This window comes from Sparus aurata, chromosome 13, assembly GCF_900880675.1.
Source record: "Sparus aurata chromosome 13, fSpaAur1.1, whole genome shotgun sequence".
Taxonomy (NCBI): Eukaryota; Metazoa; Chordata; class Actinopteri; order Spariformes; family Sparidae; genus Sparus; species Sparus aurata.
In genome coordinates, this window is record NC_044199.1 from 5,705,179 (window position 1) to 5,849,357 (window position 144,179).

Sequence of the window (144,179 nt, forward strand, 5' to 3'; positions counted from 1 at the left end):
TGTGATCGACAGCAGTCCTTGATATCACGAGCCGCATGTGTTGCCAGACTTGACGGAAATATAACGAGACATTTCTTAATTGGCCGCGCTTTCGTTTGAATGTTCTGTTCCCTGTCGGATGTCCTCACGCTGTACTGCCAGTTTTTTTTTTTTCTTCATCCGTAACAAATCAGTGTCAACACCAACAAACTCAACAACTCGCATGCACACAAAGAATCAGACACTTGTCGAGAGGAAACATCAGACGAGTCCGCCGAGGGGCGAACGTTTTAAAACCTTTTTCGAGTCTTGAACGGCTCAATAACTCCGAGACAAAATACAACGTCCTTTTAATCCTCTTTTCCTTTCACTACATCTCATACAGTAAGAACATGAACGAGAGAGGGCAACATACAAGAGTCCAAGTCACTGAGCGTACACTGTAGAGAGCCACTTCCCCCGACGAAAACACAAAGTCCACCATGTTCCCGGAGCTGTCTTTGTGGAGGAAGTGTTTGATCTCCCGATGCGGAGGGACATGCAGTGAAATTGCTGGAGAGAGAACACAGTGTGTACAACTCTGCTTGCAGACAGCTGCTAATTCACAGTTAGGTTTCTGAAAAGTGCACACAAGGTACTGAATCTTGTCGTAGTAAGTAGCTCGATGAGTACTATCTCTACTGTAGGTCTGTTTCAAAAAACGCCGCAACACGTCGTGTCGCGGCGCTCCGTGTAAGACAGCGGTACTTATCGGATGTAAAAATAAATGACGTGACATATTCAATATTCACAAAAAAAAAAAAAACTATCGCATTGATTCCACGATATCTACAAATTCACAACTTGGTAACACTATTCTGAGCAATTAGAATTGTTGCCATTTAGTTTATAATAATTAGTATCAGTTTCTCTACTTGTCTACGGCTTTTTCTACCCATCAAGAGATGTGCATCGATGCTGCGGAAGGTTACGTCGTATAAAACATAATATTTAATGCCGTACTGATTGAATAGCATAAATATATATTCCTATGGTGATATACTCTTAATATACTTTATCTTATAGGATGACGTGTTTCTGCTGTAATGTTAACTCTGGCCCTGCGAGGGGGAAAATATTCACCACACGGATCACACAATCCTAACCGGACCTAAATGGCAACAACACAGCCGGGCCCTGTTCATCGGAACCCCCCTCAGGAACACAGATGTTCAACACATTCCTGAATTACCACAAACTCTGGACACGAGACGCCAGATGTACATGCATTCATGCTCACGTCTTACAGTTTCTTTTCTTTCACAGTTAAAGTTGATCAACCAATCTCTCGCCTTCTGCACTGTTTGCGTGATCAGTGCGCTGTGGCCGTCGGTCCGCCCGGAGATTCTGCTGCAGAGTGCAGAGTTTGTGGTTCTGTGGCTCTGGAAGTGTTTTTCCCCCTCTTTTTTTTTTTTTGCAACACACAGATACACAATCACATATCACAAGATACGTGAATATATATATATATATATATGTAAAAAAAAGGTAAATCCTGCAACTTTAGAAACTTGACACTCGGCAGGTGATTTGCCGAGGAGCTGAAGCGTCAAGTGCGAGCTCTTGAGACCTACAGGACGCATTTATTTAAGTAGTAGAAGTACACAGTGTAGTGTAATGAGACGGGACCCCTATTAATCTTTACACCGCACAATCCCGCGCTGTCCTTCGCTCGCTACAGTACATTCAGGAACAGATGACGACAGAGAGAACAGAGATGTTTTCGCTTAACCGAATCATTCCAAGCATCAGCGATAAAACATTCGGACTGAACGCTTTTCTTCCTGGTCCAAAAAAAAGCTGGTTGTTTATCTAAAGTTCACAATAAAGGTCCTGCGTGTTGGATTTAGTGACATCTAGAGGTGAGTTTACAGAATGCAATCACCTGAATACTCCTCGTCTCGCCCTCCCCTTCTAAAAAAAAAAAGGCTTCTCGAGAGCCACTGCTGTGTTTGTCCGTTCTGGGCTACTGTAGAAAACAGGGTTGTGGACTCCCTCCCTCCATAGATACAAAAGGTTCATTCTGCTGTAACACAGACACAGTTGCAGGTAATTATACACTGGAAGTATAATTAGACTAAATCCTCGACACTGGACCTTTTTTTTAAGTTGAATCCGATTTTTGCATTTTGAAGTGTGAGGTCGTTTAGAAGAGCAGTTCACGAGATGTTTCATGCTTTATACTGGAGGCCGGTTCCAAAATGGCACATTTAAAAGTAAAGAAACAAATAAAATCTCCTGGTGAACCATTTCACATTTGACAAAACTTAAATTGATTATATAACTTGTAAGGGGTGATGTACTTCAACCCCTCCTCACCGTGGATGGGATTACATTGCTTTCTTTTAGACTATTAAAACAGTCCCTGCACACATGAAGTTGCCGTGTGAATGCGTCTTTGGTCTCCACATTACACAAGCTAGTGCTCACATCGGCCGGCTCGAGGCGGGCGAGCACATTGCTGATATTTATGACGGAGGGAGGCTGTGTCGTTCGGAGGACGGACCGTCTCCGAGGCAAGTTATTTCACAAAGGCAGCTCAAATATTCAGCGGCTGCTCCCTCTCACAACTACTTACCTACAGTACCTCGATCACATTACTCAGAGGAATCATGCATAAACATGAGCGCTCTGTGTCATCAGATCCTGAATTAGCAGCAGCCAGCAGGCTGGATACGCCCTCAGCTGATGTGTACGAGCTCATGAATCAGTTTGTTTGAGACAATATGATCAAAGATCACGTCCGGGAAAGAGACAGAAAAAACAGATATTCTGCCAGATTCTGTCAGAGTGTTGTTCTAGAGAGAATATGAGGAGGTATTAAAAAAAGCAGGGACACATCCACCTGATTTGTAATTCGGTGTGGCCATAAAAATTTAATGAGTTCCTCACAAACCTCCTCCAGAGTTTAGTGTCATGATTTATCACGACAGTCTGGTCATTGTTCGAGGTTACAGAGTGTGTGTTGTTTGAATATGAAAATGGTTCACCGGGAGATCTTCGCTCGGGCTGAAGCGAACAGTACGTCCTCTAAAGACTCTCCGCCCCGCGCGAGAGAGGAAGACTTTCTCAATACGTGTTTTCATTTTGTCGTTACGGTTTAAAAGATTCCGCCGGATAATTTAAAAAAAACGCTGCACGAGTGGAGTCGCTGAGAATGATACGACCCACCACGGCGGTTTAATGATAACGAAATTAATAACAAATCTAATCTGTTGTTCATTTGTTCAGTTTTTCAAGAATAATTGCAAAGATAAATAAATGATCATCCTTCATTTTGTTGTATCTAAGCCGAAACCTGCAATTACAAGTCAGAATGTGACCTGAATACGAAACGGCGGTTTGTGCAGTCGTGCACCTCCCGACCTTTTCCCCACTAATGTTGTATTTTAATATTTGAGTCGCTGAATTAAACCCTAAAATCTGCGTGCCACCAAATGAGGGTGAAAAACACTTTCAGAAAGTCTGTGCCAGCCGTAAATCATTAGCATCACATCAATATGCACAAATAATTGGATTTTAAGTGCGTTTATGCAGATGTTGCCGAGGATATGAGCAGGTAATTGATGAGTAACTGGGATGAACTACAGAAACATTGATCCTAAGCCCTATTTCAGTGCGACAAACACCATTATCGGAGGTTGCAGACAGACACGTGTACAGATTGTCATGCATTAACCTATGACTGATACATTACACATGTTTCGTGTTATCAACACACCTTTGTAAAGAGGCCACAACACAATTTTTCTCCTATGCTTCACCACTGAAGATACAGTTTTAAAGAAATCCGCTGCGTGTTAGTGTCTAAAGTACAGCGGCCAATCCGAGTCTATACTTAAGCAAGAATATCCAGAGTGCGTCCGGCAAAAAAAAAAACAAAAAAAAACATCTGAGTAAACACGTACCAAATTCACACATAACAAAAAATACAGATGTCACTTGAACAAAGTGAGAGTTGGAGACGTTCACGTCGGCTGGAGACGCTTCTGCACCTCGTTGAAAGATGATCAATTTGAACACAACAGTTCGGTTCAGTTCATTAACGTGTCGTCGGATAAATCAGGCAGTCGTCTTATCGATTTGGCAGCATTCTGCGGCGCGACGGTCTCCAGCGACGGCAGAGTCTCCGACGTTTGTTTCTGAAGTACTGTGTGACTGTGACATATCGGCCTTTTGTTGTCTACGTCAATCACAAAAAAAAACAAAAAAAAACAGTACAGCATATGTAGACAATCAAATCAACACCAATGTACTCTACACAATCAGGTATAAAAAGGGCAAAAAAGCACATGAATCAATATCTGGTTCATGACGTGGCAGAAAGGCAGAAAGAAATCATAACAGAGCCGGAAAGAAAATATCCACAGTGACCGATGCAGAGGAAACAAAAGAAGCATAGTGAAATAAATAAGAGCGTCTGGTAGGATCGGATGTGTGAAGTGTTCTTTGCATTTTCCGTGTATAATATGAATAATAAACCGTGGTGCAGAATTAGGCTTCAGTCTGAGGTAATGGTGGCGATTTGTTTCGACCGCTCGGCTCACGGAGACGCCGCGTCACGAGCCAAAACATAAATGCACATGATAATTGTTGTGGACGACGCTGGATCCTTTTAATCTCTCCGCTTCGTCTTCTTCACAGGCAGAGAGCTCTGTTAACCTTCCACGCTAATGGGCGATTTTTTTACACCGGGTGCTCGTTTGGGGGGGGGGTGTAGGCGGAGGGGTCGCAGCCACATACGGTGGTGCACGGAGCCTGTGGACACCAGTTTGCGTGTAATATACACACAAGACTGTTTGTGCATATACGTGTGCGCTGTGAAATGCAAGTGTGAGCGAGTGTTTTTCCTTTTCTTCGTTTTTTAATCATGTGTGTGTGTTCACCAAAGGCACATGGCTTCTCTGTCATTGAACATAACCCAGCCAGTTTAAACAATAAGAGCCACTGGACTAGAAAATGTACAGGCAGCCCCGCGGGACGCGAAAGCAATTCCAGATGATACCGCATCGGGTCTGTTGAGATTCAGCACGAGCTGAAGGCCAGACACTGACGATTATTAATGATGTTCCTATGGAACTATACAGGCTGCCCCCAGCTAACGGAGCACAGTACAGCAACCGACGACGACGACGATGAATTGCTCCTCTGGCGTTTTTTTTTTTTTTTTTTTTTCCACCCCGATGCGTCACTGTGTATCCGTGTGCGTGTGTGCATGCATGTGGTTTAACTCGACGGACGTGTCAAAACCTTATCGTCGGTAATGAGCTACGATGGGGGGGAAAAAAAAAACTTTGGACGGGCATGCTCGCTCTGACTTATTATAAGCAAAGCGCAAACATGTCAAAACATAGTGGAAACACATTTTTGTCGACTACTCTACGGAAAACAGCAAGCAATCAAGATACGGCGAGGGAACGCGGGGTTACTCACGGCGGGGAACAGGGCCAGAGATAAGTGTGTGTGTGTGTGTGTTTGTGTGTGTCGGGGGGGAGGAAAGAAACGCTACACAAACACAGTCTGATGTGAGAATGTGCTCCCCTCCAAGGTCCTCTATTATATGTGAATCTACTATGTGTTTAAAAATTTGCCTTCCATCTATACAGACGTGCAAAATATCAAACTCTCAAGAAAAAGCTCACGAAACGCGCTCGCTCGCACGCGCACACACACACATTCACACACACACGATAAGATGTGATGGACTTGGCTTCCCGCAAACTCGTCTACCCTTTCCGAAAAGAAAATCACACAGATCAAGCCTTACATTTAGTCAGATTCAGTTTAGGTTGTTGGCCTTCATGATCGCGGGCTTTCTGTTGACATACGTGGCCCAGTAGCCCAAGTTGAAGATGAAGAACAGAACGGGGAAAATGATGCGCGATATCTTGTCCACTTTGCTGACGCGGTTGTAGGACTTCTTGGCCTCCGTGTACGGGTCGTCCATTTTGTGGAGATAGGGGTGTTTGGTGGACGGTCCGCCGGCGCTCTTGGAGACGGTCGTCAAACCCTGGTCTTTCGCCACGTTGATGGCGTAGGTGGTGCCGACGATGTTGAAGGTGTTGTTGGCCTTTTTGGACAGAGTCGCGGATTCTCTCCTCTGCAAAAAGAAGGAAGGCAGTAAAGTAAAAGGTTGTCAGGAGCGAAGCACCAGACTCAACAATACTTCCATTTGAACTCATAAAGAGGAAATAGAAGCAACACCACGAGACACGACACACACAAGAACAAAACAAAAGCCTAACCAGATCTTTAATCCTGGCCATGTTAGCCTGAAACGGTTCCTGAAAAGAAAAGTAGAAAAGAAAAAAAGTTTACCAATTATATTAAAATTACCCAACTTAACATACTCTATTCATCAGTAGCTAGCTGGAGGTTATTTTTGAAACATTTTAACACTATCAATTACTGTCAATTCCAATCTGCATCATACAAATCTGGAATGCAGAAAAAAAGAACAAAAAACGGTCATGATGAAAAAATTCATGACGGAAAAAAAATCAAGAGTGCAGAAACTGAGACAATTAGATTTTGCAATCCGTGCAGAACCAGGCTGGATTGGCGGCTGCTACTGCTAACAGTTAGCAGTAGCAGCACATAGCAGGATTAGAAACAAAAGCAAAAAAAAAGAGAGAAAGAGAGAGAGAGAGAGGTAGAGAGAGAGAGCGGCGCCTTAAAACATGTCTGACAAACGGTATCAACGACAGCAGCCGGGCCTCTTCAGGCGAACAGCTTGCGATAAAACAAACACGACAAAAAAAAAAAAGGACAAAAAAAAGGCTGCGTGTGATAAATCTGGCTGGAGAAAAGTGCCTTCTTCACGACAACTACTCGAGAGAAATCATTAGACTGTCTTTCATATTGAAATGGCGCGGGGAGACAACAGTTTTTATTTGCTGAATTGGCGCCTCTCGGAGAAAAGAAAGGCTTAAACTCGCAACAGCGGAGGATCCCGTCGGCCTGAGAGAGTCCGAGTGCGGCTCGCACGGCGAACGTGAGAGAACAAGTAGGGCACCGAGATTGATCACCGGGCACAGTTTTAGTTTCCTGTGTGGCGTTCAGTGTGTGAGGGTCATTTTCTTTTCTTCACCACTCATCCCCCTCTGTGGCCACTTTAAGGATCTGCAGCACAACCAAAAGCGCTGCGTGTCGTCTGACGGAGTGTTTCGCTTTCACTGCTCCCTGTTTTCACTTTTTGCTCTGAGCCAAGATTTAATTTCTGCTCTACTTTTTTCAGCTTCATTTAATTTTCCTTCCCTTTTTCCTTCGACTCCCATCTTTTTTAATTAGCATAACTAATGTCCCCTCTTTCTCAACCTCCTCCAGAATGCTTCATGGTGGATCTCTCTTTTTCGGCACACGGCTCCTCGCTAAAATGATTAGTTTGGTTCTCAAATGGAGACAGGTGATGAGATGTGGGTTTTATATGTTTGCTCAGGGTCTGAACGAGACCAGTGTGCTGCTACTCGTGCACAGGGAAGCATCTCTTTAATGGAAAATGTGACAAGCAGTGAAATGGTTATAGCTTTATATAAATGTGCTTGTTATAAGTATTAGTTCATAGGCAATAGGACCCTTGAAAGTCCTGATATGATGCTTCACAACATGTTAATATGATGTTAAATAATAGCAGCAGCTTTATTGTTTTGATTGTAAGACATTAAGTGATATTTTTTATTCTAAAGAAGTGTTAAATATCTCTAAATTCCAACAGCAATCACTATTACAGTTTGATTTTACAGAGTGTTTGGTCACTAACTCACGTCTCTCCTCCCTGAAAGACATTTTCCTGAAGTCCCTGCCCAGAGCAGGAGAGCAGGATCGTGCGATGGTGGAACAGGTGTAGCTTCCGATTCCAGCGCTCCTGGTGATGGTTAAAGGGGAACTTCGGTCGATTTAAACATGCAGCTTCATTGCTCAAGCTACCCTTGACTTGCCAGTACCGAAGACGCGAACACATTTGGTCCAATCATTACAGAGCTCCGTGAACGCAGATTTAGCTTTACAGCTAACAGCATGGGGTCAGAACTTTACACTGTGTTTTAAGCATCTTAACATGCTCCACATCTCACACCAAAAGTTATGCAACATCAGCAGACACCTTACAACACAGCACTGTAGCGTGTATGACTCAAAATGAATAAAAAAGTAGTTAAAACAGTGTGTTTGTGCAAGGAGCTACATATCGGTTTGTTGACATCGGCGTCTTCCGGTAGCTAGACCAAACTAGTCAATCCGTCGAGCGTGCGCTCAACAGGCTTAACAGGCTATTGTAAGGCTCATGGCTCATGACAGGCTGTAACATGGACATGTACATTATGAACAGAAACACGAAAATGCTGGATTATGTTTCCTCGACGGATTGACTAGTTTGGTCTAGCTACCGGAAGACGCCGATGTCAACAAACAGGTAAGTAGCTGCTTGCACAAACACACTGTTTTAACTACTTTTTTATTCAGTTTGAGTCATACACGCTACAGTGCTGTGTCGTAAGGTGTCTGCTGATGTTGCATAACTTTTGGTGTGAGATGTGGAGCATGTTAAGACGCTTAAAACACAGTGTAAAGTTCTGACCCCATGCTGTTAGCTGTAAAGCTAAATCTCCGTTCACGGAGCTCTGTAATGGTTGGACCAAATGTGTTCGCGTCTTCGGTACTGGCAAGTCAAGGGTAGCTTGAGCAATGAAGCTGCATGTTTAAATCGACCGAAGTTCTCCTTTAAGCCGCGAAACACGCCGGGGGAAGAAAAGCTCTTGAAGAAAAGAAAGGAGTCGTGCAAGTGTGGTGACACGGAGAGGAAGGAGGGGATCGCTAGCTGCAAAGTGGACAGGAAGTTAGCTAAATTGACAACCAGCGCTTACAGCAGCTTTAACAAGACTCTTACTCAAAGCCTTATGAAATTGTTGTAGAATTGCTTGTAGAAGCATTACAACACCTTTATAGCTTACCGACCTGGTGATTGTTATTTTTTTTGCTAACTCAACCTCCCTACTGACCTTCCTTCCAAACTAAGGTTAGCTAAAGTCAGTAAATATGTTTGTTATAAACAATTATGTAAGACTCTTATTAATGTTCTTAAGCATCTACAAAGAAGTTCCTTATCTTTTAAGTTACATTAATAATATGAATATTGGGCGGCTGTGGTTCAGGGGTAGAGTAAGTGTCTTGTTATCGGAAAGGTCGCTGGTTTGATTCCCCTGGTCTGCATGTCAAAGTGTCCTTGGGCAAGATACTGAACCCCAAACTGCTCCTGACGCGCTGGTCGCCACCTTGCATGGCAGCCACCGCCATCAGTGTGATTCGCTAAATGCCCCCAAAAATGTAAATGAATTGATATGTTTAAGATACTGTTATTAACATTTGCATCAGCTTCTTACTAATGTTAATAAGTGTCTTGCAATCGCCTTAATACAGGGACCTTGATATAAGATGCTCCCGCAGTTGGAATCGCACTGATGTTATTAAGCGCTCGATAACCTTCAGTCGATCTGTTCGCGGTGACGCAGGCAGCAGGATTGAGGAGGAAACGCATTCAGTGTGATCAGTGTTTCCCCCTCGAGCGAGCGAGCGAGCAGGACAACAGCAGAACGACCATCCTTCAAGCTCCTCTGCAAAGACGCCGAGGGTAGCGGAGAGCTAACAAACCCCGCAGACGGCTGATTGCATTAAACAGAGAAATGGTGTGCCGCCGCCTGAAGGGGTCTATCTCCAGTCAATTAGTAAAGGGAGAGAAAGAGTCGCGCTGATAGCCCCCGGATAACCAGATCCTTTTTGCAGGGTATCGATTCCTCCGCGTCTAACACCAGCACGAGCCTCCTCCATCACGCCGATGGCTTGCATCAGCAGGAAAAGCCAATGACTATGATAACGTGTCGTATGACCTTAATCACAGCACCCTAAACTCTTCAGTCCTTGGCGTTAAGGATGGTCTTTGCCCAGCAACCTGACAAACGAGCCAAGCAAAGTAATCTTCCAGCGCTGTTCGGCTCGGCCGGCCTGCGCAGTAATTCATATGGTCTAATTATTGGGGGAACCACATGTGGCATCGGGCTGCGTGCATGCTCTCACAAACCTAATGTGACACAGCACATTATTTGCTCTCGGCCAAAAGATTGTTGCGCACTATTCAAAGTCATTCGGTCTAGCTGCGGGCACAAATACCCCACCCGAATACAATGCATCTATTGACCTTGTCTTTGTTACTTCTGCAAATTGTTGCATCAGAATTTCTTTATGAGTGTGATTAACTGCCCCGGGGGCAACTGCGCCTCGCTGTGTCCTGCTGCGTGGAGCTCAGAGTGTGCATGTGTGCGTGCGACTGAACCTTGTGACAGTCTGTCCCTGTCTAAGATTGGAGATGAAGTGTTGGCATATTTAATAGCCTCAAGTATGTGAGCATGTGGGTGTATGTGCGTGCAAGACTGCGTTCGGGGAGCTGCAGTGTCCCAAGTGTGTGTGTGTGTGTGTGTGTGAGAGAGTTTATTATTTTTTTTTAGTGGCACTTAAAAAATGTTCCGTCAACCTTCTGGTTGTAGAGGTGACCTGCGCTTGATCTCATCACTGCAAGGTTGTGTTGCAGGTTAATGAGTTAATTAAACTCTTTTATCAGTAATCCTGATTAAAGCTGGTTCCTCCAATCACTTGTTTTTCTTTGAAAAACTTGTTTTGTGTTTATGTCTTATTTTTCCTCTTTGTCCAGCTCAGACTTACTTCCTTAAACACCAGATATTAAGGAAATCCATTAGCTGCATTTTGGGTTTGATGGCGGTGCTAATATGCAATAAAAGCATAGTTAAGGATGGTTAGTCAGATATAACGACTCCATCTTGCTGCATTAAACAGGTTGTTTATTGTCGCAGCAGTCAGAGGCAGCTTGCCAAGTGGGAAATATTGTGCCTAACCACACCTCCAGCTTAAACAACCGACACAAAAACGGTGAAGTACTGGAAGTAGAAAAGTGGCCATTACTGCTGTGCCTCTCACAAGAAGCCGTCTGTCTTAAGAAGCCGACAACTTCCTACTTTTACCTTCACCTTCTATGTAACGTTACTTTTCACCGTGATGTCTAGCAAAAATCGGGAAGAACCTTTACTTTTCTCAGCTGCTCCAACAAAAGTGGCAAACTTCCAACTTTGGAAAAAAATTATTGAATTGAATGTGAAACCATGTGTTTTAGCTCCTGTCTCTTTAAGAGCCCCCCCCCCCGGAATACCCAATCTGCTCTGATTGGTCAGCTCACACACGCCTGAAATACATAAATGCGAAATACTCAAGCCTCTCCCTGTCCGAGACCATACACTTCACATTAATTCTCTAGGCATGTTCGCCAAAAATTAATCAAGAATTGTATGATTATTATTGATTAACTGATATTATTGTAATTTTTTTCCCCTCTATAAGAGACCTGTAGGCAGATCTGGCATTTTGTTGCCAGGATATCAATACAATTATCGTGATTACCCATCAAAACAAACACAAATTTGCAATTTCAGTTCTCGTTTTTTGATTAAGCTAGCATGCTAGTGCAGCAATGTGAGTATATTACATCATGCTTCATCATTTGAAATGAAGCGAATGGTCTATGACACTCAAATGTCTAAAATCTAAATTCTGAATAATGTTAAAATCGATGTCACTGTCGGAGTAACCACCGCAGTAATGGTGGCGACACCTGATGCTTGAACACACAGATCGTGCGCCGGATACAAAAACTTTCCATTCATAACTCAGGAGCATAAAAGTTTTGTTCCACTAGAAAACTTAACTGTAACTACTTCTGTGTTGCAGTACGATGACTAACATTGTCATGCTGAAATGTGATTGCCAGGAATAATGATTACCGGCTGAGTCACGGCCATTTCTACCAAACTATTGTGTTAAAAAGTCCGCAAATGTATTCAATCCAGCAGCGAAGCCCACAGCACAATGAGCCAGTGCCTCCGCCTCTGCTGATGAAACCAGCGCATAATGCCTAACACACTGGTGTCCAATCTTGTGTCATGGAGTGCCTAGAAACACGCAGGCTCTCATCCCAACCAAACTCCCCACCGGCTAATTTCTGTAATAAGCACACCTTCAGCCGGCGAGGGGAGAGCTAATTAGGTAGATCGCTTGTCAAACAGAATGTTAGGCGACAGGAAATGGAAGAAAATGGCAGAGAAGCTCCATAACCAGCAAGGTAAATTAGTGCACATTGACTCGTCTACAGCTTCACAATTTCAGCGTCTGGAAAAAGAAAGCGCCTGGGGCGCGATGAAGTCATCGTTTGGTTGCAGTGAGAGTGGTGGATCAAATCCTGCCTCTGATGACTGGGACGGTATTCAAAAGGACTCACCGAGCTAAAACATCTCTCCTGGAAGACACACTGACCTTATAGGTTTTCTTCCAATAGGTTTTTATTTCATTGTTAATATGCTGAAAAATGAAAGAAGCCATGTGTAGTCTGATCCCAATGCTTTCCAGAAGCTTATACTAGCGGGGAGTGTGATGATGGGAGTGCATTGTCTCCCTCCGTGACCCCATTTTTTTTTATCTATTATGACAACTGCATGCTCAGCACAGCCCCCGAGAAGGCAGCCCAGGCTGTCGCCATTAAGACGAGGCATCAAAAGAAAAAAAAGTCTCCTCTACTGCAATGTAATGCTGCAAATTCTCCCCACCGACTGGAAACTTCTATGGCAGCAATATGCACTCCTGCCAATCACTCAGAGGACCAAATGCCAAAGCTATAAAAAAAAAACTGACTGTAAAGGCTGTACTGATTGTGTCAAACAGTTTGTACATTAGTAGCAGAAAATAGATTTGTGGGTCTGTCTGTCGCAGCAGAAGAAATCTGTTTCATGCTGTATTATGTCTGCGGCTGATAGAAGCAATTTATGTGCTCGCAGCAACATAACAGCTCTAACCTATACTGCAATTTACCAAAAAGGACAGGTTCATAATGTGCTCATATGTCATTTTCACATTTTTCAGATGCATAAAACACCCAGAAGGCCACCTTCAAATGTAGTGTTGCGTCTTTTGTTTTATCCCCACAGTTTATATGTACTGATCCATTTAGAATATAGAAGAGTCTCAGTAATATATCCATTCTGCTTAGTTGAGCTGCACACGTAGTAACTCCCCTCAGCTTGCTTCTGTTGTCTTTATTGTTTATTCTAACAATGTTTTTGTGCTGCCACCTTGACCAGGTTTCTCCTGAAAAAGCTCAGACTTGTATTGGGCAAAAAAAAGAAGAAAGATTTATTTATTGACTATAAATTCATTATGTTGCACATTTTCCACTCCAATACTTTCACATTCCTAATTTTTATTTTGGGTTACTACTAGAAAAAGGTAGCAACTGCTCAAAAAACACGGAAACGCTGTGTTTTAGCGCCTGTCTCTTTAAGGCCCCGTCCTCCTGGACAACCAGTCCGCTCTGATTGGTCAGCACACACACGCCTGAGCCAACACTGCTTACAAACAGAGCAGCTGTGATGAATTAATTCTGACACGTCAAACTAGCTGTGAGTAATGCAAATTGTGATCTGGTGATGTCACAAAGTCACAGAATACAAGGCGTGGCTACTGACGAGGCGTTTAAAGAGCTGCGTTTTCCGTGGGAGAGAGGAGCTTCGTTTTTTTTTTGCTTTAAAGACCTTTTACATGCACAATAACCTATAAAAACCACTGACGGACAAGAAAGGTTAGGGTAAGGTAAATGTAATAAGATGAATTGTAAATCACAACTGACTGTTCGAATTGCATCAGTTGTATTGTTGGGCAGTTTAATTTAATTTATAGCAAAATAAGATATTTGATAAACTCATGATATGTTTTATCACAGTAAGTTGTAACTAAAGCTCTCTGGTAAATGTAGTGGAGTAGAAAGCACAATGTTTGTGAGTAGAAGAAGAAAGTGTCATGGACAGAAAAGACTTACTGTAAGTTACAGAACACGTACCTTTTTAAATCTGCACTTAAGCACAATGTACCATTCCACCAACGTGTGTCTCACATCTGAAATTCAAATATATGGTGTGTTTGCCTCCCTTTGCTGTCAGTAATGAGTGTAACTGGGTAAAACTCCATATGTGGTTCTGCGATTTTTACGCAAAATCAACATTTATGCTATTCTCTGACATCTTTTCGATATCGTGCGAGGATCTACTGAGCAAGTTGATTAAAAAGAACCATGTGGCCCGTCCATACATCATTAATTCATAGATTTTTTTGACAGGAAGAAATCCTTATTTAGAGTCTACTTCCAAAACCCGTCAATTTTAACCCCAGACGGGTTATTGACACCTGATTCTGTCAATGATCCATTTGTTCCTTTCATTACCGGGATGACGGAGCCTCCGTGGCGCTACAGGCCACATGAACTCATGAGAAACGGGAGCAAGTGCTTTAATTTCCCCTCATTGCTTCTCTTTAGCTGCTCTGATGCTGCCTCATGCCTCTAATCTGTTTCATTTGATGCACTGAGTTATAAAACATCACAGGAATCACGGGGAATTCAAGCGTCGAGGTTATCACGAGGGACTTATCAGGTTTTTATTTACGAATTCATCACAGCTTCAGAGCAAAGCATTTTCTGCTTAAGACCTCCAGATAAATCCACCACCCTTAAATTGAGTCGAGCACACGAAAAAGACTTTGTGCCAGAGTAATCTGTGTTTTCCACTTCCCCTACCTTGATGCAGATTCACTCCCACGTCCTACATCCTCATAAACAAGAGGCCAGACTATCGACAAATTAAAAACCCGTAAGCTGTTATTTATTAGATTTCATGCTTAAAAAATAAAAACGTCAGCCTCAGGTGATTCACCTTAAATAATGCACACTCACTTTTTTGTAATCAGCGTGTCGGTAAACATGCAGACGTGATGTGCGGACGCCATCTTTCCTGGGGAGAATGAGCCTACACTGACTTTAGGTTGAGACTTGAACATATGCTGCCGTCATAAATCAGGGCCAGTGTCTCTGGGAGTTTACCTCAGCGCCTGCGCTCACTGTTCCGCCCCGCTGTCCCTGTTCCATTTGGCTGTTAATGAATAAATAAAACCTCTCTTTATAGTCTTTATAGAGTACTCTGGGCTCCTTTAAGGAGGAGAAACTTTCTATCAGTGTTTCCAAAAGTGCAATTTGCCCCCGTCGGTCTTTCGGTGTAAAATGAGGACTGACTGAGCTTGGAGCCTTTTTTTTTTTTTTTTAACAAGGTTATCAAATCAAGAGATGGGGGACCATTAATCTTGAATTTCATAGGAAGATAAAGTCAGAACGTAGACTCCTTTTTCTGAAACACTGTCTGGCTTTCGACTGTCATGATGGCGTGTTTGTGATTGTCAATGTTGGTGCGAGTGTGTCACGTCTTTCAAATAAAAAAGAAAAAGAAAAAGATACATAAATAAGAACCACTCACCCTTATTTCCATGCCCTCTTTTTTCCCATCCCATGCCCAGCTGCGCTTGGTGAAGTAGTTGACTGTGGCAAACTCAATCAAGGCAGAGAAGACAAAGGCATAGCACACCGCCATGAACCAGTCCATGGCGGTGGCATAGGCCACCTTGGGGAGGGAGTTTCTAGCACTGATGCTCAAGGTGGTCATGGTTAGGACAGTGGTGACCCCTGAGGATAAAATGAAAACATCAGTTAATGGATTCTTTTTTGAGCAAACACTTAAAAGGCAAGTTCAGCTTTAGCCATCAATAGTGGAAACATTTGACTTATTTTTAGGGATTTTTTTGGGAACCAGGAAGCTGCAAAACAGAGTCTACGAGGGGCCACGGAACAGAAGCTTCAGACAAGTTTAAACCGCCTAATGACTCAGGACTTTTTCGAGCTTATAAAGTCAAATTAATGTTGTGATGTTCCACTGCATTGCAGATCTACAACTTGACAAAACACAAAGTTCAACAGTGCACAACATCGTACGATAGCACAGTGGGTCGGTCGTGCAAGGTCGAAAAACTCAATGCAGAGAACCGTTTCAGCCTTTATTTTTTTTGTTTAAACCTGTCTGGCGAATTTGTTTGCTAGCATCAATAGATGTCCTTTTTTAAAGCTCTGTTTAGTGGATTTACAAGGTCAAAAACATCTACAAACAGAACCTGACACGCTCTTATCCTGCGTACATCTCTTGTGCCCGACTCTGATCAAGACTTTCAATTACAACATGTGAAAGTGAACCCCCATCTAATAAATCACACTTTTCACGAATAACTTTACTGCTGGTGGGAATTAAAGTTGCGCTCGGACGACGGTCGCCCACCCAACCACCTAAAAGCAATCACTCTGTCTGCTCCCATCTATCCGATCGGATGACACGAAAGATCCACGGTCGGCTCTACGAACGATCGTGTCGCCCAACAGCGAGGTCAACTCATTCCACCGAGTCGTGGCTGACAAATTAGAATTTGTGACAGAAAGATTGATCGGTCGCTGTTGACTTTGTTTTAAGAACAGAGGTTGATTTATGCGGGCGTTTTTTTTGCACAACTCGACTATATTCCAATATTTTAACTGTCTGATGTGTTCAATGAGTTTATTTATAGCGTATTTTTAATAGCACAGTGTTAAAAAGAGGACAATTTGAGGACATGAGGTGCTTGCAATACCAATGAGGACATTCTTAAACATAATTTTAGCCGGTGACGGCTGTTACAATCAGATCAGGTAAAAGTGCAGTTTCAAGATGCTTATTTCAGGTGATCAATGATTCGACAGCGTGAATGCAAATACAAAGATACAAAGAACACTATGGCAACCGTGTCCTTTTTCATTCCACCGACATACAGTGACACTGATTACAGCTCCTCGTCCTCATTCAGTCCACTACAAACTGAATCTTCTCATGCGACTGAAATGATTTTCAGATGCCTACTCAGGGGAAATTGTTCTCGTCGGTGTGTTTTTGAAGGAGCCGTGATCCTTCAGAGAGAATTCACGAGAACAGTGTTTTCTTTTCTTCTTCCCCATGATGCTCGGAAAGCTATCCTATAATGTGCGCTCCCTCATGTACGCGGTTGCTTCATTTTCAAATCAAAATGCTAATCATTCAACAAACACGGGGGTTAAGGGGCTCTTTCATAGATGATGCAACACAATAACATCTGAACGAAGACGGGGGGGAAGGCTAAATTACATCTCATCTTTTGAGTGTCTAAGCAGACATGATGTTCTTAACGTGGACGGTGCTAGACGGACAAATTGAATCAATTATTATTCACAGTACGACGGGAGGATAACACGCCTGAGTGTATGCAGCTGACATCTTTTTAAAATATTATCCATTAACGTTTGCGTCAGATATTCTTATGTGTTTCAAACGTCGAGGATTTGATCCTCTGATCTGTTTTGTTCTCTGACTGCCAACATCTGATCTGACCCTTATTAAAGAGTCCATGTAGCTTCTGCAGGGATCACGTCTGTTTTTATAAACCGATGTGTCTCATGCTCGCTAATGCACCTCGAGCTCAGCGAGTGATTTTAAAACCGAGCTGGCGACAAAGCAGCCAAACATCCTCTTCGCCTCGTCCATCACCTGCCGCGCGTTCCCACTTCTGTACTCCCCAACTTCGCTCTGACGTAGCTTTGATTAATTAGCGTTTGCAGCCACGGAGTTTGGGTAAAGTCAATACTTTTGATGGAAGAACAAATTGCTCATTCATGCCCACGTGCACCTAAATGCACCACGCTGTGTTCTTGTACATCGTTATGTTAATTAGAACTTTTCCCGGGAAACCTTGTTTTTTGCTGAACCTCACCACTTTGCTGAATCGTTCGACGGAGGAACAAAACGCAGCTCTGCACATTTGTCTCGCTCTTAACTCATAAGCTCAAAAAAAACGCTATCCATCGTAATTATCTAACCTGTTCAGTTAATGATTTAGAGCAGAGTTGGATGATAAAAACACAAGATGGCACTCACCAAATACAGTGCGAGCAGGAACCGATTCTCTGTTTAGCCAGAAGGAGACTTGAGACAGTATGACAGTCATGATGCAGGGGAGGTAGGTTTGAATCACAAAATAGCCAATTTTCCTTTTCAAATGGAAATACGTTGTCATCACTACATACTCTCCTAAGGGATGGGAGAGAAAACATAGAGAGAGATGGAGAGAGACACACAGGGTCATTATTATTAATACAGCCAGTTGGAAGGAGCATATGCCTAAAATATTCAAAGGAAGATTAAAACATTAAGATGCATCATCAAAGTAGCTCATAGGATTGTCTTCAGTCCCCTTTAGATGAGCTGTTAAACCATTTTCAAACCAAAATCAAGGAAAATGTTGGTTTAAATACGTCATATATGGAGAGAGAGGTTGCGATGTGCTGACGTCGATTTCACTGCAGATTATAAACGAGGATGCGACGAGAAAAAAAAGCACAAAAAGAAGAATTTGAACGCGCAGAAACACATTAAATGACGGATGTCGCGTCGCTGACTCGACTCGTTGGGCGCAGATTTAATGACGTGTGTGTGAAACAAGTCAGATGTCACCCGTCTTAGAGACCCGGAGACATTTACAAGTCAAATATTGAGCTAAAATCTTAATAATATGTTATTTGTGTCTTAGTTCCCTTCAGTTGTCTGATTATCATGCTGCCCTTGAAGGAGCTTTGGTATCTTTTGAAAGATGACAAAAGAAAAGAAGAGCACACAAACGTCTTCAGAGCCACTTATCCAGCTCATGCCAGACGTTTTGATCCTCCAAATAATATAAAATAGATTTTCAAGATGAGTTTCCCTTTAAAGAGTTACATTTTCCGATATACTTTTCTTGCAGTGGATGTGAATAACATCCCGCCTGCGTCACTGTAAACCCCTCGATGTTGAACGTGTTCCTTCAGCTCAGGTTTCGTCACTGATGGCAGCAAAAAAAAAACCCAAACTGGACAACTTTACAGTTCCCCTGAGCAGCAGCTCTCTTTGCCACGTCTGTAATCTGTGTTGCAAAGATATGAGAAAACAGCCTCTCATTCCCTGCGGTGCTTTTTCTTTTTTCCTGAGCAGATTCTAACCAGAGCTGAACCGGCTCAAATCCCTCCTCACTCCCTTGGCTCACTGTAGTCCATTAGGTTTAAAGTTTAAAGAAATTTGATTTTTTTTGCCGAAGCAGTTTATAAAAGCGGAATCATGTTGACTCCGCCTTGGATTTCAGCACGTGTTATCAGGCTTTAGTTGGTCGTTTTTCCTTCAGAATACCTCTGCAATTCACTTGACTTGAGGTTAAACCAGTGAAAAGCTCTGCAATAAAGACTTGGCTGAAAGGGAAGAGTCCTCTCGCGAGTGCTGTTAATTCAACAGCTTTTAATGCAGTGTTTTTGCTTCCTGGGAGAAACATCCAACAAAAGGGTTTAATGGAAGTGTAGTCTCAAACACAGGGGGCGTCTGACGGATCTACGTAGCTTTGTAGCTCACAAACAACCAGCTTCACCGCAGAGGTTGTATCTCTGAGAATGGACGGCCGGTGCGGCTCAGTATTAAGCTACGCACTCTTTCAATAATTACCAAACGGCCCATTGAAGCAACCTTTTATCCATCTACTGCAGTAATATGTTCTTTATACATCCTTCTTCCCTGAAGCTCGTGATTGGTGTTTTAGTTATGTTGACTGCTGTGTTTGCCTGAGAGACGTGCAATTTCTTATAAATGATTGTATATAATTTTATCTTTTGTCTGAGGTGGTTGAATTCTTTTATATATTACCAGACACTTGCCCTCACCTTTGTTATTTTATCCCTTTATGTTAACGTGCGAGCATAAATCTCCCCCCAGAGAGGACTGAATCGATTTGATTGTGACGGATAAAATGTTTCTGACCAAGAGGATTTAAGATCAAATGAATATTTGATCAACGCCGCGGTCTGGTGGCTGAATTTCTTTTAATTTTTACGCTTACTCTGGAATATCATCACTCTCCACACAGAGTGGAAATAAGTCTTTCACCTCTGGCACACCTCTTCATAATATCTTTATAAATATGCTGAATAGTTTCCCCCCCCCCAAAAAAAAGCTGATAAGTCATCATTTTTTCTCGGTGGACCCAAATAATGCAAGCTGAATGCAAAATGACAGAAACTGGATAAAAAAAAGTGCCGACTGTGAGTTTTAACGAAAACACACAAAAGATGTGATGAGAGTAGGTGTCGACAGAAAGGAAGGAAGGACGGTAAATTTAATTTAATGCCAATTTTATGCAGATAATCTAATAAGAGTTTATGTTTTCAAAGGTAGCTTCATCCCATGACACACTAATTTTGTTCTTTCTTGCAGTATCCTCAATCGAAATTCGATTTGGTGTGTCCGCAAGAAACCTGGGATTCCTGCGGAGTTAATACGATGCTGATGTCCAGGCTGGCGTTTTGTGTACCTGTGCTGGAGCTGATGGTTTCTTTGCCAATAACGTGTCCCAGCAGGTCGTACTGGTTCAGCCGGGAGCCGTCCTCGGCGACGGCGACGGACCTCTCGTCTCCCTGCGTCCACAGGTAGATCACCTCGTTGTTAGTGTAGGCATCTGGATAAAAACAGAAGGACAGGTGAGATATTTAGAGGAGTTACAATGCACCTGTTTTTAAATAGTTCCCCTCTGTATCTGTAGGGGAGACTGGGGTAAGTTGAGCCAAAGGGTAAGTTGAGCCATCCCTTGTTGCTGGGAAACGGTAAAAAACATTGATCATGTGACCAAATATTTAGGAGGAAGGCATCATTTCATGGAGTCTGTGAAGGTAAGAACCACATGGGTAAAGTGGTTCATCGTTTATTTCCAAAAAAAACATTTTTCACTCTTGAAAGTGAATTTAGTCTATCCTAAGTTTCATGAGAATTGTGTTTAGACCAAAATAGATAATTTTAAATTTGTTTTATACATCAATTGTGGTATCTGTGAGCTACAACATGAGAACATATACCTAGCATAAAAGTGCACCATTTTAGCTGTGGGGGCTAATAAAGTCAAAATGGTAGCTCTGGGGTAAGTTGAGCCAAAGGGTAAGTTGAGCCACCCCTTGTTGCTGGAAAACGGTAAAAAACATTGATTATGTGACCAAATATTTAGGAGGAAGGCATCATTTCATGGAGTCTGTGAAGGTAAGAACCACATGGGTAAAGTGGTTTGACGTTTATTTCCAAAAAGACATTTTTCACCCTTGAAAGTTAATTTAGTAAGTCGTAAATTGTACAATTGTAAATGGTAAGTTTCATGAGAATTGTGTTTAGACCAAAATAGATAATTTTAAATTTGTTTTATGCATCAATTGTGGTATCTATGAGCTACAACATGAGGTTATAAATCTAGCATAAAAGTGCACCATTTTAGCTGTGGGAGCTAATAAAGTCAAAATGGTAGCTCTGGGGTAAGTTGAGCCACCTAGCAGAGGTAAGTGATGGATGGATCGAGGTTAAGATGGGGATAGATGGAATAAGAGGAAGATGGAGGGAGGAGTTTAACGAAGATGGAGAAGGGAGGATAGACAGAGGAAGGAAGGAAGGAATGATGACGAGAGGATGAGAGTGTCAGTTCAGATTGTTCAAATGTGTTACTAGTCCATCCTGACCTTACTGTCAGCAAGAACACCAAGAAACTATAATTCTGTTCTGGTGTTTTCTTTCCAAAAACACAGCTGTTCATGTTCTCTTCCCAAGCGCACTTTAAGGTATTCCCATGTTAACAGCAACAACAAAACAGCTGTTTAACAGTAATATGCAATATTAATACAAAGGTTATTGTACCTGTTGAATTGTGTATAATGAATAAAAATACACATGAATGTGAAGAAGAGACTGTTATTTAGGGAGGGAGAAGGTGAGTGGAGGGAGTAGGGTTACGGCTCAATTTACCCCGCTCCTATGCTGAACTTACCACATACATGGGGTAAGTTGTGCCACAAGACCACTTTTTTAGGACATGCTATATTATCGAAACAGTTGTGTTTACACTCATTCTGTTTGTTTGAGGGGATGCACAACATCCTGAAATATATGCAGATATATTAGTTAGTGACAAAACAATGATTGCCTCGATGTAGTGATCCTAAATATGAAAAATGGCTTATCTTACCCCAGTCTCCCCTAATCTCCATCACCCTCAGCTGCCATTGTGCTACTAATTAGCAAATAATAGCATGCTAACACGCTACACCGAGATACTGAGATAGTAAGCATTACCTGTTAAACATTAGTATATTTCTGTCATTATCGCGCTGCTCTACCTGAGCGCAGCCTCGCAGAGCTGCTAGCGAGGCTGCAGACTCCTGGGTATGAATTTATCAAGGGACTCTCTCACTCTCACTTCAAGCCAGTTGTTGGCTTCTAAAAAGAAAACTCTTCTTATCAAAGTTATCCCATAGTGTCATATTTATAGTGTGAGGGGGGGTGAGTGCAGTTTGAGTTCTCTGAAGTCTTTCCAGGACAGGAAATGCACCTGCAGAGAACAATCACCACTGTTTTTTTTTATTTTTTTCTGCAGTGAAATCTTTATCGCAAACTTTTTTTTTGTTGTTGTTTTTTTGTTGTGACCATCTGGACTGACTTACAACTTCCAAATTTCAGAGGACAGGCGTGTGCATCCATCGGGAAATCCTCCAGGTGCATGGGGCACTCGGCATGAATAGTCAACCTGAGGCGGGAGCAGAGAGAGAGACAAAGGGAGAGACTTCACTGGTCAGGCTGCAGTTTGGTGGAGGCGGCTGTTATGAATGCATTGTTACGTATGTCACCAGAAACAAAAAAGAAAGAGAGCATTTTCAATATCTCCCGTTGAGTTTACATGTACGGTTACTGCTTGGATATCAAATAAGGTCATTTAAAAACCACGGTGTGTGTGTTTGAGGTGAAAAACTGGAGGGAGAACAGACATCGCAGCATCTCCTTCCTCCCACAGCCACCAGCGGTAATGAGTGTTTAACTGACTGACAACAAAGAAACAATCTCCAGAGAGCACCAGAGTTTATTTCATCAGCAATAAAAATGCGCTTCGGAGGTAAAAAAGAAAAAAGAAAAAGAAAAAGAGAAATGGTGCATATCATCTCACTCATACGTGATTAATGGAGATCACGTGTTGGTTAGATTTGCTGAGTTCAACAGAAACACGTATCAATCAAACTGGTCACACGTGATCATAATGTGATTATAATAGTGCACATACAGCTAAACCTTTGCTTTTGAGTTACGTATGTACGTTAGATGATTTATGTGGAAACACAGAGAAGTCAGTAGTTTTGCTGAGGGTAATGGCGTGTTTTGCCCATCGTTATAACTTCCAGCTGAAACACCAGATGATATTGATGAGTGAGGAAAGAAGTCGGTAAAACATGAACACATGAATTGAACCTTTCTGCTCCGGTCATTTCAGTTTTTCATCTGCAATGACGCTTTTTTAACATTGAATACCGGCTTTTTCCAGCCATTGAGCAGTCTGACTTTCTTGTGACTGATTTTTTTTAATCTCCCTGGTCTTGACGGTTTTGTTTAGTTTTTAGCTCCATTACTACTCTTTATGCCAGTCTTTTGCTGCACGCATTTAGTTTTTGCATTTTTTTGCTTTCATCAAAGCTAGATTTTAGTTTCTAACCTGTCTGCCTTGCTGTTGAGCATTCGGGTGCTCTTTTTGCCAGACTTCCCAGTACACCATCATGTAGTTTTTGAAGGCCTGCCCACTGAAACCATCTGGTCCTGTTGCTTTGTTGGACTTGACAGGCTTGGGAGCCCCCCCTCGAGATCCTGCTCCTTAAGGGTGCTAGGTGTAAAAGATGGCACCCACTTAATCCCATTAATCTCTGCTTGAGTTGTTTTTTATAAAATGGACACCAAACTGGGTTATTATCACTAATTTTACAACAGTCTGTGCATCCAAAACTGGATTATTTAAGCAGTGTCAACTACACTGAATAAAGCTTGAACACTAGCTGTGATGAGGATGATTAAAAAAGTTACTTGTCCCGTTCGATTTAACTCTTCCCACTCGCACAAACATGATTTCTCGCTGCAGAATGTTCCACTTGTTGCAGCTCTTACGTCCCGCTTCTGCAGACAAACTTATCGTTTCTAATTAGCTCCGTGTGATGCACTTGCAACAACCCTGTGATCCCTTTATTACACCCTCTCGGCTGCTTTTCCTGGGTGCTGCCTCATTACTGATAAGTAGCTGAGTAACTTTGGCAAATTAACGCAATGCAACATAAATCAGCTTTAAAGAAACTCATCGCCGCATTTAAATCGCTCGGCACTTAAACCGGCAACACATTCATCTTGTTCCTAAGCTGCACGCACATTCTGACGGAAACAAAAGCATTAAAAAAACATGAACAACGATCAGAGATTGCAGAGAACAGAATAAGACTGCAAAGAAGCTGTCTGTGCATAAAAAGGACTCATACTTAGTGTAAAGGTAAGAAGAGTCTACAGCCATGCTAGCGGCTTTTTTGACATGTCAGTGCTTTATGCTAAATGCTCAAATCAGCACGCTAGCATGCTAACGTTTAGCAGGTACAATGTTTACCATGTAACGTAACAAACCACCGAGGCTGGTGGGAATTTTGCTGGCTTTACAGGTAGATAGTGATAAACCGCAGTCGAGGAAACATTGTGGCCTAACTGTGGTGCTGGATAAGAAGCGGCAGCATCATTATAAGTCAGTAAGATTCATTCTCTGTGGGTGTTGAATGCCTGTACAAAGCTTCACGGCATTATATTCCACAGTTGTTGAGATTTTTCCTCCAGCATCCAAGTGTTAACTGACTGACCTTGGCAAAAAAAGAAAGATCTAATGTAGAACACACTGAACAGACGGTGTATTCAGTTTCCTATCAACTGAAATCCAACAGTATTTAATAATGTTGCAGTCGCTGTCCAGTGGATCCTGGTGGGGGGGGGGATTTATGAGCAAATAAATTCTACCTCCCCCAAAAAAGTTTAAACTACCAAAAAATATACCCCACTGCGTTTGATGACTGTTCATACACTAATATTCTCTATCAGAAAAGCAGAATTAAGCATTGAGTTTGAGTTAAACTGAGGTGAAGTGAGAAGAAAAGAGAAAGGCGAGGCTGCAGCAGCGCAGGCAGACAATAGCAGCTCTCTCAATTCAAAAATAATGACGCAATCCTGCAGAGTGGAAGCTGTTCGCAGCGTTCTTCAGCTCAGATGCTGTAGACGTGCTGATTAAAGGGATTTAGTTTTTTTTTTTTCCTTGTGAGAAGCGTAAAAATCGACAACAGGTACGGCGTTGATATACTTCAGACTAATACCTGTCAAGTGTGGTAAGGTAAAAGTGTTATAATTCCCTCAGTTTGAGTTTTATTCAGCACCTTTAACAATACAGGCAACATTTCCCTCCTTCTTTTTTATCAGCCGGTGCTCCATTATGAAGTTAAGGTGGCCGGCGAATTGAACAACGTTTTGCATATTAGGTTTTTGATTTCTTTTGATATTTTCTATGGTGATGGCTACAAAAAAAGGAATAATTGCAGATTATTATTGTGTCCATGAGTCACAGGATCTGAATAAACCTTAAGTTTTGGATTGGCAGCTTGAAAGTGAAGAGGAATGTTTGTAGAAATGGCTTCAAACTGAATATGTGATGACCAATAACACGGTTTCAAAGATGCTTTATAGTTATCATTCATATGTATTTGGTTATTCAAACACAATGGTGCTTGTTAATACTCCCATCAGAGCTCAGACGTTTTCTATGGCCTTGGCAGAACTGCAGCCGCATCAAATCTGCTCACGTGGGACTACAACAAAAAAGAAAATTCACTATTTAATTTTATACCCTTGAAAATCAATAGTGGCCTTGTGGATGAGGATCGTGAACATATTTCTTTTTCAAGTGATTCAAGGCTCCCAAGCAAAGGTGCAGGGACGGCCGAGTGACTGACAGCTGCAATTATGAGGTGGATTGAAAACCAATCAATTATTTTTGCTTCAGTTCTGGAGATGATGGAACTCACAATGGCGACCTGCAATCAAGTGATAATTCATGGAGTTGTGTGCGTGGAAACATATGTGACACACGGGTTGGGTCGGGTAGAACATTCTTCAGTACTTTTCTCTCTTTGTAAAAACGAAAAAAAATGTAATTTCAGCTGTAAGAAACAAGTCCAAACCTCCACGACCAACGACAGAGTGTTAGCTCATGCTAGTAAATAATAGAAACTAAGCTAATGTCAGGAAAAGCCAAGTTATCTTTAACTACAACTTATCCAACCATCGAATTAATTCCTGATGATGTCAGAGTTGTTGATACTTCACCTAAAGTTTTGTGGTCCTGTGAAGGTTCAGATTGTTTGGCCCTGGCTGCAGGTGAGCTCACGTCAGCTGCAGCTTTGCGATCAGGATATCAAACAGCGAACACTTTAATGTCTTTGTGTTCGGACTGTCAGCGGTTCAGGCGCGAGCTCAGTCTATTGTTAAGCTGTTAGGTACATCCCAGTACAAAACCAGTCTTACATAAGCAGTGTTAATGTTAACGGCTCAACTATTTGCAGGTCTGTCACATTCTGACATTCTGTGTCATTCGCAGTTTAACTAAGCTTTAAACCAGGCGGCGAGGTACCGTGAGTCACAGCTGAGCTGACAGCAGCGCGCTCCGTCACCAGCAGTCAGTTCAGTTTGACATTTCTGTGTTTAAGATTCACGTGTACATGTCCTGAACATTAATGCCTGCCAGCCTCCGCTGTACTCGGTGTGTCCTCGCGAGCAAATGTTACTGTACTACTCTTGGATGGTGGCCATTTGTGTGTGTGTGTGTGTGTACTTGCATTGCAGGCAAATTATATACATGCAGCCTCATAGAGTGAATAGCGCGGCTGTGGACTCTTTGGTTTTTTTTCAAGTAGTTTTATCGATTGGGCTGATAAAGACAACCCGGCCGCTTTCCATTTTCCTCAGAGTAACAGCTGCCAAAAATACAGGACAAAATGTGAGTTCACTCCTTCGTTTAGTCTATAATGGAGACTCGAAAGCGGATAGAAACGGTGTCAGGCTGCCAGTCAGCCTCCATCTACCGAGGAGATTTGGTGCCAATGCAGTTAATGTTTATCAGGGACCAATCTGACCGCTGATGGTGTTATTCATGAATAAAATTCGCATTTGGCAGTCAACATTTGCTTCAAATGACGCGTTAAAGCAAAGCACTGAGTTTACGAAGACGTGGCTCACCTCATCGTGTATAGAAGCGTGCCGTTGTCGACTAGCCGTAGTAGTTTGTTCGGAGTCGTCATGTTGTGGGCCACAGATTTCTTCCCGTTGTGGAAAAAGGTATCGGGGGTCCAGATCTTACTGGCCAGGAGGTTGTTGAGGGGTAACACCTGCATGGGCCCGTCGAACTTCAGCCGCTCGTCCCTCCAACTCTGACGGAAGAAGACGTCGATGGTGTACTCCTGAGGGGGACGGAGCGCAAAAGATTAGTTTAGTGTCAAGATGGCAGTTGACGCCAATGGTTACAAGTTAAGGGACAGAAACACCATTCAGCCTATTACAAGATACCGTACCATCAAAATGTGACACCTATTGGAACAGAGCCGTGTTGTTATTGACACCTGCGCTCTTTCATGCTTTGACAAGTCAAAATCTCTGCTGCTACAAGGGGTTTACTGCTCTGCTAGATAAAAGCCAACGCTCGTCAAACATATGGACACTCATATGAATATGCAAAACATGTTCTGACATCGTTGAGGTCATTTTCAAAAAGCATCTAAAGGGATGAAAGGAAGAAAGAAAAGCTAACTCTTAAATGTATAAATGCAAATAAGTCTATATTCTAGAGAATTAAAGTCCAATTCATGCAAACAAGTATTTTTTCAGGACTAACAACACTAAATATCATTGAAATCATTACTTGTAGCAACTATATGTGAAACTGCTTTCAGTCAGTCGTGATTTTTAAGTGACACGCCATCCGTCAACAACACACTGCGACAACGTTACCTGTCCGCTGCATTCAGCCTCTATCCAACAAATATAAATGTCATATCAGATATTGTCTGGTTTGCTCTATTTTCAAAGAGATGTATTCCCGCATCATGTAATTACTACTCTGTTAGCGATGCAACGTTTATCTTTCAAAGCCTACGCGTGGACCGAGACACAACTGAGCCTCAGCGAGAGACCTTGTGATACATCTATTTTCTGTTAAATATGCAGCCAAGGTCTTTTTCTTGTGTTGTCTTCAGCACACGCAAAAAAAAAAAAAAAAAGTAAATAAAGTAAAATGAATGCAGGAAGTAGCCGGTCAAAGGGAATTTATTTGACACTGTTCATTCAATAGGAGCCGGTGTCCTAGCAACAGCCTCCCCTCATCAGCTGCGTACAGCGGCTGTGCAGACTGAATGCAGCAGCTTCAACAGAGTGAGATGGAAGTGAGCAGTCGTTATCTCACGCAACAACATGCATTATCGGTGATCGATAGAGAGCGCGGCGCATGTGCTTCTCTTTAATTCTCTTTGTGCACGTACAGTGAAAGGGCTCGTGTGCAGCGCTCGCTCGCCAGCGAGCTGTAATTGTCTTCTCCCTGAGCGACAAAATTCGAAAAGTCATATCTCAGTGGCTTTAACCGCGGGGAGCCGTCGTCCTCAGCAGGAGAGGTGTACAGCCTCCGCTCGACACATCAACAGGGCTCCTCTAAATGGCACAGGATGGTCTGTTAATTGATGCGATTGACCTCCTGGAGACCTGCGTGCCTACAGTGCCATTAAAAAAGAAAAAAAAGAAAATAGAATTACCGCCTCTGGGTTGTACGCCTCCGCCTTCCAGTCTGCATACATTTCTGCCCTGACTCACACAGTGAAGACTTCAGAGGAATATTTTAAAAGATATCATCATCACATTGTCACTGATGTTGACCTTTGCACACCAAAATGAAAGAAGTTCATCTAGTGCATGCTTGTGCCAGATTTTGAAGGAATTCCCCGAAGACGTTCATGTGAAAGGGACGGATGGATGTACGGAGGGGACGGGCTGGAAACGTTATGCCTCTGGCGGGCGGCGGCTGCTGCCAGCATGGCATGACATAAAAATTCAGCTTCATCCGTGCTCGCAACAGTGCTCTTAATAAAGCCCGCAGAGAGCGTCGCAGACAGATAAAGGCACGATTGTGACAAAACACACAACGCCGCCGTCTTGTTTCTTTTCCCACTTTGTGTTTTTCTCATTTAACGTCGTCTCAGCTCGGTAACGTCTAAGGTGGGCTAAAAAACACAGCGATTTATCTACCTTTTTATGCTAATCACACCCCGTTTAAGTTTGGCTGTAAATTAAATGCCCGGTGCAGACAACAGAGGACTCCACAGGTCACCTGAAAAGACTGATGAACACACACGGGACTCCGGGACACACACTATATGGTGATTTATCGTTCCGTGTCCTGTGCATCTTCGAGCAGAACTTTCTGGCAACGCTACAAGAAAGTTTGTTCCGTCCTGGCACAGAGAAGCCGTGGACCATTTAAATACCCATTACCTACAGTTTAAACACTATGTTATGCACTTTAGTCCCTTTGCCTTTTTCTTTATGGGATCCAACAAACATTTGCCAAATCTCATCCCAATCGATGAAAAAAAAAAACCCTCCAGCGGTGAATAAAAGACCGTAAATGCGTGCTTGGCCCAGCTGGATGAAGCCATAACTAATTTTTTTCCCTCTTCTTCTTTTTGGACAGAAAGCTCCCGTAAACACAAGGAATTAATTTGAGGATTGAACAACAGGACGGAGGAAAATGTATAGTCAATCTCCACACAGAAGGCCAAATGGTACAATCAGTTCAAATGCCAGCTGGTGTTCCTCCAGGGACTGAGTGATTGATTTCCCCTTGACAGAGGAGACAGAGCGGCGCTTCCACCCAACAGTAGTTTTCAAAATGTCTTTTTTACAACGGCGAGGATCGTGAATAGATTTACCGCAGTAAACAACCGTAATTTGAACGATCCTTTAAAACGCGCTCATGGCACCTGAATGGTCGCACTGCAAATAGATTCATGAATACAGAAATAAAATACACATCGTCCTTCTTTTTTTTTTTTTACGCCTGAATGCATACTTTTGGCATCCTGCCTTTTTTATTAGAAAGCATGGAGAAAGTGGAGACTAAGCAAATGTGGTGCAGAGGGGAAGAAGGAGAGTCATTGGATGGTTTGGAGGTGGAGCACTGGAGGTGAGCGGTGCGTCTTTCACAACCTTATATACAGATTACATCAAATATTTATGAGGTATTTGTATTTATGTTGCTTTAATTAACAAATGTCCATGACAACTGGATAAAAAACGACATGAATAACAACGCAGCGAAGTTGACGAGTGCTGCAATGAGGATTGTTCCCATTATCTGCAAATGGCTCACACTCGTTAACACCGACACTCCCCGAGCTCTGAGCTACCAGCTAGCTAACGGCTGCTAATGTGCATAAGCAAACTCACTCAGTACGTTTATATGCACATCTTAGTCGGATTACAGCCACAGTTCGACTGTGCTACTCAATCAGACAACTGCAATTGTCCGAGTATACATGCCGGTGAGAAAATCGGATTATTGGCACTATACACCAGGTGGCGCTGTACCCATTTCAACTAGTGGTAACAGAGCCACCTCCACCTCACCAGCAACAACAAACTGCATCGGCATTCGAGAAAGATGGCGTACGAAGAGCGAGACGAAGTTACATCTTTGTAAATTTCATATATGGTGCACAGGATAATTACACAAACTAGATGCACAATGCTTGCTTGCGGTGATTTCGGAGGAAAGACGCCGCCGTCGCCGTCCTTCTACTTCCTGCTCACGGCCCCGGGAAAGAAATCTCGCGCCTGCGCAGAACGCAAAATCTGATCTGATCTGATGGAACGTATACATGCACGAGTAATGCGACTATCAAGCGAATAATCTAGGTGTTTTAATCCGACTATGAGAAATCCGATCCGGTCGGATTTTTGTCAGACTAAGGTGTTTACATGTATCTTAAAAATCCGATCATAGTCGGACTAACACAGTAATTCAGTTTTCTCAAGTGTCATGTAAATGCTGAGAGGTGAGGCAGAGCAGCTGTAGGACGCCAGAGGGAAAACCAGAACATAGTTTCTCTATTTAAATTCTGAAATCAGGTTTAACATATTGATCGGAGAATACTGCAGTTCTTATATACCTTGGTATTTCCTGCCACATGCTGTGCAGAGCCCAATAAAGTTAAACAAATGAATTGAATTCAAACTGTCTCTGTGTTTAATGATGTAGAAATCAGTCATCGCCCTATATGCCATAACTAAACGGATCTCTGTTATCGAGTGGAGGTTAATTACGGAACACTTCCAGTAAACACTGTATGATTGTCAGAGCGAGGCTCAGCAGGGAAAGAAGAACGCACGAATGGATAAAAGTAGACATGCAATAATGAGAGAAGGCGAAGCAGCCAATAGCAGCGCTCGAAGGAGCGAGAAGATGATGAGCATGAAGGGGAAATGAGGAGAAGTGATGGGAAAGGCTGATAAGGTGGCAGTTAAGGTAAGGATGTACGGCAGACCGGGCTAAATGAGTCCAGACGTTAAAAAAGATGACACAGTGTCTGGTTCTCTGATAACGGCAGGAAGGTTGTGTCTAATATCTGATAGAATATTAATGCAGCCTTTTATCTTAAATTAATGAGTTCATTAAATTCTAAACATTTGGTTATTAGATCACATTTCAATAATGTGATCACATTTAGTTTTTAACTCATCTTTTCGTCCTCGGCTTACAGGAAGTCACTTGGATCTTTTTAGTTGTGTGTTTTTTTTTCAGAGCAGACGTGCATCTGCTGTTTTGAAGTGGAAGTATTTTTCTTCCTTTTTTCCAAAACATATTTCAAAAAACACCGTTGGTCACATCTGAGAGCACAGCGACCCAAACAAGACGCTGAGCCCCACAAATGGAAATCTCTGTTATGTTCTGCACGGTAACTTCTCGTCCAGTGTTCTTTGCCCGGCTACAGCGTGACGCACACGTCCTTGTTTATCTACATCAGCTGACTGGCTTTGACGTGTTTGATTTAGTGCCCCTGACGAGATCTGATATTGTGCGAGAGAGAGCTGTTTCCCCAATTAATGCGCAGAAATGCTATGTGTGATCTATGTTGTGATGTCTTGTTTCTGACAGACCAGATATAACATTCTGATTAGCCGCCGTGGTGATGATACACACCACTTTTCTGGAGGCAGTGTATCCATTCGACCTGGCTCTTTCTTAATTTCACACACTGGGCATTGTAATGATTAGCCAAAGATTTGATTAATGTCTTAATTACTAATCCATCTTGCTCTCAGGTTGTCAATTATCCTCTCTCGCTTCGGTTCCTCTGCGCTTGTTCACCTTTCCCTGCTGGGAGTGAAAACCTGCGTGAGACTCGCACTGAGCTGTGAATCCCATACCAACTCTAATTATCTCTCGGCGCTCACGAGCTTCTGGAGAGAAATGTTTCAGCACGTCGTTGCGCAACACACCAGACGCTGATACGGAACTCACATGTATAATGAGCCGAGAATGAGACAGCAGGAAACAAATGAAGGATATATTGCAAGTGAACATGTTTATACCAGTCGAAACACAAGCTAAGATTATTAAAGCAGCATTATGTAACTTTTTAACTTAAAACAACAGCTTCTGCACTATGGACATCCTGATACAAGTCTTCAACACATTACACTGTTATGACGTGATGAGTTTTGTTTGTAGCTAGCACCTACATCATGTCTGACTTATTGTTACACACCCGGGATTTGTATGGTTGACCGCCGTGTCGCACAAAACGGCCAATTTCTACATAGAAGTGCTTTAACTGATGGTTATTGTGAGCGGCTCTCAGGGAAAGAACGCCAACACACTTTGAAAGTAAAAAAAAAACAATTTTAAATCACGTTGATTAATGTTAAATACACACACACGTATACAAACACATCGTCTGCATATAAAACGTCCAAAAAATATGTATGTATGCGCGATTAGTAGATAATGGACATGACTTATCTACTGACTTTAATACCAGAGTCAAGGGTTTGGCCCTCATTCCCTGCAGTTAAAGGGACAGTCCTTTAAGTTAAAAATTTGTACTTTTCCTCCTGGCTGTAGTGCGGTTTAGCCAATATTTGAGTTGCTAAATTTTGGAGACATCGCAGTAGAGATGTCTACCTTCTCTCAAATGAAAAAAAATCACACACCGGTTATTGAACCTTTGACAGCACAACTCTGCTGTCGAGTTTTTCAAATGAATTTGAAAAGCCGACTGATGTTTAGGTGCATTATATTCGAGAAAGGCAGACATCTCTTCCCCGCAACTTGCATAAAACCAATCAAAATGGGAAAAAAAATGTACGACAGATGGAAGAGGAAAAATATGTATTTCTGACTGTGGGGTGAACTGTCCCTTTACGCTTTTGGACTATCCACACAGCGTGCATTTCAGCCGCCTGTGGCACTATTTCAATCAAACCAGTGTGCTGTAAAAACAGCTCATGATGCGTAAAGCAAACGCAACCTGCAGAGCATTTTTAACCATGTTAGTCTGTCAGGACTGTTTTGGTGACGGAAAGATTGAAAAGGTCAAAATGTCTAATCGTGCGTCACTGCTCGCTTAAACTAAGCTGACACAGCGTTTTACGAACACTGCGTGAACTGACATTGCTTTCTCAAGGCCAAAACATACAAACTATGTGAATCAATCAGCTGGTCACAATGAGCTTAAAGGGATATTCCGGTATAAGTTTAATCCATGGTCTAAATCACCGTGAAACTGTGTTAGACTCCCTCTCAAGAGATCAAGTTAGCAGACCGCTAATTTACGGAGTTTTATCAACCTCAGAAACGACCGCACGGCAACAATACACTGCAGTAAATGGATCCAAATATAAACCGCCACCAAAAATCCACAAATAATGCTCAGAACAGCACCAAACTTCAGCAACAGTACAAATAGGGTCTCAGCACATAGTCCGGGGCATCTAACCTCCGCTAGCTTAGCTGGATTTCTATTGGGAAGCTAAAAACAGATTTCAGCTCTCCTCCATCAGCTTCCGGGTCAGGGAAGTCCCGACGCGCCGATTACCGAGTGCGGTTAGAAATGCTCAATTCCATTCTTTTACCTGTCCGCTCTCGATAATAACTGTTATAAACTGGCAGGTAAGACACATATGAACTTTGATTGCTTTTCCATGGAGTCATAATCATACATTTTCATCCATGAGCCGCGGAACTCTACTGCACTCGGTAATCGACTCGTCGGGACTTCCCGTCAACAGGAAGCTGCTGCAGAAGAGTGGTAAACTTAGTCAGCTTTTCAGTAGAAATCCAGCTAAGCTAGCGGAGGTTAGATGCCCCGGACTATGTGCTGAGACCCTATTTGTACTGTTGCTGAAGTTTGGTACTGTTCTGAGCATTATTTGTGGCTTTTTGGTGGCGGTTTATATTTGGATCCATTTACTGCAGTGTATTGTTGTTGTGCGGTCGTTTCTGAGGTTGATAAAACTCTGTAAATTAGCGGCCTGCTAACTTGATCTCTCGAGAGGGAGTCTAACACAGTTTCACGGTGTGTTAGACCATGGATTAAATTTACACCGGAATATCCCTTTAAACGAGACCCCTCTGCCCAGCTCAGTTCCATTTCGTATACATTTCAAGACAAGACGTCTGTGTCCTCAAAAATGTCTTTTTGAAAGCAGCCATGTGGAAAATTGGATCATTGAATAAACTCCAAGATAGGCGACCAAAATGTTTGAAATGCTATTGATTGTTCAGGTAGTCAATCAGGCGTCCTGAAACCCGTCAAGCTGCGAGTCAAACAATCACTCATCTGGCAGAAATGCAGATACTAAAATGAGTCTGGTGAGACAGATTCAGGGTAAAATAAGGTGTCATCTGATGATTGAGTACTGTTGGAAAAAAGGAAGTAGAAATGCAGATACATTAATGAAAATGTTCCCTTATTATGCTGCTAATTAACAGAATCTGAGAAGCGATACATTTCTTTCGATCATAAGAAAATGTTTGCCCGAAATCAAACGTAAAAAAAAAGTGAAAAGAAAAAAATTAACACACATTTTACAAGAAATAAAGCCTTCAATGCAGATTTCAGTGGAGAGTTGTATGACTTACGCGTGTCCTATCGTTCTGACATCACAAGTTTCACAACATGAGGCTGTTACAGTGACGGATCTCCCTGCCTACAACCACCATATGCTCAGCAACAGCACATGTTGAAACCAGAATCTAATTAAAAAAAACATCTTCCCACCACTCGATTGTTATATAATTGCAGGGGACTGAAGTCTTCATCTTTGCCTGCTGTCGTTTCCTCTCTGCGTATGAATCATATGACCTGTGTTGCAAGTGAAAAATAATTAAATCCTATTTTAAGAGCATGTTTTTTTTTTTTCCTAAAGATCGTGACAACCTGTAACAAATGTGCCATATAATTGTAAAAATGGGCTTAATTGGGCGTGGAAGCCTTTGAACAAAGTCAGCGTGATTGATGCAGATTCACAGAGTTCACCTTCAAATCTTTTACCAACACCGACCTCCATCTGTTCTGTTCAAAAACACCTTGAACCGCTCAGCCGCATTTTTTGGAGTTTGAGTCCCCCCTGAATCTTTTGGCACACGGCTGCATGCTGAAAAACTCAAATATTGCCAAAATGTGTACTCCCAGAGTGAGATCAGGCCATCGCTGACATCTTTGTCAAAGCAAGCTTCGGCACAGAACCTGTGACAGCCTCGATCGCTTTCCATTCCATCAGAGCGGACCTGTCAAATCCCAGCAAACGGGTAAATGTGCTGTGACAATGCATACATGCGAATGAGATGCCTGGAAAAAAAACGGAGGAAACATCAGCCAGAGGAAATGAAAAAAGGCTGAGGTGGAGAAACACACCCACCTACTTACAGGAGATCAGCATCAAGACTGCAAACCCACATTCTGGGTCTTCGTCTGACACACTGCAGAAATCTCACCATAGTCAAACACAGCTCTGAACAACGCGCCTCGCCACTGGCCTAATATTCAAGATTCACTCCGATTATGCAGTTAGCTTCCCTCCTGTGGCGATAGAGGAACACTGAAGGCAGATGGAGCGTATTGGGGTCCAAGTGAAGGCTGAACGAGAAGCCCTCAGGGCGAGCGAGAAGCAGACATTTCTGGGACACTTGACGTTACGTAGATGGGTAATTGGACCACTGGATATACACGACAAAAAAAGTAGGAAATGCCCAGGGTGTAGAGTGTTCTCTGTCTAGGAACATATCAGCCTTAACAGTTTCTCCAAAGCATTTATGCTCAACATTTGTTAGCAGTGTGGCTCTCGGGATGGCAGCGTCCACCACTTGGGTCCAGAGTGAAATATTTTAACAATGCCACGAAACCCAGAGGATGAATCCTATTAACTTGAGTGATCCCCTGATTTCTCACCAAGCACCACGAGCAGGTCAGAATTTTCCCTCATCCCAGTGAAATATGTCAGTTAATCTACAAGATGGATTGGCGAGAAAGTTTTGCACACATTCATGGTTCCAAGACAATGTGCCGCTCTGACTGGTGTGATCCAATGATTTATCCTCCAGTAAACCTTTTCCAGAATAGACTTTAGTAGAAATATCTCAACAACTATTGGATGGATTCCAGTGAAATGTTATAAAGACATTCTTACTCCCTCAGGATGTTGTCATGTTGGACAAGATCAATATGTTGACCTGTTAATGGCCCTGGAATAAAAATCAGCGATACCTGCAATGATGCTATTACCAGCATCCTCAGCCGTATGTTGTTTTTAATTAGGGATCGACCGATATGGATTTTTTAGGGCCGATGTCGATACCGATTTTTTTTTCATCAGCCTTAGCCGGTGACCGATAAGGACTGCAGATTTTCTTAAGGCGATATTTGAAGCCGATACTACTTTTGCTCCCTCAATTCACATCATAAAAATTACACAATGATGATAACAAATGTTACGAGTCTCAATTTAAATAAAGGAACATTTATTGAAATTAAAAAGGGTGAGGTAGAACAAGAACAAGTAAACAATATTTAACAAATATTAAAAACAGGTGAGGTAGAACAGTGCTCTGTGAAATGCTGCCACACTGGATGGGTTTTCTGCTCTGCCATTTCTTGCAGCGTCTCCAGAAATACGGAGCTGTCTGTGGACGCCTGCCTGTAAATAATGCCGGATCGGCGAACACTATCACTATCACTATTTTTAATGCCAACTGGCACATGTTAGCATGCTAAAAATGCTAAACCAAGATGTAAACATGTAATCAGCTTATCAAACAAACTGGAAACAAACTGGAAACATGTCGTTAGTTACCTCTGTACCTCAACAGAATTTGTACTCCAGGTCACCCTCGGTCATCATGGGAAATGTGCTCGAACAAGTTGGACAATGACACATTTTTCAAAGACTAGTAGGAGATGGTGATGTGGTTTCAAACACCTAAAACAATCTGGTGCTATCTTAGCGGGCGTGTGCTTCCTCTTACCCTCCCCGTCCACAAAGCAATATGCTTATCTCCATCCTCTAACCCTTCAATGCTTTACTTAATGTCTTCATGTCTTTTTACAGCTTCAAGGTAACTAATTAATGTCAAATATCATCACGGCTAACCTGCTTTTCTTTCACCTTCACTTCCACAGTAACATAAAGGCTGATGCTTTTTGCCTTTGAGTGCATACGGGTGCAGACATTCAACCGGCAGTGATGAGGGTGGGTTCATTTTCCTGCGTCGTATCAGCAGCTCTGGGAGCATATATGTACTGAGCACTTTGACTTTAAAGCTCATTAAAGAGTTAACAAGGTTTATTAAGTGTCTCATTAAGGAATCTGGAGGGAAACAAACCAGCTTTGACAAAACAATGACGCAGTAACAAGTAAACAAAGTTTAAAGATCCTCAACAGCCTACAGCTGATTTTCCTCACTTTAATTTTTAATGAGCCTATAGCTGCCCCCAATCAATCTGTTAAACTCTGATGAATTGTCTCAGCTGCAGCTCCTTTCCTTTGGTGAACACATCAAGGAAATATTTGAGAAAGCTTCTTTTTCACCTCTGTAATACCTCCAGGATTAGTCACTTCCTCTCCTTTGACTGACCTAGAAAACTAGTCCACGCTTTTGTTTCCCAGCCCTGTTTACTGCAATGCTCAATACTCCAAGGCTGTCCCGCTACAAACTCAAACAACACATCCGACTCCTCTGAACTCAGTCGCCTGGAAACTCATGAACCGGAAAACACGATCGTGTGACCCCGACCCACTGTACGATTTGCCTTCATTGGCTCCGAGCCTAAACACTCAAGAGCGTCCACAAAGCCTAAATACTTTCTAAAAGAAATAAATAATGAAAATGACTCGCCCTGAGCACAGCGCACATTTATTTGATCTGTAAACCTTGATCCAACTCGCTGCTGCTTTCTGGACTCGCAGTCCTTGTTACTCTCTAAACTCAAAAGAGAAATCGAGCCACCGTTCGACTCACCCACTCACTCCATGAGGGTGCCGCCTTCCCTTCTGGAAACAGACACAGATTTCAGCACATTCAGACTTTCAGCTCATTATTGAAGTCCAGAGTCAAGATGTATTTGCTCAATGCAGCCTACTGTACTACACATTCGCTCACTGTACTGTATAATCGTCAGTCTCGTCCTCTCATTCCTTTGGAGCTCCCAGCGCTGATCTGTGTGACCAAACATTTAACTCCTGTGTGCAATCCAGTGCCAAAAAACCTGCAACGAATTCTACCTCATCACCATATGCATAAAGTAGAGAAAGGAGACAAAATGCACAAATCTGACGAAGATGTTAAGGAGATCTTGCTGCATTCTCCACATGTAATATGACACAGTAGAAAAGATGAAAGCAAGTATGTGATCCAAATGCATTCAAAGCACGTATGTAAAGATTAGCAATGTGTGTTTTTTTTACAAGATGATACTGTGTTGTCTGTTCCATAGCGTGATGCTTCCTGAAGGCTAAAGTCTGATCATCTTTTGAGGCCAGACTGTGGAGAATCATGAAAGGAAAAGCTTGAAGTCTTTACGCTGTGTTCACATGCATATAGAGACAGAAAATGCAGCTTAGCCCGGGGCGAGAATGAGCCTTGCCTGGGTAATGATCAGTGAAATCCTGAAGTCATTGATTTTGTTTTTTTTTTTCCTTTTTCCTTTTCATTTCTGCATTGCTTAGGCTGTTTTGGACATACTGTTGCTATGTTTCCATATCTGGGAACGGAGAAAACCCTTTTGCAGATATTCTGTACGTTGATTACATAGCGGAGGTGTGATGTGTATGCACAACAGCGTTTTTTTTTCCTTTGACAGCACTCAGAGAAGGCCTGCTGTGACCTCCCTGACGTGCTCTGATCAAAACATTAGCACGAATGGCGTCGCCGTGTACTGTGCAGCCATCGTGTGTGCCACCGACTGCACTCTGAGTGTTTGCCATTGATTCATGATGTCGCCAAGTGAAGCATGTGAAGGGAATAAAAGATTGGGACTAGAATTCAGCCCTGAGAGACGCAAAAGGTGATATCTGCTGGGAAAAGAGATAAAGCACTGTCTGTTGTGATGATGAAAGAGAGCTAACACCGGCTCACAATGAGAGTTCAACATTCTTCAGATGGCATACCGCTTCAAAATTGCAGAAATGGTCTCTGTGACCTTTGTTTATACATAGAGTCATTTTGTGTCTCTTTGTTGTCATTTTCCATTATTTTTCAAATCTTTTTGAAGTTGTTTTGTATTTCTTTGTATTTCTTTTGTATTTCTTTGTAGATAATTTCTATTTCTCTGTAGTTGTTTTGTATTTCTTTATAGTTCTTTTGTATTTCTCTGTCTTTGTTTTGTATTTCTTTGTAGTTGTTTTTTATTTCTCTGTCGCTGTTTTATATTTCTTTGTAGTTTTGTATTTCTTTGTAGTTGTTTTTCCTCTCTTTGAAGTTGTTCTGTACTTCTCTGTAGTTGTTTTGAAAATATGAGTGATTCTTTAAACAGGGATGGTAAATTTGATGATTTGATGACTTTGTTGTCATTTTCCATTATTTTTAACATCTTTTTGAAGTTGTTTTGTATTTCTTTGTAGTTGTTTTGCATTTCTTTGTATTTCTTTTGTATTTCTTTGTTGTTGTTTTATATTTCGTTGTAGTTGTTTTCTATTTCTTTGTAGCTGCTTTGTATTTCTTTGTAGATAATTTCTATTTCTCTGTAGTTCTTTTGTATTTCTCTGTCTTTTTTGTATTTCTTTGTAGTTGTTTTGTCTTTTTTTGTAGTTGTTTTTATTTCTCTGTCGTTGTTTTGGATTTATTTGCAGCTGTTTTGCCACTTTTTGTAGTTGTTTTGTACATCTTTGTAGTTCTTTTGTATTTCTCTGTCGTTGTTTTGTATTTCTCTGTAGTTGTTTTTCCTCTCTTTGAAGTTGTTCTGTACTCCTCTGTAGTTGTTTTGCAAATATGAGTGATTCTAGGGATCGTAAATTTGAGGATTACAATATATGCCTTTTTAAGGAAAAGAGGTCAAAACAATGTTAGTTACTTAACTCTGCTATGCAGAAAAATTAGTTATTCTAGGAAGAAGCTCACTTAAATCATTTGGTGATATGTGTCCCTGGTTTTAAGATCCAGTACAGGTGAGCTATATATGGAGTAAATCAACAGAGAAGTCCGAGCACCCGTCACTCCCTGGAAGTTAAAGCTGAGAAAAATATTTCTGTTCAGAGCCACACGTCACCCGGAGCGGCTCTGTGTGAAAAATGTTTGTCTGCCTCTGAATCAATCTCTCAGTGAAACTATCGCTAAATCATGTAAGCTGCCTACTTTGTGAGTGTTTGAATAGCTGGAAAATGGTATTGGCTCATCGATCACAGCAGTGCAGAAGTAAGTTCATATCAACAAAATGTTGAGTACGATCTCTGCCACAGTTGTGACCTGACTTCTATAAGTTGTGTTAGCTGACACAAGGCTCCTGAAGGTTGTTGCAGTGATCGGGCTATTTGATCTGCACATAATCAGCTAATGTGTCATTTATTCTATTATACACGATTGCCCTGGACGCATCGATGGAATCGTCTCTCTAAAGACAGACCTTCAAATCTGCCGTTTCCAGTAGCTGGTGGAAATGTACCTGAATCATATAACTCATCAGCGTTGCTTTATAACAGACTTCTTCCAGCGAGTGTAATCATCTTAGTATTCTGGACCACGAGATCCTAATCGACTCCGTTTAAGTCTGGAAACCTGAACATGAACTACAACGGAGAACTTTGTTTAGTGATCTTGTTACAAAATGAATTAGCTCTCTACTGAGACAAGTTGGCAAGTCCTCCAAAACCCACTAATCTACACTACGTCATGCAGGCTGTCGAGCCAGCTCGGTGCTGAGCCGGAGAAACAGCCCAGTGCTCACGACGGTCAATTAGAGCTGCATGATCAAATATGTCAGAGGCCGTGCAAGGTCCCGAGACAAAGCATGAACCATCTCCAGCATCTGCTGTTTAAATGAGGTCATCCAGGGCGAGCAGAAGAATTTCTCTAGAATATTGCTGTTTAAAGAGAGCACTCTGTCTGAGGACAACTTTGTTTAAAAGGATTTAGCAGATTTTGGTTGTTCTAATTGAGCATCTTAATATAAATGTAACCTTTTCCTGCTCATGAAGACTGTTTTCTTATAGTAATTTCACTCTTGTAGCTGACAATGTAAGGCCTTAAGGCTCACACCTGCATTATAATCTACACATCACAAATCCACATTAGCTACGCAATTATAAAAACACAGTATTTAAAAGTTTGGTACTTTGACCTACTTAAGCAAGACTGTGTTTTTTCCCCCAGAAGAAGTGTTTCATGCATGAAAGTAGAGGAAAAAATGCGTCAGTGGATAACTATGGATAGAAACTAAATTACCACAAGGACCAACAATGTCAAAATTGTCTGTAGGATAGTTTGTAGGAGCAACATCGAGCTGACAGGTACAGCGCCTCATGCAGAGAGCGTCTTCCTTTGAGGACGACAAGAACATCGGTTTAAAATAGCTGGAGTCTGAAAACACGAGAGGAACATCAGACGAGCTCGCGTTGGTCAGACGTTCAGTTTTAGGGTTGCAGTTTTGAGCAATTTCTTTAATTTGAAAGTCAGCCGCCTTAACAGTCGATTAATCATTGATAGGATAGACGTCGTTTCGACTTAAAATACGAGTTAAAGCTGCAACCCAAGTTGTGTGTGTTAACCTCATAACACAAATTAATGACATGAGTTTAATTGCGAAACGTTGTAATGTTTGATTGAATTCCCATCTTGCTTTGTGACAACTGGCCCACAAATCCATCTGATCATAGTGAGGCTACCAAAGGGTTATAATGTAATGATATCAGTTTGTATAGAATGTCTGTTTGTACTTTTTAAATTACAGATTACTTCAATTAAAGACATTTCTTATCAGTTTTTTTTCAGTTAAATTAGCATTAATATTCCTGAACTAAAGATCTTTGTAGTTGTTTTGTACTTCTCTGTAGTTGTTTTGTATTTCTTTGTAGTTCTTTTGTATTTCTTTGTAGTTCTTTTGTATTTCATTGTCATTGTTTTATATTTCTTTGTAGGTCTTTTGTATTTCTTTGTCATTGTTTTGTATTTCTTTTTCATTGTTTTGTATTTCTTTGTAGTTTTTTTGTATTTCTTTATAGTTCTTTTTAATTTCTCTGTCATTGTTTTGTATTTCTATGTAGTTGTTTTGCCACTTATTGTTTTCTACCTCTGTAGTTAATATCCCTGATAACCCTGAACTAATGATCTTTGTAGTTCTTTTGTATTTCTATGTCGTTGTTTTTCCTGACATGTAAAAAGATGAGAACTCTAATGTCTCTGTGATGTGATTTCATATATTTTACTTGATTTTGAGCAGAAAAGGCTACAAAACGAGGGACGTTTTGAAGGATAGGATGTGAAAATACCAAACGTGTCTATCAGAAATGCTATGAAAGAGAACTGTAATGCTTTAAGCACAAAGTATAACATCTAAAGAAAAACACAGCTGCAGTCCTTGCTGAAATTAAATTCTATTAATCTGCAGAGGAGGTTCTCGTGGCATCCAAAATGCCAAAATGTCTCCAAGTACTTTTTCAAGGTCAAACAATTCGAGGTAAAGTGACTCCAGACGGATGACCTTCTTACATTTGATGACTCACAGTGATGATTACAGTGAGGATTGGTGGGGGGGAGGAGGCGGAATACTCACCATGTCTGTATCCGACACCGGCCCGAAACTCGTCACGTAGATGTTTGTCCTCACTTCTGTCACACTCTCTGAGGGAAGAGACAACAAGCACCAGAGAACATTTCAGCGCAGTGTGTCTACAGAAAGCTTTGCCGCAACTCAGTCTTTGTTAAGCCGATTGTTTGTGTACATGACGGTGAAGTCTGCCTGTTGGCATTTAACTAAGCCGCTTCGCACAAATATTCAACTGTAATCAAGGGTTAGAGGAACACTTCAGACTGAGGGAACACTGCAGATTTATGCACGCTCAGTGGAGAATTTGTGGCCCTGTGGACGGATTAATACCTGGATTCTGTCTCCGTGCATCACGCTGTCACGACCTTGTCAACTTTGTTGTGCCGCAGACTGCAGGTTCGAGGGACTCAATGCTTGACCGGCAGCAGTTGCACATTTAGACAATATTGTTATAACGCTATCTGGCACAGGACGGGCTTTTTTCAACCTCCAATTTAGAGGCAAAAAAACTGTCGCTGTGAGCAACTTCACAGATGCTTTTTGAAAGTCTTTAGTTCAGTAAAACTACCATTTGTTTGGCTCGTGCTTAGTTTTGTCCACTGCAGCATAAAATCCGCTTTGGGCCAGACCCAAGTCTGTATCTGTGGAGTGAAGACATCCCTTTTGACCCACAATAATTTGAGTTAGCCTGCCCCAAAAACATTTAACAGTCCCTGAGGGACTGCTGGCTCGGGAATAAAATGCAGCAGCTCAGCATTAAGGGAGGCTCTGTGAGTGTTTCTTATTCGAATAACGGGCACCCTTTGCTGCTATTACACTATCTTTGCACACATTATAATCACATTAGACGTGATGTAGTCTATTGCTGTATGAATCTTGCGCGACTGTTACGAGGCTTTTCTGCTCCATATATTCCCAGGGCCGCTGCCGTTCTTTAATTATAATTACATGTATCATTGCACGTTAGGCTACAACAGGAGCTCCATTAATGCTTCTTGTTCTGTCGCAACGATTTCCAAATGATTCCTGACACTGTGACAATGAGCAGATTGATCATTAGTTAGCAAGTTTGTCAGGTTTTGTTAATTGCAAGCTGTGAAATAATTGTTCCCCCACATAAAAACTTCACAAACGATTTTTGAACGCAGCTTTTAAGTCGGGCCCTGATATGAAAGTCATGACAGATCAAATTTTGCCCTCTGCTGTGTGGGATGAATCAGCTCCTCTGGGCCAAATGTGTAAAGCAGGCTTTCGGGCCGTTGGTGAGACAAATTGCTGCTCCCAGTGGTGCAACAACTACAGAGTGATGAGGCTTTTCTCCAAAAGTGAATGGATCCCCGGCTCTAACTGTGTCCCAGATCTAAGCGACCACCCACAGGTGAAGTCTCCAATCCGTCGGCAAAGGGCCCCCTCGAGAGGAGAGATCCACTTTCCACATTAATCATTCCTCTGACACAAATAGCTCTCGCAAATACGTGATTATCGCAACAGCGAGTCAGCAGTTTGCATGGCAGGCAAAGGCGGGGGAACAGAATGAGTTGCCCCGCTTCTGTTTACAACAATGCACCAGAGCATAGGGCACAGCTAATAGATGCAGCTGAAAATAAAATTAAATGGTGCTCTCGAGTTTCTGTTCGTCTGAGACGGTCCCCTGGGACTGTTCCTCAGCGGGGCCGTGGGTGGCGGGTCAGGGGGAACGTTGGTTACATGTGGAAGCCCTTGACTTGGTAGAACTGGTAGACTGGTTGGACTGGTTGGACTAAAACCTAAAACCATTAGCAGGAGTCTTTAGATCCTCGTACAGAAATTAAGCTCTGCAGAATGTGAGAGGACGACATCTTGTAGCTTCACAATATATTTAGAGAAATAATAATAAATGCAGATCCATCTCATTTTGCTCCATGCTGACCTGCTGCTCCAGTTATTCCAATATTTTGACCACTGCTTGCGTTGTAGACGCGACGCTGTCACAGTTTCTCTACGTTGCGGTATCTAGATTAGGTGGCAGCAGCTGACGACGTTGTTCATTTTGGATAGCTGCAAGTTCCCTGTTATTTTCACCATCAGTTGTTTTAGTCTGTAAATGTGAAAGATGATCGGCACAGAAGCCTGAAGACTCTTTATCTGCTATCATAAATGACAAGAAAGCAGCACACCCGTATATTTAAGAAAGCTGGAAGCAGCGAGCGTTTGAAGGATGTTCCTTTTATCTGCAGAAGTGATGAATCGACTAATCGTGGCAGCTTCAGTCTGCAGTAAGAGAGAAAGAGTGACAGCTCTAACATCTTAAAAACAGAAAGGAGAAGAAATAATGAATAATTTAACAGGTTAATTTCATAAATTCTATAATATTGTGCCCATTCCTGCATAAATTCAAGTAAGCACCATACGACGTGCATCTACAACCATATGTTAGAACACAGTGTTCAGGCTGTATATGTTTGCTCATGTGCTTTTTTTCTCCACTGGTCAGTTTAGCCCGTCCAAACCTCTCGGGCCCGGTGTTAAAAGCCCGCTTTGTTTCACTGCACCGCACACGATCGCACTACAAAAGGAAGCCATCATGACTGTGAGCTCTGAGCGGCGCCGGCCTCACCATCTCGTTGCCCTTGGAGATGTGAACCTCCACGCAGAGGGAGAATATGACATTAATATTTCTTCCTCTCTCCGGTTGCTGCCATGGAGCCCAGGTCATCCAGCCTGGTGGTCTCTGCAGCCTGGTAGCCACGCTCGTGGCTTCGGCAGCGAGCAGCAGAGCAGAAATGACCATTCCAGCTGGCTGGCTGAGAAAATGGCAAAGCCTGCTTGAGCATGTGGGCTCGCTGTTATGCAGTTTGTTGTCCTCGGGGGGGTGGCGAATATTTGGATGAAATGGCATCAATTAGAAGGATTTCCACTGACATATGTGCTTATTTGCCATTTGGGCATGATTGAACAAAGACTTCCACCCAAGGGAGAGAAGATTTTCTGTGAGAGGCGGCTTCAGCGTGATTCTGATGTCGGTGTGTCGACTCTACGAGCTTCCATGTCTCCTAATGTCCTCTAGCAGTCGACGGATTTACAAGGAGCCAGTGTGCGACTCTATGAGGTCGGAAAACTACGACTGGAAACAGGGATGGAAATTAGCACCCACCACCTGCCACCAGCAGGCCTGCACCACCTGTATCTGATCTGGATACATCCCAGCGACTCCCTTGTGGTCGGAGCAGGAGATAGATAGAGCACAGAACTAATTTATTCCCATGGCGATAGCTTATTTAAACAGGATAAATTGGGGATTCACAGTAAAATCACTATCAGCTATGGACAATGCCCTGACTAGTATTCTGTCTGATAGTGATCACAGCGACAACAAAAAAGCACTTATCAGTAAAAATATAATAACCTTTCCTTTTTTAGAGAATCAGCTGCCGGCTGCAGGGATGAATCAATTGTTCTTCCTGTATTTTCATTTACTTGGACACTAAATTGAGCCAGTTTGGTTAATAAAATTCCTGCCAGACATCTGCCGCCACTTTAGTATTCTGTGCTCACGTTGTTTACAGCGGCACATATGAAAAGGCTGGAGCAGGCATCCCAATCATCCGTGTTATTTTTCTTCACGAGCCGTAACAGCCACACAGCGAGCGAGCGGTCGGAGATCTCCGTTCTCTCTGGTTGCTTACCTCCCAGTCCAGGACGTAGCCTGTTGTCATATCCGTCCAACAGCCTGTCGAGGATTCGGGTGAAGATGGTGATATTGTCTTTGCTGTCATCGGGCAACGGTTCTCTGTGTCCAACTACTGCCCTGCAGGAGGAAAACGGAGAGAAGCTGGAGTCAAACGATTGAAACTTATAAAATGACGTAAAGACTTCATGTACTGTTCCGCTGAAGAACTTCTTGCTTAAATGATGACAGATTCCAGCTTCAAATCTAAATTAAAAAATATAAGATTGCTGTATTACTTTTAATACACACTTTAAATCAACACTAATTAATAAACGTGACCTATTTCTGTTTAGAAACAAGATCTAGTTTAATCTGCCGCTGATTTTTCTCTCACATTCACAATAATCAATATTTGGATGATAACGTTCGCTTCTGTTTGTCTTTTTTATTATATTTGTTTGTTTTTTTAACGGGACGGTACATCCATATTTACAAAAAAAGAAAAAAAAGGAGAAAGAACAACACTGAATTTATGGTAATGAATTCTTTCCCAGGGAGGAAATAGTTTGCAGCGTTTTGTTAGAGAATACATCATATGCTATCAGGCACTAGCTTATTAATTTACATGGCCCCCACAATTCCCAGCAGAACAATACTGTGGTGAGATGAAAAGGCCACTATATAGTAGGTGGAACACTGATGAGTTAATGAGTAGCGTCTTTAATTAAACTTAAATCCCCCGAGGAGCTGACCTATAATATCCAAGTAATCCCATCAACAACCAGTAACGTGGCCCGATGCTCTATCACACACACACGCACACACACACACACACACACACACACACACACACACACACACACACACACACACACACACACACACACGGCACTGTGCTGCTCGGTTTCATGTTTGAAGAGTGACCAGAATATTCCCTCAATCTTGCTTCAGAAGGAGAGGAAGCCTGCACAGTTTCTTCTTCTTCTCGTCCTCTCAGAAGAGCTTCCTGTCGTTTAACCCGTCCTATAACAACAACTAAACAGCAGAGTCCATCTGAGCTACGACCACATCTGTTAAGACACCAACAGGGCAGTGGCGGTTCTAGACCAGTTTTAATAGGGGGGCCAGGTTGGGGCCGGCATTTTTGTTAGGGGGCACATACAAAAAAGATAAAGAAAAAAAAGATAAATCCCTCATTCAGCCAAAACAGTGTTTACAATTTCAGCAATTTTGATTGGGTAGTAAACTGCTGAGACACTTTATTTCTGCCTTTCCCTTCAAAACAAAATCATTGCAAGAAATCTGTCATTGTATCATTGATGCAGACTCCCTGTCGGGGGGCCACAGGGGGGTCCAGACTTGGAGTTACGGGGGCACTGGCCCCTGTTGGCCCCCCCCTAGAACTGCCCCTGTGAAGTGAAGGTCACTACCTTTACAAATGCATGCGATCTTGTAATGACTTTCCGTTTGGGAGTTCAGAATGACTTCCCGGCTGCTCCCGACAGCAAACATCACCATTTTGACGCGTCCGGGGCAAATGACTTCCAAGCTAAGTGGCTATTACGTGGGCATTTGTGGGCAATAAATAAATATCAATTAGGCATCATGGCTCCCTCATGTTCCGGCAGTGCGCAGCATAATAAACCAGGACATCACGATTCATCAAGCCCACTCCCCTCACGAAGAACGAACAGGGAATGTATTTCTTTATGTGCAACTACTGACAGTGTTTCAGTTTGAAGTAAGTAAAGCTGCGTTCATGTCTCCCATAACTATGAGGTCATCCTCCTGCCTCTGTAGTACTGAGAACATTTGTCAGCTGTGATGACAGTAATGCTGCAGGATTAATCATTTATGCATCCATTCATTAGAATTCATTCACATCTTTTTCTTGAATCACCCCCATATTTTTAATCTGCGCCTTCGCTCAGACTGCAGGCGATACCACATTTCTTTCTTTACTCTGACCTTTAAGACAGACTGTCTGCTGTATCATTTGAAAGTCAGTAGATTGGATTTATTTTTTGTTGTTGTTGTGCGTCCAGGCATCACCAAGCTATCTGCACGGGTTGGTGTGCAAGTGACGTATCGGTGACATTTACTACGTACGCCGACGACACCGCTTTCCAACGCAACATGAGACACAACGGAGATCCGTCGTGTCGCCCCCCCCGAACAATCACGCTGTCAAGTGGCGGAGCAGACGTTTCATTTCAGCGGCGCTGTCCAGACTGCTAGTAGTAGCGTCGCTGTGTGTCATGTTGCGAGTGACAGAAAGAGAGCGTCCGGACTGAGACGCATCTGTCGAAAAATGTGATACGACCCGCGTTTAAAACCCCCATCGAATGTCTTCTGGATCTGAGAAAATGCGACTTATTGTGGATTTTTTTTTTACTGTCCAAGCAATCTAAAACAATCTGGATACGCAGAATTGATTGGTAGTCTAAACAAGGCATACACACATATGTTGGTGTTTTCTAAACCAATCTTTTTTGGGGTTCAGTGTTTAAAGACATACTAAATCCTTTAACGGGCTCCATGAAGCAATTTGAAGCAACTGACCAGTGTTAATCACTTTCTCTAAAAGTGTCTATGGACGATTTGTTGAGGTTGTGTGTTTGCTGGACTGAGGATTCATTCGTGATGGACGTCTTAGTGCCTCAGAGAGCAGCAGCAGCTAACGTTAGCGGATAGAAACTCGAGTCTGCAAACATAAACTAACGAAGGATTCCACCACAAGATAAGATTCACAGATTTCGCGTATGTTATTTCCCGCTGCTTCACGCTGACTGCCGAGGCACGCTGTGTCCTTGAGCGCGGAGCAGCCGTAGGAAACGCTCGACTGAAAACAAGACCGATGAACGACGAGCGAACGAGAGAGAGAGAGAGAGAGAGAGCTGCAGATGACCTTCAAATTATCAGCGAGGCAACCCGACTTCACTCTCACCTGAAAAATCCTTCCACTGCAGTGTAGCAATTATTTCTAACTAACCTGTTAAAACATTGTTTGGTTGCACTGCAAAACCCCCCCCCCCCCCCAAAAAAACAGTTTCTTTTTCTGTTGCATTTCTGACAAAGCAGCGGCTCAAAGACTGTTTGCTGAAATATTAAAAACCACACCTGCCGTCACCATGGTAACCATCGATGTGTGTCGGCCCCCCCCCACAAAAAAATCAACCAGGACTGAAATCTTTAAGAGTTACAACTTGAAGAAGAATGTACGAGCGATTGGCCAGATGATGTCAGACGTTCGAGGGCTCGGTATCTCCAAAGTGCACTCCGCCGAGACCGAGCCTTTTAACACTAAGCTCACGATTTGCACCTCATTGAGCAGGGGGCACAGTTTGATATATTCTGGATGTCAGATGGGTACCTAAGTGTCTAATTAAGCTTCGCCGAAAATATGTTTCGAAAATGACAGTGTAGCTGTGTGTGCCCCTCATAAATATTTCAGATGGATGCACATTTCTGGCTTTCCGTTCACGCACCTTATCAAACGGTGACAGGCGGGCATGTTTGAGGCGGCTCAGACGCCCGCCCGCCCCCCCCCCCCCCCCCCCCCCGGAAAAACACCAAATGCGAGGAGCTTTTGGGAATTGTCCGGGACGAGTTCGACTGCGATAGGTAATATCTCACTTAGCATGAATCATATATCAAACAAAAAGGGCCTCTGTGGCCTCTCCGGCAGCACCAGTGGAACCTCAAAAATTAATGAGAAACCTTTAGTCCCTGAGAAACCGTTCTAACAATGTCTGCCTCACACTCTGATATCCACTTCAGAAAAACAAAGTGCTTGCGTGGTGTGTAGCATCTGTGTGCTTTACTGAAGCACAGATGCACACACACACACACACACACACACACACACACACACACACACACACACACACACGGTAACGTCTTCCAATATAAGCCAGCTGTTTAAATTCCCCGATGAGGACAAAGAAAATGGGACAATCCCTCCGAATTTTGAACACCGTTTCCGTTAAAACACACAGGTTTTATAATCACGCCAGCCGCTTGTTTGACTTCCTCAGTCGCCCTTCATTATTCACACTGTCTCAACACACGCATATGACTGCCTAATAGGAAGAGAAAAAGGGACAAAAGAGCCATTATTCTCCCGATATATTCACATCGCAAGAATAAGCATTTAAAGAGAACAAAGTCTGCATCAAACAACTGACAGTGAATTGAGTGTTTTTTTTTCCCCCTGAATATCGCCTGAAGGAGAACAAGTTGCATAAGAAGGATAAAAGCTACTGTAGGTGTGAGGATGTAAAGACAGGCACCTACAAGGTTTACCTGTGTACCTGCTCTCATTTCAGTGTCGTGCTTCACCGACATAAATGATATTATTTCTAAAATGCCGCTGTGCTGTCCGATTGCATTATTCCGTGACGTTGAAGCTGGATGGTTAAAAGTGAATTGTGAGTATTTGATCATGCCGTTGAGTGACATTTACAAATGCTCCGTGAGGAGGAGGAGGAGGAGGAGGGGGCTGGAGAACTGAAACATGGCTGATTTATTTTTGTTCGTAACAAAACTATAAAGAGTTATTCACCGCAAAAACTGCGTGTGTGGTTTGCAAAAAAAGCTACAGGAAAGGTTTTGTTGCAGCAGGACAACGAACACCTTTACAACTCTTACTTTCACACTCGATGTTTAGGGATAGGTGTCGCTGCTGGATTACTGCAAATGGAATGTTAATCGATACTGTTTTCGCTGTTGTTTATCCGCCACGAGGAGTCAAAATGTCTGGCAGGAAAAGTCTATATTTTGTCTGTGGGTCTGGCTCTAGGCCCAGACTCAACCTGAGCTGACTTTTAATTAGCCAGAGCGAGCGGTAACACCTGTGGCAGTGCATGCTCTTTAAGTTGCTAATGAACAACACTCACACTGCTCACTGAAGGATGGACTAACACTACAGTGTATGGCCACCACAGAGAAACAGACCCAGATCAAAAGTATGCAGACGATGGATTATTGTGAGTGTCGAAATGCTACATGTTACATTGGTAGTTGCTTTTGGTCGCTGTCTCGTTTAAATCATGTCCTGACATACGGACGGCAAAATACGGTTCTTATGTCTCACGATCCTGGTTCTGGTTGTTCTTGTGTTTCCTGTTTTATTTTGAAATTGTACTCTGTGTCGCGTGCCGCTTTTCCGTTTTTTCTGGATTCCTCGTTTTTTGTATATTCAGCTTTTTGTTAAATAAAGCTCTCCTTTTGTTCCCCAGTCCTCGTCTTGTTAACTGTAAGTGTAACGCTTACTTCTGCGACACCTTCCAGCCAATCATACTCGGTGTAGGCTACAATTATTGAACCTGATTCGGATGCACAGCTGTGGTTCTCTCTTCCGCCGCTTGTTACTCATTTGAAGGGATTTGGAGGGAGAGCTGGAACTTTCTCACTAATGGTGCACTCGTACCACAGCTTTGGATGCTTCCTAACTTCTGAACACTGAACACTGACTGGCTGGACCTGATTGAACCAACTGCACTTGTTGGCTTTCTTGACCAACATGGCGGCTAATTTGGAAACTTCCTCTTACTATTATGGAAATAGTTCTCTGATAAGTGCTTCTCGCGAGATATAAGCTGCGCAGTTGTTTACATTTTATATTTACGGCATTTATCAGGCGCTTTTTGTCCAAAGCGACTTGCAAATTCTTTCACAATCTGATGGCGGAGGCTGCCATGCCATGCAAGGTGCCAACTGCTCATCAGGAGCAATTTAGGGTTCAGTATCTTGCTAAAGGACACTTTGACATGCAGCTCGGGGCAGCCGGGATTCGAACCAGTGACCTTCCGATTACTAGACAAGTAAGTAGTAAGAAGTCTCTGATTTGTATAGAGTAGTCTAGATCTCAACTTAATGCGGTTGTGGAGCAGGCAAACTGCGCGTCGGCTCACATCGACAACGAATGGAAAGCAAAAAAAAAAAAAACACCCTTAACGTAAGATTTGTTGTGTTCAAGTAAAATTTGGCTTTAATAAAGAAACAATGGACTGACACAACTTTCCACGCACCATAGCTACATCAGCTTGCATTAACGAACCCTCAATGTGAGTAAATTTGCAGGTGTTTGTTTAAATATGTGTCTACTTTTTCTCATGGTTACAACTCGTGTACGATCATTCCCCCCAAAATAAGATCATTTTGTGGACATACAGCCTCTGTAGGTCTATACAGTCGATTCTTGTTGCAGTTTTATGTTATACTGATTTGAAATGAAAGATAATTAGCTGCTCGGTTTTGTATTTGACTTGTGAAATCAATGAGATCCAGTCAGTAGTGTTATTACACTGCAGGTGAAGCTGCGAACGTGTGAACTAGTCTGACAGTCTTTGAATAAATAATAATTTTATAATAAATAAAAAAATACATCAGAACATTCTCTCACCGTCTAATACAGGTGTTTATTTGTCAATGACACTTTTCCTTTGTTACATAACCGCACCGAAGTGGCTGCTGATTGGCTGCTTGGCACTTGTTGCCACGGGCAGGGAACAAGCTTACACTTCTCCGAACCTTTTGCCTTTTATTTGCAGCAAGTACACACCGTCCTGTCTGACATTCTACAGAAGCAGAATTGACAACTCATGCGTCACTATTTGTGGCAAATAAAGTAAAAAAAAAAAAGAAGAAAAAAATCACTGCCACTTCCAGCAACACCTCGGACTTAATGGAGCGGTGAATGGAGCACAATGTTAACCCGAGGCGGGCTGGACTGGGAGACAGTCAAAATTGTTTTTTTGTTGCCAGAGGTCCAAACATTTAAACCTGAAACTCTAAAGTAAAACTCTGTTAGGTTGATACGAATGGTACATCTTTCACCTGCACCTGTCCAACAGCTAAAGTAAGATAGTAGTATACGTAGAGGTATCGTGTGCTCGTAATCACATTAATCTCAACAGCCTGCAGCGTGTGGACAATTAAACAACTTCATACCGTGTGCGCAAACAGACTTTAAACTTGCCTGGAAATGTATTCCCTCTGATGTGGAGACACTCTGGATTGAAATGTTACCCTGCGAGAATGAAGTTTCTTAATTGGCCATCTTCTGTTGGAGTTATCTCTTTAATTATTGCAGCAGTCCGGGGTTTGCAACGATCTACAGCTGAAGTTGAAGGGGACTCTACGCGCAAAATTATGCAACATTTATTACCCGCACACAAGTTTACAAGGGTCCAAAAACCGCCGTGTCCACACACGGAAGCCTCGGATGTTGTGATTGTTTTTATTAACGAACGTGGATGTTGCAGATCAGCAAGTGGCTTTTTCCTGGTTCAGAGTGGGCTTTTAGGGACTGACCACTCATGACAGAAAGTATGATTACGGCTGGGTGATTATAAGTGAAAAAATGCATCACAATAAAAGGTTTAATTTGAGTTTATCAACAAGTATTGATAGCTCTTAATGACCTATTTTGAAAAAAGACCAGGAGACAAAAGCACTCGACTACACCACTCTTCTTTTAACATTTTTCAAAGTTGTTGGTCTATTCGTCTTCATTGTGCTTTTAATTGACTAGAAAAATATTCAGATTATTATCGCTACCGTTACAACCCGAGGAACTGTCTGTGGGTGATTTATGAAGCTACTAAAAGCCAACGCTACGCACCAGTTGCTGAGTGCAAGCGATGGCCCAAAAAAAAAAAATGGCAGGAGTGTCCAATTGATTAGTCTTTTGCTACTGCGTCGATCCAAACAGCTGCCATACTGCCGCCTGGCAAGAACTACCTCCACATTTTTTTTTTTTTTATCAACAATTTCCTCACTGACTACACTCGTTTCCTCACCGCATGATGTTTCGAACAACAAACCGACTCGAACTGTAGCACGCTCCACTATCAAAGGCTAATGCTTGTTCCTCAGTTGTTTGATAAATTGCTATTTAACACATTTGTAGAGGATTTGAATTGATGTTTTTTATTCTCAGTTCTTAGCATTTTGGCGCTCGTGATTTTCCCTTGGTGCCGACTAAAACCTATTCAGAGGCGCCAAAAGCTCCTCTAGGAAAAACCCTGTTCCGCTGTGCTAGTATAGTGCGGTGTAGGTGGTGTAGTGCCCTGCTGTGGGTGGGTGACTCGTAATGTGAGACAGACTTTTTAGGCTGGTGAGAAAAAAAAAAAAAAAAAAAAAAAGTGTGTGGGCTGTGCGGAGTTAGGGGAACTGAGAATTGGATCTGATCCAAGGTTTGTGCACTGAGCCAGTCTGACAGGTGACGGATTGCAGGCCTGGCCGGGGAAGAGATGTAGTGGCGGTCCCTCCAGGCACACGGGTACCTGCTGGCAGCCAGGAGGAGTGGAGCGAGGGGGGAAGCTGGACGACGGACATAAACAGTAATGAGAGCTGTTTGGGTGGCAGAATGAGATGAAGGTGTTTCAAGACCTGCTGGAGTGAGTTGAATTATACAAGTTGGAGCCCAAGTGTGCAACCTTTCGGTTCCATTCGGTGACTGATGCCACTGATTTTCACGAGGTTGGTTATTCTACCCTATAAACCTCCAAGATGTTGAATATTTGAAGCAGTTTGAGACAATTTGATGAAATCCCCTCTGTACACATGGCAGGGCACGTATTTCATTATGAGCTGCAGGAAAGAGGTCTGCGGGGGCACCGGGAAAGGCCGGCAGAGAAGTCGACCAATTAAGACCTGAGCGGAAAAAAAGCGGTGGTTCAGCTCCTGCTCCGTCACCTGCAGTGTAGCTGCAGACTTAAAGGTCCCATGGAGGAGTATTACTTCATTAATGTGATGACTTTACATTTTTAAGGACACGGTTGGAGCAACAGTCAGGGATCGATCTCAGGGGAAGGGGCAAGTTTATTTGATAGAACTGTCAGAAAGCTCAGATGCGTGATCACAGTATTGGCTGGACTTTTACCAGTTAGTTAGAAACAAAAAAAACAAAGTTGATCCAAGCCAGTGGTGGTTCTAGACCAGTTTTAATAGGGGGGCCAGGTTGGGGCCGTTTTTTTTGTTAGGGGGCACATACAACCCGGAAAAAAAGATAAATCCCTCATTCAGACAAAACAGTGTTTACAATTTCAGCGTTTTTGATTGGGTAGTAAACTGCTAAGACACTTTATTTCTGCCTTTCCCTTCAAAACAAAATCATTGGAAGAAATCTGTCATTGATTTATTGATGCAGACTCTCTGTCGGAGGGGGCCACAGGGGGGTGCAGACTCTGAGTTACGGGGGCACTGGCCCCTGTTGGCCCCCCCCCTAGCACCGCCCCTGAACCGAGCTTAACCTCGGCTGCAATATCAGACTTCATCCCGCACGACGCCGCGTTCGCCGATTCATGCAAACACACATTTCTGGTGGGCGAGTTTGTAACACGAACACCATTGCTGCTCTTTATCCAAAACCTTCTCCGATGCCGATACATTAATTTCCGCCATTTCTGCCAGACGTTTCCACGACAATGTACGTCGCAAAAACTTAAAGTAATGACGTGACGAGCTTCAAAATTCATGGAACTTTTGCTCAAACTTGACTTTCTTGATTGTATTTCATGTTTCAGTTGTATGAAGCTTTTTTTTTGGGGGGACCTGCATGAACAATAAATTGCCTAGAGTGATGTAATTCGAGTCAGCGTCAGTTCAAGAATACTCTGAGCGGCATAACAACAGTCATATAACACGTATATCTCCGACCGAACTCTGCATTGTGGCACCAGTTTTCGACAACTAGGAGGAACGTGTGCAATAAAAAAAAGGATCTCTGTTTACGAATCGATATATTTTTCCTAAACTATCCGCTGTAAGACGACGGTGCGTCAGGAGCGCGGGGCTAAAACATCTGAGTGCTTTTTAAATCCATCTCCAGGCAAACATTGTTGAACTGTTTTTTTTTTCCCCTGCTCTTATCAAACAGTCTCTCTGATTTACTCTCATCCCAACAAACACTCGGCGGCTGCTGCCTCTTGTGCATTCAGAGTGGGCACTTCAGGAAAAAAAGGCCCCGGCATCTCACCCGGCTACCTCGCCTCTTTCGAAGGTGCATCACCCCCCCCCCCCCCCCCGACTCCAGAGTGATGTGTGAGCCACGAAATGACTGATAAGAATCCTGATACCCGTCCGCCACTACAGCGCCCAGACGACGCGCTCACTGAACCGTCTTGCAGCGGAGCGCCTGGGGCGACCGCGATCGAATGGAAGGGGGGGGGGCGGATTAGCGAGACTGCTCGTATTGAAAGGTGATGACTTTTCTTCACCGTGGTTACGGGGGCACGGGTTTATTTATTACACGTATGTGGCAACAAATATGTAATTCCGTCTTCCTGTCATCCAAATCCCACAATGGGGGCAAACAGCGTGGACATTCTTAGTTAATAAACAGTAAAATTCCGAGCGTGAATTCATGCATGAGTTAACCTTTACAACATTACTAATCTTTCTCACCAGATCCTCCCACTCACATTCAATCCGTGTCAACCAACAATATATTGATAATGTTATGCAGCGGCGCATTATGCAGCATATTGTCTCTTAACCAGCGGATGTCTTGTATCATTCAAAGCCGCAACAATGTGACTGATTTTTCTTTGTGTGCTTCTTTTCTTCTGTCCTCCACGTGCCTGTTTTGAGCAGATAATGTGCACGGAGGGGGGAAGTGAATGGGGAATGTAATAGCTGCTAACGTACAGTAGTTTTGGCCGACTTCAGGGACAACTACCACGTCTACGGTTGTCCCTCTAGGACAGAATTTCCCCATGTTTCTTCTTTTAACCACCCTGAAATATCTCAACAGCTGCCAGATAGATTACCGTAACATTTCGTAGACATTCAGGGTGCCTAGAAGATTGAACGCTCATGATTGTCCTCCTCCATAAGGTTGCTATTTTTGTTTTTGATTGACATATATCGAGATCCTTTTGAGTGGACAGCCATAAAATGTACTCATTCATCCCTCGAGATGAATTATAATCACTTCGATGATTGCTTGACTTTTTTTTATTTAGTGCAATCATCAATTCAAAAGAGTAATCTGTGCACACTCTGGTTTTAAGGGTGGGCGGCGCACCGGCTTCATCGCCATCACCAGTGTCCTTTAGCTACGTCATGAATTTTTCGACGCTATTATCATCCCAAGATATTTGTTTTTTGGCATACAATGAATACGCCTGCAACGTGCAGTTGGAGGGCTAAACACATACTCATAGAACTGGACTTATATCCAGTAACGACCCACCATCCGAGGGAGTGAAGACCCTGTGAGTTCACTCTTTATTTTTCATAGATCATTTGCACACTCATACATGTTTGTGCTCACCATTTCATTTAGGACTGCTTTCCCAATGAGGGTCAGCAACTTAAAAAAAAAAAAGCAGGATTCACTTCAAAACCAAAGATCAAGGAACTCGTCACCGAGTTAAAAATTGGAACCTGTAAATATTGCGATTGCTTTTGGTTATTTTTGCTGTCGAACTCGGTGTCAGCACCTTCTGCAGCTAATGGTTTTGGCATCTATTGTGGTGCGCTGCAGTATTTAGTCGTAGGGGACCATCAACTTTGAGCCTCATTTAAAGCCAATTAAACAACCGGAGTAGCAGGTTGTGATCGTGTGCTGATGATAGCATTTAGCTCAAATTGCTGTTGTACATAAATACAGATTCACAGCCGTTTACATCGCTGTAGACTCAGACTTATTACATTTGAAGTTATTTTCAACAAGTACATCCATTGTAGATCTGCAGCTGTACATCGTCCACTCGACCATCTATCCGTCTTTCCCCTGTTTCCCCTCCAGCTCTTCATGCGGGATCCCCCGGCGCTCCCCTGCTGGCTGGGCTGGAGTCCCTCCAGCGTGTTCTGGGTCGGCCCGCGGGCCTTTTCCCAGCTGGCCTTGCCTGGCAAGCTGCTTGAGGCGAGCACCTAGGGGACATTTTTTAACAAATGCCCAAACAACCTCCACCGAACACACTTTGTAATGTGTGTTTAGAATAGATGCCAAGTTAGGTTCTGTGTCCACTGGGAACAGTTCTCCAGAGCGCCGACGACTATTACCCATTGTATTGACTTAAGAGAACAAAGTGTTACACATTTTTAGACAGCGCCAACATATTTGCATTGGCTCACTTGCTCAGAGAACAGGACGGCTGAAACTATTTCAACTTGGGGGGGAAAAGCTTTTCAATAGTTGTTTGGAGATAATGACAGCTATGGCCAGCACTTCCTCCACAGCATCTGTTTAACACTTCCAGTGGAAGCCAATTTAAAGCCTCCTTGGCCCTTTGGTCAACATTACACGGCAAAAGTTGCAGACTGTGTTTAACAAGTACGGTGTGTTCAGACAGTGGAACAAGAAGAGGGAAATTAAAATCAATTGGAAGATGTTAATTTCCAGCTGGTGCTACCAACAAATCCTCCAACGCTGCTGTTCTATACCGTCCACTCGATGGCGTTTAAGAAAAAATATGCTCACTGTGTCTGCTGGCAGAGGTCGGCTCAATAATTTTTAACAGCACTTTGCAGTCTCAGCATGTGAGTATGACATTTCTGTCATCCACTGAGAGATCACATCTTTACAAGTTTTATATGATGACTCAGACACGCTCAGATACACTCAAAAAGTCACGCTGTTTTTAAATGTACAGTATCATTTGGTGCATATTCTTTGCCTGTAGTTAACAAAACTGCTCCATCCTTTTTATGCACTGTGCTCCTCTCTCTATTCAATACACATCCGTGCTCCTCCCACACACAGCTTCAATTCCCCCGTCCGTCGCTGTAAAAGCCTCTGCCTTCCTGATCGTGGATTTTTAACAGGTTTTTGCCTCTCTTGTTGTCCTTGATCTTTAACTAGCTTTAATTCACTGCCGTGACAACCGAGGTCAGAGCGAGGGCAGGAAAACGTCTTTCCCGTTGCCTTTTCAGGCAGCGAAACGAAAGCTGAACCGTCATATTAAGGTTCAGGGTACATACGAGAAGTAACTGGAGTTATAATTATAGATTGGTCGGCTTACTTCCCATTATAAAATTGGGAACGGTCTGTTGAAGATGTAGCTCCAGCTCAATGTGGAGATTGCACAGCAAGGTTTCGCTGCAATTAATTAATTCAGAATATCAATAAAAGTAGAATAATAAAAATAAACATAACTGTTATTTAGCCTTTATTGAATGAGGCTAGTTTCATTGTGATTAAGGATCTCGTTAACAAGGGTGACTTGGCCGAGAATGGCAGCAACACAGCGTTACAACAGGAAGTCAACAGATATTTATGAAACAATAAAATGATCAGATACAACATTTGAAAAATGGCAATCTGGACTCGGTGGATTTCTCCATTCAGGTCGATCACCAGTTGTTGGCATTGTACATTTCTGCAAAGCATGGAAATGTCAAGCGTGAAACCACTGGATATTTTTTTTGGGGGGATGTAAACTGTACGTGTGGGAAACACACATTATGAGATCAGCCTGTTGGTGTTGACTTTGCAAAATGTTCCGAACACGAAGATGATTTTCACGTTTCAAGTTTAAAAGAGAGGTGAGAAAACAGCAAATCTGCGATGACTGATTCATTCACTTTCATGATTAGTAGGAGAATCCCAGTTTGTATAAATCTCTGTCGAGCAGATGAAGACAATGAACAGAGGCACTCGTATACACACACACACACACACACACATTTCCATAATCAATAGCAGCAAAAATGTAGACTACAGCAATTTTCTGTCTTGCAAAAAGAGAAAGCAAGTTGTTGTAACGGTGATAACATACGCACGTTTAGCGAGAGGAAAACGGATATTTACTTGGAAATGCAGCCCCACGAATGATATACGCTGGATGGGACAAGACCTTCCCCACAGCAGCGGCAGGAAATTATCTAACGTAGATACGATCTGAAACGTGTGATATCAACGTTTGTGACACCAACCTACTTTCCCAGGCGCTTTCAGAAGAAAAGCCGGGGCCCCCTCGGTGTCACATGCAGCACTGATATCTGCAGGGATTAGAAAAAGCGCAATCACCTGCATCAGCAGCAATGAAGAGATCATTTATAACTGAAAGCAACGCTCCAGAGCGCAGCATGCTCGGCAGCGCTGTAAAACCTGACTCTCTGGAAAAAAAAAAGAAAAAAAAAGACGATGGTTATATTTCATGGAGGCGGACAGGAGCGGCGGAGGAGTTCATACGGTAAATAATGTCCTATAAAGCCTCAGGAACGCTTGATTAAAAACAACTCAAGAGCTGATGATCTTGAAGCTGACATTTCCCAGTTTATTTATTTATTTTTATCCAAAATCTCATTACAATTTCCAAGGAATACAACTAGAGGAGGGAGGGCAAACAGAAGACCGATACATCAAACAGGACCACACTGAGTTTATTGTTACAGGCCTGCGCATAAATCCCGGCTGCACAGTCCACACGACACGCCATGTAATTCCCAAGCTGGGACCGAGCGTATATTTCTTCCCGTATTGCCTAAATTGCCTTGATTTAGTGATCGTGAAGCCACAGGTAAAGGACACACGACATTGTCTCGCAGGTTTTTTTTTTTTTTTTACAGCCAACATATGCATCCCCCATCTGGCCGGGTGAGGTATGCTGCTGTGAGACAGGGAGGGCTGGAAAATATTGAAGCTCTTCTTTCTCATTACTCGCATCCTTGACAGCCGTCTTATCCTCTCATTGTTTTTCCATCTCGGTAACACATGTTCCCTCTCCACATCTCTGCTCGCTGCGCTGCCTTTCTGCGTGATTTCTCTCTCTCTCTCGCTCCCTTCTCTTTTTTATTTCGCTGACACTAGCAGAAAATGACTACGTTCCCGACCTATTAGGAGATCTGAATGTAACTCATTCTTTTTTTTGAACCGGTGGCTGGTTTGTTACGGCAGTTTACGGGGAAGTGGTAGTGGTATGTGAATACATCTCTGGAATTGGGTTTTCACAGCAAACATTTACTTGTTCACATGCAGTTTTTCACGCTTCACTTCATGGCGAAGGTGCTGCCAGAACAGCCTCTGCAGTAAACAGCCCGTCCGTGGTCACCTGTGTCAGTCACTGCGACATTAAGGACATTCAGACGACCTTCCATGCACACAGCCACGACTCAGACCGAAGCCAGGGAATACATTTAAAGGGATATTCTGCTGTAAGTTTAATCCATGGTCTAACACACCGTGAAACTGTGTTAGACTCCCTCTCGAGAGATCAAGTTAGCAGACCGCTAATTTACGGAGTTTTATCAACCCCAGAAACAACCGCACGACAACAATACACTGCAGTAAATGGATCCAAATATAAACCGCCACCAAAAAGCCACAAATAATGCTCAGAACAGCACCAAACTTCAGCAACAGTACATATAGGGTCTCAGCACATAGTCCGGGGCATCTAACCTCCGCTAGCTTAGCTGGATTTCTACTGAAAAGCTGACTAAATTTACCACTCTTCTGCAGCAGCTTCCTGTTGACGGGAAGTCCCGACGAGTCGATTACCGAGTGCAGTAGAGTTCCGCGGCTCATGGATGAAAATGTATGATTATGACTCCATAGAAAAGCAATCAAAGTTCATATGTGTCTTACCTGCCAGTTTATAACAGTTATTATCGAGAGCGGACAGGGAAAAGAACGGAATTGAGCATTTCTAACCGCACTCGGTAATCGTCGCGTCGGCTTTCTGAGGTTGATAAAACTCCGTAAATTAGCGGTCTGCTAACTTGATCTCTCGAGAGGAAGTCTAACACAGTTTCACGGTGATTTAGACCATGGATTAAATTTGCACCGGAATATCCCTTTAATGTTTGAACACACATTAAAGTGTGTTCAGAGGACGAGTTGCATATATGACACGAGTAATATGACGCTTTTTGTTGCTCTAGAGGAAGCTGCATGTACTCTGATGAACCAGAGATATCACCTTTTTTTCATTTAACACATTGTTCTTCCTTTGTAAAACCTGCTGCCTACATTACCCACAATGCAACACCACTGGGGGCAAATTTCTCAGAGAGTCTTCAGTCAGAGTTCCGGGTGTGTTATTCCGCTGCTAATGTCGTCTTGAGCTTCTCAAACAGAGATTCAACGCGACAGATGCCTCACTAAAAGTTCTTTATACATTTCCTCGCTAGTCTTCTCGAGCTGATGTCGACTCAAATGATGTCACTTCATGCAATTCATCACGCAGCGTCCTCCGGAGTGACAAAAAAGGAGAGAAATGGGCCTAGTGGCCTGTAAACCAGAATTAACTGGTCTATTAACTATTTCACACCTGAGAAGCTGTGAAAAGCCTCCAGGCAGGATTTAAAACCGCTGCTTTGCACATTCAGAAAGACACCTGTATGACAACCCGATGGCACACATCACACCTCCAAATGTGAGAAAAGGTGACGGAGCTACAGGTACAACTAAAACTGTGAAGGAGGCGCTATCAGGGTGCAATCCAACAGCAGCACTGTTGGTAACTGTTAGTCGGTGGCAGGTAGCAGGAACAAGCGTCTATAAACACACTTGAGTGAAATTAAACAATTCGAAATAACCTTGAGTTCATAAAACAGACACTGAACTGACTACCTTCCAGTTGTAAGTCATTTTAAAAGTACTTTATAAAAGAAGTATTCAGCCGTAGCTAATGACCGGACTGCACAAGAACCAAAATGACACAAGCGCCCAGATTTTATGTCCGCCGCATCATCCTTTTGTCCTTGTTCCATGAGTTTAAGAGCCAAGACGAAACTCTCCCAAAAATCAGTGTAATGAATCTCTTCCTGCTGGTGTTCTGCCATCACGATAACACGACATGAATAACTGTTACTGCCACCGGTTAAACAAACTGGGCAGTAAAAACAAATGAATATTCATTCAGTCTTTATATGAAATGGCATTCTGATAAAGAGCAATAATCAACTGAAACATTCTTCTTCCTTTTGGAAGGACAACGTGCGACAGTATTTTCAGGCACTCGTCTCCGAAGAAACAAATAAATGCACCGAGGTTTTTGCATTTTTCTCCCAAGACGGTGCGCTGATCAGAATAGTAATGGCGAAGAAAAACGTGGTATTTTTGCCTTTCAATTAATCCCGCGCTCTTACGCTAAAGTGCACCGGGAAGAAAGAAAAGATATGTATAATCAAACTCTGGAAAAGTTCTGCTGTCATTTGTCTTCTCTTCCTATAATCAGGGTTCGTACGGGTGCTTGAAATCCTTGAAAGTACTTGAATTTCAATGTTGTGTTTTCAAGGTCTGAAAAGTGCTTGTATTTTAGTGTAAGTGCTTGAAAGTGCTTGACATTATAACTCTGTCTTTCACAAAATTGGGATCAGACTGGATAATTAATTTATTAAGTTTTTGCTATTATGAAACATAATTTTAGATGTTTACAGCATGATACAGTGTAAATAATTGTGATAAAAAGTGAAGAAAAAATAATGAGTTTATATATTCCTGTAGATACGTATTTTACCCCAGCAATAAGGTGCTGGAAAATCTTGAAAATGACCCTTAAAAGTGCTTGAATTTGACTTTGAAAAATGTGTACGAACCCTGTGTAAGCGAACATTTAACATCGAAAAAAAATCACGTTGCGTTCAAATGCAGCACAGGTCTGCGTACTGAGGTTTTATCATTCATGTAAGTGTAACCATCTGCTGAAAAAACACAGGCCGAGTCATCCAAAGACAGGCCGGTTAGCATAAGGTGAGGCTTAGATGCGTTAGATGCCATCTGACGACTTGGACGAACGTTTCCCCGGTTTAAAAAATGTGGCACCATCACAGAGGCTACTTCATAAAGCCAACTCTGGCCTACGTGCTCACTTTGTGTTCATCTGGTTCCAGACTTTGTTCTTTGATCATTCTTTGGATCCTGAGCCTGAAACCAAACACACTGTACAGTATTTACAATAACGGCAAAGGACAGTTATTAGTCACCTAGGTTTTAATCCGTGAGCAGATCCACGGCTCCGATCTATCAAACAATCGCAGAAATAAAGGGATAAACAAGCCGAGAAACATTCGCAGATGACGTGATTATCGGCTTAACTAGTGGCGACTGCATTTAAGTGCAAAGTTGTTTCCTGGAGAGTCTGCCTCCACTCTGCCAAACATATGATTTCAAGGAAGCAGCAGGCTGGAGAATCATAACCATCCGCCCGACAGGAATTATTTAATAGTCTGCTCCCCGGAAAAGCTATTTGATAAACTGCCAGAGAAGTCTGACGCATCTTTTTTAAGTTGTTAAAATATGCAATACAGCTGGTTTGTGGGACGTTGTAGTCTTTATTAATGCAACGGCGTCTGTGTCTTTACATTCTGCGATTCGACTTTTGGCAACTGTTTGGGTTTTTCAGCGGGTAACTTGCATCTTCTAGCAAACCAGAAGACAAGCGGCGCCGCCTCGAGCAGCCGATATTGTTCAGCGTTAGAAGAACGTGCTCGCCTGCTTTGAGTTTCCAGCAGTAGGAGAAGAACGTGGGATATACATTTAGTAATACAATTAATCACAAATCAGTGCTGGAGTTTTTTTTCATATAAATATCTAAAAAATAACCCAATTTAGAAACCGAAATAACCTGATTTCTGTTCCTTGTTCGGGGAACACACCTACACTTCCCACGAAGACAAACCCTTTGTTCACCACTTTGAGTCAGTCGGTGCAACGTTTTTGAAAAAGGCGCAGCGAGGTGTGAGGATTTTAATCTGTGCTGAATGGAGCGTTTATCCATAGTGTTACCTCAGACGCAGATTGAAGTTCAGAGGGAGTCGGGGGCGGATGTTGCTGGTGGCGAGGGATATGGGATGTAATGATTGTGTTTCATAAACAATGCTCCGCGGAATGTGAGTCAGAGCAATTTTTCCTCGAGAAGAAGAAGGCAAACAAACAAACACACACAAAAAAAAAAAAAAAAGCCTTCCGACGTCAACAACATAAAACCAACATGCAGAAGATACTGCCGGAGCTGCGATAGAACAACACAGGCACATTTTTAATTGAGCAATTTCATGGATTGGTGATATCTTGAGGGTCCGCTGTGAGACGCCTCAGACATTTAGCTCGGCATTTGTGTGTTTTTTTTTTTCCAGGACTGAGTGGTCTCTGCTCCGCCCGCAGCTCTGCAGACACCTTCTGGGAAAATCCATTCCAGCCTCGGTCTGATTCACGCCCGCTGGGGTTGTCTGCTAATTGGTTACTCTTGAAGATCATTGGCCAGATGCTCGCTATATCAATAAAAAATCGACTTAAACTCAAAAGTAATTAGGGCACAGATCAATGACATTTTTAAGGAATGTGGGCCACTGGAAAGACGCAGGAGTCTGTTGATACAAGAATTAGCGCAGCACAGTTTGCACTTCCTGCAGGAAATCAAGCTCTTCTAAGTCGGTTACTCGACTTATCAGCTGTGCTGGGGGAGTAACGCGTGACAGTAATCTACTTCTTTTAGCGGTAGCCGAGTAATATAATGTGTTACTAGTAATATTTAATCAATATATTACTACTTTTATGTCACATAATCCGCCTTACAGACCAAACTGAAGTGTTTATTTGTGTTTTTTTCAAGAATCCATCCACACCAACATGACCGTATTAATATAGGCTCTGTGTGTTTCATATAGCCGAGCCTATTAGTTCTTTGTTTTCTCTCTGTGTGACTGAAATGAGCCTAATGATGAAGCCTAATCCTGCGAGTGCACTCTAATTTACATTCTTGAATCACACCATGCAGCCCTTGTTCTGTGGACTGAAATAAAAATGTATAGAAAAAGAGATTTTTTTCTCGTCATGTCATTAGAGGCGACATTAAAGAAGGTATAGGTCTGTCGTGTTTCACATGTCTGACCTACAATTAAAAATATTTATTCGTTTGATCCTTTGTCTGCCTGCTCATCACTGTTATTAAAGGTATTTGTTTATTGAAAAAGAAAAAGGCTATTAAATTGTTCTATATAGTTTATTTGATCATTTTTGTACAATCACACTGTACAGGTCAATCAAACCCACTTTTAAGCCTTTTCTCTAAACCGCTAAATTAATGAATGACAGCCAAGGTTAAAGTTGAATTTATCTCCCCGACCGCCAATTTCAAGCGTCCATTAGATCTTACAGAACTAGCTTTCTGGCGCCACTTTGACCCGCATGGTAATCACGCTAATTGTGCTGCATGCGATTCTTCAGTGCAACTGATTAAATAAAACATAATCATATTCAAAGATTCAAGTCTTTACTGTCATCGTGTCAGACAAAGAAACAGCCAAGCGTCTCCCAAGATAAAAGTCAAAAGATGGGATAGAATAAGAAAAATACTGACTCCGTTGTCACGTATTTACATGCACAGGTTTGTCCCGTGTGTGTTGCCGTACTCCCACTGATTGAGCCGAGAAGAGTTCACCGTGACCCTCGCCGGTACATTTATACAATACCTGTCTGGCCGGCTAATAAAATAAAGTCCTGCTGTAAAAGAAAATGAAAAGATGTTCTATCCAAAAAAAAAAAAAAAAAAAAGGGCTGCAGAAACGTTCCTCCTTGTTAGTAAACCACAGCAGGATGCATGTATTCTCTTGTAACGTCTGATTCGATACGACCCTTTGACTTTCCCTTTTCCTTATGACTCCGAGAAGAAACTATTTGTCTGGTCATTCAATCAGCAAAGTGACTCAGCCATGAATGCATTACCCTTGTCCGGACCTGTGACACATTAACCTTGACAGCGCTGCCGAAACAGAATGTTATCTGTTGACCGGGTCACATCTCAAAGTGATGCCCCTTCTCTGACTCGCCGTGAATAATTCATGCGAGGTGGGGCGAGAGAAGCGAGCGGTGGCCGGGTGCAACTTCACAGCCAATCCATAGGCAAAGTGTACGTATAGCACTCTCATCCTTATAGCTATTGATTATGTGCCACGTTAGCTGCCAGCTTGGCGATAGATTAGAAACAAAATAGACAACAAGACGGCCCGAGTGTCCACACTTGTTAGGTGTTGACTGTAGACGGAGGAGGCGGCGGCGGGGGGGGGGGGAGGTTGAAAGGGAAGCGAGCTGATGGATTGAAAGACCTTCCCCCCCCCCGAGAGGAAATAAACAGCCTTCTCATTCATATGTAATACATGGATTCTGGGGAATAATAGCTTAATCAGGCCCGTCTCTCTGTGTGCGGGGAATGAGGAAATTTGGTGATGTGCAGAATGACAGACCCTTATATAGAGGATTTGTCTGTTACACCTTAATCCATTAGGAAAGTCTCCTGCCTCAACTGTAGTAAAGCCGATTTGGAGCCCGCCGATAGCATCAGTGGGCATGAGGGAGGTGGCAGCTCTCAGAGAGAAACCGGGCTCTGCTGATACGCAGATATTCCGAGAGCGTGTGCGCACTGATGTGCCGAGGATTAATCCTAAACTCTGGCAACTTGAACTTTGATGGACAGTTCATATATACTTCCACTTTCAGATGCTAATTTCAGGAGAAATTTCATATTTTTTCCGTTGAGGCTCGGATTTCTCGAGCGGCAACACATAATCGTGTCTTCCCTCGGATGAACTTGAGGTAAAGCCTCATTTAGCGCAAGTTTAGCTGAGTAAAAAGAAAAAAAAAAAAAAAACGTGTCGAGAATAGACCGCTGCGCGAGGGCTTTGCATATGTGCACTACATCATGTCTCAAGTAATTTGCAGGAAAGATTAACATTTGTGAAAATCCTCGTCACGTGCCGCGTCCATGCATAATGAATCGCGGCGACTGCTCGGGCCCGGCTGGAAAATGGTGTGATGACAATGTTCTGTTCCTGAATATGTCAACACGCGCTACATTTCCATTATCAACCTACTGTGTTCCTCACAGCTAATGATTTTTTTTTCTTTTCCATATTTACATCTATTATAATCATGAATACTAATGCCGATAATTCTTCAATCTGCTTTTCTGGCCTTGGGCTGCATAATCAGTCCAAAGGGGGGCTTTACAGAGAATATTATTTATCTATGCACTCATTTTTGTTATAGTTAATATGGTGAAAGTAGAGGTTTGGAGAGGGGTTTGATGGGAAACAAAATGCTTGAATGGACACACAACTTTGGCCTCATCATTCAAGCCTTTATTTGTTTTCCAAGTATACTATATTAGCTATTAGTACTTCATGTTTTGCACTGAACCTGTGGACATACAAGACGACTATCACTGGCTGGCTTTGATACTGCAGAGAGCTTTCAAACGTGATTTTCAGACGAGTTCTGGACTTACAAGCAGCATCTTTCCTCTCAGATTTCTCAGCAGATTCTGATATCCTCAGAAAACCGTAAGTCACACTGAGTCTAAGGATATATATATCATATCTGAGTGGTTAGATATGACTAAGTTATGAGGCCAAGAGGGAGGACTAATTTTGACGCAAATTGCAGCTCAACGTCTCCATCCGCCCCCTCAACACTTCCTGCAACCCTCCCCCCCCCATTTAAAAAAAAAAAAAAAACCTCTGATGTGGATAGATGCGGACACCTCGACATTACTACTCATTCCAAAACCATGGGCATTCATTTGCTGCCTCCACTCTTCTGGGAAAGCTTCCCACAAAATGTTTGGAGCCGACTTGCAGGCGTTCGCTCCCACTCAGCCCAGAGAGCATTAGTGAGGCTGGACGGTGATGTTGGGCTGAGGTCAGGGTGCTGTGCAGGACTGTCATGTTCTTCCAGACCAGACTGGGACAAACAATTCTTCGCGAGCCCGCTGCATGGGGACGCTGAATGTCATGCTGAAAGAGGAAACTGTTGCTGCAAAAGTTGGAGGCAAGCGTTAGCTGTGTGTCCATCAAAACGTTTGTATATGTTGAGGTATCGCATTAGAAAAGGCTGATAGAAAATAGGGGATACAAACACCTTTTCTGGCCACGTTGCTCTAGCGGATGTTTAACTCACCATTACCTCTGTCGGCCTCTTCGTTCCCAGATCAATTCCCACATTCTATCGCCAATGTGTCCCCCTTCCTTTATTATTTTGATGGTAAACTTGAGAACAAGAAAAGTTACACTGAATTGTTGCGGCGAGAAATTAAAACCAGGATGTGTCACAGTTGCCCTGATGGACTGGATTCACCACTGTTCCTGTTGATGCGCGACAACTTGTGGTGAATTTCGGTATTACCGTATTGACCCGAATATAGGACGACCCTGATTATAAGACGACCCCTCTTTTCAAGACTAATCTTCAGAAAAAGACTGATAACCAAAATTCGTCTCTCAATAACAAACTCACATACCCTCCTGTCAGTCTCTTGGAAGCGGCCGCTTAGAGGACCACGATAAGCTTTTCTCTTTACTGTTAGCGTTTTTCAGACGGTCTTTTTGGACCCGCCCTCTTCGGACGTTACACTCCGTAACTCCATATTTCTTGGCTGGCTGACAGTTGTTTGGTGCCTCCGCTGCATTGATCACCATTGTCTTAAAATTAGCATCATAGCTCCGCCTCAGATGTCTGTTAACTTGCCCCACTTTTGATCCACTTTGCTCCGTAAAATCACCGCGTCTCTCCAATTTTTCATCTCCTGTCACTTCTTCTCCGCTGTGATTGACAGATAACCGCAGCCACAGTGTCAGTGACGTCTCTACAATAAGATGGCGCCCTCTGCCGTTGCGGTCGTGTGGCGACCCAGACAACTATCAGCATGTGTCAACGGTTAGACCCCGATTATAAGACGACCCCACTTTTTCACATAATTTTCATCAAAAAAAAAACTCATCCTATATTTGAGTCAACACGGTAGTTGACGCGCCACAACTTGTGGTGAAATTCGGTATTACTCACTCCCTCTTCTTCTCCTCTGTTTATTGCAGCCAGCCATAGTGAAGCCTACACCGCCATCTTCTGGTGGAACTACGTGTTGCATATCGTAGTTTATACGCTCCGAACCAGCTGGTGCCTAATTCGCATTTTCTTTTTGCCATATTTGAAAACTTACAGTTATTCTTCAAATCAGGTGATAAACACAGCATATGCGGTTAAAATATCATCGTATGCTGCAGCAGCGACATTTCCCTTCATCGAAAAACACCCTTCAGACTGACGGTACACAAGATTACTGTGCGTGTACACGGCTGTTAACAGCAGGTTTGTTTACGTGAGCCACATACATCATGTCCTTGAGTCGGAACGTCACAAGGCACCAAAGCACCTATTCTTGTGAAAAGACGTCTTGCCAGGTTTGGCCACCGACTTCTCCTGGCCACACATTTCTATTTAATATATGTAATTACAAGCGCTGTGTGCTCCTAATAAGCAAGGAGAGCCAAGTGGCACAACGACAAAGCAAACTGGGCTAATCCCTGTCACACTGTTCTGATTTCTTCCCCCAGCCTGCTTTCTTCCAGGTTCCATGAGCCTCGGCTGGCGTGTAAAATCTTAAAGTGATTTTACACTTCCTGCCACAACATCCAACCTTATCAACAATGCAAACATGGCCACCTGCGCAATCTTTTTTCGCTTTTGAAATTACAAGGAGCGGGACTTCGAATGACTCCGAGACATCCTGCACAGAGCTTCTCTCTTCGTCTTTCATTTTTATTTTGCTGACTCCTTATACCACACACGGGAAAATGTGTTCAGGATGCAGGAGGGAAATTGCTGTGAATGGACAATCACGGTCGTGGTGTGCCGCACAACGCAAATTAATTCACCAGTCGGTGAGATTTGGACCGGTGCGAGGGAGAAGCACCAGCTAGACGAGAGGATAAACCCACTTCATGTTCGCCCTAGTTTACGACAAAGGTAGCACGGGGGTCTATTTTAGTCCTCGTCCAAAACATGTGAAAGTCACAGCGTTGTCCAGGAAGTCCTTGAGTGCTCAAACTACCTACCGGGGGGGGGGGGTTGCAGGAGAAATTGATTGTTCGGTGCTCGAGGTCTTCTCAGTCAGATCTGCAGTTTATTTTATCAACACCATTACAGAGGTGTGTTTTTTTTTTCATTTACCAAACTGACAGTCACAGCCGAGACAATCCCAGAGCGCAATAAAAAAAAACAATTCTTACTTTTTTTTTTCCCCCTGCTCACAGAATAGATGAACTTCTGCTTCTAATGGTGTCGGTTCGATTACGACGTCTGCTGCAGCAGCGAGCCTGATTAATACGGGCATTATACAAAACACATTACCGGTACTTCAGGAGAGACGGAGTCGGGGAGGGTGGAGGGGGGGGGGCAATGAAATGGGCTTAGAGGAAGGAGGACGGTTAATATCAAACAGAGGGAGAGCGAGGGGTGAGGTGAGGTGAGGTGAGGTGAGGTGAGGTGAGGTGTGTTCGTACCTGGCGTCAGGAAGGAGGTTGAGGAGCAGGAGGAAGGTCCACAAGCCAAAGTCCGGCGATTTAAGCTTCTGAAGTGCAGCAGCCATGTCCGACTATAGAGGGGACGCCTGTGGAAACGAGGGAGGGAGAAGAAACAACGTGAATTCTTGAAACGCCTGATAGGTAAATGGCATCTGATGATCAACAAATTGATTTCTAATGATTCAATCGAAGCCTCAACCCTCCTACTCCCGACTGGTTTACGGTCTTCGGCGACATGATCGATGGCTCTGTTTGCTCTCCAACTGATCCGCTGACGTTTTTATGCGTTAACGGCATCCGGCTGTCAAACAAGCGAAACAAGAATTGTTTATGACGTGACACACATCAGAAGGTGTTTAAAAAGTTTATGAGAGCCAGACGAGGGCGGTTTGGGGGGGGATGGGGACGCTGTTTATAATATAGAGCGAGTGACGAGAGACGACAGGTTGACTGTGTTTGATCAGTGTGGAAAATGATCCGCGTGATCTCGCCTGCAGACGCACATCATCGTCTGTCTTTCCAGCCAACTGAGCGACTCGGAAGACGCGCAAAGCGGTGAAAGCTGTGTTTATGTGTATCACTTTTCACACATATAACCAAATCACCTCGTGCGTCAGACCGGCGCCGCGGCGTGAGGAGCACACACAGCTGTTTCCCCGTCTCTCTCTCCTTGCACATCACTGAGCAGTGGACTCGAACAGTTTTCAGACAATAATTAGCCCGGGTAATGATATTTGCCGGCGAGCTCTCCGGCACACCTGTCTGGAGGAAACTTGTCTCCTCTCGAGTTTCTTCTGGCTGGTGATCCAAAACACACCTGGCGGAAGCGCCGAATCAACAGTCAGGCAACGGAACCTCATCTCAGGCAAGACATCAGATCTAATTTTTATTCATTGGGGTTCTGGGTGGGGCGGAAATATTAATATGTTCAAGCCCGTCAGCAGACACAGAGCTGGTGTCGGCGCCTGGTATTCTCTGTCTACCATTTAATAGCTCTGGCTCAAAGACAGAGGCTGGAATATTTCAGAAATGATTTGTTTATATTTTGTACGCTAATTTTCACTTTTAATATTCACATTTTCACATTAAGTTTTTTCCTGCTCTATTTACTCTTTATGCTTTTCCTCCTTCAGCTTTTCGTCAAGTTGTACTTATTCCTATTCCTATCCTTATGAAGGATGCACGATATGGATTTCTTTTTCAGCCGATTACTTTTTACCAACTACCTGCTTCTCATGGCAGAAGCCGATAACATAATCGCTAATTTCACATCTTAGTATTTTAGAGAGAAGTTCAAGCATATCTGATGATAGGAGAGGAAAGAAAGACTGTCCTATTGTGCTTTTTCTTTTGTTTCCTTAAAAAGGTCAACAGAAGCTCCTCTCTCCCACAGAAAACACCGCTCCTGAAACGCCTCGTCAGCTGTGACATCACACTACATCACAACGTCACACATTCTGCGCAACTTAAGCCTCGCAGCTAGTTTAGCAAGTGAGAATCGATTTATCACAGCTGCTCTGGTGTTGTTAGTGTCGCTGGCTCAGGCGCGTGTGAGCTGACCAATCAGAGCAGACTGGGTATTCAGGAGGCGGGGCTTTAAAGAGTGTTTTAGACAGAGGGGGACCACAGAGCTGCAGCACCGGATGTGTTTTTTGAGCACTAAAGCATGAAAACCTGTTCTAGCAGTAACCCAGAATAAAATTATGAACATGGAAATGAGCAAAATATGTGTCCTTTAATATTCGGTAGCCATAATACGATTTGCTGTGTTAAAACCTGTTTGTAAATGCTGTGCTAGCCAACAACAGACAGTATATTTGTCAATATCTAGCCAACATTTATCGTTCAAGCCCTTATTGTATATTTAGACATTTAGCGGGAGGGTATTGTGGTTTCTTTGCCCTCTGGGGGAGGGTATGAAAAAGTTGTAATAACACAGCATGCCTACCTTTTCTATACCCATAACTATTAGCATCACAGATGTGGCCCTAAATAATTCAATCCACCTCAAACTGAATACATGAAATATTAAATAACCCACCTAAATATCCCTGAACCAAATTAAACTGAACACATATGAGTACTGATATTCACTGTGAATGCTGGTGTCAGTAATCGTGAGAGATGACGTAGTTCAAGCTCCAAGACTTTGACGGGTCCACCAAACCCCTGAAAACATCACATGAAAGCCCGGAATAAACACATCATACACAGCTTCCTTCTTTTGCTGCTATAATAACGACAAATGGTAATCATTTTAACGAGGTCGCAGTCTCAACGATTGAACGACCTCTCTTAAAATTTGCCGTGCCGCTGAATGCAAACTGAAATCACCAGGAAGAGGAAAAAAGGGAAGCCGAATGACTGAGGTGCTGCCTTTTGCGCGACCACTCGAGCGAGCGCACCTGAAGCAGCTGCGTCGTACTTAAAAGGCTTCCATTGTGCTTTTGTCGAGATTCAGCCCCCGCCCCCGCCTTCTTTATCGCCGCCGCGGAGGAGGAGATCAAACGCTCTCCTGAGGGTGGAATCAGTGTCCTGAGTGTGAGTGCAGAGCGGCGATCATTACAGGAGGAGTAAACAAATGGATGGATGCAAAAGATACACTTTCAGGTTAGCGTACGAACACGAGGCTGCACTAATAATGCCACAAAACTGTGACCGTACTTTTAAAAACTATATCTGCGAAACCACTTAAAGGAGCTGTCAGCAGTTCAGTCAAGTTCCACGTCTAATGCATCTTCATTTCCTGGCAGGCGTGAGGCAAAGTGCTCAAAAGCAGCCAATTATTTCCAAATGTTTTACGCGAGCGAGCTGCTTGTTTCTCGGCAGTTTGCAACCCTAATTATGAAGACACGTAGAAGTGGAGCGGCGGCGAGTCTTCGACGTCGACGCTTTGGCAATTTGGGATCATCACAAGTCGACGGCGACTGTAATGCGCCGAACATCTGATCTCATTTTCGAGAGCAACAACAACATAAAAATCTCGTGATGGCCTCTGGGTAGAGCGCGCCGCCACAAAGATGCCCATAAAGTGTGTTTGAGTTACAGCGGCCGGCCGAAGCTGATAGAAAAATGTCATTCGAATGTATAAAACATGTTGACAATAATCAATGCCCTTACGGGGAAAACGCACCCGAATCAATAAACACGGGAGTCTCTGCCTCATAAACACTGGAGACATGTGGTGTTATCGATGTGAAGATATTTACAGTCACCGTTATTAACCTGCGACTGACATGAATTAAGCTTCCTTCCACGCCGCCTGTGAAATACGTTGCTTCTGTGACGCGGGGAGACAAATCACAATGCTCCCATGTTACCACGCCCCCCCCCCTAAAAAAAGCAAATAAACCACGTAAGGGAAGCAGGAAGGGAGATTTATTTGGTGTCTGACCCAACCTGCTCCCACAAACAGACTTTTCAGTCTCTGCTGTGATTGGTTTCTGGCCTTTAAACACACGGAAACAAGACGTATTTGACACGTGATTAACCTCTGATGATAAAATATCAGAAAGTGCACAAGCTTAATTACTACTCAGCGAGAGAGCTACCTGTTTAATGTGTTTTTGTAATATGTGAACACATCATGGACAGAACACAACAACCGCACGCTGATGGCGGCCTCAGCAAAGACATACGCCCGCGTATGAAGTGTATCAGCACATAGTAAATATTGATAATAGGCTAAATTTGAGCGTTTGAAATGTGAATAGAATTAGGATATCTCAAAAAATGAGGAATTCCGTTTGAATGGGGTGATAGACGAGGGGCTGACGAGCGCGAGCGTGATTCATCCCAGACCTGAGTTGCTTGAGTAGCTACTCGATAAGCGAAAATTTTGTGAATGCAGCCAATTAGAAACCGAGCGCGCTCGATGCAAATGAGTCGAAATGTTGTTTTTCATAATTTCATCCCCTCGTCTCCCCTTTCAACAAATGTCAAGCTCAAGGGCAGGCCGGCTCCCAGACTGTGTCAAATTAAACCGATCTCGTGTTGCTTGAAAAAAAAATTCAAAATTGCTGGTAAACAGAAAACTGCAGAGATTCATACTTCACATCGGGCTTCCACCTCTTTCTCTCTCTCTCCCCTTCCTTCCTTTCATTTATTTCCTTTTCTCTCTGTACATTCTGCCAACGGAGGTTATGTTAAAGCTAATTCTGGATCGTTATCCATTAAAGATTTTATGTGTCCCATAAAAAAAAAAAAAAGGCGACAGGATGCCCTCTGGAGTCAGAGGTATCATTTCCTTGTCTTATAATGTCTGTCTGGAAAAATTGAAATGCTAATTTCCTGACGTATATTGCAACAGATTCGAGTCACTTCCACTCACTTGGGGATCATCTGTGTGCACGTGTCATCTTAAGGGGGCTCTCGATGTCCGGGGTTGAATAAATCTTTTGAAAACACATTGATTCCTCTGCGCCTCGAGGTTCCAGTCATTACCCAGCGTCGTTTCATCACCGGCAGTCATAGTTCGTAGGAGTTGAAAGGGAAGGACTGGACCTCATTAAAGAGACGATGTCTGGACATTCGCAGACTCTAATAAACTCGGTAAACAAAAAACAGTAAAGATAAAAACATAAAGGTTTAATTATTCTCATAAGTCGACCTCATAAACTCACATTTCCTTTAGGACCTCTGTTTGTATTCATTCAGCCACACGTCGCCCCATCACGGCGCCAATTACAGCGGCGGTGAAGAAAAATCATGGAGGAAGCTCGGCAGACAGCGCTCTCACAAGTGTCAACAGATCCTCTTCTGTAAGAATACGACAAACGGGCGTCGGAAAAGAAGACCGGCTGCCGGCCGCCGTCTGCATTTCTGCACCAGTTTTACCAATACCTGTCATGTAAATGAGGGGCTCAGCGGTCCCCGGGGCTCAGATTGTGCTTGAAAAACAGAGAATATGAAGGGAGGGGAAAAAAAAAAGACATGGTGCCTTTTGTTGGCAAATTAAAAATAGCTTGCCTAAGGTGACAGTAGAGCTGACGCGCTCTCCACATCCAAGTCTTTTTAACATTTGTTTTCAGTTCTAGCATACACAATGAGTAATGTAATCACATCTGACAGAATTAAAAGGGCTATAAATACATTCGATGCAAATGAGCTGAAGACTCTAGACTGGGCGACTGCGCCGAGTGTTTTGTCGAACAATAAAGATAATAAGTCCTCTGATAAGAAGCGGCAGGGCCTGGTTTCCTCAGAGAAGGATGTCAGCCGGGGACAATTTGGGTTTTTCATTTATTTTTATAGTTTGGCTGTCATTCATGACCCGAAGGGAAACTGGAATACAAACTGTGATATTGTAGAAGTTCACGGTGTGTGTTTTTCTGTGTTAATAAAACCCACCCGCCTGAGTTGCTGCACAGGATGTCGAAGAACGGTTCACATTCTAACCAACCCCGAAAAAAACTGTGGACCTCATCAGCCAATAAACAGTGTCGACTGCAGTAATTGTTGAATTTAGGACACAGCTCTATAGCCGTGTAATCCGAGTGGCTGCTGTTAAACTAAAAATAGCTCTAAATCCTGTCACATTTGGTTTGATGTGACGGTCATGCACTGAGCATCTACCACTGATCTCTTTGGTCTGCAATCTAATCACATATATAAGAAGAACTTCAGACTGAACCCAGACTGTTTAAGAACTTGATTGTATTCAGTAACGAAAGAATAAAAAATTAAAGTAGGTCTGGCATTTTCGCACCAGCATGACTCAAGTACAACTCGTCTTCTCGTGTTACATCGAGGCGGAGAGAGTTTGAAGCTTCGTTGTTCGTCACAAACTGAACACAAATTAGAAGCAGAACATAAACAAACGGGTCCGAGGATCGATATGTTTTCAGAGCTTTTGCTCGATTAATATATCACAACTCAGCAACTAACACTGACAAAGGCTGGATCGGTGATTCCCACCTAAGGATGGAAAGGCTACGGATCAACAGTTTAAATAACTCGCAAATGGATAAATGGTCTGAAATAGACGGCAGAAAGTACGAGACAGATTAGCTTGAAGTGACAGGCAGCAGCTAATAGTGTGCAATGTAGTTTGTTCTATAACAAACTGTTGATGCTGCCTCAACCCTGACGAGTACGAGCGCAGCCTCCCAGAAGACAGAGGCCGGTTTGGTGACAGGAAATACGGCACAAGGTGTTTTTTCTTGCATCCCGGGGCTGAGAAAAGCAAGTAGGACCACTTTACGAAGCTAATGGCAGCTAGCGTTACATTTAGCGGAAACAAACCTACAGGTATCTGTCAAATCAGGGAACTTCATCAGTCACCTCGGTACTGTAACTGGCCTCTATCTTTGTTCTTGGAGGCCCCCGGTCATGAGCTGTTCATTGAGAAGCACATTTGTTAGCTTCAACAACAAGTAAAGTCCATCTGTCCAGAGTTAATCAAGGCGGAGCAGTCAGAAGGGAAAACCAGCAAATATTTACTCCATAAAATCACTGAATAAAGTTATAAAGATACGCTTTTGCACAGTATTCGTGGCAACATTCCTCTTTTTTTATACATCCATGGCAGCACCATAAAATAGAGAAAGCATTTTATTGGACAAATAATTTATATTACGGCCCGGTGAGTGCAGCATGAGTCATCAACACCGCTAATGATTTTCCGCTATTACACCATTAAAAATACCAACAGCTTTTTGCTGGTGTATAGGTGATATGGATCTGGAGCTGGATAGATCTGAGTTCATCGGCGTGGCGAGGCACATGTGACAGGAAAACGTGTTGACGATGACGCCGCGCACGAGGACGACAGGTGGATCTAATAAGCGACGAGAATTTCTCTCTCTTTCGTTTTGGGACTGTGGGCGCGAGCGTTAATTTGATCATTAGGCCTCATCACTGCCGGATGATCAATGTATCGGCGCTGCCAGGCGGAACTGTTTTCCGCCGGGGGCCCGTCACTATTATGTTACACCGGTTGATAATTTGTCAGGACTTTAGGTTTGCTCCTCACAGACATGTAACGGGAGTACAGTGGATCCATTATGAACTCGGCGCCACACGACAATGAGCCTCTGTTGTTTTTTTCGGGGCAGAGCAAAGATAAATTCCTCGCTGTCGTTTTCATGTTTCTGTGCCAAGGTTTGGGCTGACTAATGTTCAGTGTAAGTAAACTGTGCACAGGTGCTGAAAGGAACTATAAAACTGTAGAATAAAGTGGCCCGAGTGGCCCTCATGGTCCAGTTTAATCAAAGCTAAATATACTTAATCTCCTCTGAATTTAAGGTGAAGTGACTAGATAGATGTTTCTATTAGTGCTTAACTTGGCAGGGATCTAAAGTGTGAGGTCTCTTGCGCCAAGACACACTTGGAAAAAGCTGACTCTTTCCTGACTGCACTTTTTACAAGTGAGGCGAAAAACAGTGCGACAGCCTAAAATCCACTGGGGTCCTTTCATTTGCATAAAGAAATTAATAAAATAATACCACCAGATGGAGTTATTTTTACTGAGATAGATTTGGACTTTTCACGCTGCCTGCGTAAATTTACATGACAGCAGAGAGGGAAAAAAAAAAACAGAAAATCTGCTTTCCAAAACGAGGCCACCGCGGTTAAAAGTAAAACACTGTCACGGCTCTTAAACATTCGTGATTTGACGCTCAGAAGGAGCTCGAACTTTTTCTGGGGAAGCACAGAATGTAAACTGCGAGCGCGGGAACCTGGAGCAAATGGCGACGATGCATGTGACGGTGAATGCGACGCGATACGTGACGCGGCGAGGCTTTCAGGGGGCTCAAGCTGGCGCCGACGACGGGAGACGAGTGATGAAACAATAACAGGAGCGGCAGAGAGGTGCAAATTCCTGTAACCACTTGCAGGTAGCGTAATGTTTACACCCGCCGACATGCCACCGCGGCCTCCATACAGTCATGATGGCTTCCTGCTGAGGGAATGGCCTCATTTAAGACCGCTCCCTGTCCTCCCTCCCCTCCCCTCCCTCCTCACAAGTAATAGCGAGGTTGGATTGTTTGACGGATCCAGCGGCTCCTCTCCGCGTCTGAATAAAGCCGATTTGACTAACGCCTCGATTCAATATTATTGTAAGCCGTCGACAGTTCTCACCTGTCAAGTTGCTAATGGGCAAGATCTATAATGCTTACTCAGTTGAGCATGTTTGCCAACACAGAGCACAGCTGGGTAATTCTCTGTAGATAGTGCTGAATCTACAATATTTGATATCCATTTATCAAATCTGTACGGTACATAATGTAGAAAATGAACAGAGCGTGTTCCCGTACAGAGCTCAGCGAACGCCGTCGGGACAATAACCCCTCGCGGCTGAAAAACGCCACCTTTCATAGGGAGCTTAATATTATTCACAGTGTGTTTTTCCCCATTACAGGTCACAACCAGCTGCTCTCAAATTAACAGTGTAACCGTGAAAGTAACTTTTTTTTTTCATGCTGAAACGCGACAAAAAACATTTTAAACATACTTTTAAAATGGCCATTGTCCCCGCGACAACATTTAATTACGCTGCCGGGAGGAAGCGATCTAATCAGGCAAATACAATAATCATGGAAATCAGTGTGACTTTTACAATTAGGAGCCGCGGCGCCGACAAAAAAACTCCTGCGGATTGGCGACGCGAGTCACCGCAGCTGTGATTGACAAAAAAGCGGAGGAGCGGCGAGTCGGGGCCGGGGAGAGGGCGTCTGCCTCATAAGGTGAAATCTGTCAGAGTTCATCAGGGATTCCCGGTGAAGAGCAATACCTTCTCCAGCACTCACCACCTGTGCTCATGTTTTACCTCGGGCGTCGTTGCGCTGTGTGCAACTCAAACACTCGCACGGCTCAAGATTGCAGGCCCGCACTGCTGATCCTCCAGTCTGATGCATTTCGGTTTGTATTTACATTTCAGAGAACGGTATGTCACATAATGGTGAGCGAAGTAAATAGGCCACAACAATAAATATGAGGGAATACGCGTCCCCTTTTATTTCTGAGGATGCAAATGCCACATGCGGGAAAATGGGAGAAATATCATGATTAAAAGGAAAAAATAAATAAAACAGCTCAGGCTCTTGTAATTCTCCGCTCATGCACTTTCAAGGCCCTCATTAAATACACGGCAAAAGTAGAACAATGACATTATTAACAGCGGTTCTGAGGACGCGATACAGTTTAAGCTCGGGGGGCCGAGAGCGAGAACAAGAAGTCGCTGTTTGCTCAAGACAAGAGGACGAGAGGAAACAAAACAATAAAATAAATAAAATCACAACACGAATAATGTTGTTGACTGTAAGTGCCCTGGTAGTTCATATTCAGAGGGAGCGCTCACATCCTCCGGGGTCCAAATTAAACCTTATTACACACATAAATTCTCCTGTTCCCATTTTGTGTCCCCTTTTTCAAAATATATAAAGTGTTAATAATGTCTTTCGATGGTTGGTTAATTTTACAGGAACGTTATGTGATTACGTTCCGTGCGCGCGCAACAATACATAACCTGAAATGTTGAATTTACGGATTATTAACTCACACCAGTGGCAGCCCCGACAGTGATGGAGGCATCCGAACTAAAGATACATCCTCTAAACCGCGACGCCGTCTGCCGCTCCCCCTGCCTGCATCATCGGCGCAAATAACAAGCAAGAAAATAGATGTCAAACCGAACATTTGCAAAAGGCTTAAGCAGACAAGAATCCTTCAAAGCTGATAGCATTACATGGCCAGCAGAGCAGGGCCCCACATGGAGGGGGAAATTAATATCTCAGTTCAGACTGTGACAAGTTCTGCATCTCCTCAATGGATTATGATTACAGCTGGAACAAAGTCTTTGCCCATTAGGAGGGGTAACCGAATGGGCTTACGACGAGAACAAGTGGGCACCAGACGGAAGGGATTGAGAAGTGAGATGTGCAGTAAAAATTCAGTGTGCTGCCACATGTTACAGCATTAATCTTGGATTTCCATTAAGCTGTAGACCTCAGTAGTGTCGACGGAGAACCGGTTAGGCTGTTTACAACGCAAATATTAAACGATAGCACCGATTCAGAACGATCCCGGTCACAAAAGTGGTCTTTTTCGGCTTTGCACGTCGTCAAAATCAGGTAAAAAACATTAAATGTTTTCCTTCTTTCTTTCAGGTCAGACTGTGGGTCCCATCTGGGGGTGTGGGCAGCATTTCTGTAAATTTTGACCGGCACAGAATTGGACACATCTATGGCCAATTGGCCGATTCCAGTGTCTGGCCAGGTTGCCAGTTCACATGTGGTGCATTCTGTCTTTCCCTCATTCGTTGCAAAAAAAAACAAAAAATGAATCCCCGCTCACAAAAATGTATAAATCAGCTTTATTATGCCACATCTGTGATTGCATTAATAGTCAATTAACACTCAGTGCAGCAGAGTGCATTAGAAAGGAAAACAGATTCCTATCTTTTTAAATGATGATAACAGTATGTCGGGGTTAGATTACACTTGATATGACAGCGACTCCCGAGTTATACGGACCATGCAGCACAAATCCGAGGCTGAGCATGGTGTGACTGCGTTCTAGTTGCCTGCGCGGACACACATGTTTAGCCCATCGGCTCACATTGACGTTGACACAGCACACTTGTGCACAGGGAATGATATTGCAGGTCAGAACAGCGGCCTACCGCTGTGAGACTGCTATGGGAATACAAATGAGTGTGGCATGGAGAAGCATGCAGTGGATAAAGCATGCAATACTGTGCCAGTGGAGACAGAGCATAAGGATTTGCTGTGGACTGCATGGTGCTCTAGATACACTGAGAAAGAGTCGACCATGTCTGTGAAATAACGCGGTACGCTTAGAAACTTGAACCAGCAGGTGAAAATGGGCAGTGAGGTGCTGTGAGGGCTTTATTCCTTCAGGTTTTGTCAAAATCAGGCCGCCGGTGTCTAAGTTATCACCTAACAAATCACAATTGAAGTGATGATGCACCCGCGCTAATTGGCTCCAGGGCTGCCTGCATTATTCATGGCTAACAGCATGTTCCACTTGTTTGCGTGGCAGTAATTGTTAAGTGATTAACCTGCTGATTGCTCGCCTGATTCATTTTCCAAACCGTTTTTTTGGCCATCTCACTGTTGTCTGATCGTTGGAACAACTCACTGTTTGAGTTTCCTGGTGGATGCTGAAGGACTGGAGGGTAGCCCGGCTCCACAACGCTGTCCACAACGGAATTTAACAGATTTAAAATAAGTAATAAGTAAATGTGTTTTAAGTAAGTCATGAAGTAGAATCTGAATATTGGACGTCACAGCTGCCTCATCACATGCAATGCCTGGAGGAGAGAAACTTACAAAAGAAGTATTTTCACTCTGAAATAGTTGCATTTTATTTCGAAATTCATCTTTAGGACCCAAAATATTCAAAGGAATATGCCAACAAGCAATCAAAATTATCATAGAGGTAGAGCCACTTTCTTGTTATCAGAAGGTCGCTGGTTCAATTCCCCTGGTCTGCATGTCGAAGTGTCCTTGGGCAAGATACTGAACCCCAAACTGCTTCCGCCATCGATTTATGAATGTTTGTATGAATTAATGCCAGTCGCTTTGGACAAAAAGCGCCTGCTAAATGCCTTAAATGTAAATGTTAATATAGCAAATCAGTTAGAACTCATGATGACATTAAGTCATTTATGGAGAAAAAACACTTCCATCACTTGACTATGAACAAACGGTTGTCCACTATGCGAGACGCTGAGTCACCGCTCCATCAAATTTGTCTCCCAAAGGAACACTGGCTTCAGGCCAGGAAGCAATAAATAATGAACGAGGAATCACTTTGTACGGATCGGTTACATTCTAGTTCATATTTTATGTTTAGTAGTCTATACAGTACATTGCTAACAAGGCATTTCAAGATCAACCCAGAAGCAACAGCCGCTCCGCTATTTAAACTTTCACACTCACTGTCTAGTTTTGTTAATGAGCTGAACCGTCCGTGTCACATCGGGGTCTTTAGGCGCTATGAAAAATACTTTTCCAAGTGCTCCTCTATACCACTCTGACAACTACATCTTATACTAATGAACCATTTATTTAATGTACTGTACAGGACATTACTGGGGCGACAGAGGTCTCAGATCGTTTTATTTTATGGAGCCAATAGGTAGGCTTTGCTAATTGGGGAAACACTGAGTGGGACCCACTGCCTGGTTGGTCCAAAAAGCTAAAAAGCAGAACATAAAATACAGGGACATTTTAAAAAATCTTACTGTCACATGAAATTGTTCCTACTTGCTTCAAGACAGCCATCATCGTTCCTGTACCTAAAAACTCCGCTGGGTGAAGTCTAACCCCAATCCTGATGAAGTGCTCCAAGAAACTGGTTCTCAAACGCATCACAAACAACATCCCTGCCAGTCTACAGGATGCTGTTTGTTGACTTCAGAATTCAATCACAACCTCACCCATTAAAACTGATTGGAAAACTAAACACTCTGGGCTTGAGCACCACTCTATCCAATTGGATATTGGACTTCCTCAGAAGCAGGCCCCAGACAGTTGGGCTTGGCAGTCACACCTCCTCTAAGTCGGAGCCCCCCAGGGCTGTGTGCTCAGCCCGCTCCTGTTCACACTGTACACCCGTGACCGCACTCCCAAACATCAAGAGAATTGTGATATATGCAGATGAAACCGCCAGATGCAGAAGTATCCACTGTCAAACCACTAGACTACGGAGGAGCTGAGGCTGTGATACTCCTCAAATCATCCTCCACACTCCACTGAGGAGGTCATCAAGTGTTTCCCTTATGTAACATAAAGGAACTTAAGCTTTTACAACCCTGGTGTTGTAAAATGACAAATAAATTAACCTTTATAGCAATGGAATTTACAAGGTCCACTGGAAAGAGATTTATTATTCCTTAAATACATCACCGGCATCATTTAATCGTTGGTCCATTAACCTAGTTCACCCTGACTCAAATCACAGCTTTCTAGGTCATAAAGTGAGCCTGGAAAAAAAGGTAACGGCATTAATACTTAAACACAACAGTCCATTCACAAGACTGGCACATAGTCCTCCAACGCCATCAGAGAAAACAGGGTGAAGAAAAAGAGAAGAGGGCACATACCAAACAACTGTCGAGCTTCATCTTGTCCTTTGAGTCGTTTGGTTTCACAAGGATTTAAGACGCACCAGTGCAAAAACATGAGATGGGCTGGTTATTCTCCGATGGGACATCCGTGTCATTGCCATCAATCAAATGCGCCACATATCACTTCATATCACTGCCCCATCAAAGATGGTCTGTGTATGAATATGTCAGGTATTCCCCAGACCTTTACCCACTGTCTGTCCTTGTACATCATTTTTAGCCATGGTAGTTTTGTGGTCTTAAGGATGGCAATATCTGTCCGTCAGTCAGTCAGTTTGATACAGACTCTCATTTACTATGTGCTGGATGGTCAAGACATTGTGTATTGATCTCCAGAGGGTGAAGCCCAGTGACTTTAGCAATCCGCCTGTCTTTGCCCACTCCATCACAGGTATTTTGGATTTATGCGTCAACTGTGAACTGTCCCTTTATTGACATTGGTCATTTGTTTCAACAACCATCAGATGGATTTCCATGATATTTGGTACAGATATTCATGCCTCCCTCAGGATGGATTTCCATCATTTTGGTCATCCCTTGACCTCCTGTTTTGGAGGAAAGTGCCATCTAATGCAGCCCAGCAGTATCCAGTTAATGTACGAGGTTAGTGATATTCTAGAGGCTGTTAAAAGAATAATAAATGTGTCTGGTTGGAGTAGTATCATTAAAAATTAAAACGGTGTCCACGGGAGACGTTATAAATCAAGTAATGACATTGGTCCAAATGATTCCTTGAAATATTTAAGAATGAGCCATTTTGATATTGTTCAGGCTAAACTTTTAAGTTACAGTCACATCTCAATGTAAACCTTGGTATGTACATTAAAAAACCCATTTAGAGCATGCGTACCACAATTTATTTACCCATAACATACTGCTTTATTTTTTTTTTTTACAAGACTCTCTAGACAACAGCACTGAATAGATTACTCTGAAGTGTCTTGATCAGGAGCGATCGATCACACTAACAGGCAAAGTATTCACGGGCAGGTTGGCGACTCCGTGTAAGCAGAAGCTATAGTCATTACTAACACGAATGACAGCTATATAGCCTAACTGTAATTGGAATGCAAGGTTTCACTCTAAGGTAATAGCCATACAAAGAGCGGCAGAGTTCAGCACACGCACTAGACTGGCCCAACAGAATAATTTAAACCATAAATCAAACATCCATGCTGTGTTTCACCTTGGAGCTCTATAGGCTTGTCTTTGCCACTTAGCAGGGAATTGTGTTGAATGTGTGTTTGTGTTTTCCTATCCAATCAAAACATGGATTTACCGCGAAGGTTCAGGGATGCGCAGTATGAGAGCATGAGCTATAGTGAAGTCACGCTCCTTCCGGTGTTCCCCATTTGAGGTTATGGGAAAAAAAATTGTACTTTAGATATTTCTCATCCCGTTTGAATTATACCACGAATTACACATATGATGTTGATGAAGGTTCTCAGTCATCCAGGTCAGTTTTTCTCCCCAGACAGCTTAACAACCATTCACACCTGGGCTCACCAGGCCCTAGCAACCCAGATGAAAGCCGGTTTAACCAATAAATCACAATTAGCCCTAACGACTGTGAAACTCAGAGCTCACACATGTCCTTAATGTGTCTGTAAGGACACTCCCACACAGAGTTTAAAAGCCTGCAACTCCCCTCCAGTTCGTTAGAAGTGAAGAAGTCTCTTGGATGAGAGGTGAAACATCTTCCGGTCCAGTTTCCTTCGATACAGCACCTAGATTTACACATATAATGTTTGTCGATTTGAATAATCGCAAAATACCATTTAGTTTTTTGTGAAACTGCTTAGTTAACTACATCGTCTCTCTCAATATACGTAACACCAACATGGCTGCTATCAACCTACAAGGTTGCAGCAAGGGGTTTTGGTGAACGTTGAACAAGGACTATTAGGTGTGTAGTCTTTCTATGTATTTTCACAGTCCTGTACTTGATTTTTTTTTCACCATTTCACCACCAGCATACATATTTTCCTGAAAGAAGGTCCCAACAGAAAGTGTGCCTTTGCCTCTGATAAGGATCAGAGTCAGTACATTCTTTATTGGCCCAGTACAAGTTCCTGAGCCTAAAGTCAAAGTGTTCACAAAGTGTTGAACCTCACGACATCCTTGCGTGTGAATGACTGATCCCAGTCTTTTGTTTGACCTGGTCCCAATTTAAATGAAACGTGTTGCTGGCAACAAATTCAGGATTGCTTGTATTTACTAAAAAACAATAAAGGTGTTGAGATAAAACCTGAAGTATATATTGCCTTTGTACTGTCTGTCTGGTAGTGTACCTTTCTAGAGCCTGCAATCATTTCAGTTTATCGGTTTTATGAAAAAATCTGCCCTCCTGCCCGTGTGACAGATGCGTCAGAGGGCAGCAGGAGTTCAATAACAGTGAAAGACTCCTGACTGAAATGAAAAGGAATCTGAAATAAACTGGCAGTACTGTAGGCGAGACTTCCACTTTATCATGTTGTTAAATTACCATCAGGGATTTCATATGCATTTGCAGAGATATGCAATATATTCTAACTCGGTATGAAATTCAAAGATTTACAGATCTAGATATACAGAGATTCAGCATAATGTGACACTTTGAACAGGTGATTCGGTGTCGTCACGTCTTGTAAATGTCCATATGTTGAACAAATACCAGCCTTTTGACTGAATTTAAAACAGGCAATTTACATTTTAACTTATCGTCATTCAGCCAGACGTGTAGGCGTGTATGCCGGAGGCATAACTTGGCCACCCATTTTCTTATATGACACAGAGGGTTATTACTGATGGTGTTCTTCCCTGAAATACATTAGGCTTGCAAGAAATATTTAATCTTATCTGAAGAGCAGATACTGTGCATCAGAAAAGACCTTACGCTGCAAATGTGAGTTCCACATATCTCGGCACACACATCAAATTTCATCACCTTCTTATTACAGCACACAGATGGGGGGGAAGACATATTTATTTGATTTGATCCAGCAATGCACATACATAAATAAATTCATGGCTCTTCCAGTATCCTCCAGCATTGTAAGTTACCTTTCCCCCGGTCTAGATAATAATCAGCTTCCCCTCCAGTGGAAAGAGGTGAGTGTGACTCTGAACGGAGCTGTGATGAGCTTTGCCTCCTGCTGTGCGTCTCTGTGGAGGAGATGTTTACTGGGGCTTTTTGTGTGGCCAGTAGGATCCCACTTAGTGTGAATGATGGCAGCTGTGAGGGTGCCTCTGGCAAGTGTGACTCCAACTATGGCTGCTTGGTCTCATGCAGCATATAGTGCCAGCTGCTCAGGCTGTGCAGCACTCCAGCGAGCATGACGGATTGCGGCTGAGGTAAGCACGTCTCTGGCGAGAACGATGCAGAACGCAGCAAGGGTGAGTGCAACTTCGGCTACAGCGATGGAAGATCGCGGCAAACAGCAGCTCGGCGCAGCTGGCTGCTTGAACTGTGGCTGCATCGGCTCCGACTGAGTATCTGTGACGAGCGTGAGCCTGGATGCTCTGTGTGGGCCGCTGCTGCCGCTGCACAGGCTGACAGACTGTGGTGAGAGTGATTCCGGTGATCAAAGCAGCTTTGACTGCTCGGTGCAGCGACTTATCACTCTGGTGGAGTCTGCTGGTTGGGCAGAGGCCCGTGATGAACACAACAACAACAAGTGTGACTGACTGCCACTGCAGCGAACAAGACTCAGTTAAGCATTGTTCATGCTACTCTGTCTCTGGCAGCAGCAGAGTGTGTGGTGGATGAGCTCCACTTCTTCTGCAGTCTGGGGAAATACTGGTGACTCTGGTTCAGGTGATGTGGCCAGCAAACAGGGATGCGTTATATAGGATCCACTGTCTCCCACACTGCCCAAGTTAAGTTTTATTTTTAATTTACGAGTTCGAGAAAACGACGCCACCTGTGATCGATTAACCAGTGGACAATCTGCCCATCCAGTTGACTAACACTTGCACCTACTCTGCAAAAAAAAAAGAAGAAAAACAGAGAAAGAGAGATTTTCTCTGGTATCACACTCCTCCTGCAAATTCAGTGATTTATTGTGGAGTACATAGAAGCTTGTAAAAGCACCTGAACGTTGCGATGTCACTCGATAACACACTGGTTTCGATAGGCTACATAATTAACGGCAGGCTTCCTCCACATGCAGCTTGCTTGTGAAAGTGGAATCAGGGTTGAAATCAAGCAAAACGCAAGTGGGTTTATTGAACATGCCGCTGAAGATGAAAGTCAGCAGATTAGACACATACTGAGAGATACAACAGGACGGCGAGGCGATCCAGTGTGCGGGCATTAAGGTGGACAGCTAAAGCAACACTATGTAGGCAAAAGAAAATCTAACTTCCTGTATAAAGACACTAAAATTAACACACAACATGATTTTAACCTAAAATGGAGGCCGACAATAAATCGCACCTTGCTCGGATTTTAGATGGAAAGGGACACTCAGTATGAGCTCATTCAAACTGGTACCTGGAGGCTGATGACTGACATCTGCAGAGGGCTTAATATGACATCATCGGTCGCTCAGCGCTGATCAGACCTACTACAGTCACCATCACACTTAAGAGTACACTGGCACAGCTCATCTGACATCATGTCGAATCACAACCGGCTCGACCGATGCCTGACTCCTTGCTTTAAAAAAGACCAAGATCATGCTTGAAATCTTTTTTGTATTGTTTTAAGATTGACTCTAAATGGCCACTTTACTTTTATAACCTGCCCAGTGTAACTAATTACTTTATTAAGCTGGTTTTAATTAAAAGTAGCTGATTAGATTCCTTTAAAAAACCCATTTCGATCATATCATTAAAATAAGTCTCATGAAAGTCCTGCAATCGTCGCTGAGTGCAAAGTGTTTGTTTTGTTTTTTTGCTTCATCCACCTCAGAGAGGAAAAAAAGGGAGCTTTTCATTTATTTCGGTACCACTCATATACAGCAAACTAGTAAGATCACAGTCTGGTCTCAAAATAAAACGGCAGCCCGACAAAGTGGCGAGTACTTTCAATTCCCGAGGCGCGGCTCGCAGTGAAGATAATGTTCTTATCACTCTCTCCTACGAGTTCAAAGACCGCCGGTGTTTCAAAGTCCTGTGGTTTAAGAAGAAACGAACGGCGCGGAGAGCTGCTGGGATCTAGAGAGTGAAACACAACGACGTTGAGCTACGTCCCAAAAACTATTTTATCCAAATTGCAAGAAATGACACATTACCCACACAAGTGACACACAAAATAGTCAATCAGCAGAAAACTCAGCGTCTAATGAGACTACAGCCAAAACAGTTGATTAATTAATTGGTCAATTGGCGGAAACTAATTGACGGTAATTTTGATTAATGAGTCATTGTTTTGTCATTTTGTTAACTATTGGCCATCATAATTAACACCGCTGAAGACGTGATACGAATTGATGCGTCGCTTTGGGACAAACAGTTTATTTTCATGCACTTCACTTTGATGAGGCTTCAATGCCAGTAAAAAAACAAACAAAAAAAACTCCAACAATAGCTTCGGTGGAGTTTGTATTCAGGCCGTCCTGCTTTTTTCTTTCCCCTCCTCATCCATAATTGAAAACTGGCAAACTTTTCTCCCTGCAAACCCTGACCATTACTCAACACACAACACTAAAAACACGGCGCGCCGGTCGTTCCAGTTTAGTGTGTGTGCAGCCTGGTAGGTAATATTCGAGTCTTCTGCGTTGAAAATGGGAGCAATCACTGCCGACAGGAACGGGCGCTGTTAAGACAGTAAATTACTCCAAGTTCAAATTCAAATCACTTTCGTAAGGTAATTACACTAAATATCCCACATGGTCCTACATTTTGAAAAGGCAGATTTGATTGAAGTACTTCTGACAGCTTGAAATGTAGCAGTGTGAACGTACGACTATAGACAACTCATAAATAATACAATCTGGCAGTAAATGATGGAAATTTAAAGACCAATTGAACAATCTGAGTTTAGTGTATATACACGTACTTTAAGCATTAAAAGGTTTGTTATACAGGGAGCAACAGATAGGAAGGGATGCCAACTGAACCAACAACGCCAGGCATTGATCGAAGGTGACTAATGATTGACTACGTGTCTTGAATTGACTGGCAAGCAAATGTGTGGGTAAAAATGGTCGACTGGTGACCTTGGACAATCAGAATCAACCGGAGAGGTTCAATAATGGAGATGGCAAGAAACCGTCATATAATCATCCTCATAATCAGAACACACAACCCATTCTTTCCAGCTAGAGAGCCTGATTTTGCACAGTGGGATGGCTGAGAGGACTACTCTGTATTTTTGAAGGGTTTTTCACACCTTCAGGTAAAAGTGCTCTTAACGAATAGATATAATTTTGCATGGAGGGTTTGCATAATAAGTAATGTAATGTTCAGCGGTTCAACCAGACCGACAAATGAAAGGGCGGAAAGCAACGAAGATACCTCTGAGCAACAGTTACACATTTGTCTGATAAGTTATTTGTAAAGAAATTTCAAGCTTAGCATTAAAATCTGCGCGGATTGAAATCAGAACTGGTTCCTGTTTCAATGTCAAGTGCACAATAACAGTCAGTAACCAGCTGGAATTAGCCGGAGTGTTGCTAAGCAAAGCTGATTCTTAAAACTGCACAATAGAAGTTGAAGGTAAGTCTCGGGTCGCCTCTCTTGGAACTGAATTAAACCTCTTCAGTCTGACCGCTGAGCAGATTATTAATTTTTTTTTGGCCTCAACAATTTTGGTGTTTGGTGTTCTGTTTTTCTCTGTGAAGAAGAAAAACATCAATATAAAAGGTGATTCCAAACTCTCCAGTAGTAACGTATTCCATTACGTATTGACTTGCGAGAACTAGTTCATCTACCAGCATAATTGAATCGGCAGCTGTTTTGACACACAGGCTGTGTTCTCCTTGGTGACCTGTGACAGGTTTTACAGGAGGACAGAGTCGCTGCTGCAGTTCCATCCTGTCCTCGCAGATAACTGTGTTCACATTCTTGGCGTGAAGTCAAACTTGTTCAAGGTGTGGGTGTCAAGAGTCCGACAGAGTTGTCCGCTCGCCTCGTCGTGATGTTCATGGATATGCATCAAGGCGAAAACCAAGGTCTGACTGTCCAGATACAGAAGGATGGCTTCCCCTGCTGATTGCAGCACACACGTCATCCTTACGGGCCTTTTGTCTGACTGGTATGTGATATTGTGGCTGTGACACTGTTTGCTTTATACATCTGTGCACATCAAACTACCAAACACGTACTGTTGAATCCAAACATCAGCTTCCAGCGTTCCTCCTCCTGTGGTGTACATTTTCATTTAAAAGTTCCTCTGGCAGCCTGGTACCAGTAACACCACAGATATATGAGGGATATTAAGTTGAGGTATATTGCTTCCACACTGCACTTTCATGGTCTATCAAATGTAATAAAGTACAAGTGTCTCTTGATAAAAGTGCTTTTGGGGTCAGAAAAACATGTTTTATTACTACCTCTCCGTTAGTTGCAAGTATCTCATGGTTGAGATTAAAAAAACATACTGAACGATCTTTAAATAATATTCTAATAGTATCCTAAGTGCTCACAATGACTACTTCAGTGGTACGATACATGCTCTTGTCTATCTTAACCCTGAGGCTGAGAATGCTGCAGCGAGGCTTTTAACTAAAAGCAAAGAGACAGCACCATGTCTCCTCTGTTTTAGCGTCTTGTCACTGGATGCCTGTTTCTCATTGATTTTTGGAGCTGCTAATGTGTTTCGGTCTTTGAGTGACCCGACCCAACCCTGTCTCTGAACTTAAGATTCCTGCGTGCGGCCCGAAATCTTCAGAGAGGAGCCTCCCGGCAGTTTCTGTGTCAAGGTTAAAGAACTAAAGGTGACCATGCTGTTGCTGTCAGAGCTCATGAACAAAGCTTCCAGCGTTGTGACATTGCAATTAAGACCTTCTTTGATGCGTATTCCACTTGTATCCCTGCTGCCCTGTCTGATCTGAATATTTTGCATTTTTTATCCTCACAACATCCTCTGTTTACAGAGGCATTTAGGTTAGTCAGTTATTATAACCTTGACTAACAGATTTCCTGTGTGCAAATGCAGAAAATCTGATAGCTATTGTTCTCGACACCGGCAATTTATGCTATAATTCAAACTGTAAAATCCACTTGTGGATTTTAAAAGATATCTTTCAGCACACCTACACCGTGTGTGAGCGTGGTGGTGCAACAGTGATGCAAAATAATCTCTGTGGAAGACACCGTCTCCACGCTCTACCTGCTGCAATAAAGAGTGGGCTGAGACAGTGCGAGGATGGCCAAACGCTACACACATTAAATGCCAACAATCGTCTGGCAGCTGGTGATAAAGGAAGAAAAAAACGCTCCATGGTCTCAGTAGTGAGCTTATGTATGAAGAAGGGAGCTGCTGATTTCTGTGTAGAAATGTACTTTGAGTTACATTAAGACTATTGCAGTCCTCTGTCTTAAAACAGAGTGCACCCAGCTCGTGATAATGTGATGGCCCAAACTACAAAGCCTCCCACTGCACAGACGGGAGTTCACTGTACTCTCCACTAAAGCTGCAATTACCTATTATCTTTACTATCAATTAATCCCCCGAAGCCCACGGTGTCATCTTCAAATTGCTTGTTTTGTTTAATCAGACAAACAGTAAAAGTCCCAAAAACATTTGATTTGCTATCACCGCACATAAACAAAAGTAGTAAATCCTTCCAAATGGAGGAGCCGGGCCCCGGGGGTGATGTTTATATGCTTGAGCTCTACCGTCTCTATATCACTACTGCCTCCCATAGCATTCGACACTACAAGGTGAATTTCAGATCAGGCCCTGGAGTTATCTTAAGGCCAGCGCCGTCCCTTGAAGTAAACACAAGAGAGATAAATGTGCTTTCCACACACACGCATTTTGATAGATGATGAAGTCGGCCAAATCAGTTAACTGCACAAACTAAACAGGCACTATCTATATGAAGGTACACTGCGACACAGCTTCTTGCATGTCTGATTATCTTGCTTATATTGTACATATGTCAAGATTCATTGTACACTTGCTCTAAGTTTCTGGAGCCCGCCCTCCTCAGAGAAGCTGCCATATAGGTCGACTATCAAAGCAGCTTATTACAACCGGTATTCACGTTTTTTGACCAACTAGTTTCCTTGCCTAAACCTAACAAATACGTTTTCTTACCTAAACCTGACAAGGTTGTTTTCTTACCTAAACCTAACCAGCTGGTCTCCTTGCTGAAACCTAACCAACTATTTTACTTACCTAAGCCTTACCAACTAGTTTTCTTACCTAAACCTAACCAACTAGTTTTCTTGTCTAAGCCTTACCAACTAGTTTTCTTACCTAAGCCTTACCAACTAGTTTCCTTGCCTAAACCTAACAAATAAGTTTTCTTACCTAAACCTGACCAGGTAGTTTTCTTACCTAAACCTAACCAGCTGGTCTCCTTGCTGAAACCTAACCAACTAATTTCCTTACCTAATCCTTACCAACTAGTTTTCTTACCTAAACCTAACCAACTAGTTTTCTTACCTAAACCTGACCAAGTTTTTTCTTGCCTAAACCTGACCAAGTAGTTTTGTTACCTTAACCTGACCAAGTAGTTTTGCTACCTAAACCTGACCAAGTAGTTTTCCTGCCTAAACCTACCCAAGTACTTTTGTTACCTAATCCTAACCAAGTAGTTTTCTTAGCTAAACCTAACCGAGTAGTTTTCTTGCATCAAACTAATCAATAAGTGTTCTTGCAAAATCTTAAGCAAGTAGTTTTCTTTCCTAACTCTTAACCATGTAGTTTTAGTGCCTAAACCCCACCAGGCAGTTTCCTTCCATAAATCTTACTAAGTATTTTTCTTACCTAAACCTGACCAAACTGTGTGCACACAATAAAAGTCAGGTAGACCGGTAACTGGTGAGCTGCAATCGTCACGCTGTTTTGGTAAACCCTGATGTTTTTCAGACTCGCTGGCAGTCGACCCATTCAGTTGTTTTCATATGAGGAAGTGTTGATTTTTCCTTGTTTGTGCAGTAAGGCACCAGGCTGTTGCAAAATAACCACAACAAATTGTGGGCTCTTTTCTGTCTCACACTGTTTGGACTGTATTTCGACGCCCACGCAGTTTCTTCCCAGTTGTTGCAGTAAAGTGAATCAGTGTTGAAGATGCTGACACCCATGGGACACTTGTGACACACACAATTTACCCAGGTCCATTTAAAAACATTTTAAGAGAATTAAATCTTCTGTCTCCTCATGACATCGCAGAAACCCCTCAGGACTGTCATGCTCCTAATAATCCCCTCTTCATATCTTCAGCCAAAACACTCGGTTACTGAGGCAACAGCTGTGCGCATCATCTTGTGCTACCAAAGGAAGCATCAGCACTGCAGAAGAGGTGCATGCAGCCCTGGGACTGAGATGTTCATCGTGATGTGTTGGAGCGGAATAATGGCTGCTTATTGAATTTTATGTCAGATACATTTCACAGAGAAGGGAGCCAGACGTTTGTTATTTTATTTTTTTGGATCATTTACAGGAAGTTATGCAACCATGTAAAGGGGTTTAATTGTTTATTCCGGTGTGCCTGCAGCCTTGAAAACACCAGACGTGCGCCGCAACTCCCTCTGCACACATCACACTTGACTGCAATTTGTGCCATGAACCTTGATTCACAAAACATGCACCTGCTGTCCGATAACCTTCAAGCACTGTTTCTCATCTTATCTGCATCAGGAACAAAATCTGACGCTCATTGGCCTAAAACACCTCTTAATCCGCTGCCAACCTCAATCAAAAGTCCAATATTCAATACTGTGCCTTAAATATTTTGTGCCAGCGGATCAAATTAGTGCATCACTGGGGCAATTTTTCACGGTACAAACATTTTAAATACAGTGATAATGCTTTCTCAACACCATTACAGGTCTCGGATGTTTACAATGCAATCTCAGACATTTTAGGAGTTTCTCAGGGCATGCAGACATTCTGCCTCTTCCGTACAGCCGGTTCTAATATGAAGCTTTAGGCCCCAGAAAGATTCTGACATTTGAGAGATTTTGACTGTCAACCTTAAAGGTCACAGTAAACCTGGAAAGACGTACGCAGTTTAGGAGAGCAGGTGGAAATAAGTGAGAGCAAGGTAGCATTGCATTTTCTTCCACCTTCTGTTTCATATGGATTCAACGTGTTGGAACAAAAAAGGAGCCTCTGACATCAAATCCAAACCTAAACCAACAAAACCCACAGCAGAAACACGCAGATTTCTGTTTCAAACGCTGGTTGGATCCGTTATTTCTTGCTTTATTCTTGACTTGATTCTGTGATAGCAATTTCCTACCTCCTCTTCTATGCACTACAAACAGAGTGTGAGGAACAAAAGGTGAGCGTCAGTGGTGACAGCAGATCCTGAAGGAAGGTACTGTTGCAGGAGGGGGATGTTGCACAAAAAAATGCCTTTGTTCGTCTTTATGGTTATTCTATCCTCGCAAAAAGCTGCTCTTGACAAGAGCCGTGCAGCCAAACAGAAAAACAAACCTTTAAATATCAAATTTAATCTCAATGATTATCTAGCAAGATCAATTTGAACAGCTTAACTGTGTGACTGTGCCACCAGCTCCACCAGCTCCAACATTCAAACAATGGCCGATGATTTGCTCTGCTCATAATGTACTTGTTGGAAAATATTTTATGCAGCTCTTGGCAGGCGGTTTTAGTCCCTAAATTACTGGGATGTGCATCCACACGAGATTGGTCTTGTCAGGAGTCCTCTGACTCTGCCAAAACACTGCGACACAAGTCATCTGTTTGTGGAGGGTTTTTTTTTTTTTTTTTTTTCACGCAACAAATTACAGATGTGGCACAAATGTTTCTGCAGGATTAAGATCACTGACAATCGCAGAAGTGATCACGAATCAGTGGGCGTCTGGAGTTGACGTTATTCCGGTCTGAATGGCGGTTCAGTGATTAATCTTACCCCTCTACTGCACATAAAGGGGGAAATGATGGGAGCTCGCCACTAGCACAGGGAATGAATGAGATTAGGGAAATTACCGGAAGATGTTGAGAAATTCACAGTAATGCAAAAGCACTCCACAACCTGAAAATATTCAATTTTGGCCATTTTCATCCTGTGAATGATGTTTGGCTGCGCTGGATAAGTGAAGTGAGTCCGTCTCTCTACCCGCCTGTCTGCAATAACCCAACGTGGACTTCTCACTCTCCTGCGTTGTCCCACATCTCATCATCTTTGCCCCTTTGGAGCCCAGCTGTAAATTTCCCTTCAAAGCCTCTTGGTCATGACTGACATGATCTCGGTGGAGGCTTCAATTCACTTAAAGGGCTCTCTTGATTACGTCCTGTCAGCTGTTATCATTATCATCGTCAGGCAGTGGCTTTATGCCTCGACCCCCCATCTCGACAACTCGAGCTGTGCGGTGGATCTCGGGGCATATTGACATCTCCAGAACAAGCCTCTCTTGTAGGGCAGTGCGTGTTCGTGTGCTGCTTTTTAAACCGTAGTGGAGGGTAACCCTATTATTTAGCATACTGAGTCATTTTCCAAAACATGTTGTGAACATTAACATTCATTTATGGGCAGAATATTTGCCTCCTGCAAAATAAAGAAAAAAACAAAAGACTGTGCTTTCCTCCCCCTTAACACTCTGGGAGACATTACCCTCATTTATTTTGTAATCACTCGAGATACTTTGCATTTTACTGCATCATGCCTTACTGTGCCTCCAGGAACAATATAGAAAATGCTAATCCCTGCAACAATCTGCCTCGATCCCTGCTACACGTTTTATTTGACTGCATCTGCGCGCAAAAAAAAAAAAAAAAAGAGGGAAAAAAGAAGAGCAATTACAAACAGATCCTCTAATCACGCCACTTCAGATGTAGCGGGTTCACCGAGTCGCAGAGGCACAACATATCCATCTGCAAGTCGCGCATGAGAAAGATAACACCTTCTCCCCTCAACAAAATCTGTGCTCCCTGACACATTCCCTGCTGGACAATAAATCTGAGTTTGCTTTCGCTTTCCGCCACGCGGCCATTTACTGTGAAAAGGAAGGAGGGGAGGCGAGAGAGGAGAGGAGAGGAGAGGAGGTGGTGGTGGTGGTGGGGCTCTCTCTGCTCTGTATGTCTCAACAGATGAAGAAACTGGCTGAGAAAAGACATTTACTTGTGGTCACACTCGTGAGCCCGGGGAGTCATCGCATTATGAGCCGTGTAGCCGTTGCAGACTGAGAGATGGCAGAGAGGGGTGGTGGTGGTGGTGGTGGGGGAGAAAGGGCTGCGAGGAGCTACAGATGACTGTGCATTACATCAAATGAGAGGTGTGGTGGAAACATGAATATGTGATGCGCGGACAGACAGACGAGGGACTCCTTAAAAAATGTGGCGTGCAAAGGGAAAAGGAGGACGGGGAGGAGAGAGCGAGGAAAGTCATCCTCGGAATGCACGATGTCGTAACCTTGATCTCGGCTGATGTCCGGTAATTAATACCAGAGCGTGGCCTCTGACATTGGCTGGTTGGAGAAAGGATGAAAAGATGAAGCCGGGACTAATAAAATGACACAGGTCGTCCCGCTCTTTCACCCTGCGCACCCACATTTATACCTCCTCACCTTAAACAGGTCTGTTTGTTACGTGCGTCTTATCGGGGAGGGAAGTCGTTTAGGGATGCGGTGATGAAAGACTGAATCGCGGATTGGCGATACAAAACGCAGCAAGTTGGTTAATCGTGAATCGAGGTAATCGTGAATGTCCCGGCGCAAAACAGCTGTCTCGGTTGCTTGGATGTGAGTCAAGACTATGGATTCCAAACTAGAAAACAACAGGGAGGTGACGTTGTGCAGGGAGCCCTCGTGATTTACGACAGCAGTTCAATATTTGCTTCCTAACATATTGTAAGGCGACTCCTGTATGTTTTAGTTTTTATTCCAAAGTTTTAAATATATTTAGACGATTAGCAGGATAATCTCGTGAATCTCAATTATGTTGGACACAATAATGGTTCCATGGTTAGTGCCGATCCCCTCACTGTGCACACAGATGCATTCAACACAATCATCTTTAACAGAAGCTCTGAGCTGCGACTAACGATTATTTTCATTGTTGCTTAATTTCCCTGATTAACCGATTGTTTTTTGGGTCTAAAAATGTCGATCAGTGTCTCCAAAAGCCCAAGATGATGCCCTCAAAGTGTCTTGTTTTCATCCATAACCCCAAAGATATTCGGTTCACTGCCATGGAGGAGTAAAAGAAACCAGAAAATACTCACATTTAAGAAGCTGGAAGCTTTAAAGAAATGACTCAAACGATAAAGTGCTTATCCAAATAGCTGTTGATTAATCGAATAGCTGACAACCGCTACAGCGATTAATCGCTGCAGCTCTAGAGTCAGTCGGGGGACCTCGTCCTCCTCCTCCTCCTACATCACTCCAGGGCTGAAACCATTTGTTGCCTATTTGCGTGACCCTGTTTTTTTTCTCGTTGGGCCGCCGAACCAAAAAAACGACGATGTGACTAAAATTCTGAGAGTCTGCGGAGTGTGTGCTGACCCAATTTGTGTTCTTTTTCAGGGCGTGGAGAGAGAGAGAGAAAGAGAGAGAGAGAGAGAGAGAGAGAGAGAGAGAGAGAGAGAGAGAGGAGGAAGAGTCTGCAAAAAACGCCCAGAGAAAGATGTTTTAAATCATCTGATCACATAACATCAAAACAACATGTGGTCACAGCACGCAGTGAGGAAGAGGAGAGAGTCTCAACACAGGCTTCCTCATCTTCAGCCGAACACACACACACACACACACACACACACACACACACACAAACTACTGGAGTTTGAATTATTAAATATGGAAGTGTTTAGTTTCTGGCTGTCGTCATCAGTTGATGTGTTTTTTTTTTCTTCTTTGCGTCAGTTCAATTGATCAGCTCCGGAGAGATGTGACACAAACAGGATGCTGATTTTTTTTTTTTTTTACAGCCCTGTTGTTGTTGTTGTTGTTGTTGTTGTGAGGAGAGGAGCCAGACCAGAAGAAGAAGAAGAAGAAGAAGAGGAAGAGGATGAAGAAGAGGAAGAGGATGAGGATAAGGAGGAGGAGGAGGAGGGGAGGCTTTTATTCAAGGTTAAGTTAGCCTCTGCTCAACAGTCTTGTCACTGGTTGCGGTGCCTTATTTCTGTCTTGGATCTCCAGCCTTTAGAGTTTTGCACGCATGTATCACCACGAAACGTCACGCGTTAATTGCTCATTAACGGGGAGGGGGGGAAGTGAACAATTAACCCTCCCCCCCCCCCTTTCAAGTGTCGCATCGTGTTGACTGTCCGGAGTCAAGTCACACGCGTAAAATAAAGAAAAAAAAAATCCCTTGATTGTAAAAAGAAAAAGAAAAAGAAAAAAGCCCCACATGTGTTGCTCAGACTGGACCAACACTTTGAATGTGGATCCTGCAGCGCCGCATCCTCGCATCAGCACCACCGACACCACCGACACCACCACCCCCAGCATGCGAAAGGAGACCTGTTAAACCATCAATTATACTGCGGTAGTTCCACACACACACACACACACACACACATATTCACACACACATATTCACACACATTCCACGCACACAGCAGTTGTTGCACGTGAATGAAACATTGCCATTGAGCGCGTTTGCGACCGTCTCCAGTTCTTGTGAGACACATAAAACACACCTAATGAGCGCGTAAAGAAGGAGAAGCAGGAGAGTCTCACCCCCAACAGCAGCAGCAGCAGCACAGCAGCAGCAGCAGGTTCGGCTTCTGTTCTGGTTGTTTCTTCTGTCTCTCTCTCTCTCTCTCTCCTCCGACTGGGTTCTCCTCGGAGTTAATGAGGTTCTGACGTTTGGTCCGGGCTGATTTCTCCCCTCAGCTGTTATTGTCCACCGGGGTTCAGATCTCCTTTTTTCTTTTTTTTTCTTCTCTTCCAGCGGTGAAACAGTCTGGGATCTATCGGCGTCCTCTCGCAGAGCTCTGCCCTCTTCTTCAAACTAACCTTCCCGCCCCCTCCTTCTACCCAGCGCAGATTGGTGCCGGCCAGGAGGGGCAAACCCTGAACCCGCGGGTTGTTGTTTTTGCGTTAGAGGCGCAAATCTGTCACGCGGATCAATGCCCACATGGACGTGTTTTGTTTTTTTTGTTGTTTTTTTTTTTTTGCTGTTAACCGACCCGCTTGTCAGTGATGCTCTCGACAGCTGGAAGGGGACTCTTTTCTCCCCCTCCCTCACCCACTCCCTCACTCCTCCTTGTGCGTTATTGCACAAAAAAAAAAAAAAAAAAAAACCCTCCCAGGCGAGAAAAAAGAAGCAGAGAGTGGGCCCACTTATTCAGCGGGGCTCCGCGGTCCGAGCACTGACGCAGGTGCCGAGGGTCCAACCACAACTGACAGAGACGCCAAGCCTGTGAGCTGCCGCTGCTGACAGTGATATAGCAATCTCATCTGAGTCATTGCAGTAGTAGGAAATGGGAGCAGATCAGTCCCACTCAGTGACCTTGAAGAGGGGTGGTCTAATCAGTGAGAGGAAGCTGGGAGAGAAAGAGACAAATGGGACGCCTCACCTTCATCTCCAGCCGTGCCCAAGGTGCCCTTGTGCAAGGCATGTAATGTCACCTCTAACCTCTGCTCATGCAGCAGCAAATGGTACATGAGCGTGCATTGCACTCTGCCAACTCCCAGGTGTGTTTGAGTGAACGCTTGTGCGAGCAGCCAGCAGTTTCTGACCTGACTTTTTATTCGATTGAATTCACAAGATCAAATAAATCACAGCTGGAAAAAAAACTGATTCGAGTGACCTGCAGTCAGAGTACAGCTCACGTTTAGATATCATCACTGCAGTCTATTTGCAACATGAATATTTGGACTAAATCTAAAGCCTATTTCTGACTCATGGTTTCTTTTGTATCCATGCAAAAGCCCCTGTGGTAATAACCCTCCGTTTTTCTTTCTAATGTGGCATAGCACACATGTTGCTTTATGTATTTTTCATCAAATAGCTCTAAATCTTAAACAGACTTTGCCCCTTTCAACTTAAAGGAAAAGTTCCCCCAAAGAATGAAAATACTGCTGTTATCTACTCGCCCCAACACCGATAGAAAGTCAGGTGAAGTTTTTGAAGTCCACAAAACATTTCTGGAGCTTCACAGCAAAACAGGAATCTTTAAAACCATTGAAGTGGATGGGGACTTGTTTTAAAATGGAGAAAAAATAACTGAAAAGAAACATTAAATTACTCCATACAGCTCATTTAGTGTAATCAAAGTCTCTGGAAGTTCAAAGATCCAAAACTGATTTGAAAAGATGCTAAAATCTTCCCTGTAGCTGCTAACACTAGCGCCACCCCGTCTGAAGTGGGTGCACGAGCTTGTCTGAGATCCGGAGTACGGTGGACGAGCATTTTAAAGTTTGATCATTTGTAAACAAGTCCCCATCTACTTCAGTGTTTGGATGAAAGCTGCAACACTGTTTGGAAGTGAAGCTCCTGACATGTTTTGTGGACTACGAAACTTCACACGACTCAACCCTAACTGCCTTTAAACATGCTATGTTGCTGCTAACTGTTACATCCACAGTATTTGTGTTATGTAAAGTATTGTCTGTGTCAGTGCTCTGGGTGATTATGCAGTCAGACTGCAGCTGCAAGAGGTTCATGAGTAATAAATGAGCAGCTTTTACCAAGAAAGCCCGCTGAGATTTAAGTTATATCAACTCTGATGACGCCAAAACCTTCAGGGGACTTAAGCATAATTGCAGCCATTAGTCTACTAGAATAAATTTAGCAGGATAGTTAATGGATCAATAAAAATAATTGGTTCATTATTTTTTTTATAGCCAGATCTTATTTTTTTATTTTGTTTCATATTATTTGAAAATAATTATATTTTGAGAAACGTTCATGGCTTTAACAGAGTTGAATGAGTATGCTCTGAGTTTGGTTAAATGTAGGCACTGAAACTACCTGGTGAGGTTTAGGTATTAAAACTGTTTGGTAAGGTTAAGTTTATATTTGCTTGGTTAGGTTATGGAAACTAAAACAACCCAGTTACATTATGGAATGAAACTACTTGTTAGTTTTAGGCTCTGAAGCTACTCAGTTAGATGTCGACGCTAAAACTACCTGGCTAGGTTTAGGAACTAAAACTATCTGTTGGATTTAGGAACCAAAACTACCTGGTTAGGTTCAGGAATTAAAACTACTTTGTTAGGTTTAGGCACTGAAACGACTTGATTAGAAAACTACCTGGCAAAGCTCAGGAGTTAAAACTATCTGGTTAGGCTCAGGAGCTAAAACTACCTGGTTAGGTCCAGGAACTAAAACTACCTGGTGGGTTAAGCTATTAAAACTACCTGGTGGGTTTAGGAACTACAACTACTTGTTAGGTTTAGGCATTGAAACTAATTGGTTAGAAAACTACCAGGCAAAGCTCAGGAGTTAAAACTATCTGGTTAGGCTCAGGAACTACAACTACTTGGTTTGGTTTAGGAGCTAAAACGACCTGGTGGGTTTAGGAACTACAACTACTTGGCTACGTTCAGGATCTAAAACTACTTTGTTAGGTTTAGGCACTGAAACTAATTGGTTAGAAAACTACCTGGTTAGGTTCAGGAGCTAAAACTACCTGATAAGGTTTAGGAACTGAAAATACTTGGTTAATTTCTCATGTAATTTCCTTTGCTAACAAAGCTTAATTGTTATTGTTCAATTACGTAATGTAGGTGATGTAAAATAACTCATAGTGATCTTCTGGGTGAAACTTACAGTAGAGCCACTGGAGGTCTCCACTGAACAAGAAACGTACATATGGGTCATAATAATCTGCTTTCACAGCCCATCTGTATGGTTGTTTTTCCTGATAAGAATGGGCTGGCCAGACAAAGGGAGACTTCTGTAATGTGTCAACAAACCTGTTAAAGCATCCTGTGACTCTCTCACCACCTTATGAATGGCTTTTGTGAAACGGACAGGTGAACAAGGGATTCCTTTCTGTGAAGTCCACCCCAAGGTTTCTCACATCTTACCCCTAATTAAGTGGCTGTGGAAGGCCTTCCTCTCATTGTTGCTGAGGGTCTAAGGTTGGGCTGCCATTTCCATTTATCATTCTCAACTTATTGTTTCATCGTGAAGCCCTTTGAGACTCTAATTGTAATTAGAGGCTGTAATAAACTTGATTTGCTGTGGGCTCCTGCGGGCAAGGAGTGGGCCAGTTCTGCCAAGGAGGCTGTGAGCCATGAATGGAGACAGAGACGGAGTTTGGACGTCTATGTGTCGGCTCTGAGTGCTTTATTTTAGGGTGAAAATGATCCATACACCCCAAAGCGAAATGATTCCCAGCCTATATCATCAAAACCACCTGCTGTGTAAGCTGCCTGCTGGCGTGTTTCTCATAATCCCTGTCAGTTTTTGTTTTTATGTGTTACCTCCAAGCCTCTTCAATAGTTGTAGCCTGTGGTACAAATATGACCAGATGAAAGCATGTTTTTAGCAGTCTTACCTTCATGTTTTATAAACGCGGCTATTGGCATGAATGCCTTTATACGTCCACACTTTCTGCAGCCGCCAAGTGCCTCGCAGTTGACGTCCTTTCAATAATTCCTCGAGCCGGCGTAATCATGTCCTCCGGCTAATAATTATAAACTCTGGACAAACTGACACTGAGAAATGCATATATGTCTGGGCTGCTTTTTTGTTAATGAGTCCCAGCGTGTGGACGAGGTGTCAGACTTTGAATAGAACAGACAAAGTGCTTCAGTTTACTTGGAAGCAGACAAAGAAAGCCTGCACAACAGACGAGGGGAAAGATTTATTGGTTAGATAGCCCATTTGTAGTCACTTGAGATCATCTTATAGCTTTTGGAACTAAATATATTCTCAGGTTATTCTTAACTGTATCAGCTCATAAATCTGACTCTGAATGTGCCTTTTTTCTCCCCCCAACACTGTTATCCTCGTAGCCTAAATTCTTAGAGAAGCATATTTGTGACTCTAGTTCAGTCTGGCTGTGAAGGAGAAATCCTTATCCCCCCCGATAACAGCGTCTTCTTGGGGGTCACTTCGAGCGAGACACTTAAGCCTCAAGAGGTCCTGCCGGCCAAAAGGTTGCGCTCGGCGGCTCCAAGGTGTGAACACACGTCTCTGAATGGCACGTCGGCAAGCAATCTCATTGTTGGTACCAAAACCTTTCGTTTTTTTCTGTCTTCTTCCGCATTTTTCTCCTCTACGTGGCTAATGAGATTGACCTTTTCGACATTGTGTATTCCTGAAAACGAGGCTGCTGTTTTTCCCGACATTCATTATCGTTTATTGAAAATCCGACCGAGGGTTGTTGTGTGTGTGCCCCCCCAGCTGAGCCACAGGTGCGAGGGTTGTCAGAGCTGATGAATGAATACAAGATGATTTGAAGACTTGACGCTCTTTCTTTCATGAAGACAAAGCGGCGTGATAGAGTCTTGTAGACGGGCGCGTCGTGTTGTCACATGAGATCAATCAATGATTAGCTTCCCCCGCTGCGGTGCCGCCTTGTGGCAGCTGTAGAAATACATGAACAATCCATCCCACGGCTTTACATTACAGAATGTCCTGCACGTGAAGTGTTAAAAGTGAAAAAATATATATGTATATATGCGGACAAGTACAGGCAGTAAACACAGCGCCACATCAGCTAGCCATCCGTTGATGCTAATTAGGGCTAATTACTTTCAGCGCTTAATGCCAAGGCAGTTCATCGAAGCTGTCAGTTCTTCATCTAAGCCATCAGCTCCTCTGTCATTCAGTGGTTCTGCCACACCGCTCATTGTGTGGATCTACCAGCCTCCCTCCTCATGTTCTGGTTTCCTAGTAATCAAAACACACATGCGGTGGTGTGTTTCTTCATAATGACATACATTCCACATCTCAGCGATACGTCTTCGTAGCAACGCCGGGGCGATTTCATCTCGGAGAGAGACTCTGCTGCCAAAAAACAACCGTGTAAACAATTCAGAAATACGATTACGACAAAGTTTCTGGCTGAAACGTGCACATTCACCACGGAGCCAAACTTTGCATTTAATCGTTGTTTATTGCTTTCGGGGGGAAGTGCTGCGATCATCACGTAAAAATCAAGCAACACAAATCATTGTCACCCGTGTAATTAATCACCGAATGCTTTGGGATTCAAGCTCATAAACACTGTCATGGTCCAAAACAGAAGCTTGATGCTAATTGCTTTTGAAAAATATTGTTGCTTGTTAACAAGTCGTCCCTCCATCCATCAATCTGTCCACTTTGTGTAGCTGTTTCCCTGTAGCTCAGAGTCTCCGCTCCTCCGGTAAACACGGCGACAAAGTAACCTCTCGTGTATCGACTGCCATCATGGGGAGAGGAAGTTTTTTCTTGGTAAACCGCCAGTGATTTACTTTCTGTAGCACAGAGACCGTTGCACCACTTAATGTCCAGTTACCATTGATGCCTATTTTTTATTTTTTTTTAACTTATCCCTGGGAAATATTTCAGTACACAGGAGGATAGGGAACTTTAAATTGTCTTTTTTTCTTTTAATGGTTTTAAAGGTGCATGATGAAAGAGATATTCATACCTAAACAAACTAAATAAACAAACTGACCTTAAAGGACAACACAGTTTCATAATGTCTTACGTTGGTTATATGCGGCGGACCCTGCCACCTTTCTAGCTTCACACAGTGTTCAGGGGAACTTATCTACCACTGAGAACAGCTTGTTTATTCAATTATGGAAACAAATATATATATTTCTCAGTTTGTACTATTACCTTATTAATATTGTAAATATTTAAGTTTGAGTTTGAATTTCTTCTTCAAATCTACATAGTGCTCCATTACTGTACCAAATTCAGACGGTTCTGCTTGTTTTAATACCTGCCTCGACCCATTTAAGTACCAGCAGGCATCCCTACAAAAAAAAAACAACCTTGGGGAACCTGCTTGAGGATTTTGTTGCCCAGTACCAGCATTTCAAAATATTGACGTATGTAGTGTGTATTCCAATACAAGCCTAAAAATATCTACTGGATATAATGAGACCATGGTCCTATTATATGTTTAAGTATCATCCATGCACGACTAACATCCGTCCCCTCAAAGACTTGTGAATTCAGACCATTTAGCTGCAAATAATCCCAGATGGGTCTCTGGCAGTTTCCACACAAGACGTGTAACCGCTCTGACGATGAGAGGCACTCAAGGCCAAACATGTCGCTGTAGAGCGATGCCTCTCAATCCCGCTTCTTGGCACTCAGGCTACTGCTGCTTTTCTATCCCATCACCTCCGTAATCGAAGCTCATTGCATTCTCCCAGCATTCCTGTGTTTAATCAGTCCTTGATTAGATGGCTGAAATGAAGGCCGACAACGTATTTAAACTGAAAAAAAAAGCGCCCTCCGCTCTCATCGCCAGATGTATATATACGGCTGTCCTCGTGAGACTAGGTGAGCGCTGATGGTCCCAGAAGTGTGTTGGAGCTTATCTGACTGTCAACACAGAACAGAAGTTTACATTTGTTCTCAATATAGTTCTCTGGAGATCGCACAGGCTGCGCTGCTGGATCACACTCACTGACTCCCAGTTGTATGTTCACGCTGTTTATTTCACAAAGGACAACTTTCAACTTGTACTGCGAGGCGCCCTATATACTGTGTGTGTACATACATGAATGTGCATATTCTATTAAAAGGACAGAGTTGGGCACAAATACAAGTAGCCTATAAATATAAAAGACCCCGGTACACTCACATATACTTAATTATGTTTATGCTGGGGCAGTCCATTTTAACAGCAGTATACTTGGTGAACTGGAAGTATTCTGAATAATTTATGTCCAAAGAGATGACTGCTATGTGTTAGTGATTCTTAAAAACTAGCTCTAATGTTATGCAAGCACACTTTACAGCTTGATCTACCAGATGATGTGCTTGATTTGTACCTAGATACCAATTAAAAGATATCAGAAACAATGTAGTTTGTCTTGTTTTTTTATTATAAACACACGCACACACACACACACACACACACACACACACACACACACACACACACACAATTCAATAACCACTAAAGCATCATTATTAGTAAGACGATACAAACTACACAATATACACATCTGTTTTGGCAAGCAAATCAAAGAAGAAAAAGAGGATCGACTCAAATTAAGAGCTGGCATAAATATGATCTCTCATCTACATACATAACAAATAATGTAGTTTTATATCAAGTAGTAATTAATGATAACAATGCAGTTGCCAATGGACAGGGCCCTGGATGTTGGCTGCCAATTAGGAGCCCTTGATGCTGATAATGACACACATGCAAACACATGTTTTTACACTGTTAGATGTGATAATACTTATTTAAACCTCTGTTAAAATAAAGGCGTATTCGTTAAAAACCATCATGTCTTTCACACTGTCATTTAACCTGTCGTAGCCTGTAGATAACCCACATCAGTGTGATCACTAATCCAAATCATCATCATCCTCATCATCACATGACTGGAACTCTAAGTGCTTGGATCTGTCTGGCATCCCTACCGTCCACAGTTCAGCCCAGTCGCCAGGACTGGCTGTAAATGTACACGTCATAGGTCACGTACCTTATTTACATTGCTGCAACACGTGTCATGTTATAAACATTTCATGGTTGTGACCTGAGTTTTGTTGGCGGGACGTGGAGGGGGATGGTGGTGGAGTTACAAGCGAGAGGGCTGAGGAGACAATGACCACAGCTCTGAGATATTTATCAGTGTGAAACCAGTGGATATTGTTGAGGAGGCAGTGGGACAATTACTTAACGTTTTTACTGGGAGTCGGGACATCTCCAGCTGTGTTTGAACAGCTATTCTAAGTCAAAACATGATGTTTTCAGAACCCTGACCCAGTAGATTTTGTGCCTCCACCTAACCAAGACCTCCGGCTCACAAGGCACGAAGAGTTGCAATGTAAAGAAATGTAAAGTTTCAACATATCGTTAAAAATTTACTGTAAATTGCCAAAATTTTGAGAAGACACCACTTTGACTCCATCACTCTAAAGTACCACCCTGTGCCCTTAAAGGGATATTCCGGTGTAAGTTTAATCCATGGTCTAACACACAGTGAAACTGTGTAAGACTCCCTCTCGAGAGATCAAGTTAGCAGGCCGCTAATTTAGGGAGTTTTATCAACCTCAGAAACGACCGCACGACAACAATACACTGCAGTAAATGGATCCAAATATAAACCGTCACCAAAAAGCCACTAATAATGCTCAGAACAGCACCAAACTTCAGCAACAGTACAAATAGGGTCTCAGCACATAGTCCGGGGCATCTAACCTCCGCTAGCTTAGCTGGATTTCTATTGTGAAGCTAAAAACAGAGTTCAACTCTCCTCCATCAGCTTCCAGGTCGGGGAAGTCCCGACGCGACGATTACCGAGTGCGGTTAGAAATGCTCAATTCCATTCTTTCCCTCTCCGCTCTCGATAATAACTGTTATAAACTGGCAGGTAAGACACATATGAACTTTGATTGCTTTTCCATGGAGTCATAATCATACATTTTCATCCATGAGCCGCGGAACTCTACTGCACTCGGTAATCGACTCGTCGGGACTTCCCGTCAACAGGAAGCTGCTGCAGGAGAGTGGTAAATTTAGTCAGCTTTTCAGTAGAAATCCAGCTAAGCTAGCAGAGTTTTAATGCCCCGGACTATGTGCTGAGACCCTATTAGTACTGTTGCTGAAGTTTGGTGCTGTTCTGAGCATTATTTGTGGCTTTTTGGTGGCGGTTCATATTTGGATCCATTTACTGCAGTGTATTGTTGTCGTGCGGTCGTTTCTGAGGTTGATAAAACTCCCTAAATTAGCGGTCTGCTAACTTGATCTCTCGAGAGGGAGTCGAACACAGTTTCACGGTGTGTTAGACCATGGATTAAATTTACACCGGAATATCCCTTTAATGCACCGATCAAAACTCAGCTCGATCAATGGCACCACAAGTTCATCTCTCCATTCTGATGTCTCGGCTGGTGACTCCTACAAAGAAGGATCTTTTGGAGACGGTCAAAAGATGTGATAGGGGGTAACAACACATGCCAGCCGCTATAATTCAAACCACTTGACTGTCAGGAGTGGATTAAACTGTGTGAGAAAGCTCGCAGTGAGATGTTGGCTCGTGATTTTATAACAATAACTTAATCTTGTGTTTTAAATATTCATTCAAAGAACTTTCTTAAAATGTCACTAAGCACAAACTGTTAGTAGGAGGAAACTGGGGAATAGGACCCCTGGGGATGTGAAACTGCATAATGCTGTAGTTTTAACCCAGAAATCCTTCTGTGAACTTCCATCAATCTCAGCTGCGTTTAAGCTGCCGAAGTTAAATAGAATAATAAAAACGTGGTGAATAATTCACAATTAACGTTCGCATTAAAGAGAAGAAGAAATACAGCCAAAGCTTGGCTCTGTGCAAATGCAGTGGTAGTAGTAATACAACGCTACTGACGGTGCTCATAAAATTCTAATGCTGGTTGAAGAAGAGCTACATTATAAATGCCTACTTTTGTAACCCGAGAGAGAAATTCTGAGGCGTATTTTCTCTCAAATTCTGGTAATGTGATCACGGAGTAGCAGAGTGATGGAACAGATTTTAAATTCATGCTTATTGTTTGTTGTTAAATGGCTGTTTTTGTCCGGTTCTCACACACACACACACACACACACACGTCGGAGTATGAAAGATAAGAAGGACGGCGCACAGCAACGGTCCCGCGAGCACGTTTCTGCAACGCCATCACATTATAACATTGAGCCATCCACATGTCAGCTACACGACCGCTTACATGAGGCCTCCGACATGTCAAAACCTATTTTCGACTCTTGTTGCAACATCATCTTTTCTAACAGCGAAGGCCGAGGCTGTACGACGTCTTTCATGCAACTTTCATATAGGGATAATGTGATGTGTTATTCATATCTTCCTTTATCGTAAGGTTTTATCTTTCATCTGGTAAAAAAAAAAAAAGGTTCACACAGTGTCCATTTTCTTAGATGTACATCTTCAGACAGGCCCTGGTGAGTTCGGCTACATGCAGCATCACAGCAGAGAACCTGGCTGCCTGTCAGCTCTATAGGCTTCAAAGAGTTTGCAGTTGTGATGTGGGTTTTATGAAGCAGAAACTATTCTTTCAACATTTTTTTGAGGGGAAAAGGAGAAAGAGTTTCGCCAGAGAACATTTCCCGTAGCATTAATAGAGACTTGAGGAAACTCGACACAGCAAAATCTTGAACTCCTACCTAGTTATAGTTTAATTTTAAGTCGGAAATCTTATTACGCTTAAAGGATGAGCTCAGTTATTATCTACCTGATCCCGTGTGGATGGAGAGCTGAATGGAGTTCGGTAGCATTTATGAAGGTTCGCAGCAAAACGGTGACGCAGCATTCAGCTAAACAACAAAACGGTATAAACAACAACAACAAAACCCATAAAACGGCTCCATACCGCTCGTTTGTCACAATCAAAATCTCCAGAAGCCTCGACTTTATTTGAAAAGCCATCATTTACACCCTCAACGCTTGGTCGAGCTGGCGCACCCACGTCGGACGGGATGCGAGCTCACGGTTTCGGCTGAGCAGCTACAGTGAAGATGTGAAAAAGGGAGTAAACAATATCTTTTCAAATCAATTTGGAATCTCAGAGCTTGGAGAAATGGGTGACACTGAGCGACACTGGGCGAGTTGTACGGAGCCATTTTATGGTTTTAAATCCCCACGTGTTTCAGCTGTTTAGGAGAAAAACGCAGTCTCGGATGTCTAAACAGTTCAAGTTTGCATTAAACTTTGCACGAAACGACCTTCAGTCCTGTTTCACTTGCACTCGATTAAAGTTTTTCGTCTTTTTGTAAACGCCTCGTTGTGGACGGTAGGAAGCAGGAAATTGCGATGAGTTCATAAAAAGAAGAGAGGGGAAACAAGCTTATCTGGAAAAGAGGAGAAAGACAGCGGCGCTTATATTTCCCCTCTGAGGATGCAGAGTTAGTGTTTCCCTTAGATACAGCTGGCACCGGCCACATAACCATTTGCTGCAGTGCATGGGAGCAGTAATTCAAAGTAAACCAACGGAAAATTAATTATTGATGTGTTATGAGAGACAACCATACATCATTATGGCGTTTTAGGTGGAAACAAAAATAAGAAAGAATTACTGAGTAGACACAAGTTGGGTCAGCCCGGGTACACGAGGGAGCGGGAGAAGCAAGTGTACAAAAAAAAAAAAAAAAAACCAACTTACTGCCGTGCAAAAGAAAACAAACTCCGTCCTGTAAGAGCTGACCTTCTGCATCGGTCCATCATTCTTTATGTTTAATCTGGAGAGCTCGCTGTGCCGCGGGGGAGGAGAGAAGATGCAGTAAATGCTTTACATTAGGCGTACGCAAGGAAAGGGAGCGGAGACACCACGAGCCTGCAGCCAAGGCTGAACAGTGAGGAGTTTAAAGCTTATAGAAATGTGGCCAAGGCTTTCATCAACAGCCAAAGGCAGATAAAAAAAGATCAGCGAGCGGCTGTGGTGGAAGGCAGACGACTTCAATATATCCAAGACCCAAAGATGCAAAATTCATCTCAGAACATGACGGTCCTTCATCGTGGACGGTAACGGCAGGTGGTGGTTGATAAAACGCACCCTTTGGAAGTCAGTGGCGGTTCTGGACCAGTTTTAATAGGGGGGCCAGGTTGGCGCCGGCTTTTTTGTTGGGGGGCACATACAACCCAGGAAAGAAAGACAAATCCCTCATTCAGACAAGGGATAAATGGAACTTAAAACATTGTTTACAATTTCAACAATTTTGATCGGGTAGTAAACTGCTGATACACTTTATTTCTGTCTTTCCCTTCAGTTCAAAATCATTGCAAGAAATCTGCCATTGTATTATTGATGCAGACTCCCTGTCGGGGGGGCCACAGGGGGGTCTGGACTCAGAGTTACAGGGGCACTGGCCCCTGGTGGCCCCCCACCCCCCCACCGCCCCCAGAACCGCCCCTGGTGGAAGTCAAAGTCGGCCATTTTAATCCGATCCACTCCACCACACGTTTATAGGCTGAAGCTGATTCTGGTTCAGAGTTAATAAGGTTTTCCATGAATCACCACTGGATCTGTGATTCCTCAGAAATTAAAAAAAAAAAAAAGATTGATTGCACCCCCTGTTTCTGACAATCAATAAAGCCGGTCTGAAGGCCTGGAATTGATCAACATGGCGGCAGAAGGAGGCTGACAATAAGGGTCGCGACCTTTTACAGTCACCCCGAGGAGCTATGGTAATGAAAGGCTCTGAGGCAATTATCTCGTCAGCCCAGGGATTCACCGTGTGATCAATGGACCAATACGGCCTCACGTGCGCCGTCACCTTAAGTCGTCAGTCGCCTCCCCGATGTGCCTGGACCTGTCAAACTGCAATAATCAACGCCGAGGAGCTTGTGTGACTCCAAGCCCGGATTCAAATGTCACAGCTCAAAGCACATCAGCACAACTCAGTACATCCTAAAGGACAGGCTCTGTGTAACACCGGCCACAGTTTCCTGCAGCTGACACACACACACCCACACACACACACACACGAGATCATAAACAAGTGCTGGTCTGAGGTGTGAGTGTGTGTGCTCGCCACAGAGGTAGGCGTGGGTTTGACAGTGTAGCTAGTGCATCCATGTGCAGTCAAGACAGCAGCGAGGCTTCCAGCGAGGCATATTAAATCAACGAAAGCTACTCTGTGGTGGGTCTTAGTCATCCTGTGGTTTCCATCAGAACAGAAAGGCACTCAAAAGGAAATTTTCGTGCATGTGCTTTTAATTTACCGCTTTCAAAAGACGTTCAAACGTCTTGTTTTGTCAAAAACTTAAAGATATTTAGTTTCTACTGATATAAAACAAAGAAAAGTAGAAAATCCTAACGTTTATAATGCTGCAATCATTGTTCGCATCATTGCATTAAAGCTATTAACTGTTAATGTTCGATGCATTTTCTGTTATTCACCTAATCATTGAGAGCAGTAAGAAGAGGCTTCACCCAATCAAGATTTAATGTAATGGATGTCTTGAATAGCACAGGTGTGCTGAATGAACTGGAAACCGTACATCATGGGGAATTCTGGGAAATGTGCTTACAGTATTCAGCTGCTAAAATATTTGAGTCTCAGTCCCAACTCATCAAATAATGACGCTCTGGGAGTGCAGGACGGGTCGGCGGCGCAATCCAAAGTGTCAGTTTTTGACGAGTCAGGGGACCCAGAGCATCTTTATTTGACGCGTTGGGAATGAGAGTCAATTAACACCTTACACAGCAAAAAATAGACATCTTTTTAACTTCACAGCGTTCCCTGTGGCATTGCTGTTGGTAGCACTTCTGCGGTAGCAAACATGGCCACCGTTAGCAGCCTGGCTACTGTCCAAAGCAAAAAAAAGCAACTGTATGAATCCGGATTGTACGATGTGAAACACTTGGCTGTATTAATAAGTTGGCAGGTTTCTTTCCCAGTGGTAAGGGGAACATATATCAGTGGGGGAACAAACTTTGATACAACACCGGCGCTCTCCATTGAGTGAATGCTCATCTGTTCGCTGTTGTTTTACCTCGGTTTCTATCACTCTCCCTCTTCACCCTCTGTGCCTCCTTCATCAGTGGGGTACAGTATAGAAGCAGAAGCAATATAGGAGTTTTGCACTTACTCCTTTTTTTCCCCACTGTTACCTGGGGTGAGTGAAATCAATGCCTCTTCTTGTTTTGGTTGCCGAGTGTCCAGCGGTAGACTGAGTAGCTGAGTAAAAACAAGATTTATTGGGAACCAATGGCATAATTCTCATATAACCATTACACTGCAATCTGTATTTTCTTCAGAATAATTAGTGAGAGCAGTTAAGTTGTCTGTTGCCAGTTTACCCTTATTTTGCCAGGCAACACGTGAACAACTTAGTTACAACGATGGCCAAGACACTCATCAGAGAGGCGAGGGAACAAGCAAAATCAAAGTAGAGCGACGATTTAATCAAAGTGAAAATAAAATACAGTCAACAAAATATGTAATTAGGCCATTAAAAGTAATAACTGAGATACAATCATCTGCTTTTAGCGCAAGAATTTGACTGGAATGACAGAAGACCAACGGATGTGTTGGATTTGGGTGCCTTTACTCTGATATAAGACGAAAGACCGACTTTAGTTCCTGGCCACCAAAACTGGCTGCAGTATTTCCGAGCTTGACACACACACACACGTCTGTACAGTACGTATGAAGCTACCGACAGTGATCTCCAGAGGTGCCAGCAGGCAGATTTTGATACTCTTGGACAGAGCTGGACTGACTGTTTCCTCCTGTTTCCAGTGTTTGTGCTGAGCTGCGGTTAGCTGGCTGGTTGTAGCGTCCCATGAGAGTGATATCAATCTTCTTTTGGCAGGAAAGCAAATAAGCATTAGCTCCAAAAGGTTCCGGCTATTCCTTCAATCGGTTCTTCAACATCTCCTCCACCGTTCAGTACATCTGCCTCACGTTGCTGCTGGAATTTTCAGACAAAGTGGTCTGATCTGAGTGCTTCTTTCAGTTCAGTGGATCACAATGTTTTAATTTCTCTGATTATTGTTCTGCATAGCATGGAGACGTTGTGTTTACTTAGTCGAGAGCTGGTAGCTAATAAAAGTGTCTGATTCCAACAAAGCACACTGGAGCCATTATTTCTCTTTATACGCTCCCACAAGGGACAATTACCAGAAAAACAGTGTCAGGTTTTTCACAGGAACTCCGTTGATGCCGAGCACATGGTCCGACATTTAAGGACTCGCTGTCCTCTGAATTTGATAAATGAATATTCTGATAATGAGGCGGCTGTGCCGTCAACACTGCAGGACACTATTTTTGAATAACACTTCCAATTGAACAAAATAACCCCCCTATTTGCTCTGGGCATGAAATGAGAGAGTACCGTATCCAGCTAGTTTGCCATAAATTCAATCCCCTACCACTGGGGCAGCAGAGCTGTAATGTCAAGGTGAGAGATGCAGACTGGAACCTCGAAGACATCCGCTACTAATGATCAGAATTTCCTGAGAATATGTGTGGAGGAGGGGATGAATAATGGTCTCCCCTAGAGGTATCACAGTGGGGACTTCTTCCCGTGGCATGCAGTCATGCAGCTCAGACTGGTCTTATTAACCCACACTGGAAAACAGCATAATTTTCTGAACAAAGAACAGAAACGGAGGACTGGCTGATCCTCACGCTCATTACCCGGTCATGGCGAGGGTGTTTTTCTGAGTCCCATACTGTGAATAAATGAATACGGGGCGGTCGCTCCACCAAGTTTGCCGCTGACACCACCCACATTCAGACAATTTTGGGTGGGAAGGACGCTGTCAATCGAAAATCCTGTTTACAGATTGCTTCTATTGTTGGTGTAGGAGCGCCACACACACAAAAAAGAAGATAATTAGACCACAGTTTTGTTTCATAATAACAAGTTGCGATTGAAAGGCTGTAATTACTGTAATTATAATCAGGTGGTGTTGGTTACCACGCTCTTAGTTTCAGATCAGAGTTTTCCGCCTCATGAATAGTCCAGACTCACGACGAATTCTAATAACTTTGGTGGTCGTCTGCAGGTCATCCAGCGCCATCGTTAGGTCAGAGACACATTTTATTACGTTACATAAAATACATCAATAAATGTCTGACGATTGCTCTATAAAGCGCTTACGCGTCTTGAAAGTGGCGGTTGCTAACAAGTGGCTAAATGAGACTACAGAAGTTTTCTAGAACATTAAACGTAACCAACGACCCACTAGTCCGTCTTTACAGGTTGATCTTCAAACTATTCTCACGCAAACTTTACAACTTGTAAACGTATCAATTTATAGACAACTTGTACGGTTATTGTGTAGTGGGTGTTCGCTTTTTTGCTTCTAGCAATTTTCATTTGCACTCTGAAAATCAAAAAAAGTGGTGTTCGCCTGTGAGGATTATCTTGCCGGACAAAACATGTACATATTATCATAAACGTCTTATTATTTGTAGGTTATTTTTTTCGACAATAATCAGTCCAATTAAAAAAACATTCTGTGGGCTTTTTGTCGAGGGAACTAGGCGATGCTAACTTCCGGGTTAGCCTACAAAAGCACGTCATCCCTACAGCACTTTTGGGACAAGATACTTCCAAAACTAATGACATTCCCATGCTAAGAAAAGATGGTGACGTGTTAGATCTTATACCTGTAAAACACCGGCATGTTAACACTGCTCGCATGTTAGCATTTAGCTCACACTACTGCTATAAACAGGATGAGACGACTATTGTTTTCATGTAGCGATTCATTGATTTCGCCTGCAGTGACACCAGAAGCTCATTGTGACTGTGGGAGCGTTGATCAATCATTAGAGCTACCATTAAATAAGTTCAGAACATGAAACAGCAGGAGACTTATGTGAAATTAAACAGCTATCTGTGGAGATAACGCTTCAGTAGGCACGCCAGAGGGGGAAAAAGGATGTGAAGCTTTAAAAAACACAGGGGGTCCTGCAGTGATACGAGCCTCACGTACGTGTCTTGGAGTCGGTGTAGATTTTATACACTTGTTAAAATGGAAGTGTGTCTGATCTGAGTGACGGGCAGGTGAGGGGAACATCAAAAAAACGTGCTTTCTGTTTGGATTTGGCCTGAACTCACCACCTCTCGAATTCAAGCCCCTGCTCATGCAACTTTACTGCAGCGTCTTCCTGCATTCTTCACAGGAGCGTCGGCCCGGACTGTGAAAAGTTAGATACAAGCTACAAGCCAGGCTGTTGGAAAACTGTTACGGTTGGTTTCTGGACCCAAAAGCGGACACCGAGACAGGGTGCAAAGGTTAAAAGGATGGTTGCTAGAGGCTCACGCTCAGGCGAGTGGCTCAGCGGGTGGTGCAGCTGGGGCTCACGGTACTGAGAGGTGGAGGCGCAGGTGAGCGGAGACGCAGGTGGATCCACAGAGGTGTTTGTCTTGAGGCGGGAGTGAAGGGCGGCATTGTCGCTCTGGAGCTGGAGCTCAGAAGTGGCACTGGCTCTGAGAACAATGAGGAGAAACGCTCAGTTCAAACAAATTAACACCGGGCCAAAAAATCCCAAGAGTCAAGCACGAGTAGTTTTGCCGTAGATACCACGGTGTCGAGCGGAAACGATCTCGCAGTGAGTGGAGAGCGGACCGGAGTACTTTAGCTGAAGCTGTTAGTAGAAGGACTACAGGTGGGCGAGAGGCAGGAGCTCCAGCCAACGAGGGAAGCCAAACCCAGCCTCTGCCAAAAAACACCTCTCAGCACACAGACACAAAACACGAGAACACTACCAAAGTCTCCCAACTGCAGTTCAGAAGCACGGCAACGATTCAAGCTTTGTGGGTAGACAAAGAAAGTACGAAGTGGATCACATGATTGACAAGCACGCACAACAAATATAAAGACATGATGGAGTCTCTGAAATTCATTGATGTCCTCTTGTCCATCCTCTAACTCCTTAATAAGAATTCCGTGAACCCACATCCCTCTGTGTTTTTTCCTGTTTGTTTCTCGGCGCACCGCACCGCAGCAACGGATCATCTATATCAATTTTCCAAAGCTGCTGACATAGCTGGGGCACACAGCGCGGGCTTGGCAACCGGTGCACAGAGCTGTTGTACTTATCAGGCTAACAATAGCATTCTACAAGTTGAGAATGAACCTTTTTTTTATCAGGCGCTAATGTTGTTTACGTCTATCGCTGTCCTCGCTTTGCTCGCCTGGCGTGCATCGTTATGGAGACGAGCACAGAAAGACTCTGTTCCCTAAACAAATCGGTCGGTCCAACCCGTCTCTTTTATATTGCACGTGGGTCGGTCGTGGTACGTAACAACTGCTCTCGATACAGTTCCAGTCTCACAGTATATTCCTAACATAATCTTTCCCTTGCTCGGAGTAAGAGCTGACACGTTGCGGTGCATTTCGTTTGACAGCGTAAGTGCACCAGTCCTGTCAGTGATGCTTTCCACAGCAGTGCAGATGGTGGAACAGGAGCATAAATTGTGAGAGCTTGTCAGGGATCTCGCCACAAACAGCGGCGCGGTTAGTGTAGCAACATATAAAATGTGATGGTGTGCTCGGATTGTTAGCTGCGAGTGCTTATTACCGTTGGCTGGGAGCGCTCGCACCTGCAGGCAGAGAGAGGGAAGCTGTCTGTAAAACCACTTTCTTTTGGATGCACGTGTTTATGTAGCTATTGTAATTATTAAATACACTTAGACGGCAGATCTTACACTGTAATTTCTTCAATTCGACACCGATTCTTTGGACGTTATTTGGCTTTGTTTTTGTAGCTTAAAGCCGCTGACAGGGTGGATTGAGAGAGAAAGAAAAAGGAGGGCTGGCATGCAACAATGGTCTCAGGCTGGATTTGACCCAGGGATGCTGCTTTCATGGCACTCGCTTTAGCGAGCTGAGCCACCAGGACGCCCATTCCAATCTCTGTTTTAATGATCGGGTGAACGGAGCCGTTCAAGTCTTCCCTCCTTTATTATCTCTCGCTGACCTGAAGAAGGCTATCCGTTGCTTTCATCTCTCCTCGGCTAGATTAGTCGATGAGTTTACCCTCTGCTCCTCTCGCAGCCGGAATTCAATCCAACATCTGCAATTAGCACAACATGAAACCAGGGGTGCTCGTAACCAACCGAGTAGATCAAGATCATATCGTGGCCGTGTAAGCCTCGCTGCACTAGTTTCCAGATTGCTTTTAATTCCTCGTGAGCCAGTGTGCAACTTTAAATCTGCAGTGTTAATGCGGTGTTGAGTTTCAGCTCTTTGATAATCAGTAATTTTATCGCTCGGTTGTTGTTGCATTCTGTGTCGACTCTGCGGGTGCAGACTCTTAAGGTTGTGCTGCGGAACGGCCGTCGGCAAATCATGACTGATGGTCAACGTTGCTGATTTGGGAAATGAAGCTGTCTCCACTGTCTGAGGTATACTGCCTCTGCATCAGCAGGCCGGCTCGGCTCCCTGTATAGACGGCCTGACACAATCTGTAAGTAACAAATTGTCTCTCCAGTCAGTCAGGCTCCCGTGTGCACACAGGCTGCGTTTCCACCGAGTTGTATTTTCAGACGAGTATCCTTTGAACCCCTTGAACTCGTGGTGACTGTGACACGAGATCTGCTTTGCATCTCCGGTGTTGTTTCCCGCAGGGCCTCATGGGGTAACCTTTTTCATGTGTCCAGCCATTGGGGAATAAAAGGAAGACTTTTCTCTGTCTTAGTCTTGAGGTGCTAATGTATAACGGTGACTGTGACCTAGACCTACATTACTGCACAAAAAGACAGCATATACAAAGTTAAGCTCTATCTCTCTTGCTCGACCACACACTCGCTACGGAGGGCACACATACGTAGTTGTTTATTACGACAAGGATGCGAGGTTTGTTTGAGAAAAGCAGAAAGACAAAAGGAGATACCACATCAGACTGGGTAACGAGAAATCAGGATGGCATGGAGGGGCTTCTTTGGTACCATCCACAACTTTTGATGACAGAAACCACGGGACGTCTGTCTGCGGTGTGGCCTGATTTGGGCCACAACCCTACATAAGACAGCCTCCCCCATTGTCTTGTAAGAAAACTTGAGTCTGAGTACTGAAATGTTGTTGTCCATAAACGTAAGAGTCTTTTTCCTGTTGATGGAAACCGAAAATATCTTTTCTAATGTGTAACTGCAACTGACGTGAACTCGACTGCTTGGTGGAAATGACGCTTGAAGTCCATCTAAGATCTGGTGACCATGTTTTCCTCAAAGACCCTGAAATGTACCGCATTCGTGCATGCACATACGTTGTGATTACACAGTAGTGTGCCTCCTGGAGCTATTGAGAAAAGATAGAAGGTCGCAAGAGTCGCAATCGCTGACACTTTGCTATGACTCATAGGTTCGCCACAGCCCCAAGAGAACATGAACAACATCTCTGTAAGGGCTGAAAACAAGTATGATATATTAAGTGTTTTAACTGGGTTCAAAACTGGGACATTCTGCTAGTTAATGTCGAGAAGTGGGACATTTTAGTGTTTTACAAACATTCGTCTGGACTCACGGCAACCAGGTAGAAACCAGGACAATCCCGGACAAACTGGGACGTCTGGTCACGGTAAAAGAGCTCGTTTTGTAAAATGATCAAATACTTTGTGAACTCCGTAACAGCAGCTGCATTTCTGGGGTTCAGTAAAACCAAAAGCACGCAGGGCAATCAGCCAAACGCAGAATACTTTCAATCACTCAGGGTATGAACCCCTCCCACTAAAATATTTACCTCTCAACTTAGACGTCCTGGTAAGCACTGTGGAGCCGTCGAGCCTTGACGTTCTCATCTGGAGTCGCGCCGCGGTCTGATGTCTTCCCGGGAACAGCGAGCACAGCTTGACATGTCAGGGAGAGGCAGGCTCGGAAAATCTGATTCTGACACGTACGTTTTTATCTGCAACATGATCACGTAAAGTGTGCTTTCGTTAAAAAAAAAGAAGAAGAAGGAAAAACCTCCCAGAGTTTACATCACAGGCCTGGATTAGGACCAGCTGTGCATGCTTGACTCTCCCAGCAGCATTACGGCGGCACCTGCCAAATGTTTAATCACAGCTGATTGTAAGAATACATGTTGGGCATTTTTTTTTTTTTTTTTACCTAACTGGAACAACCCCTCAGCTTGCCAACAGCTGAACTCAGGAGAGGGGCTTGTTTTTTGCTGAAAACAAACAGTGATGCTGTGAAGAGTTTCCATCTGAAGCATCAAAACCAAAAAATCAACTAGACATTTAATGACGGCGGCAGGAAAGAAGCGACAGCGCGAGAATACGGCACTGAAAATTGCATTTTCATGTGCCAGTGATGAGATTTGACAGTCTCTGAAGTCACATGTGCACTTTTAGAACGAGAAGAAAAAGACTCTACGTAACATGCTGGCCTCTCTGTGCCGCGTTCACATCATGTCATTCAGACTATTTATGAGGAGCGGAGTGGGGGAAGAAAAAAAAAAAAGAAACGCTCGCATCGTCCTCTGAGTTGTATTTCTGAGTCGGAGATTTTCTGACAGCGAAGGCGTCTCTCACATGGTGAAAAGGGCTGCAAACAACCGGCGCTAACATGGCAGCAAAGCCTACATTCAATACATTCTAGTAAAAGAAATGCTAATGCGACTCATATCAGTTAAAGGCAGCCGCACCGGCTGGACGAAAAGCCGGGAGATCAGGAAACAGTGTTGATGTTATGTTGTTGATGTCTATGACGTTCCGTGTTGAAGTTAGAATGCCATCCAGTGAGCTCTGGCTTCTCCTGTCCCCTAACTCTGCTTCCTAACATGTGATAGTCCGATAGCCCCCCCCCCCCCCCCCCATAGTTTCAGCAGGAGCGTACCTATGTTCCCCGATCGGGTTAACCCTAACCCTAACCCTAACCCTTTGGGTGAACAGCGGGGAACATAGGACCCTTTTTCTAAAAAAAGGGTCCTATGTTCCCCGGTCACATACAAAGTGGGGAACATAGGACCCAGTGGCGTGCGCAGAGTTTTTGAAGGGCAGGGGCGAAAAGAAGGGCACTTTAGCGCGCGTTTTGGCTCCCAAGAGGGCACTACAGCACGCGTTTTGGCTCCCAAGAGGGCACTTTAGCGCGTGTTTTGGCTCCCAAGACGGCAGTTTATCATGTTCTAACCAGCCAAGGGGGCAGTTTAGTGTGTTGTGCCAACCAAGAGGGCACTTTGGCACGCTTTTTTGGCTCTCAGGAGGGCACTTTAGCGTGCATTTTGGCTCTCAGGAGGGCACTTTAGTGCGCGTTTTGGCTCTCAGGAGGGCACTTTAGCGCGTGTTTTTAGCACGCGTTTTTCAACAATTTTTCAACAAGTTTTTTTAAAAAAGGGTCCTATGTTCCCCGGTTCCATACAAAGCGGGGAACATAGCAGTGCTCACCGGGAGGCTGTTCCCCGGCTCCATACAAAGCGGGGAACATAGGGATGATCCCGTTTCGGGGGCTAGCATTTCGCAAACTCTCTTAGCTTTGTCTTTAATGAATAAACAAAAGAAACTCTCCAAATGAAGGAAAGGAAAGGAAAGGAAGCGCTTCATTTGCCGAGAGAAGATTGCCTGAGCACAGTGAGGGGGCTGTTCTGACGGGTCGGGGGTCCAGAAGCTCCTGGAGCGAGCTGGACAACGCTGGGTCCTGGCACAAAAATTGAGCATTATGTAATACCAATTATTAAAGCGTTCACAGTAGTCTCTCAGTCAGCAGGGAGAGGCATGTCCAAACAGCTGATTCCTCCTCTCTCTCTCTCCGGTTCACTGTCCCGTCAGTTCCCTGCTGACTTGTTTTAAACAATAGGGCGAGAGGGAATCAGGGCCAAAAGTTCTATTTACAACCACGAGAATTGGCCGGCTAAGCAGCCAAACTGAGTCTCCCGAGGTAGATCTCCTCCGCTCTGTTTCGGTCCTCTGGACAGGGTTGCACCTGCAAATACACATCCTCAGTTAAACGCCCTCCTGCTCGCCGTGTGCCAAAATATTTAGATACCAAGACGCATTAAACCGCATGCCAACACAGCCGGCGCGACCTGCACAGAACTCAAAAGGAAAACGATGGATAACATATAAATATGAGCCTGGTCCAGGGACGCAGGTGTCAGTCCCGATGTGGAGGGCACTGGATCCTGGCACACAAATAAAGACCTGATAACATCTTACTTCCTTCCCAAACAGAAAAATACAACCTGGCTCCTTGTGAATTCAAGTTTTTTCTCCTTTGAAAAACCAAGCCGAGCATCATTCTTTTCTAACTGACATAAATTAATCAACACACACACTGAAACCGTCTTCTTTCTTTTCATCATCACGACTGGTTCGGTTGAAATAAATCCTCAGTTCACAGTGAAAGAAGTGAAAAAACATCCTGGCTCTACATCGTCGTTTTCACCCAAACTCTCTCCAGCTTCAAGCCTCTCCCGTCTCTGCCCGTCCTCTTCCCCCGTCCCCAAAGTCCTGATTGGTATGTATCCCCCGTCTTTAAACCGGCCTCCATTAGCCTCAGCGGCCGCGTCCGGTCCCCATCTGGTACCCAGCAGTGCTCACCGGGAGGCTGCTGCGCCATCCACGTTTGAAGTTTTTAATCGCAAACTTTAACAAAAGTCTATGTGCCACATTATGTTTGATATGATTCCGTTTTGGTTTTTATTCTCCCCGCCAAAACGTGAATATTCAGCCTTGAGTGCTCAAAGAATCAGTCTCCCCTGGATCACGTTAGCTCGAGATTGAGCGCGTTTAAAGATTTACCGGTCTGTAGATGTACGAAATATAGAACAGAGAAAGGTTAAAAACGGGAAAATAATATTATTTTCATGACTTAATGGCGTACTTGGTTACGCAATTACTCCGGCAGCCCTCTAATCATATGCTGAGCTGTAATGTTTGGGATTAGCCTTGGCCTATTTTCCCCTTCTCACACTACAGAACAGAAGCTCCTCCACTTCTTCGTACGTCTCCCTTTTTCCCCTTCCTCATCCTGTTTCCTTTTTTTTCGGCTTTTTTTTTTTTTTATTACACTATCGCAGCCCTCAGTGTTCTTGCAGCAGAGCAACACACATGATAATTTAATCGTGTGCCGGTGCAGCTTTAATACTAAGCCGTGATGGGGAGCGCTGCAAAGCGGCAAAGCTGAAGGTATTTCAGTGTGTGTGCGCGCCCCTTCTTTCACCACCACAGTTCCTCCACCGTTGTGTTCATGATCACTCGGCCCGCTGTGTTTCTGCTTTTGAGCGCGGCGTACGACGGAGATGTGAGTTTTCCTTCCGCTGAGCGCGAGGCTCTCACTCATCATCGCGCCGTGTCCACTCAGGTTGATTGGCCCGTCCCGTCCCCTCAGGGACTTTGTCGTTCGGTACACTTTTAATGCGTGCTGGCATTCTGGATCTGTCGCCTCGTTATTTGTGCTCTCGCAACACCAGAGCGCTCTGGTGAAATCACCGCCTATAGCTACAGTAATTGTTTTTCGCTATCAGCACCAAACATCCAAAATGAATTAGGGAAACAGCTTTTGTGTAGCCTGCTCCCTCTCTTTGTTTCGACAGCTGACGTGACAGAGGCTGTTTTTTTTTTTGTGTTTTTTTTTGCTCTGTCTCTCTCCCAGTTTTTTGAGACAGCAGGATGATGGATATTCATGTGCCCTGTGCGGCGCTATGATACATCCAACAACACCGGAAAACAACTGAAAACAGAGGACGTGTCACAGCAAGAAGAAGGTTTAAACTATTAAAAATGAAAGACGACTTGCTGACGTCACCTTTGTCTATGGGAACTGTTGATTTTCCCACTATTCTCTGACGTTTCACGGAATATTGTTACATCAATTGAAGAAATAATAATCAATTAGTTGCAGTCCGATCTACCAGCAGATCAGGAGTGCAGGAGTGAACATCTTTTTCATTTTTCACTCCCAACTCGTAAAAATGTACGCTTTGGGATGGCAGCCAACCTGTCCTACAATCCCGAAAGTTTGGTGTCATTATTTTTTAAACTCTTCTTGCAAAAAGTATTTCTGATTAATTATTATATTGACTTTTTTCAAGAAATGTGTTTTCATCTGATCTCATTGTCACCGATGACATGCTATCTCTGAAAAGCTGCGTGTTTAGCCTGTTTAGCTAACGAGGCCTCCGGTGTGATCGCGTCCCTTTCAGCATCTTTTTGGAGACTGTGAATCTACGGCAATAAGTCCAGCGCAGAATGTCTTCTGTGCTTATTTATCCATTGTCTGTGTTGAAAGCGTTGTCGAAGTTAGCGTGATCATTTTGCCATCCACTGGCTGACCCACGATGTCTCGGGCTGCGTGTGTCGACAATCAGAGCCTGAGCTTCTGACGGATCGCCTTGATTGGGCTGTACGACATCGCCCACCACTGGATTTTGGAATGAATTGCAATAAACTTGAGCTTGAGTGCTTTGATTCCTCGATATGACACATTTTATTATGCCTTGCTGGACTTAAAGGGATATTCCGGTGTAAATTTAATCCATGTTCTAACACACTGTGACACCGAGTAGGACCCACCCTCGAGAGATAAAGTTTAGCTTTAAACTTTAGCTTTAGCATCCTCAGAAACGACCGCACGACAACAATACACTGCAGTAAATGGATCCAAATATAAACCGCCACCAAAAAGCCACAAATAATGCTCAGAACAGCACCAAACCTCAGCAACAGTACAAATAGGGTCTCAGCACATAGTCCGGGGCATCTAACCTCCGCTAGCTTAGCTGGATTTCTATTGGGAAGCTAAAAACAGATTTCAACTCTCCTCCATCAGCTTCCGGGTCGGGGAAGTCCCGACGTGACGATTACCGAGTGCGGTTAGACATGCTCAATTCCGTTCTTTTCCCTGTCCGCTCTCGATAATAACTGTTATAAACTGGCAGGTAAGACACATATGAACTTTGATTGCTTTTCCATGGAGTCATAATCATACATTTTCATCCATGAGCCGCGGAACTCTACTGCACTCGGTAATCGACTCGTCGGGACTTCCCGTCAACAGGAAGCTGCTGCAGAAGAGAGGTAAATTTAGTCAGCTTTTCAGTAGAAATCCAGCTAAGCTAGCGGAGGTTCGATGCCCCGGACTATGTGCTGAGACCCTATTTGTACTGTTGCTGAAGTTTGGTGCTGTTCTGAGCATTATTTGTGGCTTTTTGGTGGCGGTTTATATTTGGATCCATTTACTGCAGTGTATTGTTGTCGTGCGGTCGTTTCTGAGGTTGATAAAACTCCGTAAATTAGCGGTCTGCTAACTTGATCTCTTGAGAGGGAGTCTAACACAGTTTTACTGTGTGTTAGACCATGGATTAAACTTACACCGGAATATCCCTTTAAAGAGCATCGTCATTAGTTGTTTCCCCTCACGGGGGTGCGAAACATGCAAGAGCCGGTTGTGAAACACACGTGGCGCTGCAGTCGGGCCTTTTTCACCGCTTGTTCTCCGATGTCGGTTTGTTGTGTCTGGGCCTCGAACGCGGAGCAGCCTGAAGCGTCGAGTCGAGCCGGCACGCTGCAGAGAGCTCTCATGCTGGAGAAATCTCTGATCTGTGCATCCGTGACACTTAATCTATACGTCAGAGTGTCCTGCTCATGGCGTGGCTTGTTGAATATCACAGTGTTACATATCACAAAAAACATTTTACGATCAGAAAAATGTGAGGAATGAAAAAGTGGGATAGAAAGCTAAATGCACATGCAGCTTGACGCCGTCGTACGACACGTGTAGAGATATTTTATGTACACAGACGACAAGGAGCCGTCCCTTCTTCTTTGGGGGACAAAGGGGCCAAACAGAGGAGCCCTCAATGATAACAGCCAATGCTTCATGAGGACGACTGGACAGACTATTTGTCGGATTCGGGCGCAAAGTGACCTTGGCCGCGTCTGGGACGCTGATACAGGAGGGGAGAGCTGACAGTGAATGTAAATCACGTAGCCCTTTAGCTGATTAGAGTGCCATATGCAGTCAAACAGCACAAAATATGGAGGTCCAACCGAGTCCTGGGGTGCAAAAAGTGCCACAAATAATGCATCTGCCTACCTAAGAGCAGGTCTCAGGAGAGAACAACAGCTTTATGCGCTGATTTTAAATGGTGCGCGTCCTTCGTAAAGAGAGTGCACTCCGAGTGACTTGCCATCATCGCCGATATGACAGGCTGACTGGGGCTGCAGCTGGGAATACCAAATGGCAGAAAGGGACAGCTTTTATCGGAGACATACTGCGGGAATGTGAGGAAGCAAAACAAGTGGCAGCGGGAGTGTTTGGATGGGTGTGTGTGTGTGTGTGTGTGTGTGGAGCTCGTACACATCTCTGAAAACTTCCTCGTATACATAAAGGCCCCGGGGAAATTAGAGTGATGAGAGAAGCGATGAGGTGCCTTTTCTTGCAGAGTAAGCTGTGGGAGATGTTGTGTGAATGGTTGCGTTCTCGGCGAGTCGCGAATCTGGCTGCATTGAGGCGGTTATTTAGTCGAACTCTTCACCATGAAATGTAATTCAGCGAGCGTTAATGAGGCAGCTTTTTTTTTTCTTTTGCTGCATTCATGATCAATTGTAGAGACAGTAAGCGCAAGACTAGAACCAATATGTGTATTGCTTTGTGCGTCCGCCTGAGGAACCACAGTTTACACGAGAGACGGCCCGCTGAAATGCGCCGCCGCCGTCCCGACCGCCGGGCCTCTTTAACCATGACCCCGCGAAAGGTCTTCGCGAAAAATGAAGACTAGTTTACAACTCGTGTTTATTTCCCCTGAAGCCACTCATGAATCACAATCACCATTCAAATCAGAGCTGTTATTCGCTCCGGCCGCTGCACAAAACACATTTCTGGTGGAATTCTTATCTTGCACGAGGGTTTCTCTCGAACGGCACGGTGTGGTTGTTGTTGTTGTTGTTGTGTGCGTTACATCATTTCTCTGTTTCAAACCAAAAAAATGTGGGTTTAAGTCGCGTTATGCCCGGTTCAGTCAGGAGAAGGGAGGTCCACACTGCGACCGCTTCAAATCAAATCAAATCAATCTTTATTTTTATGGCGCTTTTCATACAGCAAAGTAGCTCAAAGTGCCTTACAGTGATTAAAAACAACAACAGAGAAAAAAGAAACAGCAAATAAAATCAAGAGAAGAAAATTAAAAGAACCCAACCCTCCCACCCCCACAGACATGCACAAAGACATACACAAATACATACACACTCATACACACACTCACACATACGCACGCAGACACACAGTAAAACACTCCAGTAAATCATTTATTAAAGATGACTAATCACAACCCAAACAACACCAAACACCAGCCTTCCAGAAGGGTGAGAGAGAGCGAGAGCCATCTTGGAATCACCTGGTTTAAAAAGGCCCTTAACAGGTGACACCAATCCCTCAACGAGGTGGGCGGGGCCAGACCATCAGGAAGTACCTGAAAAGAGCAGCACAGGCAGGTAAGGGACAACACAGGTGCTGAGCTAAGGCGTAGGGCCTAGTTGGCATTCAGGTTTTTTAATTGTGAAGTGCCTTTAACGCAAATCCACATTTTGACAAACAGCTTTTTTCTGTTCGGGGTATCAACATGTTGAACTCAAACTGACGAGGGATCAGTCACAAGGGCATGAATGATCCGCCGCTTCTTGTTTTTCTGTGTTGTATTCTGTCACCTTACAGTTTGTTGTTCTGTCTGTATTATCTTGTACATATTTGACTATATAAATGCTGAGTGTTATATATATACTGTATATATATATATATATATATATATATATATATATATATATATATATATATATATATATATATATATAAGTTTATACGATATATATATGTTGTATTATAATATTTGTCCCAAATAAAAATGACATGAATGCACTCATATACGTATATACTGTACTCATCACGCCACGACAGCTTCAGTTTCACTTTGCAGATTAATTCAAAAATATAAATCACCTGATGAATCACAGTGAATCATTATGGATTATGCTCCCCAGCTGTATGTAAAGTAGCTTAAAAATAGCTCCACCGACACCGAACACATTAATGAATCACTTATTATAATCCAGAGATTTTAAATGCACATTATTCTGAACATTCTGCATAATGAGCAGGGTTATTTTAAAAATGTATTTTACCTGAATGTAATCCAAGTATCACAAAATTGAGGTAACTTGTAATTTGATTAATTTCCTGCATTCCAAACATGCAAAATAAAGACAAAAGAAAATATCTGAAAAGAAGAAATATCTGTAAAATGACTTTTATTTAATCTGAATAACGAGCATGTGTTCGGTTTCCTCTCCAGACCTGAGCGGTGTTTGTGTGAGACTCGCGATGCATGTGCATGGTTACAGATTTGTTATCCTGTTAGTAATCCCCCCCTTTTTTACTAAACGTATCTGTAATCTAATTACATGTCTTTCTTCTTCTTTCGTTCATAATCCCGTTACACGTGCTCAGTTCTCCACCCGAGCCTGATAATGAGTGCCTAGAAACAGGCGAAACCCTCATAGTGGCGGCGACTGCCAACAAACGCAGGACAAAATGTGAGTTTATTCATTCATTTTAGTTTTTAATGGAGATTTCGAAAAAGATAGAAAAGAAAAAAGTTGCCAGGCTGCCAGCCGGACTGGATCGCTCCGTTCTCCGGGGAGATCTCATGCTTGGACGAAACAGTGCGGTGAAAGGGAACCAATCTGAACGCAGATGGTGTTATTATTCTATAGCCATTACATCGTGCAATCAACATTTACTTTATGATGATGTGTCAAAGCAAACACTGTCTATTGCCAGTTTGAGGTCTTAAATACAGGCTTTCACTTGAGACTGTGGATGTGCACACTGTTCAGGAGGTAAAGCGGGTCGTCCACTGATCGGAGGGTCGGTGTTGAAGCGACCTGGAGGCGGGACGCTGGAGCCAAAATTGCTTCCAATGGCGGTTCCATCCACCTTTGATGTGTCGATCAGTGGCGTGGCCTTTGGAACAGGACAGAAGGTTTTTTTTTTTTTTTTCTGGTGTAATTTCTAAGAACAGGATCAAAAAGTAAAAAGCCTTAACCTGCTGTTTATTTTTAGGCGTCTTTGTGCCGATACTGAAGGTCAAGCAGTGCTAATTTTATCCGGGCGAAAAGAATAAAGAATGAAAGAGATCACGCTGCGACGGGAGCCGCCTCTGTCTCTGATATCCCGACGGGACGGGCCAGAACCCTCACATGCTGATGATCAGAACATGCCTGCTGCGGGTCATCAGGTGAGCAAAGTGCTGCACCAGACTCTGTGTAATCTAATAATAACACGAAGTGCTCTATAATTAAAATGCTCCTCTAACAACGTCTCGTACGCTCTTCACTTTCAACAACATCAACCGCGGATGATCTCCGAGCGACACAGACGACATCTTTCTAAAAAAGCGCTTTCAACCTTAGCCGTCGGCAGCTCATTCTGCGTCCCTCTGACTTAAAGTGAAGCTCTCGCCAAAAAGCAACCAAGGCTTTATTTGTGATTGAATATGAGTCAAACCTTTGTGTAAAAGCATAATTGCGACGAAAGAGGCACTTTTAAGATTTACCGTAGTTTCGTTTTCGGGAAAGCTAATTTTCAATGGGGGGCAGGGGCACTCTTATGCTAGCATCAAAATCTCTATTTTTAAAACACTAAGAAGTCTCGACACAACATGAAACTTTGCTCGTAGTATCACCAGGGTCTCTACACATGAACACGAGCATTGAGAACATTGTTTGTGTACGCAGAGTTTACTAAAAAGAAGGTTTTTGGACAACTCACGTTAGCAGTAGCACCTCCGGCGCGTCGCCGTCATGGCAGACATAAAGTGTCGATCCCCGAGTGCGACCTAACAGGTAGGAGGTCCACCGTTACTCTACTGCCTGTTGGGTCGCACTCGGGGATCAACACTTTTTGTCTGCCATGTCAGCGAAGCGCCGGAGATCCAGCTCCTATGGTGAGTAGTTCAAAAACCTTCTTTTTAGTAAACTCAGCGTACACAAACAATGTTCTCAATGCTCGTGTTCATGTGTAGAGACCCTGGTGATGCGACGAGCAAAGTTTCATGTTGTGTCGAGCCTTCTTACTGTTTTAAAAATAGAGATTTTAATGCTATTGTAAGAGTGCCCGTAGCACTCCATTGAAAATTAGCTTGCCCGAAAACGAAACTATGGTAAATCTTAAAAGTGCCTCTTTCGTCGTAATTATGCTTTTACACGAAGGTTTGACTCTTATTCAATCACAAATAAAGCCTCGGTTGCTTTTTGGTGAGAGTTTCACTTTAAGTTTTGCCACGAATGAAAATAATTTGTTTCAGAATTTAATGTGAGAATGAACATATAAGTAATAGATGAACGTAACCAACGAGGTGATGATGAGACACTATGTCTTAAAGTCGCAATATGTAAGGACTGGCGCCCTGTCGAAAAAGCAGCACATCACTAGAGGAACCACTAACTGCTGCTCACTATACTCTTGTAATGTAGCTATCTGTGGCTGTAGCTAGTTGTGACCTGTGCAGCTAGTGGACCTGTTAATTCTGCCCAGACTAACCAAGATGTGTGTTTGGCGAGTTTGATTTTGTTTCACGGTGAGTTAGCGAGGCAGCTAAGCTTGTTTTAGTTTGATAAAGGAGAGACGGTCGAATTCAGAAGGTGCACGGCTCTATCTTTCTGTTTAACGAGGTAAACAGATGTAAGAACTTAACCTTTTGTGAAAATTTTGGGAGTTTATTTTGTTTATTAACGACAAAAAGAAAAGCTGGAACTATGCTATGCTGTCAGACTGTCGCCTCTTGAGGTACAGTGGTAGTACGAGACAGGTTAGCAGCTTTCGACAGTTTTCGACATTACATGGCGTGGTGTTGTTTTCACCTTGTGTGTCTGTGTGTGTGTGTGTTTGATTATGGCAAAATGTGGTTTTGAGAGCAAGAGCTTTCTTTGCCATGTGCTTATTTGTCCGTCCATCTGTGGATTTCTGTCGGCGTGACAGCTTCACGACCCTGCAAGATGCAGACACAGATGTTCACAGGTGTGTAGGAGATGAAAGTTGTGTTTGAAGCTGAGTACTACGTGTTGATGCCGTTGCAACTCGTCCGATCGCATCGCAAGTTAACTATTAGTTCTTAGCTATCGTTCATAAAGAGCTTATTCTTTAAAAAACGTCAGCTGATCTGCTTCATCTGGACTCTGTGGGTTTAGGCTTTAGACTTTAGGAAACACCGCACATCCGTCATCAAATTGGCGCTCAGAAGTATGTGATGTCACCTTGTTCCTACAGAGCCACGCCCACTTTAAACCAGTAAGAATTTGTTCAAGGTGGAGAAAATGTGTCGCCTTTGAAAACAACAATAATTAGGATTTTCCTTCTATACTTAATATACTGTATATAAAATCAGCACCACTGTTCAGTGAGCGTGGGCATCAGTTACCTAATGATATCATAGTGAGTTATTGTTTGAATGAAGCTTGTTTTCCTCGAGGTCGGAGGTCAGGGTCGACTATAAGCTGCCATCGCAGAGGCTTTCTGTAGGCAACTTGAAATGGCGGGAATATGCTTTAATTTAAAGAGCTGCACATTCTTTAACCTCTTAATAAACGAAAAGTTTTAATTCCAATCTTTAATATCTCGTCTAACTAAGACAATTTTAAAAATCCTCCTATTTTCTTTTACATGTGGCTGAGAACTGCACACATTTGCATCTCCGGTTGTGGCAAATGAACCTTATATCATCAGCTGTAATCAGAGCTGAGGGCGGATTACTGCCATGTGAGGGTCCAAGACAAATGCTTCAGGGACGGTGGGGGTTATCGACATGCAGCAAGGACCAATAGCTTTAGGGGAGCTGTTCCATTAATGAAGCAGGGAAATCTTCTCATCTTGGTTTCCTGTGTGCAGGTTATAAAATCCCCCAGACCACCATTGAGGAGGAAGGAGACAGGATTGAGACACCATCCAGAGGATCAGATTGGTATTACAGGCAGGGAGCAAAGACTCGAGTGGGGCTTGAATTTTCTTTTCCCTCATTCATCTGCGGGAAGGCTTCCTGAATCACAGCAGTGGTCACCAGATGGTGCTGCAAAGGCAGGTTTGATCCATGTGCTGCCGGTTCAGGCAGGAGGATGAAGGAATGAGGAAGTGGAGGGCCACTCGCATCAAGATAATCATCATAACTCTGGTGTCTGGTGCGCAGACAAGTGACTAACGGCAGCTATAAATCCGACACGAGAGAAAAGGGGCGATTACATATGCTGCGGTGGAGAGTGATGCTTTGCACTTTACAAATTAGAGGTCCGGGGGGACAATGCTCCTCACTTCTTGATGGAAAAGCCGTATCATCACTCCACGCAACTCTTGCTACACTCGTCAGCTTCGAGCGCCCAAATGAATGGACGCTGTTGTGTGGCAGAAGACGGGTGGTCTGTTACTGCAGCCACTTGTCAGATAGAAAATGTTTATCAAGACTCCAATTCTTCTTTCTCCAATGTCATGAAGGTCCTACTTTTTGCTGAGGCTTTCAAAATAAAGCCAAGGAAAGTTAACGAGATAGAACGATAACTAAATAATCAGAATACGCACAGTGAAAGTTCATATTAGAATATATGAAATATGGAAATGCATCTGAATTAAACTGGATAGCAGGTATGTTCCTAAAGGTTCCCAGGTGCAGCTACTTCCTGCAATCACAAAGTTTAAAGGAGCAGTATGTAGTTTTGGAGAAGAAACTCGAACTCAGAATTGTAATCTTTACAATATTGATGAGGTCATAATACAAACTCAGAAGTATTTTTGAATAAACAAGATGTTCTCAGGGGAAAATAAAAGCTATAAAGGTGGCAGGGTCCGCCACATATAAACAAAGGAAAACAGTATGAAGTTGTGCTGTCCTTTAGAGTCAGTTTGTTTATTTAGTTTGTTAAGGCGTAAAAAATGAAAAATAAAAAATCAGACAATGAAGATCTTTTTCTTTCTTCCCCAAAACTATGCAGTGCACCTTTAAACATAGAAATGCATCAAACACAAAGTCTTCAAAGTAGATTAGTAGCATGTAGACTGTAAAGTATAAGCTCCTTTGTGAAGGTGTTGAGAGAAAACAGATGGTGAAGTGTCTCAAAATAGAAAACAGTCAGGTAAATTATATAATAGACTTCAGCGTCCAGACAAATCTGATCCTTTACCGTTTGATTTCATGCACTAGAAGTTTATGTGGATGATGTTATGAGATGATGGATGCCAGGCAGCAGGGGAGCTAAGGACATTTTCCAGAAGCAGAGGTTGGCACTGGGATGGGCGGTGGGCAGGAAAACAGGAGCAGCAGATGGGGCGTCCCATTAGCAGTTGTCCTGTTAGCTCGGGCCAGCTGCCACTCTCTGGGCCTCTCTCTGGGCCCGGCTTCTCCCCCGAGTCAACAGAATGAACCTATTTTCATTTTTAGGCTTGTTGTTTTGATAGCACTAAAACTTGCACACATGAAGCTGCGTATACCGAAGCAGACAGGGCAGCACTCGGCGTGGGAGTTTCACTTCAGCGGCAGTCATGAAACGAAGGAAAATATCGGCGTGTGTTACATTTTTTGAAGAATAACCGGCCTGCGTTCTTGTAATGAACGTTCACATCACATCGCACCCGACATCGCTGCAAAGTGCCGGTCAAATGTAGAGCTCTGTTGCACCTGTAACCCCACCACACCTGTGCACAAACTTATATTCAACTTATATATAGTTGCAGGTCTCTGGAAAAACAACATTATGTAACTTTTTCACAATCATTTTGATAGTCAGATGTTGTTACAGACCTGGGATTTGTATTCATGACAGTGTTGCTGCACTCAGGTAAAGCGTAGGTGTCAGTTTCTACATAATGTTGCTTTAAGTAGTCGACTTATGGAGTTGAACTGTGTTCTGTGACTGAGGATGTTTTTTTTTTCATTATTTAGTTATGGAACCTAAAAATATGCATCAACATGTTTCTGACTTTCCTTATTAATGTTGTAAATATTACCTTTTCTGATTTCAAATTTCCTCAAAAGACAAAGTACGCAGTGCACCTTTCAGTGACTCTTTAACCAACTTGAGCCTCACATACATACTTATTTATGACAGAAAATACGACATACTAAGTGTCATAGTTTGTGAAAATATCAACATACTTTTATTTATTAACAGGACATCCAATTTTCTGAAACTGCTGCCGATTAGATCAATAAATTAACCAATAAAAAAGCTGTTGCACCACCACCCAGTATTTATTTCATTGTTTTCAAGCCCTTTCATTCCACGTGTGCATTGCATTGTGGGAGAATAGCCCGCATCAACAGCACAGGCCAGAGTCGACCAAACCCTGCGTACAGTACGCACGCTTTGAGTTCACTTTATTTTGTCACATCTCTCCAGAGAACACGCTAAGAGTCTGTACGCAGTATGAAAGTGGGGCGCAGTGACGGACGAGAGCATGTCACATCGGATACAACGCGTGGGCTCCGAGGCAGGAAAGTAAAAATGTTGCCTCCCCTCACCTGTTTGACGTGACTGATTAATAAAATACGAATGGATAAGTTTAGATATCACAAACACATTTTCTCTCACACAATATAGAAGATGTGCACGATGTTACTACCTCTATAATTACTAAAAACACCCATAATAATGATGATAATAATTCCAAGAATAAAACGATAATAATAATGATAATAATAAGAGTCAGGCAACAACAGAGAGAGGTAGAAAGAATGATGTGTACACTGTGTGGTCGCTGTGGCTTGTAGAGACAAAGCCGTCACATTGTCCCTGTGTTGATTTAATGACGATAAATGGTAATGATGGGATTTCCTCGCCCAGACGAGCCGCCTGCGTCCGTCACTCTATCCGCCGCACCATTTCGTGGAGAAAGCGCGGCTGCATGTTTGCTTCCCGTTATTCCAAACACACGCATGCACTTTCTATACGCATGTCCCAATTTTTCCACAACCTTTTCTTCTTCACTCATCTTGTCTTCTTCTTCTTCTTCTTTTTTTTTTCTTCTTTTAAATAGCTCTTTGTTCTCTTCCCATGTCTATTTTTATCCCAGCGTTCCACGGGAGGAGTCAGAGAAATGACGAGGCTTGGGGAGACTTGCTCATCTCCATGGCAACTATATATTGCAAAAAAAGCCTTCATTGTCTGATGTAGCTTATGCTTCCGCGTTATATACCTTTTGTCGCCCTTATCTTATTATCACATTTGTTCAGGCTCCGTATTTCACCGCATCTCCTCTCTCCACATGCTCTGTGGAGCTCCCTCTTTTTTTTTTCTTCTTTTTTTTCTTTTCCCTTCCCATGCACGCTTCCTCTCCTGGATCTCTCCACGCCGTCCACCCCTCGGCAGCCCCCCCCCCCCCTCTTCCAGGAGCGGATTGAGCTGTCTTTTCCTCTCTGAACCAATGGGCGTGCTGTTGTAGAGTAATTCTGTACAAACCCACGCCTCGCTCATGAGACACAGTTCGGGATGCCGTTCGTTTCGCCGCCACTGTGAGGCCCACTTCCATGAGACTGAAAAAAATTCTCTGTGGGCTTTGTTCGGTTCAAGGGGGTTTCCCCATTTCTCTCACCCCCCCCCCCCTTTTCACTGGATCCTGCTGAGAAATGCAAATTTTCTGGCATCTTCCCCAGTCAATAACTGCAGTATGGCACCCTCTTTTGAAACACATGCTGTACTACTGGACTTGTATGTGATTTGATTAGACGGCGATGTTCATCATACAAAAGTTCACCGTGCTTTTAATACAACTGGAAATATGAACGGTTGAATATCTGATCTTCTGACAGCACATGCAGCAGGAGTTTCCAAGATGTTTTCTAATTAGAGGTGCATTTTCTGAACGCAAACTAGTCAAATTAACGATTCCTTTTCAAATCCCCTCCCAGTAAACCAGCATCCGCATTATTCCACCACAGATTTTTCTCCAGCCATTAGTCATCGCTTCATCAAAATATTTTTTCAACCGGTTGAAGCTCGCTGTCGTTTTTTTTTTTTTTTTGAGAAACAGGTCGTGCGTTTCAATGCCACATGCGGGATTCCTTCTCGTCACGTGGCCAGGCAACGCAAACATATGGTGTCAGTGAACGCTCCTGTGTTCACTGGCATTAGGTGCACAAAAAATCACATAGAGAGAGAGAGAAGCACAGACAGTCATAGGAGCTATAATGGTACCAACATGACGGGGGGGTGGGGGCTTCTGAGGAGGCGCTCCAATGAAACATAAGCAGGAGACAGAAATATACCATGGAGGAGGCGAGCGGCAGACTGATGCACACCCTCCTATTTAATCCAGCCTGCACACTATTAAAGGATATAAAGAATATGCTAGCGCCCAGACTAACAAAGCCAGGTGAGATAATGAAGTTAATTACGTGTTGCCTTTTGTGCCAGTGCACGGGCGCCGACAGATGCCAGTAGCCCTGAGGAACTAAGTGCTCTCCCATGGTCTTCCAGATTGCCCCTAAAAAGAAATCCTTCGCACCGGTCCGTCCGTTCCCTATGGCAACAGTCGGCCCCCTCAGCATCACCTGCCAGCGAGGGGAGCAGGTGGACCCAGCGGGGCCAGGTGGAGGCTTCACCTGTCACACATCCAGAGCTGGCCAACACAAATGTAATCGGAGGCACAAATAAGTCCAAACAGGCGATATTTCAAGCAGGTTCTCATTATGTAAAACACATGGAGCCTGCTGCACACGCATCGACACATGTAAACACACAGGCATGTATAAATAGGTACATTTACATGTGATTAGAATATATAACGCGCACTATAGGGGCTGAGATTTTCCATCTCTCTGTGAATCACTCCCGGCCCGTCGTGAGAGCTGCAGGAAAACACGCTCTTATTCCTTATTATCATCACAACGACAGCTAGTTATTAGCAAATCTAGCTTATATTCAATCAGTTTTGGTTGAAATCATCCATAATGGTTGCTATGACGTTAAACACTAACACTTGAAGCTGAGACTGAAAAAGCTCCCAGCCTGGATTGCTAACTGCGCGGCTAACTAAGCTAACTTGCTAACGGCAGCTAGAGTTGGCAGCAGTTCGTGGTAACCCTGGTGATATGCTGCATGTTTGTTTTGAGTTTGAATTCAATTCAAGTTGCCAGCTCTTACATATTGCACAATTAATATGTAGATTATTTTCTATATTAATCGATTAACTGTTTGGTTTATAAATGTCAGAAATGAATGAAAAAATAACAAAGACACGAATAAAAAGTCCACAGCTCAAAAGATATTTGGTTTACTGTCATGGACGAGTAAGAAATGAAAAGAAGCTATAAGAATAAGAAGGTGGAATCAGAGGATTTAAGAAAATGAATAATAATAATAATTAATAACTGCTGTTTAAATTTATAGTTGACAAGTAATCCATTAATCGTTGCAGCTCAAGTAAATGAATGTTTACACATCGGGACTGTATGATACTATCAAAGAATTGTATTGTGATTAATTTGACAGATATTGCAATAGCATTATGATTAACGACATGTTGGAACAAAAAAACGACTAATGTTTTTGCAGAAAAAAACAACCAAATTCACTATAATGTGACTTTTGTTGGGGTTTGCAACAAACAAACAAGGCCGGGATATCTCTGCAGCTCTACAGTACACAATTATGACACTGTTCTGTTTTGCAGCAGCTTCTGTGATTTGGATCTTATTGCAGTTTTGATAAAGTTTTGACCAACTGTGCAGCACTAATACACATTCAAATGTATCCACATGTGAAGTCCAGTGAGCCCTCTGTTGATAATCAATCAGAGTGCTCCACACAACCAGAAGAAGAGTGATCTCCTGCTGGCGTTTCGGGTTGTATGAGGGCTGCGTGTGACCCCCTGATGTAAAGTGAGTGACAGTCAGGCAATCCACGACAGTGTCTGAGGTCACAACCCCCCCGCCCTGAAATACAGCGCAATCACTGCTGGCAATGAGATGCGGTGTGACGAGTGGTCTATCAATACCTCCGGGCCGAAGGAGGTGGATTCATAAATCAATCCTGCCTTTGGGCTTCTGATTGTACAAGAGCACTTACAATGGAGTGACAAGAGGGCGTGTCGGCAGCTTACTGTTTCATCCAAACAAAAACAGTTCTTCTGGGCAGAAATGATAAAAGTTTATGGAGCGGCTTCGTTTATTAACTGCTGCGTTATAATGTAGCAGATCTATTTTAAATAGATTATGTGATTCTCGCTATTGGGTGTTCGGTAATTTCAGGAATGAGAGCAATGTGCTGAGCGCAGGAAATACAACATCACACTGTAAGCCCTTTTTTTTTCACGCAACTTGACAAACAGATTGATGATTTCCAACGGAGGAGTGACAGTGATGGAACACGCCATGATATTAAACTACTGGTCCAATGAACAGTACTCGCACAGTTTTGGCAATGGCAGCTAGAATCAATTCCAAACGGCATTAAAAATATATGTTTTCTTCCTTTTCATTCCTCGGCCTTGCTCGCTATCCCAGCGGTAATGACATGATAAATGTGCAGGGGGGGAAGAATCGCACGCCACTTCGGGGCTGACAGTGTGGGACGAATGATGTAGTGGCTTCTAATGCGCTTTACCGGGAAAGAACCAATCGCTTTACCGGACAACTTCCAGCCTAACCACAGGACGTCAAGGGTTACTTATCGGGATCACATCTATCTATCTGTCTATCTGGTTGTGAAACGTCCTTCGCAGAGGCCGTTCATTGGCTGATGCGGGAGGCCATTAGACATGAGTGTAGACATGTGTGGACAACGTGATATTACACTCTGTTGGCTGCTCACTGTGTACATTCTATTCCCTTAAAAGGGTGAATATCTGCGCAAGGGCACTGGGGTGTGACCTCTGGTTCCACAGTTACCCTCAGTTGGGAAATCAATGAAGCGCGTGCGCAAAAGGGCTCCCTTAGGACGGTCCACATCTGCACAAATCAGCACTGTTTTGTCACCACCATTTTTTCTCAGCTCTTGTCAGATGAGATCAGAAGGCGCAAATGTGCCACATTTTACGCACCTACGCCGGATCTTCACACACAAACAACCAGAGGATACCCAAGGGACTGGTGACGCCGGCCATACTTTGCGGATCTCGGAAAAAAATATATTTAAAAAATAAAAAGAAGTGCACCACATGAGTGTCAGAGCGCAGGCAGTCGATCAGAATATCACCTTCACATTGTTATTATCATGGCTGATACAATGTAAACAAAGAACAGCTGTGGATTAATACACATCACCCAAAATCTTTCCCATCGCTGCACGATCTATTCGCTTTCCAGGCGCCTTCAGCTGGCTGTGGTCTCGTCTTGGCTTGATTCTGTACAGTATATGAGTTTCTTCCCTCGGGTCTCTTAGACATGCAGAATACTGAGCCGTGCACATTTAGGTTGACAGATTAGTTTACATTTGGTTTGACACCACAAGAGAAGGGGCCTGGCTCGCCCGCAGTAACAACCGCTGCTTTCTGGGTCGGTTTTGGTGTGAAGGCGCCGCCTGCTAGGAGAAATGTTGGAGGCCCAAACCATGACCCAGGAGGACCTGCCCATGAGTTCGCAGCCCCTCCCCCCCTTGCCTTTGGAACATGAGGTGAATCATCTATATGGGAATCCATATATACCAAGCAAAGCAGAAAGAAGCCCTGGGGAAGATTCTGTTTCTAAATTAGTGGCCACTGAAGGCTGCGTTACGGAAGAATGCATAATCAGGCTTCAAGTGCGCTTAATTCAACACTGACCATCTCAGAGAGGAGACACACGCAGAGGGAGGGATGGAAAACAAGCCAGTCACTCATGTGCTTATTTGTTATATTGACTGTGATGGTAGAATATGCATCGCAAGCTTGATTGTGGCATAAATAATTGAGTCGGATGCTTGTTATTTTTAATCTACACGACATGATTTTGATAACATGATGGATGTAGAGCTAGGTTCAAATGAGGTCTGTCATTTATTTATTTATCTTTTTTTCATTTTTGACATATCAGACTGATATTTCAGACTGTGCTCCTTTATATCTGATTGACTTGTACCCATCTACGTGAGGCCACCCCTCTAAAAGAGTAGCGCTGCTGCTTCGCGACGGCTCAGGTCCCTCGGCTGAACCCCACCACACAAACCAACACATGCACAAAGAAGCACACACACACACACGTCCTAATTTGTAATATTGACTGTGATTGTAATATAAACACTGTAAGCTTAATAATGGCATAAACAATTCAGTCAGGGAACTTGTTATTTGAATTTTAAAAGTGCTAAACGAAATGTTTCCATCAAAGACACATCACATGAATAACAGTGGCCTGATCCACGTTGCTGTCGGCATCAAGTTACATTCACCTGTCAGAGAGCGACTCTGCAGGGCGTGGTTCTGTCGGGAGCTGACGCTTCGAAAGGCTGGAAGTGGACCGACCCTCTCATAACTGTGGGACGCAGAAATAGGCGACATCTGCACGTTTCTAATAGTTCAAAGGTTATGTGAATGAACGGCTCACAGAGCAGATGTATGTAATCTTCCCATGACCTCAGAACAGTGGACTTGGCCTTTCACGCATGTAGCACACAGGAATTAGCCCGCTCTCACGTACAGCTCGTCTGGCTAACGTCCAAACAGCCCGGGGGGTAGCAGTGCACGTGTACACACTGCTGTATGGATTAGATTCTACACTACATATAAACGCTGACCTGCCTGTAAACTGTAACGTTACATGTAAATATGTTTGAAACGGCAGTAGTATAATATAGCTAGTTAGCGAGCGATAGCTACAAGCTGACGATGCTAACGATGGGCTAATACATACAACAGCAACATTTTAGTTTTATGGAGTTCACGTTAGCTACGTTGACTACATAATGCAGAGTAATAACACATTTCCACAATAAAAACGAACCAGCTAATTACCAAATTATCCAACAGAAACATTAGCTACCATGGCATCCGTGTTCAGGCCCTCCGACTACATCAGTTGTCGCCGTCGCTGAGCAGCCCCTCCGATGTTGACTCTTGTTTTACTCCTTGTAATACAGGCATTTTATGAGAAAAAAGGGGCAAACCTCACACAAATTGCAACAGAATATCTGACAAATGTTTATTACTCATAAAAGTCTCCTCTATAACATATAAAAAGTCCTAAGAAATCCAAGTGGGGGAAAATATTTTTCAAAGGTGTTTCTTAACCATACCAATGTACCACTTTTTTGCTTCCTAAAATAATATTTTAAAGTAACATCACTGTGAACTATATACTTGTATGCAAGGCAACATCATTTTGCACTAATCCATATAAATGTTTTATTAATTTATTGATTTATTAACATGCATTTAAAAGAAAATTATTTAAATATCACTTAAAATAGCACTTTTATATTACTTTCAAAATACTTCCAAATTGGCACAACATAAATGTTGGCACTGATGAACATCAGCTTCAAGTGTTTCACTTTAAACATGTTAACTTGAACTTGAACTTTAACATCGCTGTCTAACTTCTTTGTTTTTTGGTAGCCTTCTCGAGTTCAGTCTTTCTTCTCTTTCTTTGCTCCGCAGTGTCAGCTGCTGAAGGTACCGCCGGCGATGAGAAGTGTGGCAGTAGTTTCTCTGCCATTCTTGTCGTGAACAGTCCGCCATCGTTCCAGCAGTGTGTTCAATATAACCCGGTCACTCGTAATGAGTGATGGGCCGAGTCAACACGGGGTGGGCAGTGTGGTCAGGATAGGGCAGACTGATTGACAGGAAGTCTGTCCATTGATTGGATGAAGTTGTTACAGCCTTGTCGCTGCCAGAGACCATGGATTTAAAAAAAAATAAAAAAAATCCCCCAGTCATTTAATATTTAAATTTCTGTCTGGATGTTAAGAAATGTTGTAATATGATTCGTCTGAATAGAATTACTTACCCAAACTTTAAATGTCTCTTTAAAAGAATTTCAGCCAATGATGAACAGACGTATCAGACAAATACAGGCTGTGCTCCTTATACCTGATTGATTCACACCCATCTATGTGAGGCCACCTCTCTAAAATAGTAGTTGCGCAGCTGCTTTGAGATGCTCAGGTCCCTCGGCTGAACCCCACCACACACACACACACACACACACACACACACACTTCCATTCCCCTAGAGTGGACTACGCAGCTGTTCCTGTTGGGAGTCTACGTGATTTGGATCACCAGGGCCAGAACAAAATCTACACGATTGTCGGAAAAATAGGTGACTCAAGGAAGATGAGTATGAAAACAAATGATAATTAACAGAAGATATTCCAGACATACAGGATCATTCTCACGCATCTCTACTTCTGTGGTGGTGCTTCTGGATATGTCTTGCAAATTACCCAATCAGGTGCCCTT

General features: G+C 43.3%; 1 protein-coding gene across 4 annotated transcripts; it reads right to left on the minus strand.

Moving 5' to 3' along the window:
• Nucleotides 1-312: 312 nt before the first annotated feature.
• gabra3 (gamma-aminobutyric acid type A receptor subunit alpha3) lies at nucleotides 313-101,874 on the minus strand. Of its 4 annotated transcripts, XM_030438827.1 has the most exons (12): nucleotides 100,978-101,874; nucleotides 72,117-72,223; nucleotides 46,897-47,018; nucleotides 43,238-43,305; nucleotides 27,171-27,391; nucleotides 22,544-22,626; nucleotides 20,383-20,526; nucleotides 17,934-18,086; nucleotides 15,426-15,631; nucleotides 6,264-6,302; nucleotides 5,786-6,118; nucleotides 313-4,201 (listed from the first exon to the last, which is right to left on the minus strand). In XM_030438827.1, the coding sequence occupies exons 2-11, from the start codon at nucleotides 72,200-72,202 to the stop codon at nucleotides 5,798-5,800; spliced, it is 1,443 nt and encodes a 480-aa protein (XP_030294687.1). In that variant the 5' UTR covers nucleotides 72,203-72,223; nucleotides 100,978-101,874; the 3' UTR covers nucleotides 313-4,201; nucleotides 5,786-5,797. The 4 variants fall into 4 exon arrangements, with proteins under 4 accessions (XP_030294687.1, XP_030294685.1, XP_030294686.1 ...); XM_030438825.1 differs by having other exon boundaries at nucleotides 313-6,118; nucleotides 100,978-101,872; XM_030438826.1 differs by lacking the exon at nucleotides 100,978-101,874 and adding an exon at nucleotides 99,522-99,760 and having other exon boundaries at nucleotides 313-6,118.
• Between the last annotated feature and the right edge of the window lie 42,305 nt (nucleotides 101,875-144,179).

What these genes read in the sequence shown, in the direction of transcription:
- gabra3 (XM_030438827.1), bottom strand. Translation starts at nt 72,202, where the DNA reads ATGGCTGCTGCACTTCAGAAGCTTAAATCGCCGGACTTTGGCTTGTGG. An exon ending in ACGCTTCTATACACGATGAG is followed by an intron (nt 22,627 to 27,170) that starts GTGAGCCACGTC and finishes CTCCCGCCTCAG; the next exon opens with GTTGACTATTCATGCCGAGT. An exon ending in TCCTGCTCGCACTGTATTTG is followed by an intron (nt 15,632 to 17,933) that starts GTGAGTGCCATC and finishes TTTTATCCTCAG; the next exon opens with GGGTCACCACTGTCCTAACC.